The sequence below is a fragment of the Paramisgurnus dabryanus genome, chromosome 13 (assembly GCF_030506205.2).
Source record: "Paramisgurnus dabryanus chromosome 13, PD_genome_1.1, whole genome shotgun sequence".
In the NCBI taxonomy this organism is placed as follows: domain Eukaryota; kingdom Metazoa; phylum Chordata; class Actinopteri; order Cypriniformes; family Cobitidae; genus Paramisgurnus; species Paramisgurnus dabryanus.
In genome coordinates, this window is record NC_133349.1 from 26,155,205 (window position 1) to 26,299,383 (window position 144,179).

The window sequence follows — 144,179 nt, forward strand, 5'->3', positions numbered from 1 at the left end:
TTCAACACAAACTGGAGCCGCTGAGCGGCGCTAAGGCCCTGCAAGTCGGCCAAGTACTCTAATTGGGCCTTCCATTCGGTCAGTCGTACCTCCGACTCTGCTCCTCCATATTTCTGGATCCATGGGCTTCCCATGATAATAGATGTGGCACGGGGTGGGGCTGCAGGCCCCGCGTTGTCAGTCATTGGGTGACCTTGGTTACTCAACTCGAGGTGGGGCCCTGCCGACTACGCCAAAATCTGTCACCACCGGGGGCTGGCTGTTTAAGACTAAAGCCACGCCCCTTTGCAACTCCCACCTCGAGGAGGTCCCCAAAGCCAACCCAATGACCAGACAAACACGGGAACAGGTAAGTAAAATTTAAAACAAGCTTTATTTAGTTTAAATATTTAAAAGAACTGGGAATTTGGGGAAAGGGGAAATTAAAACTAATATGCCTCTTCTTCTCCCTCCAGGGAGACTGCAGCCACGGCAGACAGGCCCAGGGCAGCAAGGGTGCCAACCACCATAAGCTGGGGGAGAACGGGAAACGTCAGGCTCCAGCCTGGACCCTACTAACCGTGGCGCCCTCCTTCTTCCGTCCTGGAGGCAGAATAATTTTGGTGTGACTGGTAAGGAAGATCTCCACTGTCGGTGTACCTTTCCTCGGGCCGGCAGGGGGTCCTCGCCCCACGTGCCTTTACGTTCCCTGTCGTACGTCCGTCCACGTTCCCCTTATGCCCCACAGATAGTCACTGCTACACAAAAGCACTGTTAGCTTGCACTTGAGGTGTCTCTCACCGGCTCTGCTGCTTGCAGCTCTCTGGGTGGGTATCACGTTACACAGTCTGTTCTCCAATTATTTCTCCCTGCTCTCCACAGGCGGCCACTAGGACACAAATGACACTGTTACTTGGACTTCGGGTATTGCTCACCGGTTCTGCTGCTTACAGCTCTCTGGGTAAGTATCACGTTCACAGTCTGCTCTTCAGTGATTCACTCTCGTTTCTGCTCTCTCTCCACAGGTGGCCGCTAGAACACAAAGACACTGTTACTGGGACTTCGAGTAATTCTCACCGGCTCTGCTGTTTACAGCTTTCTGGGTAGGTATGGTTCTCAGTTTGCTCTTCAATGATTCACTCTCGTTCTGCTCTCTCTCCACAGGTGGCCGCTAGAACACAAAGACACTGTTGCTGAGACTTCGAGTAATTCTCACCGGCTCTGCTGTTTACAGCTTTCGGGGTAGGTATCACGTTCACAGTTTGCTCTTCAATGATTCACTCTCGTTCTGCTCTCTCTCCACAGGTGGCCGCTAGAACACAAAGACACTGTTGCTGAGACTTCGAGTAATTCTCACCGGCTCTGCTGTTTACAGCTTTCGGGGTAGGTATCACGTTCACAGTTTGCTCTTCAATGATTCACTCTCGTTCTGCTCTCTCTCCACAGGTGGCCGCTAGAACACAAAGACACTGTCACTGAGACTTCGAGTATTTCTCACCGGCTCTGCTGTTTACAGCTTTCTGGGTAGGTATCACGTTCACAGTTTGCTCTTCAATGATTCACTCTCGTTCTGCTCTCTCTCCACAGGCGGCCGCGGCTCTGCTGTTTACAGCTTTCTGGGTAGGTATGGTTCTCCTCCGTAGGTCAACAGAGGGGCGAAGGTCACACACCACCTCACCGGGTCGAGCGTTGCCCTATCTCCAATGCCCTTAGGCCGATCGATTCCTAGACGGGGGCGCCCTTTTCGTAGAGACCACGGGGCGGCGGACCCTTTCGCCTCTAACTCTGCGACGAAAACAGACACAGGTAAGTTCACACCACGAAATGTTTTCCAATGGTTTACTCACGGTCACGGACAGCTCTTAGTCTGCGTCCCTTCGCACTCCAACAGCACACTACTTATAGTAACAGTGATTTCTGTAGTCGTTGGCCTCTCCGTCCTCTGCCCAGTGGAAGAAAATGGATGATGCGGGGCTTCGTCTACAAGACACACAGCAACCCACAGCAATATACACAGCACCACTCCAAACGTGAAAAAGATTTAATACACAGTCTCACTCACCACACTATAAGTGCACCACAACAAGGGAAGCGCCCGGTGTCCTCCACTGCGCTTGGGCTACGATAAGGCGGTGGGAAATACGACCACAATAAGTCTCGTTGCGGTGGCTGTTTGAAGTTATACTTCTAACGGCTCGCCCACCACACTCTTATAGGGGTAGGGCCGCCCTCCTTCTCCTGGAGGTTTCCAATAGTTACACAAGTTAACTTTGGCCAGTTACTCCACACAAAAAGGGTATACTCACGGCGAATGGCCTTTGTTTACGTTGTACCAGAAGGTCAATTTTCTTCCTGCTTTACTCCTTCAATATTGGTTAGAACAAGTTCCTTGTTACCCATAGGATTTTCCTGTTTACTCCAGTAGATCCACAATCAAGACTGCAACGAGAGAGGGAGAGAACCACAGACAGCCACCACGTCCAACAATGAGCACAGCTCCGTTTCCCAGCACACACTAAGCACCTCTAACTGTGTTCTAACTGTGCTTTATATACTCCTCTCTGTACTGTAATCATCCAATTGCCAGGCGATCTCTTCAACTAGGCACAGCTGTGCCCAATCGGCTGATTACAGCCTCCGTGAATCTGCCGGATGTCCGGTGTTTCCGTTTTCCGGTCTGGACGGAAACATCCGGGCGGAACCAAAACTTCCTCAACTTTTGGTTCCGCCCTGAAAGATCGTCACCCCGTGACATAAGTTTCCTCATAAACACGACAATTTAGGTCTTAAGAGAATGTAAATGGCTAAAAGAGAAAACGCATGTGTTAACAGTATATTAGATCCGGACTTCGGTCTTAAAGGGGAAGTCACCTAATTTTGCTCCTGTCTGTCACTCGTGTTAATCAAACAGCATTGAGAGAAAATCTCTCACTGCTCTTAACTAAATCACTTTTCGACCTTTAATAAGATTGGTACGTCGAATTGTACACGAGTTTGATTCAAGTTGCTCGTTCAGGGTTCATATTTATACTGTATTAGAGCTATGACTGTGAACAGAACAAACCCTAAATTATTTGTTTATGTTTACTATTAAATAATAATAAAAATACAAATTATTTCTGTAACACTTTACAAAAAGGTTGTATTTGTTCACATTAGTAAATGCATTATGAACAAAAATGAACATTATATTGTATAAAAGCATTTATTAATTCTTGTTCATGTCATTACAGTAATTGATGTTAGTAATTGATGTTGCATTAACTCATGCTAACAGTTTAAAATGCTAAAATCAAATTAAAATGCTAAAATTAATAAGATTTACAATAAAAAAATTACAAATTATATATATATATATATATATATATATATATATATATATATATATATATATATATATTAACCCCGATAACAGCCGCAGAGGGTAATACCAGTCAGTTGCAGGGGGTGACAGGGAGACGTCCCTGCCACTGCTCCGCCACCAGGAGACGTTCCAGGATTATAGGGGCGAAACGTTGATGAGTGGTGGTTCCTGGCTGATGACCCTGCAGCTGACCCATGGGCACCGGAGGAGGTGCGACCGGCAGCAATGCCTAGCAGGTGTTCCATCTACCTGTACATTTCACTGAAGATCTGGTAACCCAGTGACTACTGTGAACAGGGCAGTTGGAGTCCAGGGAAGACTGGAGGACAGCCAGGAAAGACTGGATGACCGCAGGGAAAGACTGCACTGGAAGTGGGCGGCTAGTTACCCAACCCACTAGTACCTCTGAAGAGGCACACCCATAACTTTGACTACAGAGAACCCTAAGAAAAAACAACCCGCAGGCCCTCCGAGAGGCGGGATGAAAGATGGGCCTAACAGGACAGACTACACGGTAACGACAGCAACGGAAACAGACAACGAGATGAACATTGGAATTTCAGGAAATGGAAAGAATATCCTCCGGAAGTGTGGATGCAGATGGGAAAAGGTTACCACATTCCGTGGGTTACGAATCCATCAGGGGAAGCGAAAGTGTAAACAGAAGGGCCAACAGCAACCTTGCACTGCCCCAGCAGGTGAGACAAGAGGGACCAAAAGCCAGGTCGAAAACCACAGAGCTAATGGACTCAATGTTGCAGATGCCAGAAATGTCACCGAGGAAGAAGGCCCACTGGTGGAGGGAGAGCCCCCACGTGAGTACCAAGACCCAGTCGCCACCAACCCACTCGGGACTGAGCCAAAAGCAGAGACAAGGAAACCAACAAGAAGAGGCAAGCTCAAATGGCCAAAATCATGCGCGACAGAGGCGTGGCGAACACTGGACACTGACTTGGTCAAAATACTGGAAGGATCACTACGAGGGGGGTGGAATCCAAGCTCAACCAGATGGGGGATGTCCTATATCAGACCTGTAAGAACAGGTTTGGCGAAGTGACCTCCAACCAGAGCACCACCCAAAAAGAGAAGGGAAGGAGGGAAAAGAAGATTGACCTTTTAGTGCGAAGGAGCCGACAACTACGGAAGAACTGGAGGAAGGCAACGTTGGCAGAGAAAGAGGGACTAAAAGCCTTGTGGGAAGAGGTGAGGAAAAAACTGTCCAAGCTTCGCAGGGCTGAACGTATCCGCAAGCGTAGCAAACGGAAACAGAAAGAACTAGCCAACTTCTTCAAAGACCCCTACAAGCACGCCAGGCAATTGCTGGAGGAGAAGAAGAGTGGGAAACTCGAAATCACCAGTGAGAAATTGGAACAACATGTCCGAGAACAGTACAGCAACCCGATAAGGAACGTCCCATTAGGAACACCAGGATATATTCCTAAGCCTGTACCTCCGACTGCAGCATTTAACATCAAGCCCCTCAAGCTTAGCGAAGTCCGGCAAGTTGTGAAAAAGGCAAGGTCTGCATCAGCGCCAGGCCCCAATGGAATCCCCTACAAGTTCTATAAGAACTGCCCCAAGGTACTAGAGCTGCTATGGTGCCTCATGAGAACTGCCTGGAAAAAGCAACTTATTCCATCTGAGTGGCAAAGAGCTATAGCGGTCTTCATCCCTAAGGAAGCGAACTCCAGAGACATTAACCAGTTTAGAAACATCGCTCTGTTGAACGTTGAAGGGAAGATCTTCTTCTCAATTCTGGCCAGAAGGATGACCACCTACCTGCTCGAGATCGGCTACATTGATACCAACTGCCAGAAGGCGGGAGTCTCAGGCTTCCCAGGGTGTGTAGAGCATTCTACAATGATCTGGGACCAGATCCAGAGGGCCAAACGGGAGAAGGCCGACCTGCATGTCGTCTGGCTTGACCTTGCAAACGCGTATGGATCTGTCCCACACAATCTGTTGACCTACCCCATGGAGTTCTTCCATTTGCCCCCCTGCATAAAGAACATAGTTGCATCCTACTTCAACGACCTGCATATGTGCTTTGCCCTCCAAGACTTTACCACTGGGTGGCAACAGTTAGAAGTAGGAATTGCCATTGGTTGTGCATCTCGCCCATCTTGTTCGTGTCAGCCTTTGAAGTGATCCTTGTCGGAGCAAAACAAATGGTTGGGGGGATTAAACTACCATCTGGGCAGAGACTACCCCCACTGAGGGCATACATGGACGACGTCACCAGCCTCCTTCAGACAGCAGCATGCACAACAAGATTGCTGGAAAGGATGGATGAGTTGATGTCGTGGGCACGAATGAAGATCAAGCCATCAAAGTCACGGAGCCTGTCTCTCAGAAGAGGAGTCAGAAACGACAGCACCATTTTCGTCGTAGGGGGAGAGAAAATCCCACTCATCTCTGAGCAACCCATCAAAAGCCTGGAGAGGCAGTATACAGCAGAGCTTACTGACAAACAGATGGGAAAAACCGTGACCAAGCAGCTCTCAGAAGGACTGGAAAAAATCAACCAAAGCCAGCTACCGGGAAGGTACAAGGTCTGGTGCTACCAGCATACACTCTACAGGAGGGTGATGTGGCCACTAAAAATGAGTGAGATCCCCTCATCCACCATAAGCAAAATGGATTGAAAAGCCAACTTATTCATCCGAAAGTGGTTGGGGCTTCCACGGTGCCTCTCAGAAACAGGTCTCTTTGGAAGGAACATCCTGCAGCTGCCATTACAATCAATCCGTCTGGGCTACAAACAGGAGAAGACCAGGTTGGTTCTTGAATTGAGAGAGTCCACTGACCAGGCTGTAAGGAACGCAAATCCGAAGGTTCGGACAGGCCGAAAGTGGAACGCCCAATCTGAGGTTGACCAAGCTGTCAGTCGTCTACAACACCAAGAGATTGTTGGCAGAGTCCAGATGGGAAGAGCAGGGTTAGGGTGGGGAGAAGCGCCACGGTTCTGGTCCAAGGCCAACCGCAAAGAGAGGAAGGAGATGGTGGTGGCAGAGGTTACAAAAATGGAGAAGGAGCGCTACAAGATTAAGGCCGTGTCGCAGGGCCAACAGGGAAGGTGGACAACCTGGGAGGGAATTGTCAACCGAAACATCACCTGGGCAGACCTGTGGAAAATCCCACAGGCGAGGCTCAGTTTCCTCATCCGCGCAACCTACGACACCTTTCCCTGTCCTCGGAACCTCCACCAGTGGTTCAGGAGTGAGGAAGGCTGTACACTCTGCGATACCCCTAACGCAAGCCTCCAACACATCTTATCAGGCTGTAAGATTGCACTCTCCCAGGGACGCTACAGATGGCGCCACGACCAGGTCCTGAGAAAGCTAGCCGAGGTGATAGAGGGGCGGCGACAGGGCAGCAAAGGGGTACCACCAGCAGAGAACCACAACCACATCACTTTTGTCACGGAAGATGGGGGAAGAAGGAACCTTAGGCCAAAGGAAATAGTTAGGCCATTTTCCCATGACCAGGAGTGGTATATGAGAGTGGATCTCGACAGGCAGCTCCGTTTCCCGGTCGAGATTACTATTAAATCTCTCCGCCCAGACATAGTGGTGTGGTCTACCAAGGCAAAAGCCGTGCTCATCATTGAGCTCACAGTACCAGCAGAGGAGGGTATGGAGGCCGCCTATGAGCTTAAGAAAGCCAAGTACTCAGAGACTGCTGAGTGCCGGTAGGGTGGCTGGAAGACCTCCATCTATCCGGTGGAGGTTGGATGCCGAGGCAATGTGGGGCTGTCAACCACACGCCTTCTGAGGGACGTAGGAGTGACCGGAGGGAACCTAAAGAAGGCAATCAAACAACTAACCCCGATAACAGCAGCAGAGGGTAATACCAGTCAGTTGCAGGGGGTGACAGGGAGACGTCCCTGCCACTGCTCCGCCACCAGGAGTGTTCCAGGATTAAAGGGGCGAAACGTTGATGAGTGGTTGTTCCTGGCTGATGACCCTGCAGCTGACCCATGGGCACTGGAGGCGGTGCGGCCGGCAGCAATGCCTAGCAGGTGTTCCATCTACCTGTACATTTCACCAATATATATATATATATATATATATATATATATATATATATATATATATATATATATATATATATTAGGGATGTGACGAGATCTCGTGCGACGAGATCTCGCGAGATTAAATGTGTATCGCGAGATTAAGTGTGTCTCGCGAGATTTCTTGTGTAGGTGAAATTCTGGCCGTTTCTCAAAAAAAAAGGCTGCATCCTTCGGAGGTCGCATTTTTAAATGTCTTTTTAGAGACTAACAATTATAAAGTTTACTAATAATTTAGTTAATCGCAAATTGTTGTAATATCTTCACGACTTGCGAATGTAATGCTCAGTTAATGATCTGAAATAAACCTTAATGACGTATGCAGCCTGCATATGCGACCTCCGGAGGAGGCAGTTGCAGGCGCCTTTTTTAAATGATATTCTATGGGCATGGAGCGTTTGCGCGCTGTTTATGCGCGCTGAGCGCCTTGCGGTTTTTGCCGGCGGCCGCAGCACGCGCCTTTGAAGGAACGCTGAGAGCGGAGAAGCGCCCGACGTCATTCGCGTCTTTCCATTGTCCACTCGAATGAGTGGAGATGCGGGCCTTACGTTGTGGTGAGGGAAGTTTACAGTTGCTTTGAAGAACCGGACTCCACTCGCTCACTCTCTCCTGCGTGTTTGTGCACCTCTCACCCTCAAACAAGGTCAGATCAAGCATCCTCTTTTTAAAGTTTCTGCTAATATGACAGTCAACAGCAAAAGAGCGCACGCTTCAATATTTGATTGACAAGACAGCTGACTAGGTGGTTGCCTAGCAATATTAAAAGCCGCGTCGACACGCACTGCTCTTTTTTTTTTTTAAAGGCAGTGCGTCGCGCCTTGCGTTTCCAAGCGTTTAAAGCGTGGTTGGTATAATTAGCCTCTTACAGTGCATGCATTATATTCTGTCTTTTACTGCATTTGCTTTTTTGTTTGGGTTTCCAATAATGTTCGTTTGGGAGCTCGTATGAAGTCTGAGACGTGTTGTGTTTTTCTGTAGATCAGTGTCAGATGTGAAGTCTCAGCAGATTAAACCATCACAGAGTTTACATGATTTAATGTCTGCATGTTCATTTCTATTGTAAAGAAATGGACGTATATTAAATATTCAAATGGATTTAAACATTGTTTGGCTAAAAAATAAGCGTTTTTTTTTCCGTCTAAAGTGAAAGTGAAAGTGAAGATAGCATCCGAGACGAGTCTACTATCGCCCCCTGCAGGCATTTGTTATAATATATACTAGGGATGCACCGATAGGATTTTTTTGGGCCGATACCGATACCGATTTAAACAGACAACTTCTGGCCGATACCGATGCCGATACCGATATTAAACACTTGTATACAATACTATACAGTTGGTCTATTTGCTAGTTTATTTCTGCATCAAATTATTTTTACTGAACATGGATTTGATCTAATTAACATTCAACTGACCAACATAATAAGAGAGACACAAATTAAGCTAAAACAAATATAATAAGACAACATGACAACCTTCAAATGTGGTTTTTGCTATTCAGCATTTATTTTATTAACAACATTAACTCGTTTTTTTACATATAATGGATTTCTTTATGCAGTTAATTAATAGGCCGATACCGATTGTTTTTCTCGTGCTATTGCCGATATGCCGATGGTTTCAAATTCATCAAAAATCGGCCGATAAATATCGGCGGCCGATACATCGGTGCATCACTAATATATACATAATGCTATTTATTTATAGACCACAAATGTAATGTGTTTGTTAATGTAATGTTGTTTAATGTAACTTGGTTTTAATACTTTATTTGAACCAATTATTATTGCATCTTCGTTATTATGTAATTTTAAAGGCTACTGCTCACTTGGGTCTATTTTTATTACCCAAAAATAACAAATTACTTCATTATCAGTTAGTAAAATAATTGTTAGGGGCAGTCCTTGATTAGTTAAAACATTTAAAAATAACATGATTTCAGTTTCTTATTCATTTATTTTATCATCGAGGGTTTCTTAAAAAGTGTAAAAATATCGTCTTGTCTCGTTCTCGTGAACCCAATCTCGTGTCTCGTCTCGTGGATTAAGTGTCTCGTCACACCCCTAATATATATATATATATAAAATAACCTCAGTCGTGAGAGGTTTTAGATGATAAAATAGAACAGAGTTTTATATAATTTTTACTGTGTATATTGGATTAATCCTTATAAAAGTTACAAACGTTATTTAGTCAAGATAAGGAAATTATGATTTTCTTTGTCTGTTGTTTGATTAACATTAAAAACAGCATCAGGTTTCTACTTAAAATGGGTGTACTGTGTTGGATCAGGTCTCCACACCACAGACAAAATAAAAAACGATCCAGCCCCGGACACCAGATCATGTCAGAAAATATAAGTTTACTTTGTTAAAGCATCTGTCAGATACAAGGCTGATCAATCGTTGCTAGAGGAGAGCATAAACAGAGTCGTGAGACTGAGGTCTTAGATGATAAAATAGAACAGAGTTTTATTGATGGACAGTTAGTTTCAGTTGCATATGCCTTAATGTTCAAACCTCGTCTACCCACACAGGAATTCAGCATGCACTGTTATATCAAAATTGTTTAGCTGTAACATCCTTTAGACCTTGGGCTTCCATAAACATTCTCTTTATCTATCTTTGTTTACACACAGACAGAACAGCTCTATGAAACTCCACAAATGTGAGACTGAACCACCATGAAATAATTAATAAGAACATATGATTTACAAATACAATAAATGAATGAATGAATACTGTACATGAATTAATGAATAAATGAATGAATTAATACATGAATAAATGTAATAATAAAAATGATAATAATGAAATTGATAATGATGAAACAATATTAAGTAATCAAATACAATAATTATGATGATTATGTAAATAAATGATTAAAGATTAAAAAACACAATAATAAAAATATTCTGCACGTGAGGATCTAAGGTAGGATCCTTCAACTGTCACTTTAAATGCATGGATCCAATACATTATTACACACGCATTTTTTTGTCAACTGTTTGTATTTATTTAATGTGTAATAATTAATAATAATAATTCGTTACATTTATATAGCGCTTTTCCAGTGCTCAAAGCGCTTTACATATGAATGGGGGAATCTCCTCAACCACCACCAATGTGCAGCATCCACCTGGATGATGCGACGGCAGCCATATTGCGCCAGAACGCCCACCACACACCAGCTTATTAGTGGAGAGGAGACCGAGTGATATAGCCGATTAGTATGAGGGATGATTAGTAGGGCAATGGGCAAGTTTGGCCAGGATGCCGGGGCACACCCCTACTCTTTTTCGAAGGACATCCTGGGATTTTTAATGACCACAGAGAGTCAGGACCTCGGTTTAACGTCTCATCCGAAAGACGGTGCTTGTTGACAGTATAGTGTCCCCGTCACTATACTGGGATGTTAGAACCCACACAGACCACAGGGTGAGCACCCCCTGCTGGTCTCACTAACACCTCTACCAGCAGCAACCTGGTTTTCCCAGGTGGTCTCCCATCCAAGTACTGACCAGGCTCAGCCCTGCTTAGCTTCAGTGGGCAAGCTGTCTTGGGCTACAGGGTGATATGGCTGCTCAGTTAAAAAGTCTTTTACTACTATAATAACGGCATTTTGAGATTATTTAGTTTTAAAATGTCCGCTCAAGTGCAGGAAAAACAAACTCAGTTGGCATTTGAGCGCTGCCTGTCAGTTACTAGCAAGCTTGATGTGCGCGCAAACAAAACTTCAAACAACAGGTGAGTAAAGAGATCGCGTGAGATCTGTTTTGCGTCTTGTTGTGCTTAAATATTTAAATGGGCCAATCGGACCAGTGACTGTTGCACCTGCTAACACACATTAATGTTAACACGTTTGTAATAATTATCTTACCAATGATGCACGGAGCAATCCCTAAAAATCCAGCAGTTCGCAAAGGCGTCTTTTGCAGTGTCTGGTGCGCATTTTTTATTTTAATTGCGCATGCGCACTTGCGCACCAGATATGTGCACCCCTGGCTATGTGTTATGCTCTGCTATGCTATTTTTCTGAGTATTTCTCCGATTTCCAAAATCATAAGATTTTATATGCGTTTTTTTTTTTTGCATATATTTTTTGCTTTTTAGGCTTGGACTGCTTGTTAAATTTTTTGAATGTGTTAAAAAAATAAAATGTTGGAATATACAGTATGAAATCCCAGCTAGCAAAAATTGTGCGGGCCGAAAGCGGAACGATTAAGGCTGAAACAGTCGGCCGATCCTCAGCATGAATCTAGGTCCGATTGCTCTGCGAGCGCTCGGTTTTAACGCGGCCCGAACACACGGCCGAGCACTCGGTTTTAACGTGGCCAGAGCACTCGGTTATAACGTGGCCCGAACACACGTCTGAGCACTCGGTTATAACGCGTCCCGAGCACTCGGTTTTAACGCGGCCCGATTGCAGTACCCCGAGTGAGAGGACGTAAGCTCCCCTCCAATCACGTTCCTTATTTAGGCTTGTACTGTATAAACCTTATTGATTTTATTGTTTGGTTAATACTAAAATTGCTAAGCAACTGTAATGCAACATAAACTAAAATTAAAACAGCACAAGGAAGACGATTTTCATGTTTAATGCATTTTTTATTCACTTGAACACACATTCTGACACACACACACACACACACGTTTTGTGGGGACATTCCATAGACGTAATGCATTTTATACCGTACAAACTGTACATTCCCCTTCCACTAACCCAAACCCCAACCATCACAGAAAACTTTCTGCTACCTTAGATTTTCAAGAAACATCATTCTGTTTGAAACTCTCAGACCGTAAAAAAACATGCACAGACAAATCCAAATTAAACCCTGCTGCTCGTAACGACACATTGATGTCCTCCGAAATGAAACGATCGTTTTGAGCGAGAAACCGAACAGTATTTATATATTTTTTACCTCAAACACAGTATAGTATGCCTAGACAAATGAGCCCGTGCACAGCACCTTCTTATTTTGATTTTTTACCCCGAATACAACGCCTTCTTCTTCTTTTGAGTTTTAATGACGGGTTGCGAAGCAACTTCATAGTTGTATGCCGCCACCTAATGTTTCGGCGGCCCTGTATAGCCCTCAAGCCGTACACCCGATACAGTAGGTGGCAGTATGGAACTATGAACTTGCTTCGCAACCCGCCATTAAAACTCAAAAGAAGAAGGCGTTGTATTCGGGGTAAAAAATTATATAAATACACTTCGGTTTGGACTAAAACGGTTGGAGTTACAAATCCACATTTGTGTTGAAGAAAAAAGTCACCTACATCTTTGGCCTCCATTAAAACCATCCTTGATTTAACATAAGCTGAGTCATTTCCAGAAGTGGTCCAGATCATACAGCCAGAGCTGGGTTACTTACGGTGAACATGAATCGACCCAGAGCTTACAGCCTAACAAAAATGCATGTGCCACATCGAGCTGCGGGGCACAATTGGCCCGCTTAACACACGCCGATGCCGAGTCTGAGCCGCAGGTGCTGCAGGGCAGCCGAGCTCGGGCCGCTTATACATGCTAGCTGGGATGTAGTATTTCTGTAAGTATTAAAGAAAATATAATGTAGCAGACTGTTTCTAATGTATATGGCCTAATCATGTATGTATTTTGTGTGTGCGGAGACATTTGAAATGTATATATAACCCGCTTAGCTGCAGGCAAGTTCAAGGCTCTTGATGGATTAAAAAAATGTAAGTGTTATTTCAGTCAATGCTAATATGGACAAACTCATACCCATGTGTATATGTGTGTGTGTGTGTGTGGTGTGTGTGTGTGTGTGTGTGTGTGTGTGTGTGTGTGTGTGTGTGTGTGTGTGTGTGTGTGTGTGTGTGTGTGTGTGTTAAATGATTACATTTATGTCTCTCACGAGTGTAACACATAACAAATGAATACTTAATAAAATAACATGCATTTTGTAGAGGTGATTAAAGGGGTGATATGAATAAATAATAAGCAAGAGACTATCTCCGCTGTTGCAGCTGCCTTCTTGGTTTCCCTCTATGGAACAGATTTTCACAAGCGTCGTATGGATTAAAAACATTCTTGAAATTGTAATGGACATTTAGTTTAATTGCTAAACTACAAGTGAACGAAATTCCAATAAAATCACAATAAAACAAAGATAAATGAGAAATTAAAATGTGATTTTAATAAAAACAGTTTAAAATAGGTAAAAAAAAGAATATAACAGGAGTGAAATTGATTTAAATTTAAAGGGGACATATTATGAAAATCTGACTTTTTCCATGTTTAAGTGCTATAATTGTGTCCCCAGTGCTTCTATCAACCTAGAAAATATTAAAAAGATCAACCCAATAACTTAGTTTTGGTAAACCATTTTCTGCAAGCATGTGAAAAATAGGTCATTGTAATTTGGCCCTTATTGTGATGTCAGAATAAGGTAATACCGCCCCCTTTATCTGCACTATCCAACCACAGCACAACCATTTAGTATGGAGAGAAAGAGAGAGATAAAATATTTCACAGCACAATTGAGTTTCAATTGCAACAAACCACCATCATTGTGATCAGTGGTTGCACTTCATCCGCTCATTTGCATTTTAAATGACACACCCAAAACGGCACACTTTTGCTCAGACCTATTTTAGACTTAGTTTTCATCTTTAAAAAAATCTCATAATATGTCCCCTTTAAAAGTTCAGTCAGTGTGAAGCAGCACAGTGCTCATTCAGTAAATGCAGAGTTAAACAGATGTGTTTTTAATCAAAATTTAAAAATGTCTACTGTTGAAGCACATCTGATCTTTTTTGGAAGCTGATTCCAGCTAGAGGTGGCATAATAGATAAATGCTGAAGCACCTTATTTTAAATGAACCCTTGGTATTTCTAACTGACCTCATCCTAATGATCTGAGTAGTAGTAGTAGTAGTAAAATCTTTATTTGTCCCTTTACAGGGCAATTTATGCAGCAACAGACCTCACAAACATACAATTTATGAAAGGAAACAACACAATAACCAACCATAAAACAAACAATAAAACAATCCCAGAGCATTTACAGTACAATCCCTAATTTGTCTATGCTAATTTAAAACATCACGGCTTAACCTTTATGTTTCAAGTAAGTATTTAAACTCAAAACTGCATTTGAAACAAAAGACCTAGAGGATTTAACAGTCCTCCACTTGGGCACTCTATATCGCCTACCTGAAGGGAGCATTTCAAATTCTAAAAACAAAACATGGGATGAATCGCCCAAAATAGTCAAGGACTTCCTGAGAACATTTCTCTCACATAAAGTAGTCAAACCCAATTGTGTAGAGCCTGTAATCTTTGATCCTAGATTTACAATGCTCTGCAGCTTGGATCTACTTTTAAAATTTAATCCATAAAACCAACAAATCATACCAAAAGTTAAAACAGTTTCAATAAAAGATCTGTAAAACAAAGTCAATATAGATTTATCCACATCAAAGAACTTAAGCTTCCTCAATAAATATAACCGTTTTTGTGCTTTTGATACAACAAGATTTGTATTTTCCACCCAACTAAGCTTTTCATCAATTACTGTACCCAAATACTTGTATGAACTAACCTTCTCAACCTCTTTACCCGCAACCACTATTTTAGATGGAATTTCAACTGAAGTATTAAATTCTATCATCATATCTTTAGTTTTGGATACATTCATTTGTAGTTGTGAAGTCTCACACCATTCCAAGAAAGAATTCAAAATGGGCCCATGCTCTGTGTCACCCTGTTTTAGCAAACTTAGCACCACTGTATCGTCAGCATATTTGATAATATGTCTGTCTAAAAATTAACTTCTACACCTATCCGTATATAAAATAAATAATAAGAGTGAAAGAATACAGCCTTGAGGGCAGCCCACTGAGGAATAAAGTTCCTGGGAGTGTTCTCCATTTACCCGTACTATTTGAGGTCTTCTGGTCAGAAAATCTAAAATCCAAGCCACCAAACTCTTAGGAACATTGAATTTAGACAGCAAACGTTCAGCTAAAATAATTGGTTGAATAGTGTTGAACGCTGATGAGAAATCTACAAATAATAAACGAGCATGTCTCTTGCCGGTATCCACATGTTTATATATAAGATTTAAAAGTGTCAGAGTGGCATCCTCCACGCTTCTATTTCTCCTATACGCAAATTGTAACGGATCAATCAGCTGATTTGTGTACTCTACAATCCAAGTTTTGATAATTCTCTCAAAACACTTCATTAGTAGTGATGTTAAAGAAATTGGTCTGAAGACGTTCATTTGTCTGGCATTCGTCATTTTAGGAATGGGTACAATAATGGATTTTTTCCAAACTGAGGGTACTTTCTGTAATTTCAATGAGGACTGAAAAATAAAATGACTAATATCACATAACTGATACGCACAACTCCTCAGAACTCTCCCACTCACTTTATCAGGCCCAGGGCTTTTATTTTGTGGGGTGGTTTGCAAAACTCTATAAACAGAGGCCTTATCAATCTGCAAACATTCCTCTGTTTTCAAACTAGAATAAAAGTCCTTACAAAAATCATTAAATTCATTTGCTATCCCTCCCTTTTCTGTCAAAGATTCAATTCGAGTAATACCAACTGGTTCCTTGTTACTTGTACCAGCCATTGTCTTTATTCCTCTCCATGCTGACTGAATATTACCCTTAATAAACTTCTCCTCCACTGATGCCTTATATTTCCTTTTTGCCCTCCCAATTTCCCTTTTAACTTCCTTGTTAATCTGACACTTTTCCAAATCTGTACCTTGATAAAAAACCAGTTTCTTCTTATTTAAATCATGTTTCAATGATTTTGTCACCCATGGCTTATTATTTGAATACATTTTTACATTTTTCCTAGGTATCACAGACTCTTCACAAAAGTGAATGTATGAACTCACAACATCAGCTAACTCATCGTTATCTACACAAGAATTTTTAAAAATGTCCCATTCAGTGCAATCAAAGCAGTCTTGTAATTGTGAGATGTTATCATCAGTCCATCTTTGAAATGACCTGGTAACAGGTGTAACTCTCTGCAACACTGGTTTATAACATGGTTGCAGAAGGACTGCATTGTGATCTGCGCACCCAATTGGGGGTCTTGAAAAGGATCTGTATGCATCTGGTATTGAACCATAACATAAATCCAGTATTTTTTGATGGCGTGTAGGACAATCAATATATTGCTGAAAATTTAAAACCCCTTCCAGAGAACATTTGTTAAAATCACCCATAATAAAATGAGGAGCATCTGGTGAATGCAACTGATACCGATGTACTACCTGACTAATGATGTCCGTTGCCTTCTGAACATCAGACTTCGGGTGAATATATACCAATGAAATAAAAAGTTGCTGAAATTCTCTTGGCAAATAAAAAGGCCTAATAGACAGTAGTTCTATATCAGCGGTGCACATTTCCTCACGCACAATCACTGTTTTTGCCCAACGGTTGTTTACGTACAAACAGACACCTCCACCTTGAGACTTTCCTGTGATTGACAGGTCGTGGTCCAGCCGTAGAGGTGTACCAAACCTGTCCAGAAACAGTTCGGTATCACAATCCTTCTCGTTTAACCAGGTCTCCGTCAGTGCACTTAAACAAGCGTCTCTCTACTCCTGTTAACAGCGCACATTTGCTTGCAGCTCATTTATTTTCCTTCGTAAGGACTGCACATTTGCGAGAATTATAGTTGGCAATGGGATACGCTTGAACCCCAACTTTTTTAGCTTCAGTCGAATTCCACCGCGCTTCCCCCTCTTCCTCGCCTTTATATTAAAATCCAAATTTTCGTACCTTGTATATCCGGACAAGTCAGAGTTCGCCACAGTCCTTGGATAATTTCCACGCAATTGGAGCAACAGTTCCCGGCTATATTGTAGCGTTGGATAGCGTGGGAATTCCTGAACACTCCAAACAACCCAGAAAAATGTCCAGAACGTCAACACCCAAAACCAATCCATTCCGTCTAGTGAATACTAATTAAATAGTTAAAAGAAAAGCAATGCTCCGGGCAAAAAAGGACATAAGAAACAAAGATTTTCACACAACAAACACACGAGGCACAGTGCTACCGTTCGCTACAAGAGCAGAGCCCCCTTCCTTGTGTAATCTGTTAGGTTTATATTAAATTATCATATCTGTCATGTATTTTGGTCCTAGTGAAGTGAGGGAAGTGAAGTGATTATTTGCCAATGTGTGGTAACCCATACTTGGAATGTGACCTCTGCATTTAACCCATCCAGTGATGGATGAACACACAAACACCCGTTGCAGTGGGCAGCTATCCCTGCAGCTCCAGGGGAGCAATTAAGGTTAAGATGCCTTGCTCAAGGGCACCACAGTCACAACCCGCCAGTTGTGAGCATCGAACCGGCAACTATCGGCACTCTCTTATAAACCACTAGGCTACAACTGCCTCAAAGCTATGAACTGATTTATAAACGAGTAACAATACTTTACAATTTATTCTAAATGTACCAGGAAGTTAATGACCTGGGCACTTGAGTGATGTGCTCAGATTTTTTGGTTCTGGTCAGATTTCTGGCAGCAACGTTCTGTATGAGCTGAAGCTGTCTAATGGACTTTTTGGGGATCCCAGTAAGGAGTCCATTGCCCACCCTGCTGGTGATGAAAGGATAAACAAGTCCTGTCTTGAGACAAAACATCTAATTCTGGCTATATTTCTGAGATGATATTTGCTTATTGCTTTCACATGACTACTGAAATTAAGGTAGACCCCTAGAGTCAAGGTATGTGCTAACCTTGAGAGTTTCATCTTTTTTCCAAATACAATGACTTCAGTTTTGTTTTTGTTTAACTGGAGGAAGTTTTGACGCATCCAACTGTTAATTTCATCAATTCACTTACATAGAGAGTCAATGGGGTTGTTGTCATTGGGTGACAGGGTTAAGTATATCTGGGTGTCAGTTGGTTCTTCTTCATTATTTCACCAAGTGGAAGTGTAACCCGTGTCTCAGATTAGTGTAACTTATAACTAATTTAAGTAGTAGGATATGAAAGTATCAGAAGCTCTAGATACAATTATGGAGGCTGAAATAGTAAAATGTCAGCAGAGAACAGACAACACAAAACCGGTAAATTAAAAAAATGTATTATACAAATAAATGGCAGTTATTTACATTCCCTGCCTACCTAAGCCGGCTTCCTGAGCTCACAGCGCACAATAAACTCAAAATAAATAACTCAAATAAAGAAAGAGTCCACAACTGTTCCCACAAAGATAGGAATACCAGTGTTTTTGTGACCTTGTGGGGACATTTTGATGTCCCCATGAGGAAACAAGCTTATAAATCAAACAAAATGATGTTTCTTGAAAATGTGAAGTATCAGAAAGTTTTCTATGATGGTTGGGGTTAGGGAATGGGGTAGGTAAGGGGAATAGAATATACAGTTTGTATGGTATAAAATGCATTACGTCTATGGAATGTCCCCACAAAACATGGAAACCAGAGTGTGTGTGTGTGTGTGTGTGTGTGTGTGTTAGAGATGCGCGGTTGGCGGTTACAGCCGCGGACTCCGCGGATAAACCGCGGATCGGGCGGATGACGTGACGAAAAATTATATTTTAATTAGATTTGGGCGGGTGGCGGATCGACTGCTTGTTAGCTGTGTCCTTCTAAGCATGCAACCTTAAAAGGTGAGCACTCTGTCTTTCAGGGTGGCAGCCTCAGAAGTTCTCAAAGAAAACTGAAATGACACGGTCTAGCCTTCTGAGGACCCATAATTTGCGTCACCTGTTACACGCGCCCCCAGTAATCCCCACCGCGCCTATCAGCAGAAAACAGCGGAGACATTTCTGACTTATTAAAATAAATATGTAATCACAAATATTAATTTATTTTAGAAAATATGACACATTGATGTAGATTAAACTATTCAACAGTATATCAAATAATCAACCTTATGTTGCAAATATACGCAACATAAACAGAATAATATTAACACAAAACATAACTTATAATACTAAAACAGTGACAAGAAAAAGTTTTCTAATACACTTTTATTTAATAAAGGTTTTAATTGTTTGGGATAGCCTCGGCATGTTAAGAATCCATTCGTTCTATCATTAACAGCGCAGAGAAATGAGGACGCATTTTGACATAGCTCTTATCAACGCCTCAAAAAATGAGAATTAAAAACAAAGGAAATAGAAGGTCAGAAAAGGTTTGCCTGGAATAAGTTTTACAAAGTGGTAAATCAGGATGACACCAGTGCAGACTATGTAATTTGTGCGTTTAATTTAGGCATTACTTATTTATTTATTTATTTTTGTCCCGTGTGCGCCGATCGGAGACTGAGTTCACTGCTGATATTCTAGAGCTTTCTAGTCTCGCGGCTGTCATCAGCAGCGTCTTGCATCGCCCAGTCAGCGGATGGCGGGCGGGTGCGGTTTTGAAAACTGGTCAGAAACCTTGGTGCGGATGGATGGCGGACAGATAATGAGTTTTGTGATGCGGTTGCGGATGAAATAATAGCCCATCCGCGCATCTCTAGTGTGTGTGTGTGTGTGTCTTGAAGTATGTATATACTTATATATGTTCTTTTCACTACCCGGGTAGGTTTACATGTGTTCTTATCTGTGTTTCAAATGAAGGCACAGGATGATGATGGTTCCAAAGATGCCACGGCTGGCCACACCAAGCTCTTGGTCCGTTCACTTCTGCGATTGGCTCTCCACTGACCGCCAGGGTCAGATTCAGATGATCTATCCCTTTCTAAAAAAAAATCTATACATACAGTACAGAATGCATTAATTACAGCAAAAACTTTTATTACTGTAATATATTATATTTTGTAATGCGTTACTCCCAACACTGCTCATTTCTGTTAAAATCTAACTTTTCTCCATTCAAATGTCAAATCAAATATAACAAATTGTAAAGGATATATATATATATTTTCGGGCCAGGACCTCTTGGCAAAGGCAGGGCAGTTCAGGGGAGGTCCTGGGTCATGTGGCCAGGATGGTCCAGGGTCGTGGGGCAAGCATAGTCTTAGAACATGGTGCAGATGTGGGCCTGGGTCATGGGGCAGATGTGGGCCTGGGTCATGGGGCAGATGTGGGCCTGGGTCATGGGGCAGATGTGGACCTGGGTCATGGGGCAGATGTGGACCTGGGTCATGGGGCAGGCTTGGACCTGGGTCATGGGGCAGGCTTGGACCTGGGTCATGGGGCAGGCTTGGACCTGGGTCATGGAGCAGATGTGGACCTGGGTCATGGGGCAGGCTTGGACCTGGGTCATGGGGCAGGCTTGGACCTGGATCATGGGGCAGACATGGAGCAGGATCAAGGGGCAGACATGGAGCAGGATCAATGGGCAGACATGGAGCAGGATCAATGGGCAGACATGGAGCAGGATCAATGGGCAGACATGAAGCTTGGTCATGGGGCAGGAATAGACCTGGATCACAAGGAGAGTAAAGATCAGAGTACACCTCGGTCTCCACCTCGGTGTCCTCTGCCTCCTTCCTGTGTCCAGGTACTACCCCCCCAAAAAAAAAATTTGAGGAAAGCTTCCACAGACCAGGGTGGCGCTGGTCCTGATGGTGAACCAGATGACTCAGGTGAACCATATGAATCAGGTGACCCAGACGACTTAGGTGAATTAGGTGAATCAGGTGAACCAGACGAATCAGGTGAATCAGACGAATCAGATGAATCAGACGAGTCAGGTGAATCAGCCGAATCAGGTGAATCAGGTGAGTCAGACGTATCAGGCAAATCAGGCGAGTCAAGTGAATCAGACGAGACAGGTGAAAAACCTATCTCTTCCGCCATTACCTCACTTCCTAATATAGGACTCACAATCTTTCTCTATTTTTCCTTTCTCTTTTTATCTGTACATTTCTTTAAAAAAAAACTTACTAACCAACCCTTGGCTTACTGTGTTGGACTTGATTTCCAGTGCACTTATGCATTGCTGTGCTTGTGTTGCTACAATTGCTTCTATTGTTTACCTCATTTGGAAGTCGCTTTGGACAAAAGCGTCTGCTAAATGCAAATGTAAATGTCATATACATATGAAACATGTATATTGAAAGTTAAATGAATTAAATCACCTTTATTTTACTTATAAAACCCTAATCCCTCAATCAAATGACTTTTAAGTCAACAAAACAGTATGAAGGCACCTTTAACAGTGTAAACACTATCAAAAATCTGCTACAGTGGCGTCTATCTTAGCTGAGCTTGATGCTTTCTGTAGGCAGAGTGATTTCCCTAGGGCAGGGGTGTCCAAAGTCGGTCCTGGAGGGCCTGTGTCCTGCAGAGTTTAGCTAAAACTTCCCTCAACACACCTGCCTCAAAGTATCTAGTCTGCCTAGTAAGACCTTGATTAGCTGGATCAGGTGTGTTTGATTAGGGTTGGAATAAAACTCTGCAGAGACACCGGCCCTCCAGGAGCAGGAGTGGACACCCCTGCCCTAGGCTGTACACGCCACTCGCAGACGGGGAAGAGAATTGCACTCCAGTAACCTTGTGTGGGTAACACTCTTCCCTCCTAACTTATGCACGTCACTGTGCATAACAATGTTCATACAGTCGTTACCAGAGGGGACAGGACAGGAGGATGAGCTGACGCATCACTCTCACTTATGAGGTCAGGTCGTTCCACACAGTGGTCAACCCTTGAAAGAATGACTTCACCACTGTGACTAAGGAAGTTCCCAGTTCAGTGTAGTCCAGCCACCTAGGGGGCTGATGATTCCTCACAGACCTCCTGACTAGGTTATCAGTATCTGCTTGTTCCTCTGTCTCCTTAATCTCCTCTTCTCCAACATCAGGTAGGCTACTCTCATTAGTCGGAACATCATTAGTCACCTGGTTATGGTTTGTCATCAGATTCTCTTTAGAATGGCTTGGACCATGGTGTCTTGGAATATCTTGCGAGACAATATATCTGGTTACTTCTGGAACTAGTTCTTTTTGGGATCAGGTAACAGGAGTGATATCATCCTCATCTGAGGACTGATCAACTACTCTTGGGTCACTGCAAATGTTCTGGCGTGTCTTGCGGCGCTCACGTGGTTTGGGTTGTTCTTCTGGTGTTACATGGAGGAACCCACAAGGGAGCAAGATGTCTCAATGCAACATGCACCAGGGGCCTTCTCTGGTCTCTGGCTTTACTGTATAAATGGGGAGGTCTCTAGCTTTCCTTACTACGTTCCTGACAAGTACTCTTTCTCCATGTCCAGAGCAGAAGGAGTCACATGTTTGTTAAACCTTGTTTTGTTCTTTTCAGCTACCTTGGCAGCACTACTTGTAGCTATTTGGTAGCTCTTTCCGAGGCGGGATTTGAGGTGCTTTACATATTGGGAGTGTGACTTCTGTTGCTCTTCTTTGACAGGTAAGCTTAATGCAAGATCAACTGGCAGGCGTGGCTGGCATCCAAACATTAACTCGGGGTGTGAACCCAGTCGCTTCACTTTTGGTACAATTATACACATAGACCAAAGGCTTTATAAAGGCCTTCCAGTGTGACTTATCCTGCTTTTCCTGAGTGCCAAGCATGTCTAACAGAGTAAGGTTAAAACGTTCCACCGGGTTGCCCCTTGGGTGGTACGGAGTTGTTAGAATTTTCTGTATGCCTGCAACTTCACACAGTTGTTTGATTAACCGCGACTCAAAATCAGGACCTTGGTCGCTGTGCAGTTTCTCTGGAATGCCATAATGGATAATGAAATTGTCCCATAAGCACTTTGCAACCATTTGAGCCTTTGTTATGGTGTTGGGATAGCCATTGCGTATTTTGTAGTGATCTGTGACACAAGAATGTCCTTTGTGTTGCTTCTGTCTTGGTCTATAGACAAGAAGTCCATGCAGACCCATTCAAGCGGTTTTGATGTCATGTTGTTCACTAAAGGTTTTGCCCTCTCAGGTAAGGTCCTGAGCACACACCTGTTACACATCTTAACTTTCTTCTCTATGTCAGAGGCCATCCTCGGCCAGTAGAATCTGGCTCTGACCAAGTCCAGTGTGCTGCCTTATACCATATGAACCATGTTGTCATGCAGGCTCATTAAGACCATCTTCCGAAGTTCTTCAGGTAAGACTACCTGGTACTGTGTTTGGCCTTCTTCGTGGCGTGTTCTATAGAGGATGCCATTCCACAGTTCAAGCCTGGTCAACTCTCTTAACAAAAGGGGTAGGTCTGGAAGCAAAGCTCTCACAGCGGGCGGTGGCTTCTTGTCACACTCAATCTGGGAGATTACATGTTTAATGCACTGTAGGGGTGGCAGGGTTCATGAAAAAAATCTGAACCGTTTGGTTCGCTTGTCTCGGTTCGGAGCGTGTGTGCGTCGCCAGTAGCCTGCCCTGTATGTGGCCTCAGATAGCGTGTTTCCCTTTTGCGAATTGCGCGAAAGAAGAGGTGACTGGTGTGGAAAGTGAGTACTGCAGGCAGACATGGGGACTTGTGACTTGGTGACTTGAACTCGAGTCGACTTGAGTCGCTATTTTTGTGACTTGTAACTTGACTTGACAAAAAATTAAATACTTGAGACTTGACTCGGACTTGGAAGTTTAAGACTCGGGACTTGACTTGATTTGAGACATGATGACTTGAATGACTTGAGTGTTAATCACATCAGATTTTCAGTTTGAATATAAAATATATAAACTATTTTTAAAAATAAAGTTGACCCAGCTGGAGCGCAGGCTAAGAATGGCGTTGTCATGACCGAATCACGAAACTATCATCAGTCATGCCCTCTCGTACCTTACGCACACCACAGAACAGATATCAACATGTCAGCCAGAGGGGTAGCGAGGGTCATCGCTTTTGGCTTCAACAAGATGGCAAAAGACGAACAGTGGTTTGCAAGACAAGCAACATTAAAATCACGGGCAGCCAGACGACAACCTCCAATTTCTTCCGTCATCTGAAGAGTCATTCTGCCCAGTAAGTGCTTGTCAATTTGTTAATATCAGGTTAGTTGGTAGTTAGCTTATGTAATAATAGCTAAAGTAGCCATTAACCCTCATCATATCATTTTGGGGACAAATGTGGGCAAAATTATTTTGATTTATTTTTTTAAAATACTTCCCTTGAGTGGTACGAGACTTGGCTACTGTTTCTAAGTTTGCCACCTGAACACACACACACACACACACACACAGAGAAAATGACTGGATTCTACAATGTTAGGGCCGGTTCACATATCGCATCTTTTGCGCACTCAAGTTAGTTTTTTCCAAATGTAGGCACGCGAACGGAAGAGATTACAATTTTGTTTGATTCCATGATGTATGTTACTGAACATGAGTATTTCTTTATATTCTATTTATCTTTATTAAGATCAGATTCTGAAGGTAAAATTACAATAATAAGGTGACTTGACTTGGACTTGACCTACTACAGGATTTGACTTGCCTTGACTTGACATAGCCTGTGACTCGACTTGACTTGCCCAAGAAAAAAAATACTTGGGACTTACTTGAGACTTGAAGGTTCAGACTTGAGACTTACTTGAGACCTGCACATGTGTGACTTGGTCCCATCTCTGACTGCAGGTCATGTGACGTGTTAAAATGGCAAGTGGAAAGGAAGTCTGCCCAGAGTTGGAGGATGCGCCACCATCGTATAAGTTTGGTGTGTGAAATTTTTTTTTATTTCATGTTACCTATGATGACAGCGGAAATAAAACAATAGATAGAACTGCAGTAAAACGAAAATCACAAATTTGGAAAAAAAACTTTGTTTCTCATTTTCTCGAATCTTGTGATGCCCACTTGTGTCAATGATTTCCGTGAAGGGTCACATATATATATAATGTGTGTGTGTAAGTGTTGTTGTTTTTGTTTCTTTTGTGTTCGAACAGCCACAGGAGACAGCCTTCTCTCTGCCCATTTATCTAATCTGAGGTACTGAACACAATGTTTCACATCTTTTTTTGACTTTTGCTGCGAACACACGGTGAACAACGCTATTTTTAGCATTTCATTGATAAAACTAAAGCGTCTGATTTCCGTGTAGTTTCATTTTGCTATTGTGTGAAAGTTGTGCGATCTTATTTCATAAATTGCCCCTCAAAGTAATCAGGACAGAAGTGGTGAAAAGTGGACATAAGAGACGGATTTAAGTATTACAGGTGTAAACGTTATGTTTCTCTCTCATCTACATATACTCTGCAGTATTTAAACAGCCTCTCAGTGATAAATCTTAGAGCTACACTGAAGTTGGCAGTTTGATAAATGCAAGTTATCTTTGTGCGCTAAAAGGCACATAAGTTCATGTAGATGGCAATACACGTTCTCTTTTTTGCCAAATAAATGTAAAGCATGTTAAAATCAGCAATGTCTTCCCTCTTACTACTCAATTATAGTAACATGAGTGAATGTAATTTGTTACTTTCCACCTATGGATTCCTGTAGTCAATACAGATCTGTACCTGGCCATTCTTCTTCCTGACTACAACGATTGGAGAGGAGAATGGAGACTTAGCTGGGATAATTATAGTGTTCAGACTCATTTGAGACCACAACTGGTAGTTTGCCTGGTTGATCAATGACATATGGCTTTACTAGCAGCCCTGCAGGCAGAGAAGATGATGAAGGGAACTCCCTGATAGCAGACCTCTCACTATGAAACTCTCACACAGAAAATTTTCTGTCTCTGCCTTGCATCCTCACCAGCCCGATGTTACTGCCAAGACTCTGTTCTTTTCTCAGTTGAAGTATTTTCAGCACTGTTCTGTAGCCGTTTGGAACAGGGTGGTAGCTTGCTGAACTTTTCTCTCTGCACATACCATATACTACATCAAGTGTGTTTGTACCTGACATCAAGTACCTTGAAGTCCCACTGTCTGGAAAAACCAAGGCCAGTGGTAGGGTTTCATATTCAGCTCCAAGGAACTGTTTTGGGGAGGTGATTGTGACATATCCAAGATAGGGCACAGATTGACCATTGGTCCCTTCAACTTCCGTAAGGTTATAGAGTGGTTTGATCTGTTGCTCCTGTAGGTATTCGTCATAGAATGACTGTGACTGTGATTACTTGTGAACCTGTGTCAAGGAGTCAGGTGAAGTGTTTGCCTTGGATGGTAACTTGGCCTGTGCTTTGCGTGCCTATACGTTTTTTTTTTTGGAACTCTAAAGGTTTTTTTTCTAACATTAGATCAGGTTCAGGACAGCACTGCACTTGGATTTGGTATCACTTTTCCTTAGCAAGGCGTTGGTGAGCTGTTTCAGCCTCAGTTTGCCCTGCAACTGAGACTCCATCTAAAAATCCCTAGTGTCTGTTCTTTAGCCTCCCAGAGGCTATTTTATCATTGAGAAGAGTGGGGTTTGCATCGTTGCTGCAAGCTGAGGAAATGTGACCATCTTTGCCGCAACTGAAACAATACCAGGGCCTCGGCTGGGTGCTTGTCTTTGAACTGGTAGGTTTCCTGCGTAGTGCTCTAGGGTCAAGTTTAGATGCTGGCTCACCAGATTGATGCTCAGGGTTTCCCTTGTTCTTTGGGGTCTTCTTGGCTCTCTTAGACATCAGCATGGTATGTTGACAAGTTGTATACACAAGCACTCTGAGAACTTGCCATAGCCCGCTGCTGGTGTGTGTAAAGGTGCTTCTTAATACATGTAGCTTTAGCTGCCTGCTTAGCATCTTCAGTGAAGATTAATAACAGGATCTCTGAAAATGCTGTTGGCATATTTATTTTCTTCAAGGTTGAGATCAGAGGGCAAAGGGTTGTCCCAACACCCAAGACAAAACTGTTTAAGAATTTTTCTATCTGCTTCTCTGGAAAAGTGCCTGTGATAAGAGAGGTACTTATTATTTTTTTAAATATCAGTTTCTTGTGCCTGGTTTTACATTAAAAGCATGAAGACTTTCCTTACGGATGCTATAATGTACTTCAAGTTGTGTTTTCCGCCACATACATTCAGCTTTTCTGCATGTTCTTTTCATGCTCTGTACTGCTGTTGTGTTTCTTCAATGTGTTAACCAATAATGAATAGTTAACGAGGAGACAAGAGGGTAGTAACACAAATGAGACACAGCAGCACAAAGCCCAAACAAAGGCCATGTGCTGCCACACAAAACATGCCACATGACTATGAACAACTATTAATAACTATGACAAGACACCAGGATCATGACAATACCCCCCCCCCCCGCCACCTTAAAGAGACGGCCTAGGTCAGGGGTCTTCAACTACTCTTCTTCGGGGGCCAGATTTTAAAATTGTAAATATGACGCGGGCCAAACTTTTACCCCTATTTTTACTTTTTATATATTTTTTAATTTTACCATTAAAAAAATTAACACTTTCCCTTTTCCCTGGCTGGAGAGACAATAGGGCTTATTAACATCTCATTTAGCTAAGCCATATCCCCTGTAAAGCCGTTTTGAGATACAGATGTTCTAGCACCATATGTAGTATTTTATTACAGAAGTCCGAATGACAACATGCAAAAATAAACAGGACACTCCAGGAAACCAGTCTGTTTCAGATGTGTGAATCATCCAATGATTTTTGTCCACAAATAATCCGTGAAATATAGACATATAGTCTATTGTTTACATCAGATTTTGCATGAACTTCTGGTAATACAATATAATATACAATCTGAGGACTATTTACATGTTAACATGTAAGGGTATATCGGATTACACTCCGGTATTTACGTTCCGTTAAACACATGAACCCGCCTTCAAAGTTTGTATTTAAAATAGGGAGGTAGTATAATAGATAATCCAAACAGCGCCGTCGAGAACGTGACATCCTTTAGAGATGTTACCAATCGCTCGCTCGTTCCTCCATCAGCCAATGACTTCATGGAAAATATTGATAGACAAAACATGTAGCCAAATATATTAAGAATTCAACGATCTCTGTTTAACTTATATGAGTTTGACTTCATGCTGCGCTGCAAGACGTCAAAGTACCACAAGAGCGAGTTGAAATTAAACTACTCCGTAAGATTTCTTGAAAAGCTCTCGTGGTACTTTGACATCATCCGACTACGGCGCCCCATAAAGTCAGTGATGCGGCTGATGTACGATGCGGCTGACTGTTATTTGTTTCGCCCCAGCTTCTTTTAGTTTCTTTTGTTTTGTGCGCCCAAGCTTCGTTTACAGTCTGGGGAGACGCACGCTATAAGTTTGAAAAAAAAAACCCTAAGCAAACATGTCTGAGGAACAGGGCAGCCGCATCACTAAAGTCTTGTGACTTCACGCTCGAGCCGGAAGAGAAGACAATGCTGAATAAAGTCGTAATTCTTGTTATTTTTGGACCAAACTGTATTTTCAATGCTTTAACACATTCTTACTGACCCACTGATGTCACATGGACTACTTTGATGATGTTTTTATTACCTTTCTGGACATGGAAACCGTACATAGATTTTTAATGGAGGAGACTGAAAGCTCTCGGACTAAATCTAATGTTAAAACATCTTAAACTGTGTTCTGAAGATGAACGGAGGTCTTCCGAGTTTAGAACGACATAAGGGTGAGTCATTAATTTCATTATTTTGAGTTTTGGGCGAACTATCCTAATTCAGTAGTCACGCTGTTCCCTTTAGGGGCGCAGGCGAAAACACAAGCTTATCCAGTATGTAACACACAGACAATGACGCCCCCCGCTGCATGCTAGAATCTCCAGAAAAACAAGCCGATTTTAACCACAAAATGTACGCTTTTAAACATACATAAACTGCTATCTCAAACATGGAGAGGCTTCTACGTGATCTCAACTAACAGATTCTGCAATAAAACGAAAATCACAAATTTGGAAAAAAAACTTTGTTTCTCATTTTCTCGAATCTTGTGATGCCCACTTGTGTCACTGATTTCCGTAAAGGGTCACATATATATATAATGTGTGTGTGTGTAAGTGTTGTTGTTTTTGTTTCTTTTGTTTAAGTATATAAAAAAACATATTAAAAAACATGCATTTAAAAAAAGCACACTTCTTGTATCTCTGCCCTTGCCAAAATGTGACCAGTCAAGGAAAGTAGGGACACAAGTCGGATCTGGGCATTTTGAGTTATTAACAGATTCTGAAAGTGCCGTTTCTAAGCTTTCCAACGATGTGTAACACATGGAAATCTGTTAAGATTTGGAGAAGTTGTGGCCATTTGAATATAGTAACTCAGAAATACTCAAACCGAGAAAATCGAGACGAAAGGGACTCTTCTTTCCAGCTGGGGGAGACAATAGGGCTCATTTACATCTCATTTAGCTAAGCCATACCCCCTGTAAAGCCGTTTTGAGATGTTCTAGCATCATATGTAGTATTTTATGACCAAATGACAACATGCAAAAATAAACATGACTCTTTTTACCTTTGTGGGGATCACAAGTCGAATCTAGTCTGTTTTAGATTATCCAATGACCATTTTTCTCCACAAATGCGTATAATCCGTGAAATATAGATTGTTTACATCAGATTTCGCATGAATGTCTGGTAATACAATATAATATACAATCTGAAGACTATTTAAATCGTAACATGTAAGGGTATATGAGCTTACACTCCGTTATGCACATGAACCCGCCTTCAAAGTTTGTATTCAAAATAGGGAAGTAGTATAATAGATCATCCAAACAGCGCCTTCGAAAACGTGACATCCTTTAGAGATGTTACCAATGGCTCGCTCGTTCCTCCATCAGCCAATGACTTCATGGAAAATATTGATAGACAAAACATGTAGCCAATTATATGAAGAGTAGAACGATATCTGTGTAACTTCTGTGTGTTTGGACTCATGCTGCGCTGCAAGAACTGATATACAGATGACGTCAAAGTACCGCGAGAGCGAGTCGAAATTAAACTACTCCGTAAGATTTCTTGAAGAGCTCTCGCGGTACTTTGACGTCATCCGACTGCGGCGCCGCATAAAGTCAGTGACGCGGCTGACGTACGATGCGGCTGACTGTTATTTGTTCCGCCCCAGCTTCTTTTATTTTTCTTTTGTTTTGTGCGCCCGAGCTTTACAGTCTGGGGAGACGCAGGCTATAAGTTTGAAAAAAAAAAACTTAGCAAACATGTCTGAGGAACAGGGCAGCGCGTCACTACAGTCACTTGACTTCACGCTCGAGCCGGAAGAGAAGACAATGCTGAATAAAGTCGTAATTCTGCTATTTTTGGACCAAACTGTATTTTCGATGCATCAACACAATCTTACTGACCCACTGATGTCACATGGGCTACTTTGATGATGTTTTTATTAACTTTCTGGACATGGGAACCATACATAGATTTTCAATGAAGGGGAAAGCTCTCGGACTAAATCTAACGATAAAACATCTTAAACTGTGTTCCGAAGATGAACGGAGGTCTTCCGAGTTTAGAACGACATAAGGGTGAGTCATTAATTACATTATTTTCATTTTTGGGCGAACTATCCTTATTTAGTAGTCACGCTGTTCCCTTTGGGGGCGGAGGCGAAAACAAAAGCTTATACAGTATGTAAATATACACACAGACAATGACGCCCCCCGCTGCACGCTAGAATCTCCGGAAAAACAAGCCTATTTCAAACGCAAAATGTACGCTTTTAAAAACTGCTATCTCAAACATGGAGAGGCTTCTTCGTGATCTCAACTAACAGATTCTGCAATAAAACGAAAATCACAAATTTTGAAAAAAAAACTTTGTTTCTCATTTTCTCGAAACTTGTGCTGCCGACTTGAGTCCCTGGTTTCCGTGACGGGTCCCAAATAGCCGTTCCTGAGCAATTTCAGGAAACTTAGGCTCAGCCAACTTGGTCGAGACAGGAAGCTCAGGGGTCTCAAATTCAGACCTTTCAGCCAAAACAAGAAGTGCAGGAGACTCAGGTTCATAGACTTGAGAGACCTTTTGTGGAACCAAGAAGCAACAGGCAGACAACACACACCACAAAGCCATGGCAAATACAGGAAACAGAGAAGTCAATGGACATACCTCAAGCATCATCTATTCCATGGAACTGGAAACCATAGGAGTAGGAAGACCAGCCTTCCGTACAGACACTAATGGAGCATCTGCCTAACTAGACATCAATTGCTGGGTCCTTGCAGAAGAGAACAGAAGAGTCTGGTGAGACAGCCCTCTTGTAAGGTGGCTCTGGTGTGGCAGCAGCCATCTTAAAGGGGGGGTTTAATGGTATTTCAAGCATTCTGACTTATTAACACAGTTATAGAGTTGTTTCCTCATGCTAAATGTAGGCAAAGTGTCAAAAATGCAGTTGGGCGTGTTTCAGAGTATTTCTGTGCCGAATGCACTTCGCCAGGGTTCGTACAAGTTTCGGCTAATTTTTTTCGATTACGGTTCTAACTGACGTTTCAGGGGTTTTCGATACGTATCACTTCTTTATATGGGCTTCCGCCGGAAAACTTCCCCTGGAAAACCCCGCCCAGCCGTCAGTCAGCGGGAGACGCTAGAGCTTGCTAACAGCTTATCACGCCACTCAGCTTTGTTTAATTTCAAAAGTCAACAATGGCACAACAAGAAGTGTGTTTTTGGATGTAAGGAGAAGACATCCAGCCTTATGGAAACAATGGATATAGTTTATTATCCGGATTAGCAGCGGAGTTTTGCGTGTGTGTGTTTGATGCGGTGGATTTTCATGACGAGTTACACGCGGTAAGTAAGACTTCTGTATTATGTTGGAAATAGGCGCGTGTATATTATATAAATGACACGAACATGTAGTGAATCATAAGTTAAAACAGTGTTGTATAGTGTTGCATGACTCGTACTCGCTCCTCCCGTGTTATAACTCCTCCTTCTTCATTTTTTCGTACGTTATCGGAAAGATTCGGTAAAGCTAATCTTTCTTTTATAAATCTGATTAAACTAAAGACTCTTCAGAGATATAAAGGATGTCATACTACTCCATAGGTACTCCAGATTAATATCAGAAATGCAGAAACAGCGTGTGTTACGTGAGCTTTAAGAACAGGTAAAGGCATGACAACGGCCCTCTTGAGAACAGGAATCTGTATGGCAGTGGCCATCTTGAAAACAGGGAGAGGTATGACAATGGCACTCTCAAAAACTGGTGCAGACATGGAGACAGCCACCTTGGGAACAGATGCGGCTTGGTGGTGACCATATTGAGAACGGGTGCAAGCATGAAAACGACCCTCTTAAGAACAGGTCCCTCTATGGCAGTGGCCATCCTGAAAACAGGGACATGTATGACAGCGGCAGTCTCAAAAACTGGTGTAGACATGGAGACTGCCATCTTGGGAACAGATGCAGGCTTGGCAACGGCCATCTTGAGAACAGGAGTAGACATGACTGGCTTCGTAGAGAAGGGAGTTCATTCTGCTGAATTCCTGTTCCAATTTGTCCTTGTAAGCAAGTTTTGCCTTTTTGATTTCATTTTTTACAGAGCGATTAATGTCTCTCAATGATAACCAGTCTTTGTGCTTAAATGCTCGTTGTTTTCTCCTTAAGTTCGAGTTGTATCTGGTTGGCCATCCATGGTCTACAGTTGGGATATTTTTTACAGTTTTCATTGGAATGGTGGTTGTCACACAAAACTTTTTTTTTTTTTTTTTTTTTTTTTTTTTTCTGACAGTGTATTAAAAGCATATTGGGAAAAATGTGCACATGTTTCAGTGCAGAAACACTAGACAAATTCTGACACCTTCTTGACTCAATAATAACTGTTTTAGAAAAAAGTCCTGGACACTAAAGAGGATCTGTGAAAACTATTATCTGTAAACTTGACAACAAACTTACCAAAAACCTCAAAACTGCTACCTCAAAATAACTTCAAAGTAATAGTTTAGCTAAAAACAGCAATGACTGTACAACAATTTATGTGTGCTAATATCTAATCACAAGTTCTTTTTTTTTTTTTTTTCTTTTTTTTTTTTTCTTTCTTTTTATTGAGCGAACAGAAAGGGAAAAAGTAAACAACATCTCCATTCACAAATACAATGTATCCCTTTACCACTCCCCTCCTCTTATTTTTAACTTTTAAACATATATGCATATGTACATGGACACATATACATAGAAAAAAAAAAAACACTGATAAGAAAGTCGGCAAAAATATTTGAATATAAACAAAGTATCGTGTATTAAACAAAGAACAACCCCCCACCCAATCCCTGGCTCAGCTCACCTCGACCAACACACATATTACTGGTTATTAATGCAATACAAACAGTAAAAGAATAACAGGCACACATTTAATTGGGTAGTGACACTAAATTAGTGAAATAGGAAATAAAAGATTGCCATTTATGGAAAAATTTGACTGTACATCCTCTCATCGTGTATTTAATTTTCTCAAGTTTTAAAAAATACATGACGTCTCTGAGCCAACGGGAGATAGAAGGATATTTAACAGATTTCCAATGTAATAATAATAAGCGTCTTGCTAGTAAGGATGTGAAAGCTATGATGTCCTTTTGTTTAGGATTAAGTACAAGTGAGGGGTCAGGAATCCCAAATATAGCAATCAGAGGGCAAGGCTGAAGATTTACCCCAAGAACAGAGGACATAATATTAAAATAACCCACCCAGAAATCCTTCAAGTCAGGACAAAAAAAAAACATGTGGCTAAGATGACAAGGAGAACCATGACATTTATCACATTTATCTTCCACTTCCGGATATATTTCAGACAGTCTAAGCTTAGAAAAATGTACCCTATGTAAGACCTTAAATTGAATAAGTCCAAGACGAGCACAAGAGGTGGTAGAATGTATCCTTTCTATGGCCTGCTCCCAGGACTCATCATATATTTGTATTCCCAATTCCCTTTCCCAAGTACACTTAAGTTTGTCATTTGAGTAATCGCTAAGAGCTAAGATAATGTCATACAACTTTGAAATGATTCCTCTGTGATGAGGGACAAATGAAAGCATGGCTTCCCACTGATGTTTTAGAGGCAAAGAGGGGAAATTAGGGAAACACTTAGCCACAAAGCTACGAGTTTGGAAGTAGCGGAACATATGAGTAATAGGGAGTTCGTAGCGAGATGACAAATTGGTAAAACTATCAAATACACCATCTACATATAAATCTCTAAATTGTGTAATACCCTTGTCATACCACTGTGAAAAAGTTGAGTCCAAAAGTGAAGGAGGAAATAAATGGTTCTTATACACAGGGCCCAATGAAGATGCATTTACAAATTTAAAGTGTCGTCTAAATTGATACCAGATTTTGATTGTGTTAAGAACTACTTGATTATCAGTATATAGAGAAGGTTTTATAGGTAAAGAGGAATAGAGTAGAGCAGGTATAGAAGATCCCCTACAAGATGAAATTTCTAATTTACACCAAGAGGATCCAGGGGATTTTAACCAGTAGCAAAGTTTGTGGATGTGAGCCGCCCAATAGTAGGTTAAAAAATTAGGTAATGCAAGTCCTCCACTAAATCTGCATCTCTGCAGTAGAGTTTTACGAACTCTAGGTGTTTTCCCACCCCAAATAAAAGAACAAATTATCTTATCAAGCGAGTCGAAAAAACTTTTTGGTAGAAATAGAGGAATTGACTGAAATAAAAAAAGAAATTTTGGTAAAATATTCATTTTAACAACATTGATCTTCCCAATTAATGAAAGAGGGAGGTTACCCCACCTTTGAATATCGGATGTAATCTTTGAGATAAGGGGAGTAAAATTTGCAGATGCAAGACTGGATAAAGAACGAGTCACGTTAACACCTAGGTATGTGAACCCTGATGGACTCAAACGAAATGGGAAATCTGATTGTTGCATAAGACATGCTGCAGTATTAATGGGAAAACACTCACTTTTCCCCAAATTTAATTTATAACCTGAAAAAGAACTGAAGTTCTCCAGAATACTTAAAACAGCAGGGATAGAAATTATAGGATCAGTTACATACAATAACAAATCATCGGCGTACAAAGATAATTTATATTCAGTTCCATTACGGGTGATTCCTTTGAAAAAAGGGGAAGATCTTAAAGTAATAGACAGAGGCTCAATAGCAATAGCAAAGAGCAAAGGTGATAAAGGGCAACCTTGGCGAGTTCCCCGTCCAAGGGCAAAATAATCAGAATAAACATCATTCGTATGAACACTGGCCTTAGGGGAAGAATAAAGGAGGCGAATCCAAGAAATAAATTTTTCACCAAATCCAAATTTTTTTAAAACTGCAAATAAGTACTCCCACTCTACCCTATCAAACGCCTTTTCTGCATCTAAAGAGATCACAAGCTCGGGAAGTTTAGCTGAGTGTTTTGAGTAAATTATATTTAGAAGTGTACGGGTATTAAAAAACAATTGACGTCCCTTTATAAAACCATTTTGCTCTTCAGATATAATATGAGGAAGCACATTCTCTAAACGGGACGCAATTACTTTAGCCAATACCTTAACGTCGACATTAAGCAAAGACAATGGTCTGTAAGACCCACAGGAGGTCGAATCTTTGTCCTTTTTAAGAAGGAGAGCGATAGTGGCTTGTGTCAAGGTTGGTGGTAATGCACCACTTTCCAGGGATTCATTGAAGACAGATAAAAGTAACGGTGCCAGTTTGGCAATAAATTTTTAAAAAAATTCTATCGGAAACCCATCGGGACCTGGGGCTTTTTTAGATTGCATAGCATTAATTGCATTTAATATTTCTTCAAGAGAGAGTGGAGAGTCCATTTGCGTGGCAGTATTAGTATCAATGACAGGATTCGAAAGATTCTGAAGAAATGTATTCATTTTAGTATTATCTGTAGGAAATTCAGATTTATATAATAAAGAGTAAAATGATTTAAAAGTAGCATTAATTTCCAAGGGATCTGTAGTAATAGTATCATTAGTGTTTTTAATAGCAGGTATCAGACGGGAAGTAGCCTGTCGACGTAACTGATGTGCCAGTAAACGACTAGCCTTGTCGCCATGTTCGTAGTATGAGCCACGGCTACATAGTAGCAAGCGCTCTGCCTCTTTAGTTGAAATGAGATCGAATTCTGCTTGCAAATCAAGGCGCTGCTTAAGTAGTTCCGGAGAAGGGTTCAGTGCATATCTTTGATCAAGGTTACTAATTAAAGATGTAAGTGCATTAAGCCTGGCATTAATCTTTTTATTGGTAAGAGCAGAGTAAGAAATAATTTGACCTCTCAGGTAACATTTAAGTGTCTCCCATAACAATGAATATGAAGAAGAGTCATTGTGATTGAAAAATAAGAACTCCTCAATAGAATTTGAAATGAATTCACAGAATTCATTGTCTGCCAGAAGGAGAGAGTTAAATCTCCAAAGGGGTGGGCTACGCTTATAGGTAGAAAGTTGAATATCTAATAATAAAGGTGAATGGACGTGAGTTTGGAAGCTCTTGCCGATTTCGGTTAATATCGTAATTATTTGCGCTTTTGCGACATATTTTGTATAATCTTACTCCGCAGTATATTTTTTTTCTTTGCTTAGAAGTCTAACTCCAACTGCGTAAGATGGCTGGAAAGAACTCTAAAACTCGTAAAACTATTCAGACACAACTGCGGCCCAGTACTCAAATTGCGACCACACCCTCAAGTGGGTCATCTGTTGCCTCTGAGGTCGAGGCCGCCCCGACGCACGCTAACCTGGATATCGCTGCACTCAAGCTTGAGTTGTTGGCCTCGGTGAGGAAAGATATTGCCGATATTTTTAAAAAGGAGCTTAAGGATACACTCGGCGATGTTTTGCCTACTATTAAGCACGACCTGCAAGCGGTGAAATCTCAGCTGGCGAATGATAAAGCAGCTACCGATGCTACCATGTCCAAGCTAAAAGGTACGGTCGGTGAGATGGAGCACGCACTCACCGAATGCTCCGATGACATCGCCGGGATGAAAACTACTATCGAGCGCCTCACAGCTAACGTAGCCAGGTTGGAAAATAAATGTGAAGACTTGGAGTCCAGATCACGGCGTAATAACATTAGGATAGTGGGAGTACCCGAGGGTCCTGACACCTGTACTACTGCTGCTGTAGCCGCCTTACTGAAGGAAGCGTTCACTCTGGAAAAGGAGCCGCTTTTGGACCGGTCCCACCGGACCCTCCAACCCAAACCCAAGCCCGGTGATCGTCCACGAGTCATTGTGTGCAGATTTCATTATCACAGTGACTGTGTTGACATTTTGCGCCGCGCTAGAGAGCTCCGACAGATTAAAGTCAGAGGTATGAACATCTCACTGTTCCCTGACCTCACTGCCAAGATAGCTCGGGCTCGGGCTGCGTTTAACGAGGTCAGACGCCAACTCCGGAGCATTGACGGTGTTCGATACGGTCTGTTTTATCCAGCGCGACTTCGCATCACTTACAACGGGGTTGAGAAGGACTTCGTTTCTGCGGAGGAAGCCAGTGATTTTGTTAAAACTTTGGTTCCTGGTTGAGCCTCGATAGCTTTTCGGATCTGTCTTTTATTATAGAGGTTGTAAATTCACTTAGTTCTTTATTTGTTCAGTATTAAGCGGTTTTCTGGCCTGCTGCACTTTTTTTTCCTTTTGCTTCAGGCTTAATAGGTTTCACCATTGCTTGGTTATAGCAGGTCTAATCCGGACTACCTCATTTTATGTTTTCTGCATCTATTTGCACAGGTCTGAGTGCCTATTGTTAATTGTTACATCTTTATTTTCATGTGTTTTATTGTATTCACGCGCATATGCTTAGTGTCCAGATCGGCAAGAGTTTTTTTTTCCTTTCTCTTTTTCCTTCTTGTGTTTGTTCTGCATGGTCTCCGGGTTGTTCAAAGCTATTTTGAACAACTTTTTGTTTATGTGGGAAACACTGCTGTCTCCTTTGTTCTTTGGTTATATGGGGACTTTGGGTGTATTTATGTTAAGGGGTTTGTTGGGAGGGGAGGGTGTCCCACCTCGGCTCTATTTGACCATTTTCAAAAAAAAAAAAGTGTTTTATTCAAATGGTTAATGGCAATATAGATCCCAGCATTGCTGGGTCAGGCACACCACTCAGATTCATCAGTTGGAATATCAGAGGTATGGGTAATCCTGTTAAGAGATCTAAGGTTTTTACTCACTTGAAACGTTTAAACTCTGATTTAGTATTTTTGCAGGAGACTCACCTCCGTGTCAAAGATCATTGTAGGTTACATTGCCTTTGGGTTGGTCAAATATTCCATTCAAACTTTAATTCTAAAGCTAGGGGAGTCGCCATTTTAATAAACAAAAGAGTTCAGTTTTCATCTACCGATGTTATTGCTGATAGGAATGGCAGATATCTCATGGTTGCTGGTACCCTGATGCAAAAAAAGGTTCTGTTGGTAAATGTATATGCCCCAAACTTCGATGATGTTGAATTCGCTAATAGATTGCTGAGTAACATCCCCTTCTTGAATACACATCTGCTGATCCTCGGTGGGGATCTAAATTGTGTTCTTGACCCAATCTTAGACCGGTCTAATCCTCGAAATCTGACTCAATCTGCTATGTCTAAAATATTCTTGGATTTTATGAAACAGAATGGTCTTATTGATCCATGGAGATCTCGTAACCCCTCTGTTAAAAAATTTTCTTTCTTTTCCCAGGTACACCATTCATATTCTAGGATTGATTACTTTTTTATTGACAGTACACTTAATCCATGCGTTAATTTTTCAGACTATTTAGGTATTGTTATATCCGACACAAAACTTTATATAATCAGTTATATATCTCAGTTTTAATATCCAGGTCGCCATCAAAAATGCTCCAGTCTGTGCATGCAAACGACCCCTGGAGTTGCACAATTGTGTCCTCTGACCACTGTGTGATGCTGTATTGGGCTGGTTTTTCCCTCTTCAGCAGTTGTCTATATTGTGGAAGCAAGAAGACAACGTTGTGGTCCGTGGAGCCTAATGGAGGCTGCACACGAGCAGTATACGCATTGTTTATGTTCCCATAACACAAATCCAACACCCTATGTTTCCTTGTATAAGAAATTCACATACTGTTTAAAGGATGGGAGAACGCCATCCAGCCTGCCTTTCAATGCATTTTGAGTTGAAAAGGATAAATTCTGCTTGTGAAAACAATTAATGCAGTGTATTTTTTTTCACATTTCGCACCCATGCAGTGCATGTTCAGAAGTTAAAATAAACATTGCCTTGATGTAGGCTACACACAGCACTGTTTATTTTATTTACTTATTTATTTATTTTTTACCAAATTTCAAAGCCTCACCCACCCGCCTTCCGCTGATTGAAGATGCTCTGCTGATGCGAGCCGTGAGAAAGCCCTTGTCCATTGTAGAAAGGATACTGATCCATCCAATGCAACAAATATATTTAATGGCTAATGTATATACGGCATACGCTGAGTTTCATTCTTTTATGATTAGATGCACCCTAGTTCACGGGGAATGCAATTGGACGTGACGCGCCATTACCTCCGTGTCACAGTCATAATATTGTCTACTACATTTGCTTTTTATTTATTAAATACATGCAATTAGTTGATGCAATGTTTACTAAAATTAAGATACAATGTATACAAAAAAATTCATTTTAACCCCTTTGGGGTCTAAGGGGTTTTTAGGGCCCAGGGGACGTTTTGACAAGCACTGACATTTGTGCTTTTTCAGTTGCTTAAAAACATATTAATGGTAAAAGTCTCATAACACTGTGTTCAGCACAAACTGGGCTACAATATTATATGATAAACATGTATGTACATGTTTGTATTTTTGAGAGAAAAATGTTTATGTGTGGTTTTTGAAAAAGCTACATTTTTAAGTCACCGATATAAGTCCACAAACTAATTCTAAACATGTTTTCCCAAGACTTTTGAATCATTCGGCCTGCACACACACACACACACACACACACACACACACACACATACACACACACACACACACACACACACACACACACACACACACACACATATATACACACATATATACACACACACACACACTTATATTATATTCAAATATTTTCTATTAATTTCACAAATATACCTTTAAAAACAATAGTAATCATGGTAAAGGTACTGTTTGGCCATCGTAAAAATTAACAAGGGGTTGGTGTTTGGTTGGCCAGCGAGAGTTTTACTTTTGTGCAGTAAAAAGCTCAGAAAAAGAAATGCCTATCGTTGTCTGGACTCTTATTTTTGTGTTTTTGTAATCATTATAGTAAAAACACAACAAGGGACAAGCGAGATCAACTTATCAATGTTTGTTTACAGCCGCCGCCATTGCTCCCACATGTGTTGATCATGAATGCAGTACAAAGGAATGTGTGCATATGCGAGTGATCCTGTATTTAATAAACTTGCTGTGCAGAGATATACGCTTTGCAAGTAAAGATGTACTGTTTGCAATCTCTTATTTTATAGGAATACCAAAAAGCATGTCAAATTTCCTGAATCGTGTGTTTGTGTATGTGCGTGCCCGTCGTGTGTACTGTTTGACGAAAGGACAAAGAAAAGACTTGCGTCTGGAGATACTGACACTGTCATGTTTGGTGTACTCAGATAAAACAACACAGCATAACAAGGAATGGAGAGACTACATCGTAGATTATTTATCCATTGATTGCGGGAGGCACAAGTTATTCATATGGATGTCTGCTCGTTCACTTCATTGGCGATCTCATCTCATTACAGATAAACAAGTAACAGGAGAAAGACAGTACCTCTCCTAATTCTCATACAGTTTACACCGAATGACAATATATGTTTTCGATTTCACTTACATAAATTAAAAGCAGACATTCCAAGCATTATGTAGACATTTATCTTTAGTTTCTATGACAAATATACGTTAAGTTATAATTTTTCTGACGCGTCTCTGAAAGGACTTCACTGAGGGAGAGAGAACAAAACACGCATCATGTTTATTTTCTTAATTTTGTGAAAAGCACAACATTCTGATTTTATTGGGAATAGACAGAAAAAAACTAGATACTTTAATGTTTTAAAGGATGTATAAATGTCCAAAATCCAAAATCAGCAGAGTGATCTAAGTCTCTTTACGGAGTGATTGAAAAATAAAGAGTTAAAGAAAGGCTTTGTACAAAGCAAAACTCTATCTTTTGAAAAAAAAAATCATGTATCTCGAATATATTGCCCATCTTATGATCCTATCTTTTATCTTTAATTGTTTTTTAGTAAAAATGTTATACACATATACCAGTGGACAGTCCTCTGGATAAATTCGCCACTTTTGTGGATTGGGTGCTGGCATCCTGCTTCCCGCCAATCATCATGGAGGACGTTGCCAGTCCTACTCCCAAGCCAGAGACTGGCCTGCCACCACCCTGCATTGTGGAGCTAAGTTCCACTGCAGGCAGAGAGCTCGGAGCACCAGCAAACTGCAAGCCAGAGCAACCCCCGGAGCCCAGCCAAGTAGTCATGGGAGTACTGGTGGAGTTTGAGGGCTAAGAAGAGAGATCCCTGCCCACACTTCCACCCCTGAGGGTAAGCCATCACCGGTTCCTGGACATTTGTTAGACTGTGCTGATGAATTTCATTGTTCCCAGTCCCCGCTTGTACCGTCCAGCTCACCATCATCCCCATTGGTCCCATCCAGCTCTTCATTGTTGCCGCTGGTTCTGCCCAGCCGCCTTGTCTCCTCACTGGTCCCACCCAGCCTCCCTCTACCACCTCTACTGATGCTATCAGCCAGTCGGACAGCATTGGCTTCGCTGGGTCTGTTGAACCGAGGTATAACCATCTGCCAGCCATCTCAGGGGAGTTCCCCTGTCAAGATGCCTTGGTCCTCTGACCCAGTTGCATCGCCTCGGGTCATCACTTTCTTGTCCTTAATGGGTCCTGTCCCTCCACCAGCTCCGACAGGCTCCCTCATCCCTCCAGCTCCGCCCTGGTCCTTCATCGTCCCACTCTCCCCTCTGGACTCCAATCATCCAGTCCCACGTACTCTCTCTGTCCCCCCGGCTTGCTTAGGCTCTTCACGCCTCCGGATGTGGCCTGTGGGTTCAGTTGCTCTGGCTCCTCCGCAGATTTCCAAATCCCCTCTTCCATCTTGGTCGCCAGACCCATCGGCTTCACCCCGGCCCTACGGATCCTAGGCTCCCCCGGGCTCTCTGGCTGCTTGGCTCTGACCACCGTCGTCTGTCATTTGCTTCCCTTTGGCTGGTCTCTGGTGCACCACCAGGCACCTCCTGCTCCAGGCTCCTACCTGGTTCCTCCCATCCTCTGACTTTTTTGTTGTTCTTCGTCTCCCTCCATGTACTATAGAAACCATAACAGCAAGTCATGATTAAGAACATTTTGCATAATCTACACATTAGGTAAATAGTGTCTACTAACATATTTTACGGTCTGTATTGATTGTAGAATTTAAAAAAAGTATCATATGTGTGGCACAGGGGTGGGTGCAACCCACTCCACCAAAGCCATTAGGGAAAGTATTGACAGTCCTACTGTGACTGTGCTTATGTAACACTGGAGCAATTTGTTTCTGTTACCTGCAATATTGTACACTCTACAAACGAACAGTGGTTAATAGCACTAAAAGTGGTTCACTGGCTCTGTAACATAGGGGAACTATTTTAAGTGCTAAACAGCGCCTATGTAGAACCATATTGTGTTACATAGCCCCACAGCATGATGAACCTCGACCAAATTTTACAGTTTTTCTTGGAATGCTGTGTTCTTTTGCTGCCATGCATAATGTCTGTTGTTATGACCAAATAACTCAATCTTTGTTTTATCAGTCCACAGCACCTTATTCCAAAATGAAGAGGGCTTGTCCAAATATGTGTTTGCATACCTCAAGCAACTCCGTTTGTGGCGTGTGTGCAAAAAAGGCTTTTTTCGCATCACTCTACCAAACAGCTTCTCCTTGTGCAAAGTGTGCTGAATTGTTGAACGATGCGCAGTGACGCCATCTGCAGCAGGTTGATTTTGTAGGTCTTTGTAGGTGGTCTGTGGGCTGTTTTTGACTGTCCTCACCATCCTTCACCTTTGCCTCTCAATTATTTTACGTGGTCTGCCACTTCTGGCCTTAACAAGAATTGTGCCTGTGGTGTTTTATATCCTCACTCTGTTTCTCACAGTGGACACTGTCAGCTTATATCTCTGCAATAACTTTTTGTAGCCTTCCCATAAACCATAATGTTGAACAATCTTTGTTTTCAGGTCATTTGAAAGTTGTTTTGAGGCCTCCATGATTCCACTCTTCAGAGGAGAGTCAAAGAGAATAACAACTTGCAATTGGCCACCTTAAATACTAGAATGAAAATTCTTTGCCGAAACCGAAAAAAAAGGAAACCATGGCCGAAAACCGGAACAAATTATTATACCAATTATTAGTACAATTGCCTTTTATGGCTATCACTTTGTACTAACTTTACTAGGGGTGTGTGACGGATCACAAATCTCACAGTTCGGGTCACATTACAGTTTTTGAGGCACAGATCAGATTATTTTTTGGATCAGCAAAAAGCGGGTGCAAAAAAACTAATAACAAATAAAGAAATTGCAAACATTTATAAAAAAGAACAAAGTTGTACATTAATAAGGTCTGAAATTAGCATTAGGTACAGAAATCAAATTAAATGAATCATAACACTGTCTTTATTGTATAAATTAATATATTATTATTTTTAGAGCTATTTGTCTCTTTGTCAAGTAGGTTAATCTTTAAAGAGTAACTAAACCCCTGGTCAGAGCCTGACTCCACCCACTGGCAATATTTGAAAAATGCAAGAAAAGTGGGCAGATCCCAACGGAGATAGAGGGGACGAACTAAGCTCGTACCAAGTGTGTGGTGAGATCGTAACAAGGGCGTGGTGAGCTTGAAACTGCTAACGTCACGAGTGATTTTTTGGACCCAACATCCAATAGGAAAATTCAACTGCAATAGCCACCGTTCAACCTGAAGAGGGCAGCACTCAGACGTTTTTACACCATATATAGTAGTATTGAAACACTTTATATCTAAATGTCAAAAAACTTACTAAAATCAATGAACAGCACTAATAAAGCATCATTCTTACAGATCATTAACTAAAAAAAGTTGGTTAAGGGTTTAGTTACTCTTTAAGCACAGACTGGTTTCTGACTGTAATCTATACATACACTTAAGACATAAACAAATGTTTTTATTAGAAAAAGAATACTGTGAGATCATTTTGTTTATATGTGCTCTGTCAATAACAGAGAGATTTTATGTTCGCTTGTTTGTTTTTTTAAAAAGCGCCTCTCCCGTATGTGCACTATTGAGGGCACTTAAACGCGCGCGCACACAGAGACCGAGGGTGAATCCCAAACAGCGCAACATTCGCTCCACATAAAAACGTTACGTTTTTTTTTTCATTGCTTTATTCGCCAAATGTATGTTAATGGATTACAGTATGAGACACATTAGCACGACTCTCTCTAAAGTTTACACATCAAGAGTTCTGATCTTTGAAGGGCATACTGTGATGATCACATCTGATCACGTCAGAGAGCATGTGCCTCTGTGCGTAAAGAAAGCTGCTCATTTTAGCGCCTTTTTGCGGTTAAATACATCCACACCGCAGACATGTTGCTGCAGACGTGTGCAAACAGCTCGACCGTGAGTGAAACCTGCTTGGGCGGGAGGGGTGTGTCACGACTGATAACAGCTTGACCGTGAGTGAAACCCCAGCGCTAGCGCACGGACGGGAGGGGCAAGATTGACATTCATTTTGATTCACATTTTCGGCTGGATTTTTTATTTCAGCCCGAAACCGATAATGCCATTTTCGGCCAAAATTTCCGGCAACCGAAATTTCGGTGCACCCCTATTAAATACCTTCTTTCATGTTTGGATGCACCTGTCTATGACGTTCAAGGCTTAATGAGCTTACCAAACCAATTGTGTGTTCAAGTTAATCAGGACTAAGTAGTTACAGGTATTCAAATCAACAAAATTATAAGGGTGCCCAAATTTATGCACCTCTCTAATTTCGTTTTGATGCATATTGCACATTTTCTGTTAATCCAATAAACCTCATTTCACTACTGAAATATTACTGTTTCCTTAAGTTATTTGATAGATCAAAATGAAACTGCTAATCCAAACACCCAAAATAATTATAAATGAAAACCATGGAAATTGTCAGGGATGCCCAAACTTTGGCATATGACTGTAGGTGCTAGTACTAAAAATGGTTCCCCTATATGAGCTATTTAGCACTCTTTTTTTTTTGATGTTGATGAATCTTCTGTGGCCAGTGAAGGTGATAAATATGTGAGCAAGTGATTTCAGTGCTAGACTGACACATTTTTACATCCCGTGAGAATTGGTACCTCTCAGTCAAACATTATGCATGCATGAATGCTCAATTTGTACTTAATTGAAACTGTGTTTTAACTTTATCAGCCATTTCTTATAATCTCAACAACTGCACCCCTGAGAGCAAAATTAACAGCAGTCTTCTTAATAACACTAAAATAACAATTGCCTACTTAGATGAATGATCAAGTATTTTAATGCAGGATAATTAAAATACATTAATATCTAGTAGGATTGAATGTGGAACTAGCAGCTAAATTACTAAAATTAATCGGATTAATCTTAGCCTGGACATCTGGAGTGGGCTAGTTACAAAGAATAAATCTCCATAGTAACTTAATTTATCCTGCCTTCATGCAACTGATTCAGGGCTAAATTCAGCCAGGATAACTGTAAAATACCAGCTAAATCCCTTATCTTGCTTCTGATGCTTTCTAATGAGGTGCATTTTAAATAGGTCTGGAATCAAAACCACAAACTTAACTTAGCATTCTTCTTGTGTGCAGGTAATCATTATTACATTTCTTTATTCAGGTATGTTTTCTTTGTGTTGTTAACCAAATGTTTGATGCTTTTTAAAGGGTACTGTCCCAGTGGCTGCTAAAACATATTACATTTTGTTTACTTATGAAGTATTAATAGCAGTTCATTATGTTTTTGAATATGATAAAGTACCGCCTCTGTGAGGTACAGGAAATAACACCTCCTGTGTTCTGCAAATCCTTTGACATCAAGACTCAAAAAATTTCACAGATTCAACTCTCATAAGCAGGAGACATGACAGAGGAGCAACTGCAACCCGGTAAGTGACAAATCTGTAGTTTATGATACTTAAAAAATTATTTTTATTTCATAACACTAATATTTTAAAATGGGCACAACATGTAACATTTATAACATTTCAAATCATTAAATGTTAAAACTAAAACTCATCTGTTAGGTTTGTCCATATTTGACCTAACCATAGGATAGAAACAACTTTTTTAAGTTTAGATTTAAATAACCACAAATTTAACCAATGAGCACAAACACACGAGTTTCTAACACACATATGATGTCGAAGAGGGTTTGTGCCTACTGTAACCACTAGATGTCATTAAAACCTTTTGAATCAGCTGCATGTTCCTCTTTGTGGTGTGACTTCTTTTTGGCTACTTTTGAAACGGAAGAGCAATTGAGAATGAATGCATAACAAACAGTTGTACAAATCTAACAGTGTAATTTTTATGTTTTTTCCATCTTTCCCATTATTCAGACTATGGTGATTACTATGAAAATGACAAAAATGATAATTTTGAACAGCCATGCAACAACGGCAACACAGAGGCCTTCAGTGAAGTTTTTCTTCCCACCCTGTACAGCATAGTCTTCATCATTGGCTTCATCGGGAACAGTCTGGTAGTGTGGGTCCTCATCAGATACCGTCGCAAATCCAACATGACAGACGTGTGCCTCTTAAACCTCGCCATCGCTGACCTGCTCTTTCTTCTGTCACTTCCCTTCTGGGCTCATTCGGCCATGGCTGACTGGATCTTTGGTAAATTCATGTGTCATACCGTAACGGGCCTTTACACGCTGGGTCTCCACGGCAGCATCTTCTTCATGGTGCTTATGACACTGGATCGCTATTTCATCATCGTCCATCCCCACAGTATCTTTTCCAAGAACCGCTCTGCCAAAATGGGTTTGGTTCTGTCTTTGATCGTGTGGATCCTCAGCCTGTTTGCATCTCTCCCAGATATTTTAATTGCCCATGAATCCAAAGAGATGAATAATTCAACATATTGCAGATCACACTATTCAAGTGATGCCATAAAGACTTTTATTTACTTTAAGATAAACGTCTTGAGCCTGTTTCTCCCTCTGATTATAATGGTTTATTGTTACGCACGGATCATCCCAACTCTGATAAACCTCAAATCACAGAAACGACACAAAATCATCAGACTCATTCTGGTTGTGGTGGCTGTTTATTTCCTCTTTTGGACACCATACAACATTACCCTATTACTTATCTTCATGCAGACCAAAGGTTACCTGGAGTCTTGTGAGTGGGATAACAGTTTGAGTCTGACCATGCAATGGGTGGAGACTATCGCCTACAGTCACTGTTGCCTCAATCCCATCATTTACGGCTTTGTTGGAGAGAAGTTCAGGAGAGAAGTCATAAAGGTGGTAAAGGAGCAGTTTCCCATGTGCTTCAGACAATGCTCATCTTTCTCACAACAGTTATCCGAACGCAGAGTCTCGACCTTCTCAAGATCAACTGAATATTCAAGTACACATATGTAGTGCACTGCTGACTCAGTTTAAAATGATAGCATTTATTTTCCTTTGTTCCTGAAGTTTCTTTTTTTTTACCTGAATGTATTTTAGTTTTGAAGTTTTCAAAAAAAAAAAATTCTTTGATATGTTTCTAAGTGTTTTGTCAGCATTATGAATGTAAAAGCTACAGCATGTATGGCTGTAAGGATATAAAGCAGGATTTGACCTGTCACTATGTGCAAAACTGTTATGCTGTTATCCATGAATCATGCATTTATCATCTATATTTTGTCATTTGATTGACTGCATCCTCAGTTTACGAGAGTGAGGTGCATCAGTAAGTCTACATCTTTAGTCCACTTTTTAGTTCATCCAGCAAATGAAATTATATGTCTAAAAACCCAAAACTTCAATCAGTTATAAATGTACTGTCCTCTGAAAATAACTTACAGCCATTATTGGTGCTTGGAGCACAGTTCTCTCATACTGATCACTGGATGTTAAACATGCACCTCATGGCAAACAACTCTGAGGATTTCAGAATTACAATTGTTGCTCTCCACAAAGATGGCCCTATAGGCTTTAAGAAGATTTTTAAACTGAGTTACAGTGGCCAGGGCCTTACAGAGGTTTTTCAAGACTGTTTCCTCTCAGAACAGGATACACAAAGGGTTGATCAAAGAAGTTAAGTCCTCATGCTGTGCGTCAGGTGCAGAAAGTTGCTTCAAAAAGAGATGCATGAGTGCAGCCAACATTGCTTTACGGGTTGTAGAAGCGGAAGGTCAGATTGTCAGACTGCAACAATGTAAGAAGATTAAAATGGTTGCTGAAACATGACGGTTGTACTGACTTTTGTGATATACTGTATGTGTCTGTATTTCGACTTATGTCTGTAAAAGTTGACTTCTTTAATAAAATTGCATTTTGATCAAACTTTGCCTAACCTGTCATTACAGAATACTTCAGCATACACTGATCGGTCGAATGAACTGTCTGACCCAGTCACCTTTCCAGTAGTATGTTTCCTTCGTTTTCAACAAGTGAATTGATCACTCGAGGACTACGCATTTTCCAATGTCAAGCAAAAACTTCCCTTTTTAGCCAGATTCTTGTGCACTATTATGAAACTCAAGAGGGTGTTATAACATTTACTGACAGATTTTGGCGAGTCATGTCGAGAGAAAGACATTCAAAATGAGAGAAGTTTGTAAATATGAAACAAAATTTACATGCAATTGTTCAACAAATTAATCAGTTCACACAGAGGCCATTGTCTTTTTAGCATTAACTTGCAAAATGATGAAGTTATTTAAATAGTGCGTTCACACTAGATGCGGAGAAAGCAGAACACAGTTTCATGCAGTGTTCGGTTTTAAGATATTGGTATATTTAGTTTTTTTGTCTTTTTTTACTCTCATAAAAAGAAAACCTCCAAAATACATCCTTATATGGTGTTTGTTTTAAGCCCACTACCTTCCGTATGCTTGCATCTGCAGATTTGTTCTAAAGTAACCAAAACTTGCTAATTTGCATAATTAAACACTTCAGGGTAAAGACTCTTGATGCAAGTCATTAACTGGGGAAGTTCAGTGGTTATATGCTTTAGTTATTTTGATAATCCTATTTATATGCAATATATTTATTTTACAGGGAAGCTTTGCGCATACAGGAATATATATTTTAATTTATTGAAAAAATACCCCCCTTTCTCTCAAGGAAGAAAAGGCAGGTGCTCGAGCCCAGTTCTGGCTAGAAGGTATACAGCCACTGCCAAGTCTGCTAGGATTAGGTTTGGGTAGGATGAAAAATAGCAGTTCTGACTAGATAGGATACAGCTACGGCCTAAATCAGCAAAATGTTGGGTTTAGGGTTGGGTTTGGAGATAGGATTAAAATAGAAACAGCGCCCATATAGGCGAGATTTAATGAAATGTAATTCTCACAATGACCTACATTGCCTGTTAAGATTTGTTTTAAATATACTACGATTTTGTTTCTCTTTTTCTTTTCCAGAGAACTATGGGTGAAAATATACTCTTGCATAATCAGTCAACGCAAAAACATTGTTTATTACTCACACAGAACATTTATAAAGTATTACTAGCAATTTATTATGTTTTCAGTACGATGAAGTCCCGCCTCTCAGGAAATAACACCCCTTGTGTTCTGCATAGCTTTTAACAGTAAAACTATCAGATATTTCACAGATTAAACTTTCATAACCAAGAGACATGACAGAGAACTTAACAGCACCCGGTAAGTAACAAATGCATCCTCTGTATTTAGACACTTAAAAGTCTTTCTTATTTATTTCATAATATTAATATTTTAAAGTGAGCACAACAGGAATATTTTTGTCATAACATTCATAATAATTCAAGTTATTAATTGTTCAAAGGTAAATAATATAAAAAGAAAAAGTAAAAATTGTAATGTAAAAATGTAATATGGACAAACCCAGCGGTTGGGTTTAAATGAACCTAGAAAATATCCATATATTGTATGTGACCCTGCCTGTAAAAACTCAGCTAAAGGTTTTTTTGTGATATACATGTACTGTTTTAAAATCATCCTACATAAAGAAAAGATAATTCTGTAAAAAAATACCTTGATATCTTTAATCAAACTGTGATTCTCAAAATATCAGCGTTAGATTATGAAACTTTAACCTGGATTTTACAGACAAGGACATCTGAAATGAGCATACCTTAGTTAAAATTCAACTGTTAGTTCTAACTTTGGGTAGAAACAAGCCAGCTTTAACCACAAATATAACCAATGAGCAAAAACATTTAAACTATACATTTTAAACATATATATGACGGTGAAGAGCATTTGTGCCTCCTTTGACCACTAGATGTCATTAAAACATCTTCAGTCCGCTGCATGTTCCTCTTTGTGACATGACTTCTTTTTCGCTACTTTTTAAATGGAAGAGCAATGAGATTGAATGCATAACAAACAGCTGTACAATGATCTAACATTGTCATTTTTAAACTTTCCCATTATTCAGACTATGGTGATTACTATGAACAAGCAGATAATAATGTTGCACAGCCATGCAAGAACAGCAACACAAAGGCCTTCAGTGAAGTTTTTCTTCCGACTTTCTACAGCATAGTCTTCATCATTGGCTTCATCGGGAACGGCCTGGTAGTGTGGGTCCTCATCAGATACCGTCGCAAATCCAATATGACAGACGTGTGCCTCTTAAACCTCGCCATCGCTGACCTGCTCTTTCTTCTGTCACTTCCCTTCTGGGCTCATTCGGCCATGGCTGACTGGATCTTTGGTAAATTCATGTGTCATACTGTAACGGGCCTTTACACGCTGGGTCTCTACGGCAGTATCTTCTTCATGGTGCTTATGACAGTGGATCGCTACGTCATCATCGTCCATCCCCACAGTATCTTTTCCAAGAACCGCTCTGCCAAAATGGGTTTGGTTCTGGCTTCGATCGTGTGGATCCTCAGCCTGTTTGCATCTCTCCCAAACATTATAATTGCCCATGAGTCCAAAGAGATGAAAAATTCAACATACTGCTATTCAAACTATTCAAGTGATGCCATGAAGTCTTTTATTTACTTTAAGGTAAACGTCTTGAGCCTGTTTCTCCCTCTGATTATAATGGGGTATTGTTATGCACGGATCATTCCAACTCTGATAAGCATAAAATCACAAAAACGACACAAAATCATCAGACTCATTCTGGCTGTGGTAGCTGTTTATTTCCTCTTTTGGACACCATACAACATTACCATATTCCTTTTCTTCATGCAGACACAAGGCTACATGCAGTCACACGAGTGGCATAATAGTTTGAGTCTGACCATGCAATGGGTGGAGACTATCGCCTTCAGTCACTGTTGCCTCAATCCCATCATCTACGGCTTTGTTGGAGAGAAGTTCAGAAGAGAAGTCCTAAAGGTGGTAAAGGAGCAGTTTCCCATGTGCTTCAGACAATGCTCATCTTTCTCACAACAGTTATCTGAACGCAGAGCCTCGACTTTCTCAAGATCAACTGAATATTCTAGTACACACATGTAGTGCACTACTGATTCAGTATGAAATGATAGTGTTTATTCTTCCTGTGTAAATACAAAGACTATCATTTTGAGCAACTCTTGTTTCTTCAAACTCAAGTTCCTCTTTTTAACTGAATGTATTAAACTGTAAGTTTATCTACAAAATCTTCATGTTTCCGTTTTCAAATCATCAAAAATGTGCTCTTTGAGTGTTTTGTCAGCATTATAAATGTAAAGGCTACGGTATGAATGGCATTTCATATATCATTTTTCTCTTTTGTGTATTTGTATATTTTTGGCTTGTAGCAGTTTAGCTTGTTTGGTTGGATTGCTTATTAATATTAAATGAAACCAAAAGGCTTAGTTACAGTACATTTTACCAGTTTACTATTGTTATGCTCAGTGGCACAGCAACGATTAAGATAACAACCATTTTTTGAGAAAGTGAAATGATAAATGAAACATTTCTAATGGGAGATCTTTTTTGTTCTTGTGTGTGTGACAATGTACAGTAAATATGCCAGCTGATATTGAGCGGTGCAAACCCTTCTTCCATCACATGATTTAGTGCTCTTGTAACACCTAGTGCTCTTGCTATACCACCTGAAACACCTCTCTTAACATTGTGGTTAAGTGATGCCCTTGTTTTCAAAACAGCTTTAAAGCATTTCTCCGTGAAAGTGACGTGACTGTCAAGTATGGTAAGCCATACTCGAAATGTGACCTCTGCTGTCATGATCCTGTCTCCTTGTCACAGCTTTTTGTCTCTTTGAACCCATTCACACAACACTTTGGTCTCAGAAAATTTCTCTAAAATTGGCAGAGAGGCTTCTGTGTAAACGCAAAAATTGGCAGTGTGAATGATCACGGACAAATCCTGTAAGCATTTTATGTGTATTTTCCATAATCTCTGTGTGAAAAGCGCTTTTGGGACAGTATCATGGCAGGCCCACATATTTTGTGTAGAAGCATGTTTGTATTCAAACAATCCCTATTTTATGCCCTTCTGTTTGCTATCCTGTGCCGATTTGTCTTTTTGAAAGTCATTCTGCGTCTTGTTGAGTTGTTCCAAGCTAAGTTATACCATTGTTTAGTCTTGGTTATATTTACGGTTTGTTTTAGATCAGGTCTGTTCAGTGTTGAGTTTATTCTCTTCATTCATTTTTTGTCCCTTTTATGTTTTTTTTTTTTGTTTTTTTGCTAATAAAGCCTGTTTAGTAACATGCATCTGGGTTCTGTCTCTCTCTCATCTGCATTTAACCATCCTAGGGAGTAGTGCTTTGCTCAAGGGCACCATACTGTAGTTGTTTCCTGCCAGCCGTGAGAATCAAACCGGAAACCCTTAGATTAGAAACCTGGCTCTCTATCCTCCCACTGAATTCTGCTGGGTTATTTTTAACCCGATGCTGGGTAAATATTGGACATAACACATGTTGGGTTAACAAAAAAAACCTAGGCCATGAATGCCCCATCCATTTAACATCTTTAAAGCATCATAAATTTACTTAAGAAGATAATGTGACTTTAATAAGTGCATGTATTAATTAAGTTATGTTCTTACCCTGCTGACTAATGCAAACTGTGCAAATTTTAAAAACTAATTTAAAGATCGTCTAAAAGAGGCAGTTGGGTCAAAAAGGGACAAACCCAGCTGTTGTGCTAAATTAAACCAGAAAATGGGTCGAAACAATCTGGCATAGGTCAAATTACAGTACAACCCAATGGGTGGGGCTAGTCACTTTTTTTAGACCATATTTGAAAATGTATATGGAACAGTGGCATACTGACATCTTTTTCGAGGGCATAGGATGCAAAGCACATCACAACATGTACTTAGCCCGTCAAGTATGTGGCTCATCAGCTCAAAATATGTGTGATGTCAAAATAAGAGCCTGCTGCAGACACTTCTAAGGGGTTTATTATAAAAGAGACCCTCAATACTCTCTTAATCTCATGTGTAATCAGAGTTTCGTGTTAAGTTAGTGTCTTACAAGTATTTTGTCAACACCAGCGTCTCTTTTATAATAAACCCTTTCGACGCATGTGCAGCAGGCTCGTATTTTGACAAGAGGCATGATGCACATAGGTTTACATGATGCAACAAACACACATTTTAAAATGACGAGCAACACATGACACATATTTGGAATTCACACCCCTCGAAAGAGAGTTACCGGCCGCCACTGTTATGGAATAAATGAAAGACACAGATTTAACCCTTTAAACAAGAAAACTATTAGCCAAACGGGTGAGTAAGTTGTTTTTCCTCTGAGTAATTTTTCTCAAAGCTGGTTCATCAGTTGTGCATTTAAAACATTTTTATTTAAACCTCGTGGTTGAGTCAAATATGAACAAACCCATCCATTGTGTTAAATTAGACTTGGTTCTACAGGGGTAATTTTAATGCTATGATATTTACCAATGCAAATGCACCCACATATAAAATAATTAATAGCATGCAAATTGGATTATGACAGCTGAATATCAGTGAATACACATAAAGAGATGCACACAAATTCATGAATCATGCATTTATCACCCATCTTTTGTCATTTGAATGATTGCGTCCTCAGTGTACGAGCGTGATGCGCATCAGTGAGTCTACGTCTTTCGTCCACTGGTCAGTGCATCCCGCTGAGAAAATTCTTTGTGAGAGCTGATCCTTATGGACATATTTAATTAGCAAAATAAAGGAATTAGCCTGGACTACCACACTGATTTTATGTGTCATTGATCCAGTAGTACGTTTCTTTCGTTTGCAACACGGTCACTTGAGGATCACACCCAAGATTTCCTAGATCTAGCATATCTAAGAGACTGTATAGTTGTGAAAGGCAAAAAAAAATCTGTGTGGTAAAGTCACTTGACAGAAGAGGATCTGCAATGGGAACAAATCTCCATATTGCAGAAGTTTAAGGCAGCCACATACACCCAAGCAGTACGAATACGTCTGAAATTTGGTGGTGTATGCAGCAGTTTATTTTAATGCAGTATACAGTACAGAAACTGTTGTATTTACAGTTCACTTAATAGACAGCATTATAGCTTTGTCTGCTGTACTGATTGACTGAACAAACTGGTACATAATAACTATCAATATTTTCCATTGTCAAGCAAAAACTTTGCCGCTTCCTTTTTTCAGCCACAAGTAACTTGCTGTATATTTATAGAAAGATTCTGATGAACTATTACGAAACTTAAGAGGGTGGTATAACATTACTGACATTACCGGCACTAGTGCTCCTACTTAGAGAGAGTCATGCTAAAACAAAGACATTCAAAATGAGAGTAAATATGAAACAAAATGTACAGAACAGACTTACATGCCTCTTTATGTGTATTAGTAAATTCATATATTGCCGTTGTATTACCACTGTGTTTTTCTTTAATGGTGGAAATTTTGTCAGAAAACTATGGCTGTTTGGAGTAGAACGGAAGGTAAAAAATATACTCTGGCATTCTCAGTCAATGCAAAACCATTGCTTATTACATGTGCAAATACATTCAGAACATTTTTTAAGTATTAATAGTTGTTTAAACAGAGTCCCGCCTATCAGGAAATAACACCCCTTGGGTTCTGCATAGTCTTTAACAGTCACAAATTTCTCTGACAAATTTCACAGATTCAGCTGTTATAACCAAGAGACATGACTGGGAACTCAACCGCACCCGGTAAGTGACAAGCGCATCCTCTGTAGTTTATTGTAGTTACACACTTGATAAAGTCTTTATAACTAATTTCATAAAATTTATAATTTAAAATGAGCACAATAGGTATATTTTGTCACAACATTTATAATGTTTCAAATCATTAATTGTTCAAAGTTAAAAAATAAAAACAAAAAGTAAAAAATGTAATGTAAGGAAATGTACTGTAATATGGACCTTAATTAAAACTCAACAGGTCGGGTTTGACCCTTTTTGATCCAACATTGGGTTGAAAATAACCCAGCAGTTTTTAGATGTCTATTTTTGACCTAACCGTAGGTAAAAACAAGCCAGCTTTTTTAAAGTGTAGCACAAATTTAACAAATGAACACAAACATTTAAACTATACATTTCAAAGTTGCTGAAGAGCATTTGTGCCTACCGTGACCACTAGATGTCATTAAAACATCTTGAGTCAGCTGCATGTTCCTCTTTTTGATGTGACTTCTTTTTGAATCTCTTTAAATGGAAGAAGAGCAATGAGATTGAATGCATAAAAACAGCTGCACAATATTCTAACATTGTAATTTTTTTTTCAGTCAGCTATGATGATTACGATAATAATGCAGACAGCAATAATTTTGCTCCAATCAACAACGGCAACACGAAGGTCTTCAGTGAAGTTTTTCTTCCGACTTTGTACAGCATAGTCTTCATTATTGGCTTCATCGGGAACAGTCTGGTAGTGTGGGTCCTCATCAGATACCGTCACAAATCCAACATGACAGACGTGTGCCTCTTAAATCTCGCCATCGCTGACTTGCTCTTTCTAGCGTCACTTCCCTTCTGGGCTCATTCGGCCAGGGCTGACTGGATCTTTGGTAAATTCATGTGTCATACCGTAACGGGCCTTTACACGCTGGGTCTCTACAGCAGTATCTTCTTCATGGTGCTTATGACAGTGGATCGCTATGTCATCATCGTCCATCCCCACAGTATCTTTTCCAAGAACCGCTCTGCCAATATGGGTTTGGTTTTGGCTTTGTGCATGTGGATCCTCAGCCTGTTTGCATCTCTCCCAAATATTATAATTGTCCATGAGTCCAAAGAGATGAATAATTCAACATATTGTAGATCAAACTCTTCAAGTGATGCCATGAAGTCTTTCATTTACTTTGAGGTAAACGTCTTGAGTCTGATTCTCCCTCTGATTATAATGGGGTATTGTTACGCACGGATCATCCCAACTCTGATAAGCATCAAATCCCAAAAACGACACAAAATCATCAGACTCATTCTGGCTGTGGTAGCTGTTTATTTCCTCTTTTGGACACCATACAACATTACCATATTCCTTTTCTTCATGCAGACACAAGGCTACATGCAGTCACACGAGTGGCATAACAGTTTGAGTCTGACTATGCAATGGGTGGAGACTATCGCTTACAGTCACTGTTGCCTCAATCCCATCATCTACGGCTTTGTTGGAGAGAAGTTCAGAAGAGAAGTCATAAAGGTGGTAAAGGAGCAGTTTCCCATGTGCTTCAGACAATTCTCATCTTTCTCACAACAGTTATCTGAACGCAAAGCCTCGACCTTCTCAAAATCAACGGAATTTTCCAGCACACATTTGTGAACCTGGACCACAAAACCTTAAGGGTCAATTGTTTGAAACTGAGATTTATACATCACATGAATGCTAAATAAATAAGCTTTCCACTGATGTATTGTTTGTTAGAATATGATAAAAAAATCTAAATATAGAGATATCTTCATGGATCATGATCTTGACATAATATCAATGATTTTTGTCATAAAAGAAAAATCAATAACATTGACCCATGTAATGTATTTTACTACAGAAATACCTGGTATGACTGGTTTTGTGGTCTAGGGTCACATATTATATAGTGCACCTCTTATTAGAGCCCGAGCACCAAGGAGCAGGCCAGAATGGCATGCACCGTGGGAGCAACACCCTATTGTTTTTCCTCAGTTTAGTATTTTTCTCCAAAATGAATCACATTTTTGAAGGTCTAAACTTCCTCGAAAACTCATGAAAATGTGCACACGCTGGCGAAAATGTACATGTAGTATAGGCGTCAGAAGTGGGCGTGTAGAAATGGCTCAATAGCGCAACCTGCAAAATTTTAAGAGAACAGCCCCCTCGCTATGAAAAACGTACAGATACGAAATGTGGTAGGATAATGTAGCACCCCAAGACCTACATAAAAGTCTCTTGGAGCCAAGCTCTAAAGACCACAGGAAGTCAGCCATTTTGAATTTTCAATGTAATTTGAGTGCAAATGTTGCCATTTCTGGGCTTCGTACTTTGACAAACTCCTCCTAGAAATTTAATCAGATCATCATCATATTTGGTCTGTGTCATCTAAAGGCGGAGATCTTGACATTTTTTGATATAGGGTGTGTCTGTGGCGGCCTGCAAGATTTCTGTTTTGCTATAAAAAAGGAGGTTGTTCTAACTAAGGCTTAAAATGTCCAATCTGACCCACGCTTCACATGTTTGATAAGTGTCCTGGCCTGAACACAGCAACATGGCAATATTCAATAAAAGTTATAGCGCCACCTGCTGGCAGCAGAAAATGTCATGTTCTACACTGTGATTTACTGCTCATAGAAATTTATTCAGATTATCATCATATTTGGTTGGTCTGAACTTAAGGACTTCACAATGATAAATTGTGAAGATCTTAAATTTTCGTTAAAGGGTGTGTCTGTGGCTGCCTGGCAAAATGTAATGTTTCACCATGAGAAAACTGTTGTAAATCAGGCATACAATGTCCAACCTGTCACAAACTTAAAGGGGGGTTTAATGGTATTTCAAGCATTCTGACTTATTAACACAGTTATAGAGTTGTTTCCTCATGCTAAACGTAGGCAAAGTGTCAAAAATGCAGTTGGGCGTGTTTCAGAGTATTTCTGTGCCGAATGCACTTCGCCAGGGTTCGTACAAGTTTCGGCTATTTTTTTTCGATTACGGTTCTAACTGACGTTTCAGGGGTTTTCGATACGTATCACTTCTTTATATGGGCTTCCGCCGGAAAACTTCCCCCGGAAAACCCCGCCCAGCCGTCAGTCAGCGGGAGACGCTAGAGCTTGCTAACAGCTTATCACGCCACTCAGCTTTGTTTTATTTCAAAAGTCAACAATGGCACAACAAGAAGTGTGTTTTTGGATGTAAGGAGAAGACATCCAGCCTCATGGAAACAATGGATATAGTTTATTATCCGGATTAGCAGCGGAGTTTTGCGTGTGTGTTTGATGCGGTGGATTTTCATGACGAGTTACACGTGGTAAGTAAGACTTCTGTCTTATGTTGGAAATAGGCGCGTGTATATTATATAAATGACACGAACATGTAGTGAATCATAAGTTAAAACAGTGTTGTATAGTGTTGCATGACTCGTACTCGCTCCTCCCGTGTTATAACTCCTCCTTCTTCATTTTTTCGTACGTTATCGGAAAGATTCGGTAAAGCTAATCTTTCTTTTATAAATCTGATTAAACTAAAGACTCTTCAGAGATATAAAGGATGTCATACTACTCCATAGGTACTCCAGATTAATATCAGAAATGCAGAAACAGCGTGGGTTACGTGAGCTTTAATATGTTTATCAAGGGTCCTGGCCTGAAGACGTCAATCTAACAACAATCAGTTACAGTCAAAGCGCCACCTACTGCACCCAGGAGGATATTGCACATCAAAGTTCCTTTAATTTCCACCTATATTTACCCACTTATATTCAAATCCCCCTGGTTCACTGCTTTACTAATGCCATAGGGAGCTTTAATTCAGTTTGAAATGATAGCATTGATTCTTCCTGTGTGACTACAAATTATTTTCATTTTGAGCAACTCTTGTTTCTTGAAACTCAAGTTCCTGTTTTTTTTCTAAATGTATTAAACTAAGTTTATTTACAAAATGTACATAATGATTTTAATGTGTGTTTTGTCAGCATTATAAATGAAAAGGCTACAGTATGTATGGCTGTCAGGATTTGACCTAGTGCTGGCGCTATGTGCAAAACTGTAATGCTTTTTTCTGAGTATTTCTCAGATTTCCAAAAGCATTAAAGATTTTTTTGAGATTTATATTTTTTATATTTGGTGTATACATTTTTTGCATGTAGCAGTTTTGTAGCTTTTTATGATTGGATTGCTTGTTAATAGAAACTATGTATAATTCACTAAATGTGTTCGAAAATACAAAATGTTGGAATATGTGCAATGCGTTATTCCTGGAAGTATTAAAGGAAATGTGATGTAGCTGACTGTGTCTACATGGCCTTATCATGTGGTTGGTGTGTGTGTGTGTGTGTGTGTGTGTGTGTGTGTGTGTGTGTGTGTGTGTGTGTGTGTGTGTGTGTGTGTGTGTGTGTGTGTGTGTGTGTGTGTGTGTATTTGGGGGCTGTCTGTACCTTACAGAGAGGAAATAGTCTGAAGCGTAGTGTTAAACCACATTAGCGACAGTCATCTATAAGTCTTTGTATCTACTGTATATTTTTCACATATGAAAGCGTAGGCTCAGGAATGTTACAGTACATTTCTGCTAGTTTTGTATTGTTGTAATAATGAGAGTAGGCGGGATCCAAACGCAATTCCTTTATTACATTTACACACGATAATCCACAGCAGAAATATGTAACTGAAAAACTTCGAACAGGGAGAAGAATAAATCCACACACAGTTACTGACAAAAGACAACTGAAACTCTAGGGCAATATATACACGTGGGCTAACAAGGTAACAATACACACCTGGAGAGATTAACCAATCAACAAAAGAACTACAGACATGAGACTGAAATAGGAACTCAAGATACAAACTGTACATATATCATGCATTTATCATTGTTATTTTGTCATGTGTCTGACTGCTGCAAAAATGCCTGTTCTGGTGGTCCCAAGTCTAGTAGACCCAAGTCAGGCGGTCTCAAATCCATCAGAGGTCTGTTCCCTGTCTAGAGTGTTTCCTGTTTTACAGTTCCCCAGCCAAGATGGCCGTTCTCAAGTTCCCTGTGCTCCTAGACTCTAAGCTGGCCACACCTATACGTCCTGGACTCCTTGCCCTGGCCTAGATGGCTTTTGCTTAGTTACCTGTGTTCCCTGTCCACGCCAAGATGGCTGATCCCGAACTCCCTGTATCCCATGTCCCAGCAAAGATGGCCCTCTCATTGTCCCTGCCCCCTCCCTGGTTTCCGTTGCCACCAGCAGCACCCTGGTCTCCCTTGACTGGTTCTCGTCGTATTTTCTGCCTCCTCCAAGGTCCCGGCCTCCATCAGCTTCACCATGGTCCCAGCCTCAGCCAGCTCCTCCTTGGTTCCTGCATGGCTTCCTGCCCTGGCATTCTGCTTCGCCTTGGACACCTGACTATCCTCCTCCTGGTTACTGTTCCTATCCAGTTAGGAGGGTCTGAGGGGGGGGGGGGGGGGTTCTGTCTTAATCTCCACCATGGCCCTTTATGTTGGTTACTACTGAGATTGTTCCACCGAACCTCAAGACTCCCTTTTCAATCAAACCTTTCACTGGACTGATAACTGCTGAATCATTACCTCACATATTTTATTGTTTGTCTCTTTGCATTATCAACTGTTTTCCTGTTTCATTGTTTCCTGTTGTGGTGCCTGTGTTTTGACTTTAGCCTGGATATTGTATTCTGATTGTTTGCTGCCTCCACTGATTTTAGCCTGGACTATGACTCTGATTTTAGATTACATCTGATGTTATGTATGCCTGGATTTCGACCTGTGCATGTTAATGTTAAGTGCTGTAATAAAAACGCATTTGGATTAAACATTGCCTAACCTGTTATTACACCAGGTGGCTATTCATATAAATTTGTTAACCAAAGTTGTAAGTTTTTTGTACAATTTGCTTTCACCCTTGTGATGTTGAGTTGAGGTCAGGGATGGGTGGGGTATCATTGTTTTTCCACAAATAATCATACGCTTTTGTACAATTCACTTCAGTAAACTTTACTCTCGTTTTACTGACACCCATGAAAAATTGCTGCCTATAAACAGCCATATTTTTGCATCCTTCTTAAATGTATGGAAAATACCATGTCTGGTTTGGTTTACATACAGTATTAGTGAGCACCATCACTAAAGGTAAAATAAAAGTGTTCATATACCAGGGTTTCCCACAGCACATTTCAGTTCAGGCGGCCCACCTAAGCTTGGAAACCCTACCCACCTTAACTAGGTCGTCCAAAAAAAAAAAAAGTTGCTGCACAAAAGGCCGTCAAGTGTATCCACACTGCCGAAATGAGAAAGACGTGGTCCGGACCGTCACTGTCTGGAGGATAACTAGCTAGCTATTTTACATAGAGTAGAAAGATTAATGCATGTAATGCTTTCTTCGACGAAGAAAGCAGAGGAGGGGTCGGAAAAGAAAGACAAAGAGACTTTGTCGTATATATATATATATATATATATATACGATGTTAGGGGCATTCCCCAGAAAATGTAAGATCAAAGAATTAGGGGCGTGCCGTGAGGCTCTGAACTTGAGGTTGGAATTTGGCCTTGAGACTTTGTCTATAAATTGATGCTGCCTGCAGAACTTATTTAGATCTTTATAATTCGGCAAAACTTGTAATCGCATACAACTAAAGTGTATTAATACATTTTATAAAAGACAAGAAGAAGTCTGCTTTCGTGAACTTAGCTCAAATAATCAACCACGGGGAAGTCTTCTGACAATTATATGTGAGTATGATCTAATCTTAGATTATTACTTAAGGTAATGTGATTAGTATACTTAGGGAAATAATTTCAGATTCGACTATCCTTGCCTAACCCTGAATAGAAAAAATAGGCAAAAGGTACAAACTTTCGTACCATAAAAACACCATAAAAGCCTTTATTTTGCTCAATTGATGTTATTTGCAATGTGGGTTTGATTCCCAAAGAACATACTACATACAGAAATAATGAATGGGGAGAGTGGGGCACAACCTAATGCAGTTTGGTTTAGCCTCAATCATTCAAAAAATTTTCATATTTTTACACAAGCAACGTATACAATTGAACAAGCCACATTAACACGACAACGATGTAGTAACGGAAATGTATTTTTTTTTAAACGTTTCACATGGCAATGTTGTCAACACAAGTGGCATTCACACAAATTGACAAATAAATTGAGTGTATTATGCATGCCAGGCCAGTATTTGGTGATGTCACTTTGAATGTGATTAGTAAATAATGTAACTGTGGCTATGTTTATATGCACAACATTTTTTTCAATCTGCCTGAATTTAATCAGATTGAAGATTACAACAATACAGTTTACATGCACCTTAAACATTGCAATCTGATTAAATGTTTGTTTACATGTACATACAAACTAAACGTCTGTGCAAGTTCACAGCCAGGGTCGCCAGATTTACATATCAAAACCAGTCCAATGGACATTCAAAACTTTCTCAAAGGCATCCCAATGACTATTCACAGCCCAAATACCAAACACTAATGAACAAAATCCTTAACCCGCAGAAAAAACAACAACCGGAGACGGTTTAAACAGTAGCCCAAATCTGAACTGGAAAAAATCAGAGGACTTGGCAACACTACCCAGCGCACAGCATCTCTCACTGAGTTCACGCTTTATCTCTGGATAAAAGTCAAGTTGAGTTAGAGTAAGTTTTTCTTAAGAAGTTTTCAGCAATAGGCAAGGAAAACATAATTTTCAAAAGGCACAATTATTGTTTAATGTAGCCTAATGTTATGAAAGTACACATGAACGCTGCTGAATGTACAACGCGTGACCCTATTACTATAATAATGCGTGTTACTATTGCATGTTTCTGTGACGAGAACCATGTGATACATAAATAAGAGGTAAATATAAGTCGTAAACTTAGGCAAAATTATTCTGTGCATGTGCACAAGGTATTTTTGCATCCGATTGAGAAAATACTGCGATTCATGCTTTACACGCATACTTTTTCCCTAATGATCAGATCACAGATTGGACTACACCACCTCTTTCAATATTTAAGAAATTTGCATCCAATCGACCTCAATCGTATTGATTATGGTGTTGACAATAAGGCGTCAACAGGTTCCCCTCAGTGGGATAAGTTTTACACTCTTAAAACAATGGTCAAAAATGGTCCCTGCATGTCACTGGGAGGGTACCCATTCAAAAAGTACGTTTTGCACCTTAAGAGGTCATATTAGTACCTCGGAATTGCTTGTTAGTACCAAACGTATACATATCTGTACCTAAGTGATACATATTGGGACCTTTTAAAGGGACTGCCCCAGTGACAGCTTGGGACCCTTTTTGACCAATTTATGTGACAGTGTGTTTGTAACACTTACTAGAAAAGTATATATAAACACTAACAATTTACTACTTTATATTTAATAAATAAGCATCTACACATCCATCCATTCACCTAGACCAGGGGTAGGCAATGTCGGTCCTGGAGTGCCGATGTTCTGTAGTCTTCAGGTGACTCTTTAGACCTCGATAAGTTGTTCCGGTGTGCTTGATTAGAACTGGAGCTAAACTCTACAGGACTTCGGCACTCCAGGACCGACGTTGCCTATCCCTGGTCTAGGTGAATAGATGGATGTGTAGATGCTTATTTATTAAAGTAGTAAATTGTTAGTGTTTATATATAATTTTCTAGAAGTTGCCTACCCCTTACCTAGACTGTCTGTAATTAAGGTACAAAACCTTTTAAAAAGGTCCAAATATAGAGGTACTGAGGTATCAATATGTACCTTTGATTAACAATCTCTTTAGGTACTTCTTGAAAGGGTAGTTTCTTGTATCACCTCCCACCTCTATATTGGCTTTAGGTGCACAGAAACAATCCTTCCTAAAATGCATTAAACTTTCATTTACAAAGACGAGAAAACTCACCGAGTGGTCAGGGGTGTTTACTGATATGCTCACACAAAAATCGCTGCAAAAGTCGCTTTCCAACGGGTTTTATCGTAGTTTTGTCCAACTCCATTGACTTGTATTAGATGTGCTGTTAGGTACGGTATTACTCCGCGCCGGGAACTTTGTTTCTATTCTTGCAATTGGCAAAGGCAGATTATCACCACCAACTGAGTGGGAGTATTTACTGTTCAAGCTCTAAGTGGAAGAATATACGGGTGTGAGGCGTTTGGAAAAATAGGTCCACAAGTTTACAACGAATGCTGAAACAGCTGTTGGAAAGCATCTTTTGCAGCGATTTTTGTGTGAGCATACCAGTGAACACCCCTGACCACTCAGTGAGTTTCACGTCTTTGTAAATGAAAGTTTAATGCATTTTAGGAAGGATTGTTCCAGTGCACCATTAAACCCATTGTAGAGGTGTGAGATGAAACACAAACACCCGAAAATTCTCGGGGCAGCCGCATATGTCGAAATTTCAGTCAAAACCAAAATCATAAACAATCTGAAAACAGGGCTTTAAGTGTCAAAATAACTTGTCCTTTAAAGTAAAACAGAAAAGGAACAAGAAGAATGTGACCTCACTTCTTTTGGTGTTCACAATATAGTGGACTAGAGGAGGACACATTTCTTTTTATCATAACTTATAGATTAAAGGTGCTCTAAGCGAATTGACGCATTTTAGACCATAATTTTTTTTTGTTACATACAGCAAACATCTCCTCACTATCTGCTTGCTGCCTGTCCGCTGATCAAACTGTAAAAAAACGCGATCTCTGTAGACAGCCCAGGCTTCGCAAACGGCAATAACAACATAGTGGCCAAACCTACAAACAGAAACCATAACAAAGTGTTTCAACCAATAAACGACAAGAAGGATTTGGGGGTAGGGGTTTGGTGCTTTCATGAAAGCACGGAAGGGAGGGGGAGGAGTTAGCTATGCTCCGTTTGTTTGAAAACAATTCAAACGTCAACAAAAACTAACGTCTCGCAGATTGGCTTAGAACGCCTTTAAAAGCTATCTATTAAGTTTTTTGTCAAGAACTTAGACCACAGCTTTCTGTGCAGCAGTTGATTTTGATACATGTCAAAATGACAAGCGAAGCGGACTGGGACCTCATTGCTTTCACATGTCAAAAAGAAATCAAACCACAAAAGAACCCATAAGCGAACGATACTCAGACCACGTCCGGTTTGCTTTTGGGTCCTTTTAAGTGGGTCTGAGATCACTCGGTTTGTTCACATATACACACACTGAACTGCTCCGAGAGCATTTGGAGGGCTCAAACGAACTAGGTGTGAAAACAAGTCAGACATCAAAGAAAAGATATTATGAAGAAATGTACTTTCATGCCTTCAAAACACACCTCATATCATATCATAACGAAAACACATTTACTTTTCAACCTTGTGTAACTATGAAAAAGGTCTACATTTGTGTAACTATGCAAAAGGTACAGTACAGTTTGAATGCATTGTGCTTTGCATGAAAGCCAAATGCAAAGCTTTTATCTAGACTTGATTCCTCCATTAAACAATTTCCCTAGAAAGTTTGTAACATGAAAATAAAAGATCTGCAATCACATATTCCACTTTTCTGAGAATCGTTGGACAATCTTCTTAACTTAAAATGGGGGTTAGTTGGGCTGATTGTAGCATATTGGCTTATTTCATAAATTTAATGTGACCTATATTGTTCTGAATAATACATTACGGGCCTTCACGATAAAAGTATGACCATTCAAATCCCAGCACTTTTCTTCCAACCACACATAAAGAACTTTTAAAGTAGTCCTACATTTTTTGCTTTAAAAACTACAAAAATCAGCTTGTACAGTATAAGAAAAACAAACAACAAGCTTAATTCTTGTAACAAAACCAAAATTATTGGAAGAAGAATTGAGTAATTTTACACTTTCTAATTGCTATTCCAGAAAACTGACTCACTGTTGACGGTGGAAAGAACAGAGATACACTTATATTGTTCTCATACCATGACAGACATACTGAACAGTGGAGTTTATTGGTGTGGGTTGGCTTTGCTTGCTGACAATATTAAATACACTACACTAGCTGTGGGTGGGGGGAGATATTAGCATTCATTCAGTAGCCGATTCAGCGTCAGATGACTCAGAGTTATTGTTTTATCTCGTCCTAGGGAAATTCTTCGATGCATCCAGACCTTATAACCTCAGTTAGTGACAGGAAACGTGTTCACACCTCACCTTCCCCTTGCAAATACAATTGCGCACAAAAGCACACACATGCACATGCAGATGCTTCATTTTACAGGAAATTTGCTGAAGACAAATGTACAGAAACGAGGTGAAATGTGCTAGGCTCTCTTTTATGACCATATGAACCAGATAAGAGTCACTCTTAACATCTCACAGCAGTTATTCATTATGGGTGAAGCGCACACAGAAAGGTAAACTGAATTTTACTATTATTTGACAGGTAAAGGCCTTAAACCTTAAAATGTCCTGAATCAGCCTTATACGTTGCATTTAATTCGATAGTGTGTAAATGCATAAAGTACCCCTAATATCTTCTAGGACTAGTTAAACATAGATGACAGAGACTGATGTATGTTGATAGCAGTGGGATTGTGGTGGGATGTTTCAGAGGCCTGTGGTTATTCAGCATTTGTCGACCTCCTTCTGTTTATACGTGCAGATATATGAAAACACTGCGGTTTGCATGTGACGGATACAAGGTTTAGCTGGCGTCACAATAAAACAACATTCACAAATAAATGTAATATTTTAAATATATTAGAAGCTTTAGTTAAATGCAGTGCCTGTACTTTTTTATGAAATACTGTTGATGGGATTGTTTATTTTTACTGCCTTTTTAGCGATACTACATCTTAATGAGAATTCATCTGTTGTGCACTGATCATACGGCAAATATATTTATGAAACACATTAAAAAACAGCGAAACATTTACTTTTTAATATAGTTACCTTACTATGGTTTGTGTTTGCTTTTTATTGTGTAATAGATATTACAGAAATATTTTAGTTTTTTTTATTAAGAGTAAAGAACCTGTTTGAGAGAAATTACCCTAATTTTTAAGATGGTTTTAAAGGAGGTGTTTAATGTACTACAAACAATACACAACGACTACTATAGAGAATGTGGGTAATTGTGTAACAGTTCATTTGACAAAATACAGCATAACATCCCTACACTTTTAGAAATATGTACAAAAGCCGTCAATGGGACGGTACCATTTAGGTACAGATATGTACCTTTTAGGTACCAATATGTATGTTTCAGTACCAGTATATACCCTTTGGGTTCTAATATGCACCCTTAAGATTTTTTTTAGGGTACCGCCCCAGTGATCGCTTTTGTACCTTTATCTCTAAATGTATGCATGATCAATGTAAGTAGTACACATCTGGGTGGCTCTCCCTTTAAAAAAAATGTTTTATCCAGTGTGCGCATCATAACCCCCTATTTAAACTCCCCCCGATTTCACCCTTTTGTCATTTCCTTTGGTGGTGTCAAAAAAATCACAGCATGATACAATCAAACACATTCTCTTTCTTTTGTTACTTACTCGTGACTGTTAGTTTTCATTTCTCAAAATTACATTACCTTTATATTGCAGAATGGAAGCAACAACAGTAAGCTATTACTACCAACCTGAAGACCACATGTGCGATACTGAACATTCAAACTTGAATTCGGATTTCAAGGCTGCCGCCTTCTACATGGTCTTTGTGCTTGGCCTTGTTGGGAACATCACCATCTTATGGGTTCTCCTGAAAGTCATGCATCTGAAAACTTTGACAAATGTCTGCCTGCTGAATCTGGCTCTGTCTGATCTGCTAATGGTCCTTTCGCTGCCCATCTGGGCTTTGTACACTCAAGGTCATTACCTCACAGGCAATGCCATGTGTAAGGTTATAGCAGGTGTATATCAGGTGGGGCTTTATAGCGGTATCCTGTTTGTTACCCTGATGAGCGTGGATCGCTATCTGGTTATCGTACACGCCGTGGCAGTGCTTGGTGCAAAGATGCTGCGTTACGGAGTTGTGGTTAGTCTCATCATATGGGTGGTTTCAATCGCGGCTGCTCTGCCTGAGGTCATCTATGCAGCGATGGTGATGGAGGAAAACACCACCAGCTGCCAGAGACTCTATCCACAAGAATCAGCACAGAAGTGGAAGCTTTTCCGCAACTTTAGCGAAAATGCAGTAGTGCTTTTCATCTCCTTGCCGATTATAATCTACTGCTACATTCGGGTCCTAAGGGTGGTGCAAAGGACAAAAAACAAAAAAAGGGATCGAGCAATAAAGCTTATTTTAGCTATCGTTGCAGTGTTCATGGTCTTCTGGGTGCCCTACAATGTGGTTGTGTTCTTGAAGACCTTGCAAGAGTTTGGCATATTGAATAGCTGTACGCCATTTTATCATATCAACATGGCCATGGATCTGACAGAGATGATCGCGCTGACGCACTGCTGCATAAATCCAGTGATTTATGCATTTGTCGGAGAAAAGTTTCGAAAATGCCTCGCAAGTGTGTTTACAAAATGCCTCCGATGTGCAAAGATCTACCAGTTCGACTCGCTTAAAACCCAATCAAATCATTCAAAGGTTTCAGAAAATGACACATCCAATACGGGTTTTTAAAGAACTGATATTTTTCTTCTCTTTTTTACACCACACACCAAACAATATACAGTTACATGGTACAACAATACAGAGTTTAAAAATATACAAAAATAATGTTAATATTTTCTAAATGTGACATTGTCTATGAAAACCCAGCTAAAGTTTGTGTTTTACTGTTTTCTACATAAATTCATCCTACATAATGTAAAGAATATTGTGTGAAAATATAACCTTGATATTTTAAATATTGAGTAAGATCATGACAAAGATTGAAATCAATTTGAAATCACAGACAGGGTCACACATACACTGTATGTAAATTATGTTTAAAATTAATTTTAAGTGAAATTTTAAGTAAAAAACTAAATTTTTTAAGTGTTACCAATTAAAGTAATTAAGTTGATCCAACTTTTCTCTTTTTACAATGTAACAATGTTTTTTTCGAAACTGCACTATAAAAAAATGCAGCATGAAGTAAAAAAAAATGGTTACCTATTTTAGGTTTTGACATAAAAAAGTTGACATAAAAAATTAACTTAAAAACTATTTTAACTTGTTTTTATAAGTTAAGTTAAAGTTACATAAAAATATATGTTGATTTGACAAAAATGTTGCATTTTTACAGTGTGTTATTTTTAAAGCTTATTGTGTAGTTTTTGTAAGCTTTGTTTTTGTAAATATTTTGTCCTAAGTTTTATCATAATGTTTTATCCTAAGAAATGTTTTTGTTGTTTTAGGCAATATTATATCAGTGTTACTACCTCAATAAAATCAAGAAAATAGCTATTACTGTTAAAAACAAATTGTAAAAATTCCCAGTTGTCTCAGGTTGGTGTTACAGGAGATTCTTGTATTTGTGATCAATTTCGTGTCTATAGAATAATTCACAATGGCTGTGAAATGAACTAATGCATTAATGTGATACGTCTACCTTTTAAAATCATTACCACATTTGCTCTCACCACATACCGTGCCAAAGCATTTAGCACAGCTCTGTACTGCACAGTGAATAACCACAAAAGTTTGAAAGAAAGACCTCCTTTACCACATATATCAAAGGCAAAACTGAACAAAATTCATGTTTAAATGTATAAAGATGTGTAAGAGGAGTGTGAATATGAACCTAGGTAAAGAACTCAATTTGAATCCAGCTTTTCTTTCTTTCTTTATTATTTTCTGCATCGTATTTAATCCATAAGTTACTCATTCATGTTAATTTTGTATATTCACCATATTCATCAGTGTATTAATAAACAAGTAAATCAAAATTCAGTTTCAAATCTATGTTGTAATGCTACAATTTACCACAAGAGCTCTCTATAACACATGGGGCTTATTATTGAAGTTATACGCAACCTTGCATACAACGGAGGACACAAGTGATGTCAACATCAACACTAATTGCCTTATGTAATGATCACATGAGCTCTGGGATGCGACTCGCTTATCGGTTTAAACAACCATGTTGCATTTTCAAATGGTGATGTTGTGTTTAACTTATATGTGGATATTATCAAAAATATCAACAGTGTGATGTCTATATGTGAAAAGGGATTGCTGTCATATTTGAAAATTTAAAGCATGCATTCTAACTAAAAATGGATGAAAATATACGTATTTTAGATTAAATTGAATAGCCGGTATGTATTTGGGGTGTCTTGCCTTCTGTCATATTATTTTGTAGGGGTTATCAAAGTCAGACAGCCAGCCTCCCTTTTTTGCACTTACATTTTTAGGTATAATCAACTTGTATTTAGTAGTGATTAGTTGCTGTAACTTATAAAATAAAGTTGAAATAAGTTAAGCTAATTCCACTTTATTTTATAAGTTGCAGCAACTCATCCCTAGTCATTTTTTTGTGTGATTTTCACAAAGGTTTTACAAAATAACTTCCAGGAATTTTTTTTTCTAAAAATATATAAACATACAAATATATCAAAAGAAAGAACATACGATCTGCTTTCAAACAAACAATAAACAAACAAACAAAACGGAAAAAAAGTTTCATCCTATCTTAATTTTTTTTCTCCATTTATAAACTCTTAAATATGGGACTTTTTCTTCAAAAATACAAATTTTTGAGCAAAAAGCTAAAAGCAGTGGCAGTTCATTCGTCACTCAAGTGGCCACGCCCTTAATTATGCAGAACTTTAAGGCTTAAAGGGACAGTAAGTAGGGTTTTAAGTGTTTTATTAATGAAAATCAAAGTCTTTATTCATAAATAAGTCCTCGTTGGTGTCAAACGACCTCTTCAAGTGAAGCTTAGAATTTTTTCTTTTTACTTACAATGAACAAGTAAGTCCATGTCATTTTGCCATATTGATAAACTATAATAGGATAGAGGGACAAAAATCACTAGCCTACCAACGCGTTTTCATTCAGAACACGTGAACAAGCTGAAACAGACGAGGAGATCAGTGATTACATAACGGCTACCGTAGTTGCAACACGCATTTGGAAAAGCAAGGCGCTAGAGAGCAATATTAGTTTGAATGCAAAATACAATTTCACCACTACATGGGGGTAAATCCTACTTATTGCCCCTTTAATATAATTTAAACAGGTGAGTTACAAAAAATTCACCCCCTCACAGTTGTCATGAAGGGCAAAATTAGCTATACAGACCAAAAACAGTTTTTGTACCAGGCTGTAAACATATTATTTTCTGCTGTGAAGTTGGCTATTTTAACATGGGGGTCTATGGGAATTGACTCCCTTTTGGAGCCAACCTCTAGTGGCCAGTAGATGAACTGCAGTTAAAGTCACTTCACTATGTTTGCAATATTTTTCCTGTGAAATTAACAAAATAGCAGCATCACTCATTTTTTTTTAGTTTAGTGTAATTTTATACAGATGAATCCTTTTAGATGTATTATTTGACACCAAAAGAATTAAAAAGATTTACTAACAAACAACTTCTTACTGAAACTGTCCACCCTCTCCTTGGTGCAGTCGTTTATCCTAAATATACTTGAAACTAGTAGGACAGAGAACATGCACATTGTTGGCAGTTTGCTTTTCTGTCATCTGTTCTTGTGTGAACTGATAATTTTGTACACTGTAAAAAAATTCCGTAGAAATTTCAATGTAATTGCAGCTGGGTTGCCGGTAATTTACCGTAGATTTACATTTATGTTATTTACTGGCAAGAGTTTGTTCAAAGTTAAATAAATTTCAAATATTAACAAGTCTTTATCTTTACAGAATAAAACTATACAATAACAGCCTCATGCAAAGCATTCTGGGAACCAGAAATCATAATCAACCTTTTTCTGTTTTTTGGTCCAGATTTTGTTTCCCAGAATGTTTTGCTTGATGCTGTTTTTTAGATTTACTCTGTAAAGATAAAGACTTGTAAATGTTTAATTTTCATTTAACTTTGAACAAAATGTTGCCAGTAAAAAACATAAATGTAAATCTACGGTAAATTACCGGCAACCCAGCTGCAATTTCTACGGAATTTTTTTACAGTGTATTTTGTAGAAATTTGTTTAGTATGAAAGTGTTGCGTGTGTAAGGGAATTAAATAAACTGGTGAGGAAGTTGTACCAATATATTTAACCTTTTGTTAAACAAAAATAGTTAGGCCTAAGAGAAGTGCCCTTTTTTACTTGAGCCTCTTCCCCTCTGTGCAGGCCAAGAAAAATATCTACATGCATTGATATTCTCGTCAGAGCCAATCCTAGACTTCTGGGGTCCCTAACTTTGTGAGGGGGCTCTGTCCACGTGTTGATGAAACCCCATTTATTGTCTCTGCTTAAATCTAGCTAAAATGTTAACTAAAACATGTTGTATTATCTTAAAGCTGTTTATTTTTGACATATGGACATTACTTTAAAACTCATCAGAATAATTAATAACATTGAAACATGTTTTCTGAAAAGCCCTTAATCTGTTATGTTTACTGACAAAATATATTATAAGAGATGTAAAACACAGAGGAAGCAAATTGAAAATTATAAAGAAAATGAAACCAAAATAGCTGTCAGAAAACGTAAACAACTACACAGATTTTCCCATTTGCTAAAAACTAAGGCATAATTAAGTTTACTTATTCAAAAAAACTCATGGGCGCTTTTGATTATTGATGCAGAAAAAACACACTGGGCTAATATTAAATCTGAAGATTTGGACTGTGTAATAAATCCATGGCATGGTTAGTTAAGACTAAATAGTAAATCACGAAAAAATCTATGTGTTCTTAATGTTTTTACTCTACCTTTTGCTTTGTTAGAAAACCATATCTATTTATCAAGTGGCATGTAGGACTGACAGACTGACTGACTGACAAATGAAATTAAAATATTGTGAGATCGAACCGCTTGTTATGCTTTCGAAGGGCTCTCGTGGCAAAGTGATGTCACGCGGCAATTGTGCAGCAGCGGATAAAATTAAGAGCAAGGGGGCCCCCGTGTTTCGGGGCCCTACGCAGCTTGCGTACCCTGTGTATAGGGAGAATCGGCTCTGATTGTCCTACAGGTTGTGATAATAGGATGTATTGTGTCCGTGTAAATCCTGTAACAGTGTTTCTAACAAAAATAATCATATAATATATTATGTGCATGGTGGGCCTACAAGACAATTGTGTCCAGGGGCATTCGAATTTGAAGTCCGAGCCTGCTCACATATAATAGTTGTAATGAGTAGTCCAAGAAAGCAGCATGAGAAGGATCTAAATGCAGATAACTAAAAAAACTAAACAGATAAGAACATAACTACTGTACACTTGGGTTCTGTAAACTTGCCTCTCAGTGGAGTTTTATGACAGAAAGCTTGATCAGCAGGAACTCTTCTACGGCTACGTATGCCAAGGCAACTGCCCTATTGAGAACTAGGTGGATGAATTTGTGGATTTATGCTATCAGGCAGAATTTATTGATGTAGTTCCTATGGACATTTTTTCGTTTCGTACTTGATGAGAAATTAGTTATTTGATGCCTAGAAGTCGGGATGTAAGAATTTTAATGGAATATATTGACCATGCCTTCTTGTTGTGTGGCTCATCTTTCACTGTGGGAACTGTGGATAAGGGAACAAATACTGCCACAGTGTTTGCCACACCAGAGCCCAATCACGTCAGACCTGCTACACCACAGCCTGCTGACGTCAGGCCTGCCATACCACAGTTTCCTTGAATTTAGCAACATTACATATGGTTGCCAACTATATTAATATGGATCAATATATTTGGCAATATAGGGGTGGTTTCCCAGACAGGGCTTAAACCTAGTCCCAGACTAACTTAAATGTTAGTGTTGTCTTGATTAAAAACATCAATAAATCAAAATATATCAATGCGAGTGTTGTGTCTCAAGATGCACACCAGTAATTTTCTTTATAAATTATGCTTTTAAAAATGACCTAAATATCCCAATTTAACTAAGGCCGAGTCCTGGCTATGGGGCGGTTTCCCAGACAGGGATTAGATTAGTCCTAGACTAAAATAAACTTAAGAGTTCTCCAAACTGAAAACAACTTGCACTGACATATCTTAAAATACATCAGTGCCCTTTGTTTTCCCTCAAAATGCACACAAGTAATGTTTTTAGTAAGGCATATTTGTTCAAACTAGTTATATTTCCTAATTAAACTGAGGCCTGGTCCTGGTTTAGGATAATCTATGTCTGGGAAACCACTCCATGGTGTTTTAATGAAAGAATCTTTAAAAATCACACAGCATATTTGAGTAATTTTCAAAGTGTGTTAAATGTGTATCCCAATGATGGTGTGATAAATAAATTGTAGACACCACAAGTCTATATTTGCAGCATAGGGTTTCAATTCCCATTGTAACCGCTTCAGTTGTTCATTTTTTTCTTACACTGCTTTGTTTCCATTATATTAAAGGCCATATTATTACACTCTTAGAAAGGATTTACATATCTTTGTGCGTTAAGCTTTTAACACATTATGTGTAAATTTAACACATTATGTGTCATTTTGTGTCGATTTGAAGTTGTGTTAAAAGTAACACAAAATGTGTTGTTTCAATAATAACACAGAGATGGGTGGATTCTGGGACAACGCATTTAGTGGTTTTCCCAGAATCAACATTAATGTGTTGTTTTTAACACATTCGTTCTAAGAGTGTATGCCCATTTTTACAAAATGTAAAATAAGTCTCAGGTGTGTCTAGAATGTGTCTGTAAAGTTTCAGCTCAAAATATCATGTCCAAAATAGCACTATTTGGTTGTACGTTTGTGTACCTTTAAATGCAAATGAGCTGCTGATATCTGGGTAATAATCTTAACGGATCCTGCAGTGTATCCCAGGCTTAAGACATTATTATCTTTAGCAGCATAAGAGTTACAACAAACAGACTTAAAAAAGCTTGTTGGGTAAAACTGACCAGTCAATCAGTGGCTGTGGGCAGGACTTTGTTTTTGTGATGTCACATTAACAAGGGGATCAAAACAGCATGTTTAATGAGACTGCTTTGGTTTATTGGGGATTAAAACTGAAGAACAGGGTGTATTTTTTCATTGTAGGGTTGTGGTGTTCACACACTCCAACGCAAATTTATGTCTAAACATAACGGCAGTATATGTGCCCTTCAATATCAGTTGTTTAAGCACCTTAACCTTTACATCTAAAGATATTTAAAAAGCTTAGCAAAAGCTAGTGTACAGTAAAAATGTGTTTGAGGCGCATACAGTAGCTTTGCAAACTCAATCAGAAAAGTAACTTCTCCTTTACCTTTAAATTTCTCTTCAAAGATACCAAAGAAAGCCACAGGTTTCTGAAGTGACATGTTCTGCAGAAAGAGAGAGGGTGAGATTTCCTGTGTGCTTATGCTCTGACGTTAACACAGTACATTGCTGACAAGGCTATGTATGTTTAAGGAAGTTGCACCAAAAGTTGCTTCGTCCAAAAAATAACTTACCAAAACCTTTTAACTGTAAACCTACAACTTGATACTTGACATTCTTTATGTTGTCATTATAAAGCATCTTAAACAATGTTTCATATGTCTGAAAAAGCTTTAGTTATTAGTTCATTCAAATCTATCATGCATATATCATCTCCAGTATCTGCAGAATATGACCTGCATTAGCTCATTGATTGATTTTTTTGTGATTACGCACAAACAGAACCACTTCCTCATTGTGAAGTATTTGTGATTGTATCTGCAAGTAAATGTCACAGTTAGGACCGCATGTTGTGAGGATCAACATTAATCAACACAAAATCAAAACGTTAACAGTACAGCACCCTAAACGGATCAAATCAAAATCTGTGTATTGCTGATACAGTGAAACAAATCGTTTCAGGTGTATGAAAACTCATCAAGCAACAGTTAGTCACTAAAATAATGAGATTACTAAAATAAGTGAAAAACAGAAATCAGGATCACAACTGTAATAAAAATGTATGTTTGCATGTTTTTTGGAACAACTAGTTTACTAAATACTGAGTTTTTATCCCTATGGATAAAAGTTATGTGTAAGGGTTTGTGTGCATAATGATGAACACAAGATGATGAGTAAGAGAACAAAGTATATTAAATGGTAAAACACAAGAAACACACTGCCAAATATAACATACACACATTATGTTACACCAAACGTAAAACCAACAGAGATTGGAAGATGAACCGAAGTGATGGGTCAGGGTGGGGATGACAGAGGGAGAAGCCAAGGCGGGACACAGGGGGAACTATAGGGAGGAACCTGGGAGCTGAGTGGCAGCGGAGCACATGAAGATGGAGACGAGTAGATGACGAACCAGGAGGACAGTGAAGGACAGGAAGACCAATGTGACTCCAATGGCTCAGGTGACTTAGGAAGAAACAAGGTATGGACTGACCAGGGCGACAGCAGAGGGAGTGAGGAACAAGGAGGAGCTGGAGGGGTGTAGGGCGGTGATGGCGCAGTGGATAAGACACACGTCTTTGGTGTGAGAGACCCGGGTTCGAATCCATTGTGACACAGCATTGCGTCCCTGAGCAAGACACTTAACACCTAGTTGCTCCAGAGGCTTGCAACCTTTGACATATATTGCAAGTCGCTTTGGATAAAAGCATAAGCTAAATGATTAAGTAAGTAAGTGTCAAAGTAAGGGAGCCTGGTGGCGTCTCTGGGATGGCGGATCCAGTGGAGCTGAAGGAGCACAGAACCAAGGTGGAATGAATGAATGAGATGGAGTCATGGGCAAAGAGGAGCAAGGTGTAAGAAAGGGATCTGAGCTGGTGTTGCAGGCAACTAAACAAACGACGAACAGGTGAGAATGATGAAACCTTAAGAATTAATTAATTGTAACATGAGGAGAAAACTAACACACAGGGTCAAGACTATGACAATATGATTCTACAGTTACTTTATAAGCTTTTTATAAGCTTATGTTGAGAAAATGGCTCTTATCAGGAGACCAAAATACTACTGTGGTTGATTATTTTTACTTGGGCCAGAAACCACCTCACAACTGCAATGCCTGTGTTATCTTCAACAGCTACCTGACACTGAAGTGGTGACACTGGTCCAATTTGGCATTACGTTTTTGGCATGCAAAAATGTAGCATTTACATTTTACACTTACATTTGACCTATGTGACCTACAGTGCTCTGTATTCCCTGGGACTTGAACCCATGATTCTTTGCACTGCTAATGCAATTACCATAATAACTGCAGATGGCAGGTAAACATGAACCCACACAAGAGCAATTGTAAATCATCACCTTTATCTGTTTCATACTTAAAGCACAACTAATTTAAATAGTGTACTGAAAATGTACGACATGATGAACAATACAAATACTGAAAAGATCTGTAGCGTATGTCCGTCTCTTTGTAAAGTCACTTGATCATCTTAGTGGTTTGGTGTGCAGAGTTGTAAACCACAACTTAACACTATTGCACTATTAACACAACTTAAAAATGCTTTTTCACTTTTAGTTTTTTACTTGAAGTGGGAAAATTGAAGTTTATAAAGCTTAATTTTTTAGGTGTTACCAATTTAAGTAATTTTTTAAGTTAAACTTTTACTTTCTACAGTGTATTGAGTTTATGCAGTAGTTATGAAACTAGTCTTGCACTTTGCGAAGCCCCTACCCTAATATAACCAAAGGAAGTGCCATAAACCAATGCCTTTACATAGGAAATAAACTATATTAGATCTCATTTACCTCGTCTGATCTCATATCATCTGATTTCAACTCATCTTTCCATCTCGAAGGTCACAGGGTAATTTTATTCACCCAGTTAGTGTGAGTATTCTGCACTTGTATTAATAATTGATTTCAATGCTGACTTTGATTAATAGGCACAGGCTTTCACTGTTTTTTATTTATTGTAATAAATGTGACAAGTTCAGGAAATGCAGTAAGTCAGAGTCCTAACCTGCATCTTTATAGCAAATACCTGAGATCTCTTTCTGAAAGGATGTTTTCGCACTTTTGAACATTTTCTGTTAGAAGATTGCAAAACATCTGTAGGAAACTCTCACCAAATATACTTGAACGTCACCGGTGGTTTATTACACTGGAACATATTTGTAGTTACCATTGGTGTTTGAGACCTTCTGTGTTACAGTCATCAATATTATTTGGGGATTCATAGATGTTGAGACAACTTTTTCCAGGCAAGCAGTTAACGTTTTATTATAAATGTTTGTTTGATTTAAAAGTGCACTCTTTTGTGTTGGGTTAAAAGATTAACAGATGAGACACTAGCTGTTGTTACAATTAAAACCAATTAGCATTTTATTATTTAACTTGTAAGCAAAAATTGTATAATATTACTGTTTCCTGTACTAATTGCATTTATGTAAGGCATCACTATTGTTATTTTGAAACTTATTATTGTGCTTCTTTTAATTCTGAGCAAATCGGTGTGTAACTTATCCCATGCAGTGTGTCATAGACCCATGAATGAGGGCTCAAATCGACCAGTTTATTGAGGAATAGTGTGCTATGACTTGTATAAGTGAATGGGTGCTAATATTTGCAAAAATCCTTTAGACTTAACATTGCAAAAAAACTTTAACAGATCATACTCCGAGCAAGGATTTCACATCCGATCCCATAGACTGTCATAAAAGGCCAAGATGGATATCTTTGCAGCACAGTGTCCTAGAGACATGCGAGTGGGCTCATTTTACTCAGGCATTCAATCAGTCTGTCAGTATCCTCACAGGGCTATTAAGCCCTACCCTAGCAACCACTGTTAAGCCCTCTAGCAACCAAAACTGTTAGATTTTAAATCTGATTGTCGTAAAGACATGGGGATTGGTTTATTTTATTCATACTGGCAAGCAGCCTATGGATTATCATTATTGGCCTCTGCCAGGCCACTTCCTAGCAACCAAAGACAGTACAACCGACTAACAAAGCCTATATCTCTGCATCAGAACATCACAGACCATTCGTCATCCAAAGCGCTTTACATATTGCCTCACATTCACCCATTTACTCACTCATTCATACACCGACGGCGTCATGCAAGGCGCCATCCAGCTCGTCTGGAGCAGCTGGAGTTAGGTGTCTTGCTCAAGGACACCTCAACACTTGGTCAGGTGGAGCTGGGGATTGAACCATCAACCTTCCGATTTGTAGACAAGACTCAGACACTGAACCACTGCTGCCCATTATTGGCAGCTACCAAGCCACTCCCTAGCAACTGTTAAGCAAGACCTTTATCTCTGCATCAGAAAATTAAACAGTCACGGGTTGGAGTATAATCACTGGTGGGTGCCAATTCACTCCTTAGAAACAACACAGAGGTACCCTAGCAACAAGCTAACAAACCTGTATCTCTGCATCAGATTATCGGAGAGTCACAGGGGTTGGCTTGTTTTACTTGAAACTAAACTTGGGCGGGGACTAATTTGCATATTCATAGGCCCATGAATACTATATGGGTGTAGTAGAATTACATTTAAGATGGTTTAAGCATGCATAAATTACTATCACAGTTTAAACTTTTATGTATGATATTATGATGCTTAAAGATGAGTTTTAACCAATATATATGTATTGGCCACAATGAGACTTTCATAGTAAACTAACTTAGCTTGCTGTCTTCGAAGGGGGCTGGAACCTGAGGTCCAAGCTCAACCAGTGTTCAAATTATGTAAAAGATTATGGGGTTCTCCTAGCTTAACCACCCACCCGCCCCGGCCAAACCCCCCGGCATTTAAAGTTCACTGTGATTTCACAAACTAAGATCTAATCCTAGATCAACATTGATGTTAGTCCTGGATAAATGTTTTAATCAAAGAAACCCAAAATTACCCTTAACTTGAACCCTTACCATTTTTACCCTTGAAATGATTGTGAAATAATAGTTTGAGAAGAATTTTTTAAAGCCCCTTACCCTAAAGATTACTAAAGATAATAACTAAAGATACTACCATAAATGAGATGAAAATAATCCACACACACATAGACATTGACTCATCTGTCAATTCCTCTAGAAAACAGTGTGAGGCGCACTTGAGAGTTTACATTTATTGACAGGTTCCTCAATGTTTATAGGAGGTTCGTGACCACACCAGCCCAATCTCAATTTGAACACTGAGCTCAACCACCTCATAATGGAATTGCACAGAAGAAGAAAAGAGCATAAGAGGAAAATGGGAAAAATTGTCTACTGCTTGTTTATAAATCACAGAATAATCTAGGAACTTTGTATTTAACAAACTAACTTCATCATTATATTCCTGCTACCTGTAGATGTCTACGTTCTGAGGACATATTACTTCTTCAAGTCCCATGTACTCGATTAAAGTCTAGGGGATTTCACAGAATTCGCTTTTTCAATGTCGGGACCACAGATGTCTTTTCCATGTCACTCCCACGGATTTCGCGTGTCATTTTATGTATTGTTTTCTCATTATTTTTTTCCTATTTTCAAATCATTGTCGCTTGGGGTTAGGGTTAGATTTAGGGTTTGGGTTAGGATGTACTTTTATGTATTGGTTTCTACATGTCTTTCTTCTGCTTTTAAGACAATTCTCGGCTGGTGTTGGGGTTAGTGTTTGGGTTAGGATGTCTAAAAATGTAACAAAAAAAGTTATTCTAACCCTAACCCCAAGCGACAATGGTAAGAAAATAGGAAAAAAACAATGAGAAAACAATACATAAAATGACACGAGAAATCCGTGGGAGTGATCACATTTTCCGTGACTATAACACGGATTTTCGTGGCTTTTTCTTTTTTCTTGGCTTTTAGTTAATAGTATTTAATGGTTGTTATTTTAATTATACTGTTTTATTTTGTAGTACTAAAGTATTATTTTTACTACTCTGATTTATTGTGTACCAAATGTCCTTTTTAATTTTGTTGCTTATTTATTGGGTACTATTTTTGTCTTTGTACAGAACTCCGGCTAGTTTCTACCATTTTTAAATGTGCTATAGAAATTAAATGCACGTGCACACATACCCCAACTAACATCCGCCTGTCAGATACTATTATTCACATTGACTTCGATCATACTTAATACATAAATGCATGCTATGGTATGCACATTTTCAATATTTCTTGACTTCAGTATATTGTGCTGCCCTAATGCTCACAATGATGATTGACACAGGACTGAATGTTTAGGGTCCTACCAAACCTACGTTTAAAATGTTATCTAATGCATTGTTTTAAACCATTTCTCTGTTTGTCTAACAGGCAGAAGACATCTGATTCAACTATCAGAGAATGAATTCTACTGCTTTACAGCTGAGGTAAGACAGCAAGGGTTTTTCAACCAAGGATTGTACAGTAAACATGGGCAAACCTGTTGGGTTAAAACTAACTATAGTGTCTCATTTGAAAATTTGGGTAAATCCAGCAAACAACGAGTTTATTTTAGCGAATCTGCCGTCACTCCGCTTTAGATCTCCCGTTACGGAAACTGAAGAGCAGCCTTAAGTCAAACGCAGAAGTTATAGAGTCCATTTAACAAATAAAGGACTAGATTGACTTACATAAATGTAAAAATTATGATTCTCACGACCTGAACAAAACAAATGTTTTCAGCATTTATCTCCCTACAGACTCCGTATCCCATGATCCACCACGCACACCTGTGTCTTAAATTTCGAACAAAGCTGTGTGTAAAGAAGAAATGTTACTTTATGCACATGTAGATGTGCAAATTAAAATGGGTATATAGAGATAGATATGTACAGACAGTATAAATGGATAAACAAATAATGGTTTATTTTAAGAGATAACTTTTATACTCAACTTTACTATTAACTATGTGTATTAAAGACCAATAATAACATCCTTCCTTGCCTCTTTCGTAATTAAAAGCACCACTGCACGGTCTCCATGGACAAGTATGGTAACCAACAGTACCTCATACCTGGATACTTTTAAATCTACCAGGTGAGGTCATATTTCAGTAATGTTCCTATAATGCAATGATCAGCTGTATAAAATTTGCTTAGATTATATTTTTCCCCTTCTACTTAAGTTTGAATGGAGCAAATAATGATGAGCCAAAAACCTCTCCCTTATACAGCTATGAGGACTATGGAAATCTTGATCCATCTGTGTTATCCTGTGATTATGGAGGTCATGCATCCAGCATCCTACCTGTGTTATACTCTCTGTTCTTCGTGATGGGTCTGCTGGGTAACCTGCTGGTGTTATGGGTCATGTTGATGGGTGTAAAGCTGAAAATCATGACTGACATCTGTCTCCTGAACCTGGCTTTAGCTGATCTGCTGCTGGTCTCCTCTCTCCCATTCCTGGCTCACTATGCCAGAGATCAGTGGGTCTTTGGACGCCCCATGTGCACCATGGTTTTAGGCGTCTATCACATTGGATTCTACAGTGGGATTTTCTTCATTGTACTGATGAGTGTTGACAGATATTTAGCTGTGGTTCATGCTGTGTTTGCTTTGAGAGTCAGAACAAAGACATATGGGATCTTAGCCAGTGTGATCATCTGGATCATTGCTGTTGCAGCATCGTTTCCTGAGCTTATTTACCTTGAAATCAGTAAACACAATAATAAAACATACTGTCAGTCTTATCCAACAGATGATCACAACTCTCACCATTATGCAAACACTGTTGGTATCATTAAGATGAATGTTTTAGGATTAATTATTCCACTGTGTGTAATTGGATTTTTTTACTCAATGATTCTCCGCAAACTCTTAACAGTTCGCTCTTCCAGGAAACAGGCCATGAGACTTGTCGTTGTAGTGATGGTTGTCTTCTTCTGCTGTTGGGCTCCATATAATATTGCAGCTTTTGTGAAAGCATTGGAGCTAAATAAACTCATAGAGCCATCCTGTGAAAAAAGCAAAGCAATCACTCTTAGTCTTCAGATCACAGAAGCTCTGGCTTACTCACACAGCTGCTTGAATCCCATTCTCTATGTGTTTGTTGGAGAGAAATTTAGGAGGCACCTTTTTAGACTCCTGAACAAAACACCCATCAGCAGATTACAGTTCATGAAGAGATACCTTACACAGGCTACAGGATCTGTTTATTCACAGACAACCAGTGTTGATGAGAGACATACTACAGCAGTGTAAAAGAAGATATTGGGCCAGATTTACTAACAGCTTGCACCAGCGCAAACCATCATTTTGGCATTAAATAACGACTGTCGGGATTTACTAAAGACACGCAGTGGGTTAGAGCTGAAAAGGTGTGGTCTAGATATTTTTGTGAATGATCTTATTGTTTATGTATTTCTAGGAGTTTCCCTTTCAAACGCAAAATTTACTGGAGGAGAGTATTTAAATGATTCACGCCACGCGACTAGACAACTAGTACTAGTAACTCAGAAAAAAGCAGGTCTTGAATTACTTTGTGCTTGAAATGGCTGCAATTGTTGCTAAAAGGAGAGGCATCACAGAGCGTGTGGTACATTGATTTTTTTAACATGTAGCCGTTTATTTGTAATACCAGAGGAACATATTAATCAAAAATATTGTTTGCCAAGCCATGTTATTTTTTGTTTGCTGTAGGAAATAAAAGAGGAGTCACTAGGAGAAGTCACACAATACCAGGTTTAAAACTTCTTGTAAGCCTTAATTTTTTGTCCTCAGGTTCTTTTCAGTGAACTATGGCTTCGTTAGCAGGGATTTCACACCATGCATTTTCAGCTAAGATATCTGTGGTGCTGAACTCAAGCACATCAGGTGTCAGTAGATCACCCGCACCTGCAGGATAATAAGCTCTGCTAATTTGTGACCCTGAACTAATGCTGCGTTCCAGGCAGGTTTTTGAGCCCGTGAATTACGCCTTCAAAACCACAACTCATGACTCTGAACTGGGAGTATGAGTTCCAGGCAGCCTGTAACCCGTGTTTTTACAACCTTCTACCTGTGAAAGTGCACTGGAATGGCACTCAAACCCTTGACTTCCCACCCGTGAACTCGTACTAGATCGATGTACTCCCAGTTCAGAGTCGTGAGTCGTGGTTTTGAAGTCGTGATTTACGGGTTACAGGTTGCCTGGAACGCAGCATAATTTGCGCTGCTCTTAGTAGATTGCATTGATCATTATCAGGTGTTGTGCCTGTGTTATGTAATTTCCACTTGTTTAGTAAATACCCGCATATATTACAACTCCCATTTGCGCTTTTTTTGGAGTTGCCCTTTCATTGGTTGGACATTAAATAGAGGAAACCAAACAAGATAACGAGCGGGAACAGGTGATGGGAGAAAACCAATGATTACTACTAAGCAGGAGAACGAGGGGGCGGGGTCACAAGACAAGACACCGGAGGCACATGCCACACAAAAACAAGGCATGAACCTCCACATAAGGCCTGGGACTGCCAGAACTCTGCCACCATGACAATACAAATATAACATAAGACTTCAAGGCAGAGTCCTGACAGTTCCATTTGAATGATATGAAGCATCTCATTTAACCATCTCTGAAAACAAGGAGCTTGTGAGGTTTTCCAATTGAGGAGTATGATCTTTTTGGCTGCGATTAAGCCTACCATTAGCGCGTGCTGATGAGTACGAGGGATAGTATCCATAACATCAGAATAGCCAAAAATGGCCAGATTGTGGTCGGGCTGAATGTTAACTCCATATGCGCTTGAAACACTTCAAAAATGTTAGACCAAAAATCATAAAGAATAGGGCAAAACCAAAATAAATGTGCCAATGTCCCTTCTGCCATCTTGCACCTATCACATTGAGAAGAAATTGAGGGAAATATTTTGTTCAATCTTCAATAGTTTTGGAGTAATTGATACGATGCATAACTTTGAACTGGATTAGTTTATATCTTGAATTTTCAGAACAACTCTTTATTCTCGACAGACCTTCTACCCTAGATCTTATCAGACACATAGTTGCTTGATTCAGTAGACCAGGCTATTTTAAAGTGCTTGGTGCTTATAGGTGTTGTAAAAGCATGAACAAAACGAGATACCAAATGTCTAGTTTCAGGATAAGAGGAGAAAAGTGCGTGAATAACATTGCTTTCAGGTTTATTTATAAATTGTGGAATATTTTTCTTTACATCATTTCTAATTTGCAGATAACGGAAGAAGTGAGACTGTGGGAGTACCAATGTATTTTTAAGCTGCAAAAAGGATGCAAATTGATCTTCTATATAAAGATCTCCTATACAGCATAAACCTTTTTTCTCCATCCTGAAAAAGTTCCATCAATCCGAGAAGGCTCAAACAAAGGATTGCATGATATTGGTGTATTGAGACTTTTGGTAGTTTATAGATTTTTTTGATCTGATTCAAAATCTTGAGGGAACTTCTTAATACAAAATTATTGCTAGCTAACTTATGTATAGATTTACACTCTGTAAAAAGTAAAGCTGGGAGAGAAGACTCTGGCACTGACATCGCCTCTGCACGTACCCATAAAGGAGAAGTCTCAGGTAGCATATCATCCAGAATACCCCTTTGCCAGAAAGTGAGAGCCCTGGCATTTGCTGCCCAATAATAATGCTTAAGGTTGGGAAGGCCAAGGCCTCCACAATCAGGTTTTTGCAAGTGCTATGCGAGGTGTTTTACCATTCCATACAAATGAAAGAATTATTGAATCAAGTTGCTAAAAAAAAGCCGGCAAAAAAATTGGGAGATTTTGAAAAAGATATAGAAACTTAGGAAGAGTAATCATCTTTATCACATATTCACACGGCCAATTAGCGATAAAGGGCAAATACGTCTCTTTTAATTTCATATCATTTTAGTGATAGGCTGGCTTTTTTTCTTGTACAATACATACAAAATAAATACTAAACTTTTTTTGTCACATTACTGACAGAATATTTGTTTGTCTAACTATAGCTAAATAAACCACTTTTTTGTCAATAAACAAATATCTTCAGTAAACATACACAAGTATGTGACATAAACTGTTGAGTGAAAATTTTTTATAAAAAACAGCAATAACCAAAAATTTTGCATCTTCGTGAAGTAGGTTTCCTGTTTTTGCTCTTACTATTGGCGAATAGAGAGTATGTGGCGCACGTGCACCCATGATCTGTGTGGCACACATCCGTCCAGTAAAACCTTTCCCCCCAACTGCCAGTAAACAACAAATACAATAATAAAAAAAAAAACTGATAAAAATATACTGATTTAGCTGGTTTATTTATTACGCTACTATATATTATTACAAAAATACGATTACTGTACAATATATATGGCATAATCAGCTTATTAATACATGTTTTTAACAGTTCTTAATGTGTTTATGCGTACATTTGCTATGTTTTAAATGAAAAAGCAAAGTCTTTTTAAAATAAGCAAATCATTTTATAAGCTTATATCTCCATCTTGCGTAAGAAGCGATATAATTATATCTATATAAAATGAAAACAATACTGAATACATGTAATAGTTTATTATGTTTTTTATGGTTTGTTCAAATAACTTACAATGTGTTAAATGAGAAAGATGCTGCTGACTGTCGGATGGCGTGAAGCATGATGTGTCCCAATAAAACTTGACTGACTTTCCCATTGTAAAGATAATGGTATGCCTCTGTGCTTTTTGCCTATTGAAGACCTGTCACCCCCGAGCAATAACATGAAATGATTGAATATATCCTCATATGATCTATCAGGCCTCACAATGGATTACATGGCAGGTGTAGTAAATCTTGTTTTATGTTTGCTCCCACGACACTGTTTTCTACGGGCAGGCTATTAAAATGGACGTCACGCTCCAAAAAGGGAAATATGTAAAATCACTTACTTTCAAAAATAAGGTACATACTGTAGAGTGGCCATATTTACTATCCTTACATGAGTGCTTAAGTCACATTTAAGGAGGAAAGACTAAAAAGAACTTGATATCAGTTGGTTAATTCCAAAGTTAATTTACAGTAAGTACAGTACATGCTGTGTATGAATTAATGAATAATAACACTGTAACAGTGACACCATAAAATAAAGTGTAACCTAAAGGTAATTTGTTGGGGTATGACAATTTGTCTTTTAAACTTTGTTACAATTATAGGGGTGGAATTTGAACTCATATCCCTTCAGATACCACTTACTACAGGTGAATGTTTTCTTATTTTAACACTACTCACACAAACAAAAGCCCTCTACTCATGCAGCATTAAAAACTGGGTCACAAGCTTAACCACAGTTCCCAGCCATTACCGCTAAGTGATTCAGCTATGTTTTTCCCACAGTAAACAGTCAAATCCAAACTACAGTCATAGCACAACCCTTTAGTATAATATCTCTAGTGTGTCCACCATATAATGGAATCAAATGTGTTTCATTTTTGACAAATTAGTTTGGTCATCACCAGCCAGTCAAGATGATAAGATTAAATATCAAACTGTCCCCACTACTGACATCAAATTGCTTACCATGTGTTACCTTTCTGCAAATTTGGTCACAGTACAGAGGGCAAGAGAGCAAAGCCTTCGAAAAAAAGATTAAAAACCACAAAGCTAAAGAGAAAAACAAGTATACACTGGTTAATAGCAGTACACCCATAGGTGTCATTTACACTGGGGACGCTGGGGACATGTCCCCACCACTTTTTGAAATGGCTGATTTTGTCCCCACCACTTTTTTAAAGCATTTGGTTAAAATGTTCTGAAAAATCAAGCAATACCTGTGCGACATACACTGCAAAAATGACTTTCCTACTTTTTCTACTTTTGTCTTGTTTTCAGTAGAAATATCTAAAAATTCTTAAATTAAGATGCTTTCTCTTGATGTGCAAAATGACCTAAGAAATAAGTCTAGTTTTTAGACCAAACATACAATTTAAGTGAATTTGTGATTAAAACAAGCAAAAATGTCTGCCAATGGGGTGAGAAAAAAATCTTAAAATAAGATTAGTTTTTTCTTAAAAACTTAATTTAAGCAAAATTTTCTCACCCCATTGGCAGATAATTTGGCTTGTTTTACACTTCAAAAAAAGGATTTTTAAGCAAAAAATTCTTAGTATTCTTAGTATCTTAAATTAAGATGCTTTTTCTTGATGAGCAAAATGACCCAAGAAAATAAGTCTAGTTTTAGACCAAAAATATGAAATTTAAGTGATTTTGTGCATAAAACAAGCCAAGAAAAAATCTACCAATGGGTTAAGCAAAAAATCTTGAACCTTTTTCTAAAAAAACACTAAATTCAAGAAAAATTCAAACCCATTGGCAGATTTTATTTTGGCTTGTTTTATGCACAAAATCACTTAAATTTCAAATTCACTTAAATTGTATGTTTGGTCTAAAAACTAGACTTATTTTCTTAGGTCATTTTGCACATCAAGAGAAAGCATCTTAATTTAAGAATTTTTAGATATTTCTACTGAAAAAGTAGGAAAGTCATTTTTGCAGTGCACACTGCAAAAAATGATTTTCAAGAAAAAAAAAATCTTAGTATTTTTGTCTTGCTTTCAGTAAAAATATCTAAAAAATTATTAAATTAAGATAAATTAAGTCTAGTTTTTAGACCAAAAATATCAAATTTAAGTGATTTTGAGCATAAAACAAGCAAAAAAATCTGCCAATGGGGTAAGCAAATTTTTCCTGAATTTAGTGTTTAATAAAAATTTCAAGATTATTTTGCTTACTCCATTGGCAGATTTTTTTGCTTGTTTAATGCACAAAATCACTTAAATTTGATATTTTTGGTCTAAAAACTAGACTTATTTTCTTGGGTCGTTTTGCTCATTAAAAAACTACATCTTGATTTAATTTTTTTTAGATATTTTTACTAAAAAACAAGACAAAAATACTAATTTTCTGCAGTGTATGTCTGGTTTTGTGGTCCATGGTCACATAAGTTGCGTTGTGTGCTTATGGTGTGTTTTTGCCCATTTTTATGCGTCATTATTCAATATTTTTCCCGTCCTGCTGTAATGTTTTTTCATCTGATCTTTTGTCCCCACCACTTTTCAACACAAACTGACGCCCCTGAGTACACCTCACAAAACTCCTGACTGTCAGGGTTGTGGTGTATGTGTGGAGACAGGCAACGTATGACAAATATAAAAACATAAATCACTTTTACTAAAAACTCAAACATTGGTACATAAACAGGAGTATAACTTACCATCACAACACAAAACTTAAATGCAACGATGACTAACCAGGAACAGAACAAAGGCAGGGGTATATATATATATATATATATATATATATATATATATATATATATATATTGTCACGGGGTGAAGAATCACTCGACAAGTAAATTCTGTGAACACAAAGCCCCGGAGGGTGGATTTATTTACATAAAGTGCTAACAGAAAAGTGAGACGATCCGGTGAGTGCAGGCTGGTGCTCAAAGTGTCCTTCAATGCTGAATTCCAGTGAAAGTGGGTGTCCAAACGTGCTTCCAAACCGTGAGGCTGTCGGTCACTCGCTGCTTTCTGGGGGAATAAAGAGAACACAGTTAGTCCAGTATTTGTGTATGGCTCAAGACCAGAGTCTCCCTGTCTGCTCAGCTCATGCGGCTTAAATGCACCGTGGATGATTACAAGCAGCTGTGACCGATCAGCCGGTGATGAGGATCTGCAGGTGTTTTGCATTTGTTACCAGGGCGACGCTGATTCCTCCAAGGAAGCTCGTCACATTCCCCCCCCCTAAGCGTCGTTCTGGTCCTGTGCAGAAATGGAGAGTTTAGGGATGAAATCCGGGGAGGGTGGGGAATGACCCCTGACAAACCTGCAAAAGCCGACCAGATCCGTGAGAGGCCGTCAGCGTTCGCATTGGCGGCCCCGGCCCGATGGCGCACCTCGAAGTGGAAGTCCTGGAGTGCTAGGAACCAGCGAGTCACCCTGGCGTTGGTGTCCTTGGCGCGAGCCATCCACTGTAGGGGTGCGTGGTCGGTGACCAGGGTGAACTTGCGGCCTAGGAGGTAGTACCGGAGCTCCAGGACTGCCCACTTGATGGCCAGGGCCTCCTTCTCCACGGCGACGTACTTCCTCTCGGCCGGGGACAGTTTCCTGCTGATATAAATGACCGGATGCTCCTCACCTTCCTGAATTTGGGAGAGCACGGCTCCCAAACCTGTGTCGGAGGCATCCGTCTGCAGCAGGAAGGGGCAGCTAAAGTCCGGGGCGCGCAGCACAGGCGAGGAGGTGAGGGCTGCTTTGACCTGGGCGAAAGCCTCCTCTGTCGATCGGGTCCAGCATACTTTCTCCGGCTGCCCCTTCCTGGTCAGGTCTGTCAGGGGGGTGGCTAAAGAGGAGAAGTTGGGGATAAAACATCGATAATAACCCGCCAACCCCAAAAAGGCTCGTACCTGGGTCTTCGTCCGGGGTCTCGGGGCAGAGAGGATGGCCTCCACCTTCTTCTCTTGTGGCCGAATGAGGCCTCGGCCGACTTGGTAACCCAGGTACTTGGCCTCGGAGAGAGCTAGGTGGCATTTGCGGGGGTTGGCGGTGAGTCCAGCCCGCCGGAGCTCCGAGAGCACCCTCCGCAGACGGTCCAGATGTTCTTCCCATGCCTCCGAATGGATTACGACGTCGTCCAGGTAGGCGGCTGCATACGCCTGGTGGGGTCGCAGGATGATGTCCATCATCCGCTGGAACGTCGCTGGGGCCCCATGCAGGCTGAAGGGAAGGGTCCGGTACTGCCAGTGGCCACTAGGGGTCGAGAAGGCAGTCTTCGGCTTAGCCGCATCCGAGAGTGGTACCTGCCAATACCCCTTTGTGAGGTCTAGGGTGCTGATGTACCGGGCCCTCCCAAGGCGATCCAGCAGCTCGTCGACGCGGGGCATGGGATAGCTGTCAAACTCGGAGACTTCGTTCAGGCGGCGGAAGTCATTACAGAAGCGGAGGGTGCCATCCGGCTTCCGGACCATCACAATCGGGCTGGACCAGGGACTCCGAGATGGTTCGATTACCCCCAAGTCAAGCATCTGTTTGATTTCCTCCTCTATAGCCTGCCGACGAGCTTCCGGGACACGGTAGGGCCGTTGCCTGACGATGACTCCTGGGGGCGTCCTGACGTCGTGCTGGAGTACGTTGGTCTGCCCGGGCTGGGAAGAGAACACATCCTGGAACTGACTGACCAGGTGCTGCAGCTCGGTCTTTTGGGCGGCTGAGAGTTCGGAGTTGATGTCGACGATGACGGGGTCGGTGAGACTCAGGGCTGCCACTTGGTCCCGGGTCCCCACCCACTTCTTCAGGAGGTTGATGTGATACAGTTGCTCCTTCCGTCTCCGTTCTGGCTGCCTCAGCCGGTATGTGACTGGTCCGACTTTCTCCACCACTGAATATGGCCCTTGCCAGGTAGCCAGGAACTTACAGGCAGAGTTGGGGACCAGGACCATGACGCGGTCTCCCGGCTGGAACTCCCGTGGCTGGGCCGCCCGGTTGTAGTGGCGTTGCTGCGATTTCTGGGCCTTGCTGAGATGTTCCCGGACTAACGGCATCACCCGATCGATCCGTTCCCTCATCTGGCGGACGTGCTCGATGACAGTACAATGAGGGGCAGGCTGTTGCTCCCAAGCTTCTTTGGCGATTTCCAGGAGCCCCCGTGGTTGACGACCAAACAGGAGCTCAAAGGGGGTAAAGCCAGTTAAGGCCTGGGGAACTTCACGGACCCCAAAAAGCACGTAGGGGATCATGAGGTCCCAATCCCGCTTATCCTCCGCCGCCACGCGTTTTAGCATTTGCTTGAGGGTCTGGTTAAATCTCTCGACGAGTCCATCCGTCTGGGGATGATAAACCGTGGTCCTCAACTGCTTTACCCGCAACAGCCTGCAGAGGTCCGCCATCAGCCGGGACATGAAAGGGGTTCCCTGGTCAGTCAGGATCTCCGAGGGGAGGCCAACTCGGCTGGACAGCAGAAACAGCTCCTGGGCGATGGACTTCGCGGTGGCCTTACGCAGGGGGACTGCCTCCGGGTACCGGGTGGCATAGTCGACGATTACCAGGATGTGCTCGTGTCCGCGGGCAGACTTTGGCAACGGGCCTACTATGTCCATTTCAATCCGCTCGAAGGGCAACTTGATGATAGGTAGCGGGATGAGCAGGCTGGGGGGAGGGGTTCTGGGTGATGTAGCCTGGCAGGTCGGGCAGGCTTGGCAGAACCGCTTCACTTCGGCCTCCAGGCCCAACCAGTGGAAGCGGTCACGGATGCGTTGGGTGGTGTTGGCTGCCCCGAGGTGACCTGCCATGGGATGGGAATGCGCCAGCTCTAGGACAGTTTCAGTCTTGGTACGGGGTAACACCAGTAACCTCTTCTCCTCCCCCCTCCGCTGGGCAACACAGTACAGCAGGCCACTCTCAACGACAAAGTGTGGGAGAGGGTGAGGCCGCGGGAGGACGTCCTTTCCCTCGACGACTCGCACTTGACCCCAACAGTGTTTGAGCCGATCGTCCTCCCGCTGTTCTTGGGCGAAAGAGCCCCCTCCAGCAGCCTGTTGGAAAACATCATAAAACAGATTAGCGTTTTGGGAGGGGGACTCACCTTCTCTCCCACTGTCGGAGGCGAGTAGAGCCGGTCGGCGGCGTGGTCCACGAGGGCGTCGGCGTCTTCGACGGTTCCCCTCCGGGCTGGCGGGCTGAGTAGCAGCGGTGAGTAGTTGGTCAAAACCGGGCCAATCTCTCCCAAGCAGTACGGCCACCGGCAGGTCCTTCACCAGGCTAGCCTCCACCGGCCAGGTGCCTTGGGGTGATGAGATGGTGACTCTACGGGCTGGTACTTGGCGAGTGTCTCCGTGCACACAGGTAACGGGTAAGAAATTTTTCGGGCTGCTTCGGGAAGCGCACAGCCGCGCCTGGATGAGGGTGACCGCACTGCCTGAGTCCAGTAGGGCCCGGAAGCGTCTTCCTTCCACCGTCACGTCTGCTTCAGGGGCTCCCGATGGTATGTGCGGGTGGATGATGCAACCCGCCAGCCACGTTCGCGGGGAGGGTGGTGGTTCAGCGCTGGGCATGGGCTCATCTCGCGGCGGGGGAACCGTCGGCCTGCTGAGTGGTCGCGGGGTGCCTTCGAGCGGGCGTCGCTCCTGAACCACCCTCCGGGGAAACGGCGGCCGGTCCCCGGCCTCGCGGTGATGGACGGCATCCGCCAGCTCGGTCGCCTCCACGAGTTCCAGGGTGTTCAGAGGGTTCCTCATCCCAACCTCTTCCTCCGTCCTGCCCTGGCGAGTGGCGAGATGTTCCATTATTTGCTGCTGGCGGATGCTGGCGGATGCTGACTTCCGCGAGGCGCTGTATCACTTCTTCCATCGCTGGGGGACAGGCGCGCCAACCTTTTTCCCTTTCCGGAACACTGTGGTACATAAACAAGAGCGAAAAAATTAGTGTTGGGGCGGTGAACTAGCCGGTGATTCTTCACAGAATGCCCGCATTCTCCACCAAATGTCACGGGGTGAAGAATCACTCGACAAGTAAATGCTGTGAACACAAAGCCCCGGAGGGTGGATTTATTTACATAAAGTGATAACAGAAAAGTGAGACGATCCGGTGAGTGTAGGCTGGTGCTCAAAGTGTCCTTCAATGCTGAATTCCAGTGAAAGTGGGTGTCCAAACGTGCTTCCAAACCGTGAGGCTGTCGGTCACTCGCTGCTTTCTGGGGGAATAAAGAGAACACAGTTAGTCCAGTATTTGTGTATGGCTCAAGACCAGAGTCTCCCTGTCTGCTCAGCTCATGCGGCTTAAATGCACCGTGGATGATTACAAGCAGCTGTGACCGATCAGCCGGTGATGAGGATCTGCAGGTGTTTTGCATTTGTTACCAGGGCGACGCTGATTCCTCCAAGGACGCTCGTCACATTATATATATATATATATATATATATATATATATATATATATATAAATATATATATACCAGTGTTGTAGTCGAGTAACCAACGGTAGAGTCCGAGTCGAGTCTCGAGTCCCAGTGTTCGAGTCCAAGTCTGAGTCACCAAAGAAAAGTCTGAGTCGAGTCCAAGTCGAGTCACCATTACCAGAGTTCTAGTCCGAGTCGAGTCTCAAGTCCCCAGTGTTCGAGTCTGAGTCGAGTCTCGAGTCACGTATTCGAGTCTGAGAGTGCCTACATGTCTCCACTCTGGGACCTACAAAAAACTGATAAAATGTATTAGAGGTTTCTACATTAAACAAAAATGACACCACTGTCACGATTGCAAAGGGAGTTTATTTACTGATTTGACATATACACTTTGCAACACACTTTGCAACTTTATGATGCCAACGTCAAAATTGCATCATCTGACACAGTGACCATAGTAAGAGACAAAAAATTTTTTTCATCTGACACAGTGACTATCGCAACAAACAAATAACGCAAAAATCTGATCTGGCACAGTGTGACTAGTAACGTTGTTATCAACAGACAAAAAAAATGCTGTAATCTGAACCAGACATACATTAATCCTAGCTTCTTCTGTTTGTTAAATATGCATTAGTCAATAATTATTTTTTTTTTAAAGCTAACGTTAGGCAATGGAAAGCATTTAACTTACTTTTCTGGGTGCATCCGTGACAGATGTCTGTTAAAGTTTGAGGTTGTCCCAGTCTTTTCATCAATTGTGCGATTAGACATACAACATTTTGCGCTGCTCTTTCCAGCATTAGAAGCAAAATTCGCGTAGGCGAACTTCACGATCCGGGGCACGTCTTTCTGCATTTTACAAATTTGAACATTTAGCCCGCAAATCATGCATCATGCATTGCACGAGCGTAAAAGTGAGTGACGTCAGTGAGTGTGAAGGGAGATCACAACTGGTCTTGGGCTCGAAACAGGAAAAGTGTAACACCTTATATAATTTTTTATAACACATTTAGTCAAAAACAAAGTGATGAATGCTCAAGTCCGATTGTATATATCCTCGAGTAAGAGTCCAAGTACGAGTCATCAATCCGCGAGTCCAAGTCAAGTCACAAGTCCAGAGAATGGATTCTCGAGTCGGACTCGAGTCCAAAGAATAGTGACTCGAGTCGGACTCGAGTCCGAGTCTCTAAATATACACACAGGACTGATGAGTAACTAAACAAGACACGGGTGTGAACAATGGAAACAGAAGAGGGGATAATAAACAAGACAAATAACTAATATACTTGACCTAATATGACCTCTGTGTTCTCTAATATACAAGGGACTGAACTATGATATTACTTCCTCATAGGCGCAACTCATGCCGTTTCAAAAACTACACTGAAGTGCTGGAAGGGGGGCCAAAACAGAAAATAAATGTATTTGAAACACAAGGGTGGAGACGACGGAGGGAGTTGCAAAGGCATTTTTTCCATTTCTTAGAGAACTAGTTACCATGTGTTCCCTTTTTTGGGAACTTAACACTGTGTACTCCAATCTAAATATTTAAGCTCAGAAAGCCCCATCTTAATGCTTCAGACAGCGAGCAAATACTCGCAAACTGTAAAGACAGCGTGCAAATGCAACCTGAGTTCATGTTTTATGAGCTCGAATGGACAGAGTAACACAGAATTGTCTTAAAATAACGTGATTATTCTCATAAACACACACTATCAAAAGTGAATGTGGATCGTAAGCAGTGGAGAAATAAAACACGAAAATCTAATGCTGACTGTTTCTAATATTAATCAAACAACGGACAAAAAAATAATTCACTTGCCTTTTTCTTGAAATAGTTGTAGCTTTAATTAATATTTTATTTTTACAGTACAGCCTACTACACTTAATTACTTAAGTTTGCCCCCTAAACTAATATCTGGTTGGGCCACCCTTAGCAGCAACAACTGCAACCAAGTGTTTGCAATAACTTGCAATGAGTCTGTTACAGCGCTGTGGAGGAATTTTGGCCCACTCATCTTTGCAGAATTGTTGTAATTCAGCCACACTGGAGGGTTTTCAAGCATGAACCTGTTTAAGGTCATGCAACAGCATCTCAATAGTCTTCATTTGTTTTTCTTCAGCCATTCAGAGGTGGACTTGCTGGTGTGTTTTGGATGATTTTCCTTCTGCAGAACCCAAGTTTGCTTTAGCTTGAGGTCAAGAACAGATGGCTGTACATTGTCCATGATTTTTTGGTAGACAGCAGAATTCATGGTTCCATTTATCACAGCAAGTCTTCCAGGTCCTAAAGCAGCAAAACATCCCCAGACCATCACACTACCACCACTATATTGTACTGTTGGTATGAAGTCCTTTTCTGAAATGCTATGTTATGCTTTTTGCCAGACGTAATGGGACACACACCTTCTAAAAAGTTCAACTTTTGTCTCGTCAGTCCACAAAGTATTTTCATCAAGATGTTTTCTGGCAAAACTGAGATGAGCCTTTACGTTCTTTTTTGCTATGCAGCCGTTTTTGTCTTGGATTTCTGCTATGCAGGCCATTTTTGCCCAGTCTCTTTCTTATGGTGGAGTCATGAACACTGACCTTAATTCTTTTCCCATCCAACATTTAAAAAAGTGTCCAGTCACCGGCAGCATTTTTTATGATTTTCATAAACGTTTAATACCTTCTAGAAAATGTACTTCTTTAAATATATAAACAAACAATCAAATTAAAGAACAGACCCCCTGCTTTCAAACATACAAACAAAAAAACTTTTTACAAAATTTTGAACAAAAAGCTGAGATAATTGCATTTTTGTGAAGGACTTTTGATAGAGATCAGATTAAGAGCGATGATCAAACATACACGCAGTTTGAACTGTTTGCCCTAAGACAGTGCCTCCCAACTAGTGGGTCAAGTGGGATTTTACCATACAATAAATGAATAAAAAACATGAACGGTAAACATTTCCTTTGTAATCGCTTTTATTTCAAATAAAAAAAAACTATAATTTATTAGTTTTTGATAGAAACGAAAAAGAAGACAGCTCGAAGCCTTAGTGCGTGTTGTGCAGTGAAGTTCTAGCAAACAGATGTCTGAAGGCGTCTTATCTCCATCGTCACCTGCACATGAAACATGGCAAGTTAAGTCAAAAGCCCCTTACATTTTTTAAAGCAAAGTTGGACGAGTTGCAGGAAAAAAATGCAGTTTCATTCATGCATTAGGTCTACAAAAGACGAATTACAGGCTTCATATCTGCTCAGTTACAGAATAGGGAGAAAGGGGCTGCCGCACACAATTGCCAAAGACGTGTGTTTGCCAGCGGCCAAAGAGATGGTGGAGTGTATGATTGGAGAGAAAGAGGCAAAAAAGTTGGACATGATTTCCTTGTCCAATAACACTGTCTCGCGCCACATTGATGCCATGTCTGAAGAGATCCTGGATACACTAGTCAGCCGTGTGAAGAAAAGTGAGTTTTACTCTCTGCAAGTAGACAAGTCTACAGATGATGCAAATTTGGCCAATCTTCTGTATGTTTGTTACCTTTTTGAAGGAACAGTACAGGAATATTTTTTGTTCTGTCGGCCCTTGCTACCCGAACAACAGGACAGGAAATCTTCAATTTAAATGACGTTTTTATGAGGACCAATGGGATCGACTGGGAGCGCTGTGTGGGAATTTGCACAGATGGGGCAAAATCAATTACAGGGAAACATACGAGGCTTATAGCTCATATTAGAAGAGTCTGCCCATCCTTTTAGCTGGTTACACTGCAGTATTCACAGAGAGTCCCTCCCAGCCAAAAACATGCCAGCTGATCTACTTGCAGTGCTGAACGACGCAGTCAAACTGGTGAACTTCATTAAAACTCGTCCGCTAAATTCACGAATATTCACAGTGTTATGTAATGAGATGGGCAGCGAACACAAATCACTGCTGCTGCACACAGAGGTGCATTGGCTGTCCCGCAGCAAAGTACTGACAAGGCTTTTTGAACTCTGGCACGAATTGCAGCAGTTTTTTAGGAGAATCCATTTCATTTGGCCTCCAGTATGCATGACAAAGATGTTCTGAAAAGGCTTGCCTATCTAGCGGACATCTTCTCAGCTCTGAATGAACTCCATCTGAGTCTGCAGGAAGTCAGTGTAACTGTATTCAACACACAAGACAGGATTGAGGATTGTGAGTGGGAACACATACCTGTTAAGCTCCTAACACATCCTCCTTCCCGTCTCCCACCCCTCCCTCTCTCTTTCTCTCTCTCTCTCTCTCGTTGCAGGCTGAGCGACTTTTGTGCTGAACTTGAAAAGTTCCAGATGGATCCTCTTTTAATTTATTTTATGTTTGAGCCTATATGCTCTTTGTTACTTAATTATGTTGTGGATCGTATGTACTGTAGGCTAATTTTATTGTAGCACTTTTTCAGATTGATCCTCGTTTTTATTTATCTATTTGTTTTTTTTATCTATTTTTTATTTATTTTGTAACTTCATTGCAATTTAAGTCGTTCTAATTTCCATAACTGTTGTGTTATGATGATGCTAGCTCCATGGTCATTTAATAGGCCTGCTGCAGTGTTTCTTTTACGCTGCTGAAAATAACCGTGCTTTGTTACTGAGCTTGTGTCTTGTCACTCGTCCTCTTAAATTGTTGCATTAAATTGAAACTTTGTTGATGTTGTAATTGTCATGCATGTTCTGGTTATTTGCACATGATTAAACATGAGTCTTTATGGCGATAAAACAAAGCTTTGTTGCTTATTTATTTATTTTTTTAAGGGAGGATTGGGGGTGCGCCAACCATAGACTTTAAAAAAAGATGTGACCCATTGGTTTCTGAAGATCGTTTTTGAAGCTTAAAGTTGGCGTTGCTTGCCGTCGGCATCTTGGCCGCGCGTCATCGCGCATCACTCGCGGATATCCGAAAATGGGTAAAGAGATCTGAAGGTTGCCCCTCTGTGCCAACCTGGTTGGGACATAGAAGGGGGTGCGCATAAAAACTTTGGGAACCGCTGATTTAGGTGATTAGAAAATCAGTATGAGCCTGTTTACCAGTATTCTGAAAGCTATGTTTTTCGCTCAGTTAGACACAGCTTTGGAAATCCAGGAGCAAAGGGGCAGGTGCTCAAGCACTCTCACCCCCCCACCCCCACTTTCTGCACTGCGTTAAAGCTATTTATTTGGTCAGTCTGTGTATTCCCTGGGAATTGAACACATGAACCTTTGCACTGCTAACACAATCACCAGTTGAGCTGCATAATACTTGCTGATGGCAGGCAAACATGAACCCACACAATTGTAAATCATCACCTTGAACCTCTGTTTCAAACTTAAAAAGCATAACTAATTCTGATAGTGTAATGTAAATGTACAACATGATGAACAGTAAGAATACTGAAAAGAAAGTGTTGTGTATGTCTGTCTCTTTATAAAGTTACTTGAGCATTTGAGTAGTTTGATGTGCAGAGTTGTGATTTAACACTATTGCTCAGCTTTTCTGACAAAGCCGGGAGTGTTTCTCCATAGTTTACTTATATTTATTAGTATATATTAATATAATATAAAGTCATATTAATACTTGTTTGCTTTATAAAATCATTAAAGAAATTGTCACGAGTGACAAAACGGGCGGAACTAAAAAAAAACAGCGGGGGAAGGTTCCGCCCGGTCCGACTTCCGCAAACACCCGCACTTCCGGGTAACCCCGGGCAACGCAAATCAGGGCAAATACACACCAGGTGTGCGCTATAATGTTGTTCAGGAACGAAACCTTCTAGTGTGGTCAAGGAAACCGACTAAAGAGTATTACTTACCCAGAACGTCTGAGAGTCCAAAGTAACACGCCCAGCCTGAGGGTTATACCTACCTAAACCGCCTGAGAGTCCAAAGTAACACGCCCAGCCTAAGAGTTATACTTACCCAAACCGCCTGAAAGTCCAAAGTAACACGCTTAACCTAAGAGATATACTTACCCAAAGCACCTGAGAGTCCAAAGTAACACGCCCAGCGACCCCAAAGCCTTGCAGATCCAACCTATAAGTGATACTTACCTAAACCGCTGAGAGTCCGAAGTAACACGCCAGCCTAGGAGCGGTGTCTACCCAAACCGCCTGAGAGGCCAAAGCAACACGCCCAGCCCAGGAGTTGTACTTACCCAAACCGCCTGAAAGTCCAAAGTAACACACTTAACCTAAGAGATATACTTACCCAACGCACCTGAGAGTCCGAAGTAACACGCCCAACGACCACAAAGTCTTTCAGATCTAACTTAGAAGTTATACTTTCCCAAAACGCCTGAGAGTCCAAAGTAAACCATCCAGCGAAATCAAGAGTCAACTGATTTGTGTATTCTGTGCAGGGCCGAAGCCGCACCCCGGGATCGGGACCTCTGTCCGAGCGGTGTTGAGTGTCCTTTCCTTCCAGCGGGGCCTCGCAACGACTGGGCACGCCCAGAACGAGAATAAGAGCCGGTTAATTATCTGACTTTGTGATTATAAAGCCACTGGAAAGTAAGACCTCAGGAGCACGGGTAAGGGCCTACCTCCATCGGCGATCCTACGGGGACACTTACCTGATCCGCCACGCGGTCGGCACGGGATCTAGAGGGAGGAGAAGTACTCGACCATTGGAAGTCGCTAAGGCGAGGCCAGGGTGCCTCACACAGAACCAGAGTTACAGGTAGCTGTTGGATATCCAGTTATTCATTGTGTGTTTCTTGTTTGCCTCCAGGATCCGAGGAGGGCGCCATGTGTTCACTGAAATAAAAACAGAAAGCCAAGATTAGGACCAGTAGAAGAGGAGATACTCACCTGAAGACGAAGGAGCTCCATCCTCTTCCCTTGGCCCCCTCTCTCCCTGCAAAGAAGAACACACCGGTCATTACTTTTAAAGTCCCCTTTCCCCCCTCCCAACTTGATTTTAATTAATTTAAATAAAGTTTGTTTTAAATTTCACTTATTTGGTTTCGTTGCTTGGTCATTGGGGTGCTTTTGGGGACCTCCTCGAGGTGGAACGTCCGGAGGGGCATTAGTGGCCTGCTCCGGCTGGTAACAAAATATAAACTTCATATTGCAGTGCATAAGTGTTTGTCTTTCTCAAATATAAAGGCTGAGAATTAGAAGGTGCTTCACTTTACCCCAAACATGGTGGGAACCAATCATGTCATTGCTACTGAGATTATAGGTTTGAAACTAGTCATGCAATTTACGAGGCCCCTACCCTAATATAACCACAGGAAGTGTCAAAAACCAATGCATTGACATAGAAAATAAACTATTTCTATTAGATCTCATTTACCTCGTCTGATCTCATATCATCTCATCTTTCCTTCTCGGAGGTCACAGGGTAATTTCATTCACCCAGCTAGTGTGAGTATTCTGCACTTGTATTTAGTTATTTACTTTAATGCTGTCTTTGAATAATAGGCACAGAAATGCACTACGGTTATTTATTGTAATAAATGTGAGAAGTATTAAAAGTGCAATACTTCAGGAAAGCAGTTACAGTTTTACTATGTTTGTTTGATGTAAGGGGTGAGTTTTCTGTGATGAGTTAAAAATGTAAAAAAATGCATAGATGAGACTTACATGTTCTTACAATTTGAATCTATTAGCATTTTATTATTTAATTTGTAAGCAAAATGTATATCATACACTGTAAAAAAAATTCGTAGAAATTGCAGCTGGGTTGCCGGTAATTTACCGTAGATTTAAATTTATGTTATTTACTGGCAACATTTTGTTCAAAGTTAAATGAACATTTAACATTTACAAGTCTTTGTCTTTACAGAGTAAAACTAAAAAACAGCATCAAGCAAAACATTCTGGGAAACAAAATCTGAAGCCAAAAACAGAAAAAGGTTGATGATGATTTCTGGTTCCCAGAATTCTTTGCACGAGGCTATAATTTTATAGTTTTATTCTGTAAAGATAAAGACTTGTTAATATTTAAAATTTATTTAACTTTGAACAAACTCTTGCCAGTAAATAACATAAATTTAAATCTACGGTAAATTACCGGCAACCCAGCTGCAATTACATTGTAATTTCTACTGATTTTTTTTACAGTGTATTACTGTTTTCTGTACTAGTAATTAGTGGTGTTTGCATTTATGTAAGGCATCACTATGGTTATCTTGCAATTGTATTATTGTGCTGCTGCTGTTTCTTGTTATTTGTGTCTTCAACTTTATCAGAGTTTAAAAGTTATCTTAAAATTTTTAATTTAATGTCATCTAACTATTATAAGTCTACTGTGTTATTTTGTGTACTAAAGTATTAGATTTTAAATTTTTTACTGCTCTTATTTATTGTGTATTAAATGTCCCGTTTTTATTTTTGTTGCTTATTTATTGTGTAATTTTGTCTTTGTACAGCACTTTGGTCGGTCTCTACTATTTTTAAATGCATGTGCTAAAATGAACTTGAACAGCATGCTAAATAATCCCATATTCGATATGCCGTACAGTATTTCTTTTTCTAAAATTAGTTTAAATTGTGTATATATTTTAGTTTTAAGTGTTTCCCAACCTTTTTTCTACCACGGCACAGTTTTGATAAGTTAAAAAATCATATTGCACACCACTTTCACAATAAGCATTACCAGATATGCACAAACCTGTATTGCAATGCTTAAATGACTTGTTAAACTGGAATATTACACGGTTTTAAACATAGCATTCACATTTAACGTGAAACCTAATTTTGTTTTGATGAACACAAATGATATCCTGGCTGAAATTTATGACAATGACACATGTGGCTGTGGCAGTGTTATTTTTCCACTGGACACCAAACAAATGGTCACGGCACACTAGTGTGCCACGGCACAGTGGTTGGGAAAATTTAACTAACATGAGTTTCATATTTCTGGGAAAAGCAAGCATCACAGCTACTTCTGAAAGTCAACAGCCACTGTAAAAGAAACAAAAATAAATCAAATAAAGATCACTGCGAAGTTGCAGATGCAACCAACATCTGTGTGTCAGATATTATTAACTGCGACTTTGATCATACTTTTTAGGCAATTAAAATTAAATCGCTCAGTGATTGCAAACCATTGCGATGTGCATACTGTGGTCAAGGCTAATTTAGGGGCTCCATAGTGCATGAAACAAAACAATATATAACCATGTATAAAAAAGCATGAGTTAATCTTACAATCGCTGATTATGCCTACCTCATAATACCCCACATTAGATAAATAATCCTAACTGCATGGATTATTAGTAGGGCTGCATAAAACAGCCTACCTGTTTTGTAATTTAACTTTTGACAAGATAATCACACTGATTTAATTAATTTTATGAAATGTATACTTGTCAAAAAAATATTTTTTTTTGATTTTTAGTTTGATGAACACCTAAATATGATCTTAAATATAACAGGCAGAGCACCGGTTTAATTAGATCAGAATTTACCATTAAAATAAATAAAAACAAAAACATCAGAATAAGTAAGGTGCAGAACATGTGTTCCCCTGCACAGAGGAATAAAACACAAGCCAAAAATAGTTAAATAGTTCAGATAACCTTGAGTGATCTATAAATTAAATAAAAGCAAGAGATTTTAATAAAATAACAAAAGTATAGCCAGAATTGCCAACTTTGTCTTTTTAACTGCAGAAACAAAGAGACAACTGCTTTGCAATGGTTTATTAACCTTGAAGTTTATGAATTTATCATTTACATAACTGCAGTAAAGTTTGTAAAAGGAAATAAGGAAAAAGGAAAAAAGGGAATCTAAAAAAGAAACAACTGCTTTGCAATGGTTTAGTAACCTTAAAGTTTATGCATTTACATTTACCATTTACATAACTGCAGTAACTTTTGTAAAAGGAAATAAGGAAAAAGGAAAAAAGGAAATCTGAACTCCACACTCTAAAAAACAAACGGTGCTATATAGCACCAAAACAGTTGCTTTGGATCGTAACGATAGAAGAACCATTTTTAGTGCCATATAGCACCGGTGAAGCACCAGTGAAGCACCAGTGAAGCACCTGTGTAGAACCATATAGTGCTATGTAGAACCTTATGTGGTGCTATATGGCCCCTATATGGTTCTACACTGGTGCTTCACTGGTGCTTCACTGGTTCTTCACCGGTGCTATATGGCACTAAAATGGTTCTTCTATCGTTACGATCCAAAGCAATTGTTTTGGTGCTATATAGCACCGTTTGTTTTTTTAGAGTGCATGATAAACCTTAAACTTACTAATAATAGAGTTCAACACAAAAGATTTTCTGGGTAAATATAGATTCTTTTTTTTTTACAAAGTTACAGAAGTTACTTAGTCAGGAGTAGTGATTTTCTTTTCTATACTTATTTGACTTCAACAGGTTAGGCTTATTATAATACCAATTGGAATTCGGAATTTTTATTCTTTTAAGACATACAGTAACCAATTTTTAGCTATGATCCTCACTAAGACAGCTATTTTGACAAATGAGCATTTGTTCGTTTAAGCCAAAAAGATGCAAACATGAGCTTGTTTAAGCTCTGCTGTGCATGTGTGCTATCACTGTCGCATTTTCAAGTTCAATGCGGCAGTCCAGTCCATCTAATAACCATACAGAAGCCTATAAAGATCAATTCAAGAATAAAAACACGGTTGGGTTTTGATGTAAAAACTGTGCAAACAGAAAAAGAAATGCCAATCTTAGACTTTATTTAGTCCACAGAAAGACAATGTAGTATCCACATTCGCAATATTTGTTTGCTTCGTATATTGCACTTCCCTAATGCTTACAATGATGCCCTACAAACCTACATTTAAAACATTAGCTAATACATTGTTTGAAACACTTTCTATGTTTGTCTTACAGACAGAAGTCATTGGATTCAACCATTAGAGAATGAATTCACATCTGAGGTAAAACCAAAACAAATGATGTTTTTTTTTATGACAGCATATCTGTGCCTAAAAGGACCAAGCGCATCACTGATACACGCATACGCACAAAATTGTTAGTGTGAGAGTTTAACAGATCTGCACTCGAGGAAAGCAGAGTTGTATAGTAATTAAGTATTTGTACTTTCTGCATAAAAGTAAATTTTCATTTAATTGTATTTTATTAGTGTTTTTCTTTGGAAAACATACATTCCAAAACACATGATCATAATTTTTACTCCACTACATTTCATAATTTCAAGTTTTTGGTTTATATTTAATATTTAAGTACATTAAACATCTAGTACTTTTTTTTTGTACTTTTACTTAAGTAAAAAAAAATTTCGTACTTTTACTCAAGAAAGTAAAAGTACACAATTTTTATGTAATTAGGCATTAAATCAATTTTAATATGCAATATATAATGAATACACAGTATGATTCTATGCTTTAGAATGTTGTGAAAATTTTTTAGTAAAGAAAAGTAAAAAAAATTTCCCAAGACAAACACTCTGATAAAGCAGAGATTCTTGGAAAATGTAACTAAAATACTTAAGTATTATACACCTCTGGAGGAAAGGAAAGATTGCGAGCTCCTTTTAAACCCTCGCACGCACATGCCATCTCAAATGCTCGCAATTCAAGCCGCTCACACGCAGAGAAGTGTCACAGCACGCCCAAAATCATTCCCTAACACTCACGATGCATTTTCTCTTACCTACTACTTTTGTTTGCGCCAAGACATTTCTTTTTGGCAGTCGTGGCGCAGGACTTTTTGTTTTACTTGGAATCTCAAATCTCATTGGTTACTACAAAATAGAGGGTATGCACGTGACGTCACCTTCGGTAAAAGTGACTGCGGTTACGCCTACTGAATGGCAAAAGACAGAGCGGCAGAATTTGTGTGCAGTGTGAAATCAGCAAACACACGGGGGAAACGCGTCTAAATGGGAAAAAGTCGTTGTGCGATAGACTGTACTAACAGATTAACCGGAATTCAGAGCTATCGTTTTACTGGCAAAAAACACAGAAAGGAGAAGTAAATGAATCGTCCATGCCAATGTCCACCAACCACAGGTGAGTTGACAAGTTGCTAGGGTCACCATTAAGTCCAACTAAATTTAATTTTCGCTGATAATTGTCAGTTATACTGACATTTTTGCAGTCATCGCTAGAACAGCCAGGCCTTTTGTTAAATGCTGTTTCGCTACTCAACAGGACGAGCTCAGGCATTGGTCACATGGAAAAGTAATGTCAAAGCAAACCCTCTATAGCAGTGTTCTTCACTCCCAATCCTGGAGAGCCGGTGCCCTGCAGAGTTTAGCTCCAACCTTAATCAAACACACCTACCTGTGATTTTCTAGTGATCATGAAGACATTGATTAGCTTGCAGGTGTGTTTGATTAAGGTTGGAGCTAAACTCTGGGCACCGGCTCTCTCCAAGGTTGGGAGTGAAGAACACTGCCCTATAGGGTCGCTGTGATTTCACAAAGATGTGATCCTGGATCAGCAATTGTCTGATCCTGGTTTTAATCAAAGAAACCCCAAATTACTCTTTACTCAGACCCTAACCATTTTTACCCCTCAAATTAGTGTGAAACAGTGGCGAGGCCAGAAATTTTAAACTGAGTGGACTTATGGGTGGACCTCAGTGCCTTCTCTCAAATTACATAATTTTACAATATAGTAGTGGTAAAACTGATTACATGCACAGTTTTCAAATGCAGCGCTTTAATTCTGTTTACAAACTTAAAGACATAAAATATATTTTTTTGCTTATTTTGTTCAAAAGCATGATCAACGTAAGTCTACATATTATAATAACAAGGAACTATGCTTCTAACGACAGGTGAAGAGCTGTCGTTCCAATGACACAACTTGGGATGCAGTTTGCGAATGTCCGCTGGAATGAAACAGCCGCATCTGTGAACTATGCTGAAACGATGGAACTTGCGACCGTAGTTGACTAACGATGCTTCGGGAAACAGCCCATTCTCACCAAAATGCGTACAAATAACATGCAGTGTGATTCCAGTTTACTTATACGGTGACATATCTTTTCATGTCGTTTTATTTATTGGTTTTTCATTTGTTTTAGTTTTTTTACCATTGTCAATTGGGTTTTGGGTTAGAGCAACTTTTTGTAACATAAAATGACATCCTAACCCCAACTCCAAGCGACCATGATTTAAAAATAAACAAAACATGGAGAACCATATACATATATGACATCCTTAAGCAAAACCCAAATCGAACCCTAAACCCAAGCGAAAATGGCTTCAAAAAAACACAAAATAAATCAGAAACCAATAAATAAAATGACATGAAAAGATGTGCCATATAAGTTAATTGGAAGGACTGGCATATCATACAGGCAAAATTGGAATTTGGCGTATCTATTGCACGATAATCAAACTGCGTGTTATTTGTACGCATTTGGTGAGAATGGGTTGGTTTTTATGAGAATATGTGCAAAGACAGAGGTATTTGTATTGCATGCTTTTTGAAAGCCGTGTCTTAACTTGCGCTCAAATTGTTTAAAAATCACTTGCATTTTAACTTTTGCAAAGTTTAGAAACACATGCAAATGATAAACTTTCTAGAAATAGTTATTTATTTCTGAATTATGCGTATTTGAGCGATTAGTATTAAAGGCTTTATTATAAATTATGCGTGATTTCTTTTGTTTCCCAATAAAATAATTTGTGTCTCTGTCGAATGATCAGACCAACAAAACTTAGCAAACATTGTTCTTGCTCCGGCTTTAACTTCTGTATATTCGGCAGTTTTGCAACAACAGACCGAATATCTTTTCTCACGTCTTTCTCTGAACTACATTACTGAACTACAACTCAAACTGACGCACAACCTTAACGTCATCGTTCTCAGCCACCCCTCTCTGTTCGCTGATTTAACCTGCAGATTTTTGCAGGAGAAAACGAAACTCTACACAGCAGTCCCAGACGTAGTTCTGAAGCGAAATGAAAATTAAGCGGAAGCACGTAGGAGGGTGAAGCCAGGCTAGGATAGACCAGCTGTCAATCTGGGTGGGTAGCCTCACCACTCTTATAAAATAATATTTTGAGAATATTTTTTTTAAAGCCCCCAACCCTAAAGATTACAAAAAGATTCTTACCGTAAACGAGGTAAAAATAATCCACATGCAGATACATTGACTCATGTGTCAATTCCTCCAGAAAACAGCATGAGGCGCACTTGAAAGTTACATTCATGTCAGACGGTCATGTTTTACAAGGAACAAACACAGATGCAGACGTAGAGGAACAAAACAGGTTTATTAAGCTTTAACTGGAACACAAAACAAAAGACCCACAAAACAAGACAATAATAATAATGATATGACTACACTAGGACAGGACAGGACTAAACTTCACACAAAACACATTGACTGAGACTTTACAATAATAACAAAAGACTTACTAAACTAGCCTTGACAAGGAAAAGCATCAAAATAAACCAGCACAGGACAGCAAACACAAGGGCATTAAATAAGGGAAAAAATCAAGAGGGAAACAGGTGATGATGAAACAATAATGAGGTGATTACTGAGGTAACAAGGGGGCGGGGTCAGGAGATGAGACAAGGAAACACACACAGCACAAAAAGCCATGTGCTACCAACACAAAACATGTGGGACTGTCCTGATCCTGACTCAAGACTAAAAAGTATGAACAAGAACATACTCAAGTACACAATTTTAATGTAATTAGGTATTAAATACATTTTAATATGCAATATTAAAGAATACACAGTATGATTCTATGCTTAGAATGTAGTGAAGTTTTTCCCAATACAAACAACCTAATAAAGCACAGATGCTTGGAAAATGTAAGTAATGTAACTAAGTATTGTCCATCTCTGCTATTCAATTTAAGCTGATAATAGTCAGTTTTCCATTTTGTTGTACGTTTGCCACTCAGCAGGGCCTGCTCCGGTGTAGTCACATGGAAAAGTATCATCAATGCATAACTAATATTAAATTAATGTGGACTAACCCAGGTGGGGCCATAGTGGAACTCGTGGACAAACCCACATAGGGCCACATAAAAAGCCAATATTGAACCAACATGCCCTGCGTTCCAGTTCGTTTTTTTACGAACTTCCCTCGCTAACTTCCCTCAGTCTCGTTCACTCGGATGTACGTCATTACTTACGTTGTACGAGTGCCCACTACTGCTAGAACACTTGAAGTGGGTTCAAATGGATCGCCCTAAGCCCTTGATCACATGGAAAGTGAAGAACGCCCCCTCCATGTGCAAAGCGCGAGTTGCTGAAGTGACGTCACAATCGTGTTGCATTGTGGGATATGATGCTGCATGAAGTGTACATATGAAGTAGACTCGCTCCCTCGGTCAAAATCGAGGGAGCGAGGGTCTGTCCATACAAACTTCCCTCGTCCACTTGACGAAGTGGAACGCACTTCAAAATGGCGACAGGGATTCCCCCGAGGGGAAGTGCTTAGGGAAGTTCGCGAGTGTGTGTTTAAAACTGGAGTGGAACGCACCCATGGGCCCCACCTTGCGACGTTGGCTGGGTAATGACATTACAAGAATGTTCTAAAAATGTTGTTCTAAGAACTTTTTCTCTCGTCATTATGAGAACATTTATCAAGTATGAAAAAAAGTTATAGGGCTTGAATTGTGAGCATATGAGATGGCATGTGCAAGGGTTTAAAAGGAGCTCGCAATTTTTTTTGCTTGCGTGCATATCAGTGATGTGCTCAGTTCTTTTTGACACAGATATGCCGTCAAAACTTTTTAACATATGATTGTAAATACAGTATGGACAAACCCAACTGAATTAACCCAACAATTAAATATAGTTAATAGGTACATTTAACCCAATGATTTTTGACTCAACCATAAGCTAAAACAAACACATATTTGTTGTTGTTGTTAAGTTTATCGTCTACCTTTTGCAATGTGGTACAGGAGAGTATTAAAGCCACAACTGAGAAACAGCATTAAGGAAATCAGATAAAAAAACTTACAGCAGCGCTAAAAAAAAATAAGCTGTGTCTAAATCCACTCCCTAGGTTGGGAAGTATATCGTAAATGCAGGTTCAGGCACTGGTAAGGATTCTAGCTCATGTTAGATGAAAATGGGGGTATAGAAGATACTGTACAGACAGTATAAATGGATGAACAAATAATGGTTTATGGTGTATTTGCAATGATGTATTTACAATGATGATTTTTATATTCAACTTTTTAACCCTGGAGAACCCAGGAAAATCCAAAAACACATTTAAACTATTGAACAAATTTGACCCCGTGGGTTCTCCAGGGTTAAATATGTTTATTAAAGACACATATGCATAGAATAACACATTTTCTTGCCTCTTTGTCATTAAAGGCTGTGTTGCAGGGTTAATTTTTCAACTAATTTGTGCCATGTGCTTTTTGGTAATAAACATTTAAACTGTTATCCATTGTATTTTATGTTGTTGGGTATCACAAAACGGAATATAATACGAAAAAAGTAGGTACTATCTTACAGCGACTTGCAACGATTCTCCTTTCCCCCACAATGCATTGCATTACATTAGTAAGTGGCCCCTCCACAAATGGCATAGCCTGACGGCCTTTGATGCAAAAAGCCGCCGAACACCTGTTTATTGCAGTATTTACGTATATAATGATTGTGTGATTGACACTTTCTGCGGAAAAGCAGAAAACAATATAACAAAGCATCCATTTTTCACAAAACAATATATTTTAGATATTATTTGATAGACTAGTAAGTGTGGATTAAGGATGTTTAAAAATCTCTAGCCTGATGGTCAGGACATGAATGGATCAAACCAGCAGATTTGCAAAGGTTTATTTATCTCCACATATATCATAAATAAAAAAGGTCTTTAAGACCATTTTTGAGACATTAAAAAAATTATATATCTTGAGTGATTTATGTACCCATTTAATTGACAGTGGTCGTTAACCTGCAACATAGGCTTTAAAAGCACCAGTGCACAGTCTTCGTAGACAAGTATGGAAACCGACAGTACCTCATACCTGGATACTTTTACATCTTCCAGGTGAGGTCATATTACAGCACATGTTCCTATAATGCAATGATCAGTTTAGATGAAGATGTTTTAGTCACTACTGACAGTGGAGTTGTGCTCTATAAACTTTGCTTAAATTATATTTTCCCTTTCTGCTTAAGTTTGAATGGACCAGAAAATGATGAGCCAACCACCACTCCCTTATATGACTATGATGAGTACTACAGTAAAGATCTTGATCCATCTGCAATTGCCTGTGATTATGGAGTTAATGCATCCAGCATCCTACCTGTGTTATACTCTCTGTTCTTCGTGTTGGGCCTGCTGGGTAACCTGCTGGTGTTATGGGTGATGTTGATGGGTGTAAAGCTGAGAAGCATGACTGACATCTGTCTCCTGAACCTGGCTTTAGCTGATCTCCTGCTGGTCTTCTCTCTCCCATTCCTGGCTCACTATGCCAGAGATCAGTGGGTCTTTGGAGGCCCCATGTGCACCATGGTTTTAGGCGTCTATCACATTGGATTCTACAGTGGGATTTTCTTCATTGTACTGATGAGTGTTGACAGATATTTAGCTGTGGTTCATTCTGTGTTTGCTTTGGAAGACAGTAAAAAGACTTATGGGATCTTAACCAGTGTGGTCATCTGGATCATTGCTGTTGCAGCATCGTTTCCTGGGCTTATGTCTCTGAAAACCATTGATCACAATAATAAAACATACTGTCATTCTTATCCAACAGGTGATCAGAAATCTCACCATTATGCAAGGAATGTTGGTATTTTTAGAATGAATGTTTTAGGATTAATCTTTCTACTTTGTGTAATTGTATTTTGTTTTGCAATGATTCTTCATAGACTCCCAACAGTTCATCCTTCCAGGAAACAGACCATGAGACTTGTCATTGTAGTGATGGTTGTCTTCCTCTGCTGTTGGGCTCCATATAATATTGCAGCTTTTGTGAAAGCATTGGAGATAAATGAATTCATAATGACATCCTGTGAAAAAAGCAAAGCAATCACTCTTAGTCTTCAGATCACAGAAGCTCTGGCTTACTCACACAGCTGCTTGAATCCCATTCTCTATGTGTTTGTAGAAGAGAAAATTAGGGGGCACCTTTTCAGACTCCTGAAAAAACCATCAACATATTACAATTCATGAAGAGATACCTTACACAGGCTACAGGATCTACAGTGGTGTGAAAGGAGAAATAAGGCCAGATTTACTAAATGGGGCAAATTAGCATGAGAGCACAATTCCCTCCCCCAAAAAAGCATCAACGGGAGAGGTAATATCTGCGGGTAATTTACTTAAAAGCTCAAATTATATAACACAGATGCAACCGCTCATTTCCATAATTACCCAAGCAATGAATTAAGAGCTTTGCAAATGAACAAATAAGCAGACACTTTTATTTTTTCCAGACATTCCAGGCGATTCGGCAATATTATATATTATATGCTTCTGCACAATTTTATCAGTGACTTCAGTACTAGAGGTCGACCGATATGTTTTTATCTCTGCTTTTTGCTCAAAATGTGGTGTTTTTGCAGAAACCTACCCATATTCAAAAGCTGATTACAAAAGAACCACTGAAGGTAGGATGGAACGTTTTTTTTTTGTTTGAAAGCAGAGGGTCTGTTCTTTCATTTGGTATATTGTATGTTTATATATTTAAAGAAGAACATTTTCTAGAAGGCATTAAACTTTGGTGAAAATCATGAAAAACGCTGCCGCTGGCTGGCAACTTTTTTTCAAAACGCTGGCGGTGAAAGAGTTAATCGGCCTAATTTTGCAGCAAAATAGACCAAAGACGATTTTTTAAATAAATAAACCTCTATTCAGTACCAAAGACAACGTATGTGAAAATACAGACTGTGAAATCCCAGCTAACGATGCCAGAGTATGGCTTCGCAACGATATTTTTGGATAATGTGTTTTTCTAGCATTCCAAACTAATTGATACGTGTTGAAAAAAATCAACTCCTTTAACCATGTACTCTCTAGACTCTGCAATACCTCCTCCTACCAGCAACAATTGCTACAATTTTAAGCGCAAATGGCGTTTAATACTGACGCAAATACAAGTAAATTACACAGGCGCAAACCTTACTAAATTTATTTAAATACTTTCAAACCATATATATTGCATCCGAAAAGGAATCTCCTACAAATGCATATGTCAGTCATAAAAATAACTAGGGATGTAAACCTTTACATCGCTAATCATCCACACTGCACATTTTTAGTAAATCCTGACACTCGTTATTTAATGCCAAAATGTTAGTAAATGTTAGTAAATCTGGCCCATAAAGGCTTGCTTACTCTAGACTTTGAGCATGCAAATATTTGTCAGACATTATTGTGAATATGGGCGGGGAGCGATTCGTCAATATAACTTCTTTGGCTTTGTCTATTTGTGCTATTCGGTAGAAAGAAAGGTCACACCAAGATATTCCGGTTCTCTACTGGTCACATAGATTGTTGGGTGTAACTAGTTACTAAGTAATTAGTTACTGTAATTTAATTACAAGTAAAGTAAAGGATTAGTCAATAATAACGATTAGTCAATAATTGATTAGTTTGATCAATTATATATAATACAGTTGTGATTAACACAAAAATCATAATCAATAAAAAAGTCTAACGTTAAAATTGATTTTTTTATCCTTCTCACTTTAAATACTATAATGAGTTAATAGGAATAGTGTTAACACACTAGTGTAGTTTCCAATTTTCACTATTAACTGGTTGGTTATTAGCATTTATATTACTGAGATATTACCTGTGTATTAGTTCTTAAAAAGCACATATTAATGCCTGATTCCACATCCTTAATCCTAATTCCTACTAAGTCTTAATAACTACTTTACTAAGTATTAATAAGCAGTAATTAGGAGTATATTGAGGCAAAAATATTTAATAGTAGTTATAGTTAGTTAATAGTGAGATTTAGACCTTAAAAAGTGTGACCAGAATAATTTATGTACTTTTATATGATTTATTCGAGTTGTTTCAAGCCTCTGTATCATTTTAAGTAATTCGTAATAACTAATGAAATACTTTAAGGAGAAATACATTTGTACAGTGTTCCAATAACATGATTGACGATATAATTAGTAACTAGTAATTAATTACTTTTTTGAGTAACTTACCCAACACTAGTCACATATCCAAGCGTTACGAATTTGCAAGTCAGAGTTCACCAGACTTGAACTTTGGTATGCAATGAACAGCGAAATATCATAGAACAAGCTTGTGTTTTCCGGCTCATCCCTTTATCGGGTAGGGAATACAGACAAAGATAGTATAGTATTTTTAATATAGTAAAATATAGTTTAATAGCAGAATGCAGAGATCATTATGGCTTTTACAATTGCTTGATATGTTTAGAAATCTTAAAAACAGGTAGGTTTTGAGTATTTGTCATATTGTAAGCTGTTACAGTATGTCAAATTTGATGTATGACCCAAGGAATAAAGTGAACCATTCTAGTCAACCACGGCAAATTAAAATTACTTTAAGTGATATGAGTGCACAAGGTTTGCAGAAGAAAAAAGACAAAGAGGACAAGAAAGAAGATAAATGGAAATGTAAAAGGAAGACAAACTCAGGGCTGCGTTCAGCCCCGACAAAACATTTCACAACATTTATTAAACAGAAATAGTCATGCATTGAACACCCTGTTGTGATGACGCTAGAGTTGCAACTATGGTAGCTGAAAAGGCCATGCTTTGTGTTCTTCTTTAAATGTTTCTGGAGCCTGATGAAATCGTTATAAATACGTGTTTAATACTGTACAATACGCTCAATGTTACAGTCACTGCCCCTGCCGTCCAGAATGAAATGTAAACATTCCAACTTAAACCCATTGTGAGAGATGTCTCTTTAGTACCACATGGTTTATTTACATGTTGCTGCTGATTGGACTGCAGTTCTGACACACCCACCAAACAAGAAAAAAACATATCTCAAACCCCATTGCACACCGTTTCCAGGAAACATGCCGTTCAACCCGGAAACCGTAGCAAAACGTTGCACACCGTTTTGACCTTGAACATTCCCCAGCTCAATAGAGAAGACATCATCAATAACACCAGCCAGATGATTAGGTTAAATAGGCAACAGGAACAAATTATTACAACTTTAATGAGGCTGATAAAAGTAATGACAACGACAATAACACATTTTTGTTGGTATACAAAAGTTCCATTTGTAAAAGATGAGGTTAGAGCATTAGCGGCACCAGCGCAAACCATCATTTTGGCATTAAATAACGACTACTGGGATAAACTAAAGATGCGCAGTGGATCATTAGCGCTGAAAAGGTGTGTTCTAGTTATTTTTGCGACTGACCTCGTTGCATATACATTTCTAGAAGTTCCCCTTTCAGATGCAAATTTTTGGGGATGAGATTATTTAAATGATTAACGCAATGCGATTTACTAATGTGTGCGCATTTGTTATGACTGGTAATTGCTGTTGTGTGCCTGTGTTATTTAATTTTCGCCTTTTTGGTAAAAAACTTGCAGATGTTACCACTCCAATCAGCGCTTTTTTGGAATTGTGCTCGCCAATTTGCCCAGTTTAGTAACTTTGGCCCTAAATCTCCAGTGTTGTACATCATGTGACCTTAAAGTAACCGATGCTTAAGCCCCTTGTTAAAAGAGTAATCGGTGAAATCACAAACATAGTGATACTGTACATGGGATACATTGTTGAATGGAAAATTACAGAGTTTTGCAGAGTCGAGGGGAAAACCGACTCCTATATATCATTTAAGTTTATTGGTTTATGTATTTTTTGTGATTTGTTTTGTTTCCTTTATATGATATATGTATGTAGACCTGATATGTAGTAACAAAATGGGAGGTGATGATGTTTTTATATACTCAAGAAGAGGTGGATTTATGTCCAGGATGTGTCTTGAATGTTTCTTTGTATAACCAAGTGAACCAAAGCCAAACCTTGTGGTGAAGAATACTCACTGTTAATGACTTTTTTTACTTTGTTTATTAAACCAAAACCATTTGTATATGGTGATTTGTAAACTTCTTTTAAACAAGTCTCAGAGTGAATTTATTTAACTATAGACTATTATGTTGAAAAATACATAGCTTCTGGCCTCAGAGCTTGAACCCAGCTGAGTCTGGCAAGGGCACCGCCCAAGGTTACCAGATACCTGACAACACACTCAAATGAATGGTAAGATCAAATCATTTACTTTGCAATGTGGTATAAGGAATCACAGGTATGGACGAAGAACAAAACTGCAAGCGTTCCTGGGTTTCGGCAACAAAACTGTAGGAGTGGATTCATTACAGTGGTTCAAGCTGTATTAATGCCGAAATGACTAAAGAAACATTAAAGGAACAGTATGTAGGATTGTGGCTAAAACTGGTACTGCAATCACACAACTGGTGGCCAATACACACCATGACAACATAAACATCAGTTGAGGGCTGCAACTCCACTTTTTAAATGACAATATCCTGGCCAGACCACTGTTGTGAGTGATATAAGTATTTGAAATGAAAATTATTTCTTAATGTCTAGTGACATATCAGGGCCATTTTATGATTCATTTATGTACATTTCTTACATACTGTTCCTTTAACAGCAAGATGGTATTATACTGTGTATTTCTTGACAATAATGCATGAGACGAATGCATGAGACTTGAGAGCCCTTCTAATATATGTATAAACTCCAATGTATGAGACATATTACCTGATAGTATAGAGAACAGAGAAAGAAAGAAAGAAAGAAAGAAAGAAAGAAAGAAAGAAAGAAAGAAAGAGAGAAGCACCATTAAGAATTGGCATCTTGGCCTAATGGCCTGCACCCCAGAGTTCAGGTAAAGAAAAAAGCCAAGAGAATGAACAGAATCCAAGAACAGAGCTCATGGAGACCAGCACAAAAGAGGATCAGGGAAATAATAAGAAGAGGCAGAGCCTCTCTAAAAATGTTCTTTAATCCCTTCCTTGACCATGTGACCAAACCCAACATGATACATTTATTAAACAATCAGATGATCACCTTTAACCCCCACTGTCCTGGATAAGCAACTTAATAGTCTTTGATCACTATCAGTGACCACAAGAATGCAGATGGTACAGGATGGAAATGGGTGTTGCTCATAATAAATGAGAACATTTTCAGTATTAACTGAATTATTAGTTAGACTTGACATGAAAAAAACAAAAGCATGGCATGGCATAAACTCACCAAACAGAAAGACTTACAGTTGAACAAAGCTCAACAAAGGACAATGGAAAGATGAGGGCAACAAATACAGAAGGAACCAATCAGAACCCCCCTGTTAGGAACTACACAACACGGGAATCCCAGAGCAGAGGGTTTTTAATCAGTTATGTATAGGAGATAAACACTCAATGTCTTCAGATGATATGTGAAATGTATACGAGAAAAACACTCAATGACTTCAGATGAAATGCAAAATGTATAAGAGAAAAACACTCTGTGTCCATGTGAAAAGGTGTGGGGAACTGGAAACACTGGAGAGGTGAAACACAGCGATATCCTCTCGTCGGGCTCAGATGTGGGAAACTCAGCCGGACTGTAAGACATCCACAATAGTCCGTCAACACAGACGAGTTCCTGGCGGGGCACAGAGAGAGAGAGAGAAGCGGTCAGAGTCTTCAGCAGCACGCGCGCTGGACAGCGGACTGCGGCAGTCAGGGTGTAGAGCAGAATTACGCGCTAGAGCGCACTGCGGCTGTCAGCGTCTTCAGCAGAATTACGCGCTCATGAGCGCACTGCGGCTGGACAGCGTAAGGTGTAGAATATCGCTAGGAGGTTCCTCTGACTGAGAGTATCCGAAGACTTGACAGATGCCACACCAATCGGGAGAGACTGACAGCAGGGCGGGGAATCTAACAGGGCAAAGGCAGCAGAGAGCACGGTGAAAATATACTAAGAATAAACTTAGACACGACAAGAACTAGACACGACAAGAACTAGACAGAGCTAGCGGGCAGGAACACACAAAGACGAACTTGCAAAGAACAAAGGAAACGAGGGGAATTTAAATCAAACTGGATTGGACAATAATAAGAATCAGGTGCGGGACGCCGGTGAGAGAAGTCAGAGGTAATGAGATCACCAGGTGGAGGACGCGCACGTGTGGAGCTGTCAAAACAAAAACACAGCACATAGTGAAACAAAGACAAAGCAGCCAATAAGACCGAAATCATGACAGGACTCCCCCCCACGACCGCCACCGGGCGGTCCATGAGGAGGCTCACCCCGTCGCCGGCGGAGATCCTCTATCACCCCAGGGTCCAGAATGTCCCGGGCCGGTACCCAGCACCTCTCCTCCGGACCATATCCTTCCCAGTCTACGAGATATTGAAATCCCCTACCCCGGCGACGCACATCCAGTAACGACTTAACTGAATACACAGGGGCACCATCTATAAGCTGAGGGGTGGGGGGGGCAGAGGGAACAGGATTAAGGTGGGAAAAATACACAGGCTTCAGTTTAGACACATGAAAAACTGGATGAACCCGACCGAGTGCTGGGGGCAATCTGAGCCTGACCGTCACGGGATTGATAACCTTAACAATGCTGTATGGCCCGAGGAATCGTGGAGCCAGCTTGCGAGAAGGCTCACGGAGAGGTAAATCCTTGGACGAAAGCCATACTTTCTGCCCACAGATAAAACAAGGCGCGGTTCTACGGTGACGGTCGGCCGCGGCTTTGGTTCGTCTGGAAACCTGGCGTAACGTAAATCTAGCCTTCCTCCAGGTGCGTTTGCAACGACGGACAAAAGCTAGCGCAGACGGAACCACCGCATCAGGTTCCTGTGACGGGAATAAAGGGGGCTGAAACCCCATGGACGCCTCAAAAGGGGACATGTTGAGAGAAGAAACAGGGAGAGGATTATGGGCGTATTCAACCCAGGGTAACTGTTGGCACCAGGAACTCGGATATTGCGATGTCAGACAGCGGAGAGCTCTACCTAAATCTTGGTTAGCCCGTTCACATTGCCCGTTGGTCTGAGGATGATATCCCGAAGACAAGCTAGCTGTGGAGCCTATTTGTCTACAAAATTCCTGCCAGAAACTAGAAATAAACTGGGGACCCCTATCTGAAACAACGTCTGTGGGCAGACCATGTAAGCGAAAGACGTGTTCGATCATAACCTGGGCAGTTTCCTTGGCAGTGGGTAATTTGGGCAAAGGGACAAAGTGAGCCGCCTTGGAGAAGCGGTCGACAATGGTCAAAACTACAGTGTTTCCCTTAGAACTAGGCAAATTGGTTACAAAATCGATTGCGATATGTGACCAAGGACGAGAGGGAATGGGTAATGGTTTAAGCAGACCAATAGGGGCTTGATGAGAGGCTTTATTACGGGCACAAACCTGACAGGCTAACACAAACTGTCTGACATCGGGACCCATAGAGGGCCACCAAAAACGCTGACGTACGGTAGCCAACATTCTCCGAACCCCCGGATGGCAAACAAACTTGGACTCGTGACCCCACCGGATGACCTCGGAGCGAAGCGCATTCGGAACCCACAATCGACCCGCTGGGCACCCTTCTGGCACTTCCCCCTCCCGGCCGGCCCGTCTCACCCGTTGTTCTATTCCCCAGCGCAGGGCACCCACCACCCGCCCCTCCGGGAGGATGGTTTCGTCCCCAGCAGAACCGGGGCTTTCGAACAAACGAGAGAGAGCATCGGGCTTTGTATTCTTGGAACCGGGCCGGTACGAGAGGGTGAAGTTAAATCTGTCAAAGAAGAGCGCCCAACGAGCCTGACGAGAAGATAACCTCCTGGCTGAACGGATGTATTCGAGATTCTTATGATCCGTCCAGACCAGGAAGGGCTCCGAGGTCCCCTCTAACCAGTGACGCCACTCACCCAAAGCCAGTCTGACCGCCAGCAGCTCCCGATTACCTATGTCATAATTTCGCTTAACCGGGTTTAACCAATGGGAGAAAAAGGCGCAGGGATGCACCTTGCCATCCTTAGCAGACCGCTGAGACAAAACGGCGCCTACCCCGACATCCGAAGCATCCACCTCTACGATAAATTGAGCAGCTGGATCTGGAATAGAGAGAACAGGAGCAGAGATAAACCGGGACTTTAAATTATCAAAGGCCTCCTGAGCACGAGAATTCCAGACAAACCTCTCCTTAGTGGAAGTGAGAGCAGTAAGAGGTTGAGCAACCTGACCATAATTTCTGATAAATCGCCGGTAAAAATTGTCGAAACCCAGAAATCTCAATAAATCCTTACGGGAGTCGGGGACTGGCCATTCGGCCACCGCTTTGATCTTGGCTGGGTCGGGACGGATCTCACCGGGGGCAACAACAAAACCCAGGAACGAAACTGACTGACGATGGAATTCGCACTTCTCCGCCTTGACATACAGCTTATTCTCTAATAACCGGCGTAAGACTCGGCGGACATGCTGAGTGTGTTCCTGCATAGAGGGGGAAAAGATGAGAATATCATCTATGTACACAAAGACAAACTTGTTAATCATGTCCCTCAGCACATCATTGACCAGAGTTTGGAAGACAGAGGGGGCGTTACAAAGCCCGAAAGGCAAAACACAGTACTCAAAGTGTCCAGTAGGGGTATTAAATGCTGTCTTCCACTCATCTCCCTCTCTTATACGCACAAGGTGATAGGCATTGCGTAAATCTAGCTTAGTAAAGACCTGCGCTCCCTGCAAGAGCTCAAACGCAGTAGACATTAAAGGAAGGGGGTACCTATTCTTAACAGTAATGTCATTCAAACCCCTATAATCAATACAAGGACGCAGGGAGCCGTCTTTCTTGCCAACAAAGAAAAAACCCGCCCCTGCGGGCGAGGTGGAGGGATGGATGAGACCAGCACGCAGGGCATCATTAATATATTGGTCCATAGCCTCTCTCTCAGGACCCGATAAAGAATAAAGTCTACCCTTAGGCGGAGAAGTGCCGGGGAGGAGATCAATAGCGCAATCATATGGCCGGTGAGGAGGAAGGGAGGTGGCCCGGGCTTTACTGAACACCTGAGCGATATCCGCATACTCCGCCGGGACCCCGGTCAGATCGACCGCCGGAACCTGAGGAAGAGAAAGAACAGAACCAGAAACAGCAGAACCAAGACATGACACATGACAAGACTGGGACCAAGACAAGATAATACTATGCTGCCAATCAACGTGAGGATTGTGTTGCGCTAACCATCCATGCCCTAAAATAATAGGAGATAGAGAAGCTTGAAGGATATGCAACACAATCTCCTCACGATGGTTACCAGACACAGAGAGACTCACAGGAGAAGTGCAATGTGTAATCCGCGCCATCTGCTGCCCCTTGAGGGACCAGACATCCAAAGGGGATTGGAGAGGGACAACCGGGACACCCCAGGCGTGAACCAGAGCTTCATCAATGAAGTTGCCCTCCGCACCAGAGTCGAGAAGGGCGGTGGACGGATGATCACGCCCAGCGAAGGACAACATGACGGGGAGTTGGGTACTGGAAACAGGGGAGAGTTTAGAGGAAGTGGCGCCCACCAGGACTCCCGTACTCTCAGATGGGCAGCGGCCTTTTAAGGCAGGTCTTAGCAAAATGTCCAGATCTCCCGCAATATAAACACAGAGCCTTCTGCAAGCGTCTCTCTCTCTCTGTGACAGGCGCATGCGCCCCAGCTGCATGGGCTCAGGCACGGCAGAAGGTAAAGATGATGAAGAGGGGGAAGTGGTGGTCTCGACCGAAAAAGCTCGCTGGCGAATGGAGCGTCGCTGATCGCGAAGCAATCTCCGGGCTTCGATCCGGAGAGCGAGGTCAATGATGGCATCCAGTGAGGGAGGAAGATCATGGACAGCGATCTCGTCCTGGAGATCATCAGACAACCCCTCAACAAACTGCGCTCGGAGAGCCGCTTCATTCCAGTGGCAGGCAGCTGCGAGGGTTTTAAACTCAATGGCGTACTCGGTGACTGTGTGTCTTCCCTGAACCAGATGTGCCAACCGAGCCGCAGCGGCATCCCCGCGCACCGAACGGTCGAAGAGCCTCTCCATCTCCTCGCGAAACTCATGAAACGACCGACAGCAAGGATCGCGGGCATCCCACACGGCCGTAGCCCACTCGCGCGCCTTGCCAATCAGAAGGGTGATCACAAACGCAACCCGGGTGATCTCTAAGAAATAGCGGCGGGGCTGGAGGGCAAAAACCAAAGAGCATTGAGAAAGAAAAGCCCGACAGGAGGCAGGATTACCATCGTATGGAGGTGGGGCTGTAACATGAGGCTCCGTCTGCGATGGCAGGCTGAGTTGGGTGGCATCGGCACTGAGCTGGTCCAAACGTGAGGAAAGGTCCGACATACGGGCAGATAAGTCCTCAACCTCCGCGGGATCCATCTTGGCAAGTTCGTCCTGTTAGGAACTACACAACACGGGAATCCCAGAGCAGAGGGTTTTTAATCAGTTATGTATAGGAGATAAACACTCAATGTCTTCAGATGATATGTGAAATGTATACGAGAAAAACACTCAATGAGTTCAGATAAAATGCAACATGTATAAGAGAAAAACACTCTGTGTCCATGTGAAAAGGTGCGGGGAACTGGAAACACTGGAGAGGTGAAACACAGCGATATCCTCTCGTCGGGCTCAGATGTGGGAAACTCAGCCGGACTGTAAGACATCCACAATAGTCCGTCAACACAGACGAGTTCCTGGCGGGGCACAGAGAGAGAGAGAGAGAAGCGGTCAGAGTCTTCAGCAGCACGCGCGCTGGACAGCGCACTGCGGCAGTCAGGGTGTAGAGCAGAATTACGCGCTAGAGCGCACTGCGGCTGTCAGCGTCTTCAGCAGAATTACGCGCTCATGAGCGCACTGCGGCTGGACAGCGTAAGGTGTAGAATATCGCTAGGAGGTTCCTCTGACCGAGAGTATCCGAAGACTTGACAGATGCCACACCAATCGGGAGAGACTGACAGCAGGGCAGGGAATCTAACAGGGCAAAGGCAGCAGAGAGCACGGTGAAAATATACTAAGAATAAACTTAGACACGACAAGAACTAGACACGACAAGAACTAGACAGAGCTAGCGGGCAGGAACACACAAAGACGAACTTGCAAAGAACAAAGGAAACGAGGGGAATTTAAATCAAACCGGATTGGACAATAATAAGAATCAGGTGCGGGACGCCGGTGAGAGAAGTCAGAGGTAATGAGATCACCAGGTGGAGGATGCGCACGTGTGGAGCTGTCAAAACAAAAACACAGCACATAGTGAAACAAAGACAAAGCAGCCAATAAGACCGAAATCATGACACCCCCTCTTATAGGCGACTCCAGACACCTATTAAACAATAGTCCAAAACATAAACACAAGGTCCTGTCCAAGGTCCAGTGTCTAGTATTGCGTGGCATTAAATGAGCTACAGAATGACTCAATCCCAAAACGAAAAATGCCATGACAGCAATATCATTAAACATTGATTATTTTTATACATTGATTATACATTGATTATACATTGTTGTTGTGGAACTCTCTATGTGAGAAAAATGCCAACATTATATATTTTTAGGGCGACATTTTGCAAATATTACAGGTAGGACTAATACATTAATAAAAGATCTCTGTCTTCCTTAACTTATTTTACTGGGTGTTTAGGTAATATTTGCTTTTTTCACATGCTACAAGAGATGTGGAAATATGCTGTATACCTGCATATACCCTGGACCACAGCACTGGACAAGGGTTTAAATACACATACTAACTGACAACAGGTGAAACAAGACAAGCAATCAATGAGTAAATGTCCAGGTGATGGGAATTGGAACAGACACAAAACATGACACGCATTTAACCATGACAGCAACATCTAACTGCAAGCCCCATGCTGTCTCACTGCAGACCTATAAAATATACAGAACAGCTAGTCAAAGCAGAGTAAGCACAAGCAGGACATTTTGTTAAATTTGTATTCCAATGATGGTGCGATAAATACATTGTAGACATCTCACACGTCATTTTTCTAGGACAGGTTTCACTTCCACATTCGTGAAAAAAAAATTCTTCAGTGGCACTATTTATTTATTTGTTAAAGGTTAACACCTTAACCTTCAAATCTAAAAATATAAAATGTAAATATGCTCTACGGCAAAATGTGGAGGAGGTGCATAGCTTTGCAAACTGCGTCAGAGAAGTAACAAGTTCTGCACAGAGAGAGAGGGGAGAGAGAGAGAGAGAGAGAGAGAGAGAGAGAGAGAGAGAGAGAGAGAGAGAGAGAGAGAGAGAGAGAGAAAGAAAGAAAGAGAGAGTGACATTAACTGTGTGCATATTTTTTGACACTAACATATTGCTCACATGATTATGTATGTTAAAGAGAAGTTTTACCAAAGTTCCTCTGTCAAAATAAATTTACCAAAACCTTCTAAAATGTAAAATACAACTTGACACTTCTGACCAATATTTATATTTTATATCTTATATATAAATGTTATATTGCTACTCAGTCTCACAAAGTTTTGTGATATAGTCACGTATTTTTTTTATTCTTTTTTCGTGCTATTATCACGAAATTTCGTAATTTCGTGTTTTTTCGTGATCGTATAACGAATTCCTGTTTTCGTGTGATTATCACGTATTGGTTACTCAACTGTTTTTTCCTATTTTTAAACCATTGTCGCTTCGGTTTAGGGTTATATTTGGTGCTTGCATTAGAATGTCACTTTATATATTGGTTTATACTATTTTTTCTGATTTACTTTTTTATATGTCGCCTGGCGTTGGGGTTAGAGTTGGGTTTGGTTAGGGATGTCATTTTATGTAAATCTAACCCTAAACCGAAGCGACAATGGTAAGAAAATAGGACAAAACAGTTGAGTAACTAATACGTGATAATCACACGGAAACAGGAATTCGTTATACGATCACGAAAAAACACGAAATTTCGTGATAATAGCACGAAAAAAGAATCAAAAAAATACGTGACTATATAACGAAATTTCGTGAGACTGGGCTGTATATTTATATTAGGGCGGGGACTTTAACGCTTTAATTAAGATTAATTAATTACACAAAAAATAACGCGTTAAACATTTTTAACGCATTTTAATTTTATTTTTGCACGGCGGAACATTTCTCACTGGATGAGTTTCGGCGGACCGATTATACTGGAGCACCAACTAGCGTTCATGACTTCAGACAACAACAAACCACAGTGAACATGAACGAAGAAGCTGATGAGATCGCTTTGGTTGGCCCCGTGGATGGGAAATTCTTTTATAAAAAACGAATGGATGGAAGCGTCGATAAGAGCATGGTTGTGTGTAAGCTATGCAACAAGGAATTCACATATCACCCGCAGCACATCGAGCCTCAAGTATCATCTCAATGCAAAACATATAGCAGCTACCGTGGACATTAGCCCGACTCCGAGTACAACGACTTGGTTGAACAAAAATAAACAATATTTTGTTTGCTTAAGCTTATGTATTCAGTAATTATTCATGGTATACTAAAAATCCATGTGAAAAAATAACTTCTCAATGTTCTCAGGTCAAATATTTATATGTGATTAAAATGTGATTTATTTTGATTAATTAATTACAAAGCCTCTAATTAATTAGATATTTTTTTTTAATCGAGTCCCAGCCCTAATTTATATATAATATATCTTATATATAGATGTTATATTTATATAACATCTTAAACAAAGGTTCATATGTCTGATTTTTTTTGTGATTTTTTCCTTCAAATCTATGATGCGTAATTTCAGGTGACCATAACTGGAACAAAAGGGTATAATTTCACAGGAATTACAGAGAGAAGTTGCTTTTTTTCATTTTACTTGCCTTAAAACACGAATAACCAAATTAAATTAGCTGCACTATTTAAGAATATCAGTTACATATACAAGATGTATATACTGAAATTAAAGTGATGTGTTGTATAATGTTATTTTATTTGCTGATGTGGCTCATAGACAATAACTGTATATAATGCACTTTCAGAAGGGAAAGTGGCAAATATGAAAAATCCTGTCCAAAATCTTTGTCCAATTTAATCCTGTCAAACTTTGGGTTAAATAAATTGGACATACCTCTACAAAAAAATAGTTAATAAAAAAATTGCCAGTAGCAGCTACCGTACAACCATGTCATCATCGGAGACAACTTAGCTTCCGTAGAAACCCTCGTGTATGTAGATAAAAACGTCTCATTCTAAGGTAATAAGCACATAACAGTTCATTATGAAAGGTCTTAATACACCCCTGATAATATAGTTTTGTATATTATTTTGTATTTCTGTCAAGAGATCCTTCTAAAAATTACACACTGCACCCTTAAGTTAATTTTGTTTTACCTTTTCTTACCTGGCTAATATAAGGCTTGATCTCTTTCAGGCCTTGCAGGTGTTTTTTTTTCATTCAGAAATTGCATATTTCCATCACAAAAATATCAAGCTCTGCCCTCCCAATGGCGGAAACCAATCAGCATGGCGAAGGATTCTCACTCCTTCGGCCTTTTCCGGCACTCACTGATGATGTTTTAACGTTATGTAATTTAAGTAGTTTTATCTGACTCCAAAAGATTCACAATCTAATTTAAATATGAAGCATAAATAAATTAACAGTTGTAATCAAACGAAAACTTTGCACACCTGGCAAAAGAACGATAACGGTGTAGGAGATCTGGCTACAGATTCCTCAAAGTAAAATAAAATGTCTCATTTCTAGAAAATCCCACCTGAAACCTTTACAAACTTTCTTTAAATATCCAGAGAGAACAAAGCATTGTAGTAATAATGATAGAAATTTGGTAGTGATTAGATCTTGTGGACCAGTGGGCAGCACATTGTGAGTGATTGGTTTACAGGTCTAAGGTGGGAGGTGTCTCTCAACATTGAGTGAAGTTTGCTTAATGTATTGTTACAGTTTAACATTGAATTCTGTCGTCATATGAATGAGACTATTGCACTTGCACTGAGACATTTTTAATGATATCAAACAAGACCAGATTCAGATTCTTTGTGAATGTAGAAAGTAGCATTTCATATACAGTTTATAATTGAGATTTTTTTTAATAAAATTCATTAAACTGAAAAGTAACACAAAAACTTTTTTTTAAAAGAACTAAAATATTTGAATGTGTACATTTATAAAGTAATGCGTTACTCTAATCGTTACTTCAGAAAAGTAATATTATTACGTAATGCACGTTTCTTGTATTGCGTTACCCCCAACACTGGCGTTAAGGCTATGTATTTGCTCATTCTGTGTATTCCCTGAGAACTGAACCTATGATCGTTTGCACTGTTAATGCAATCACCAGTTGAGCTAAACCCACACAAGAGCAATTGTAAATCATCACCTTTATCGGTTTCATACTTAAGATCTGTCGATGTTATTGTTTTATACAGTTGTCTGATGTCTACTTATGATGTTTGCATGGTTTTTACACTGAAAAACATCAAAAGCAATAAGTAATAGGCTATTTTGTAACATGATTCTGATGCTGTCTGGAGAAAAGCTTTGTTTGAAGGGACAGGCCACATTGAAGACCTGGACGTAAATGCCAACTGCTATCATAGCTTCCCCTATCATTTCATCATTACATGTGGGGAAATGTTATAAAAACATTAATTTGTAAAAATAGCAGACAAACACAAATATGTTTATGCAAAAGTGCTAAAGATGATACACATATATGACAATACGTATAGTAAAGTAGAAACAAAACTTTGAAACTTGACGTGACTAACAACACATTATGCGCGCATCAGAATCTAAATTGCGCCTGGTAAGTCCTTCCTTATCACTAACTTTGTATATTTTTATCGTTACATTACAGTTGTATTGTTAAGCGTTGCACCTTTATTAATCGTTTAATGTTTTTAGTAAATAAAATTAAACGTGCTTAGACACGGATGTTAAAACAGGACATATAAAGCGATCTCTTCTAACACAGCAATAGTGAAACGCAGTAACATAAATAAAGTAAAATGTTTTACTCACTGTGTATACTGCTGTGTCATTTTGTCAGATGCAATATTAGTGGTGCTTTTAATCACAGTCTCTCTGCAAATCCAGCATCGACTTCTTTACAAATGAATCCACGGTACACAATGTAAACAAACACTCCCCACGCGAGCTGGAACTTCTTCAAAAACAAACTTTAAAGGCACACAAGGCAAGTCTGAGTATTATTTCTCTACTAGCTCCCCCTAGTGTCTGGGAGTAAATGCATTCTATATCTAAGACTATACGAGACTGAAGGACACCGGGTCGGATACAGCGAACTTGCAAGTGGGGTATTCTTCCTACAGACGGTAGGGGCGGGCGAGAGAGTCTTCATTCGTCATGTAATGAGTCATTTAACCATATACCGACTTACGAAGATGATTTATTAACATAAAAATGCTGCCTTGTGTCCCTTCAACCATGCATTCCTAATGTTATGTTTCGAGCCTCCGAGTTAAGGTTATCCAGCGTCTGCGTTCTTCCCAGACGGTTCTTTCACAACCGAACACTCTGTTTCCATGGTTACTCATAACAGATCACCGGGTCAAAATAAAAGTCTCTCAGGAAAAATTTATTTAAAAGTCATTTTGGTTACATTTGGCAATCTTTAAAGAGATGTTTACTGATTGTTGAGACAGTGCAGGGTTTGCTTTGCCCCTGGCCTACACGTGTGTCACGCGAATCTGTGGGCTGGGCTACAAAAGTGGTTGTTGTATTTGGGTTTGGGGAGGTTTTTCAATTCTACTCTGACGTCATATTTTGGCACATTTCTGAATCGACCATTTTCCTGGCTTAGTGCCAAAAACTGTTATATTTCAGTAGCATGGACGTTTTCAGTTTTAAAACTTGCAAGATGTTCATTTAAGTATGATGACCATTTATATAACAAATTATCAAGTTAAAATTGATTGTTTGATTCACCACCCAGCTAGCAAAAAGTCGTCTATTGGACGTTGATTAGACGTAAACCTTCAACGTCTAATTACGGTCCACTGAAGGTTGAAAATGAAAATTGAAAAGACGTCAAATTTGTCCAACTTTTCAACCTTGAAAACAGGTCGATCTTCAACGTCTAATTACGGTCCAGTGAAGGTTAAAAATGAAAATTGAGAAGACGTCAAACTTGTCCAACTTTTCAACGTTGAAAACAGGACCACATTAACATACCAAATAACATTTTATAAAATGAAACAAAGCTTTAAAGGGTTATAATAACTTTAATAAAACAGCACATTTTAAATAGTGCAAACAGTCAAGTAACCAACAGATTTCACAGTCTGCAATAAACAGGTTGGTCCAGTAACCAACACAGAGTGCAATAAACATACCAACACAGATTTCAGAGTGCAGTAAACATAGGTTAGTCCTATGAGCCAGGGGTTTTCAAAGCTGTCCTGGAGGACCACTAGTACTGCACAATAATTTATTTGCATGTCTCCCTCATTAGACAAACCTGGTTTAAATTTTCAGCTCATTAGTAGAGACTGCAAGACTTGAACTGGGTGTGTAAGGTAACTGAATGAGGTGTATCACAAAAGGGAAACATGCAAAATGTGCAGTACTAGTGGTCCTCCAGGACAGCTTTGAAAATCCCTGCTATGAGCAGTCCAGAGCTTTCTGTAATCTGGCGGTTGGTTGGGCTTCTCTCTGTGATGATGGGTGGAAGATTCGTGCCACATTCACACCATAGACAGTAAAAGAAATGGACACAGCGACCCTGTTGGATTCAACGGAGACAAGTGAAGCCAATTAGAAGCTCACACTTCCGGGGGGTCGAGCGTACTGCGCAGACTCAAACTGAGCTTGGTGACGTGAGCAACCTGTCTGACAATTGTAAGTCTTCTAATAGCTGTGCCAAGAGAAATCGGAATCACCCACCGAATCTTGCAGAAACGGCGAGCGTGAACAGGAGTACATTTTGTATTAAGTATATTTAGTATTCTGATTAATTACTTTGTCATTTTGCATAGTATTTATTTATTTTAAAGTTTAACGCCAGTACGCCATATTCTACATGCGCTTCTTCTCCTGTCCATACGGTAATTTCTCTACTGTTCGACAGAGAGTCGCGTGGTTATGACGCAATCGTTAGCATAGTTTTACTAAAACTGCTTCTACTGGGCCATAACGTAAGATACAAGGTAATGGAGCCTTTTTTTACATTTTCGTGTTTCTTTAGAAATAATTGATGCACAAATTGAGTCTTTAAACGCCTCAGATGTAAAGTTATTCACTGTCAAAGTGACGCCAAAATGAATGGGAGTCAATGGAATGCTAAGAGCAGGTGGGGGTCCGCTAGCTAATGGCGGTGCCCAGGGCTGCTTCAATAAAATATGAAACCCTGCCCCCCTGATTCACACGCCTCTTCGCTTCTTCTTCTTTCAGTTTTATGGCGGTTGGCAACTACCTTTAATGGCGCATTACCGCCACCTGGTGGGGTGGGGTAATCATAGCATGAATCCTCATTGCACCTCAATCGCAGTTTCATATTTTTTATGACTTTGACGTAATATGGAAAACTCTTTTCATTTACTTAAGATAATTGTAGAAATGAGTGAAGAGTCCATGATCAATCCAAACCCGCCGTATTTATTACATAAACATATGTAGTGTATATTCAATTTACAGCTTACACAGCCACAGGCAACAAACCAAAACTAAACACTTCAACCCGGCAGGGGAATATAAAACAGCGCCAACAGGACTCATGCGCATTCGCACTTCCACTAGTACGGTCCCAGTAAACAATTACGGTCTTTCAACATTGAAATATGGTTGAGAATATGTCGGTCCGCCTTGGACTGGTTTTTGACGTGATTTCAACTAAGTAGTTTTGGCTGGACTGTTTGACTACATGTTTTCAACTGACCATGTTTTCAACTCATAATCTACCCAGTAAACAATTACGGTCTTTCAATGTTGAAATACGGTTGAAAAGAAGTCAGTCCGCCTTGGACTGGTTTACGACGTGATTTCAACTAAGTAGTTTTGGCTGGATTTATAGATTATGAGTTGAAAACACGTAGTCAAACAGTCCAGCCAAAACTACTTAGTTGAAATCACGTCGTAAACCAGTCCAAGGCGGACCGACTTATTTTAAACCATATTTCAACGTTGAAAGACTGTAATTGTTTACTGGGCAGTCCTTTAAAAAGGATAACTAATTCAGAAAGTGTAAATGTACGACATGATGAACAATACAAAAACTTAAAAGAACTGTTGTGTATGTCCGTCTCTTTATAAAGTCACTTGCAGTTGCAAGTTGTAAACCACAACTTAACACCTTTGCTTAGCTGTTCTGACAAACCTGGGAGTGTTTCTCCATAGTTTACTCATATTTACTAATACATATAAATATAATATAAAGTAATATTAATACTTGTTTGCTTCATAAAAGTCATTAAAGAAATATAAAGTTCATATTGCATTGTAAGGTGATTCACTTTACCCCAGACATGGCGGAAACCAATCATGTCATTGCTATTGAGTTTATAGTTTTGAAACTACTCCTACAATTTGCGACGCCCCTACTCTAATATAACCACAGGAAGTGTCAAAAAACCAATGCTTTGACATATAGGAAATAACTATTTATATTAGATCTCATTTACCTCCTCTGATCTCATATCATCTCATCTCATCTTTCCTTCTCGAAGGTGACAGGGTAATTACATTTACCAAGATAGTGTGAGTATTCTGCACTTGTATTTAGTTATTGATTTTAAACCTGAATAATAGGCACAGATATGCACTATTGTTAAGTGCAGTATTGTTAAGTGCTAACCTGCATCTTTATAGGAGATACCTGAGATCTCCTTCTGAAATGATGGTTTTACACTTTTGTTGAAAACATCTTATGGTGACATTTTCTGTTCAAAGCTGGCAAAACATCTCTAGGAAACTGTCACCAAATATACCTGAATGTCACAGGTGGTTTATACCACTAGTGCATATTTGTAGTCCTCATTGGTGTTAGAGATCGTCTGTGTTACAGTCATCAATATTATTTGCACATTCGTAGATGTTCAGATGATTTTCTTCCAGGCAAACAGGTACCGTTTTACTATATATGTTTGTTTGATGTAAAGAGGTTTCGTTTTCTGTGTTATGCACAGATGAGACACCAGCTATTAAAAATAAATAAACAATTAAAATAAATTAGCATTTTATTATTTCATTTGTAAGCAAATAAAGGTTATAATATTACTGTTTTCTGTACTAATAGTTAGTGGTGCTTGCATTTATGTAATTCCTCACTATTGTTATCTTGCAAACGTATTATTGTGCTGCTGCTTCTTTTTATTCTAGACAAAACTTCGGTGTGTAACCCATCCTGTGCGGTTTGTCTTAGACTGATAAACGAGGGCTCAAATCGACCGGTTTATTAAGGACTTCTATAAGCAAATTGGTACATGATGTTCGCATAGGGGTGGAAAAAAATAAATTTAATAGAAACAAGGGTTACGTTGGTGTCCAAATACCCACACTTGTGGTCTTTGCACTTGACCACTTGGCCCAAGTGTTCTAGTGGGTGTGAAGATACCAAGTGTGCGTGTAGAATTATTCACCCGATGGGACACACTTAGCAAATGTAAAAATGTCATTCCAGGTAATAACACCATTTTGCCTCAAAATGTATTTGTTTTTTATTTACGATACTTTTTTTTTGTTTATTCAGTAGTCCCCAAATAAATTACAAAATTAATATTTCTAATTATGTGAAAAAGCAGTTGCAGATGTTTTACAAAATACATAACAATGTTTGCACCAATGAAATGTGCAACACTTTCCAAAATATGTAATATTCATTTATTAACTTACAATTACAAGTTTACGCGATATCTCGCGAGGTTTGGGCTAAAGTCTCACCAGTTACATCCAGAAAAAGATATTAAGGGCCCTGCACTTTGCCAGTTTTAAGAAACTTTCGTGCATTTACTTTCTGTTGCGTACACGCACTCTCGAGTGTGCAAAACCACAAGTGTGGGTATTTGGATGCAGCCTATATTTGATGATGTTAGTTCCTGTTGTTAGTTCCCCACCACTGCCTGTTGTAGGCTCTGTAACAACAGGCAGTGGTGTAAAAAAGTGTTGCCCCCCTTCCTGATCTTTTATGTTTTGGCATGTTTGTAATGTTTGTCATACAAATTAAATTAAGGTTTTTATTATGAAGTTAATTGAGCTAAATTTAATACTACATGGCCCTGTGTGAAAAAGTGTTTGCCCCTCCTGTTAAATCATAACTTAACTGTGGTTTATCACACCTGAGTTCAGTTTCTCTAGCCACACCCAGGCCTGATTAATGCCTCACGTGTTTGCAATCAAGAAATCACTTAAATAGGACCTGCCTAACAATGTGAAGTAGACCAAAAGGTCCTCAAAAACTACACATCATGTTAAGATCCAAAGAAATTCAGGAACAAATAAGAAAAAACGTAATTAAGATCTATGAGTCTGGAAAAGGTTATAAAGCCATTTTCGAAAGCAATGGTGAAAACATGGAACAGTGGTAAACCTTCCCAGGAGTGCCAGGTCGACCAAAATTATCCCAAGAGCGCAGCAATGACTCATCCAAGAGGTCACAAAAGACCCCACAACAACATCCAAAGAACGCTTAGGTTACTCACGTAACCCCGGTTCCCTGAAATAACGGGAACGAAGCATTGCGTCAGTTAGCTGACGCTATGGGGGAAACTCCTGTTTACTCCGTGACTGAAGCCTATTGGTTAACGTCTGTACAAAGTACAGACCAATGACGTTTGAACCCGCGCGCGGGAGGAACTTGTCCTTATATAAGCGCGGTTCAATCGTCAGGAGCTCATTATATTCGACTGAAGCGCGCAGCCGAATAACACTCGCTGCGTAGACGTTTGTAGCACGGCAAGAGACGCAATGCTTCGTTCCCGTTATTTCAGGGAACCGGGGTTACGTGAGTAACCTAAGCGTTCCCTTTCAATACGGTTCACTTCGCATTGCGTCAGTTAGCTGACGCTATGGGGGAACGTAATCCCATCACGCCGTGCATACACAACGTACTGAAGTGCCTTACCGGAGAGACACTGCGTGTGGCCCTATACCCGGCATATTCACAGCTTAAAAAGCAAATGTGTAAGCACCATATAAATTGTTGACGCGCACACGGTGGGGTTTTAAACGCACCGGGGGCACATAACATAGCACAAGACGGCGAGGTACCGAGCGCGCCGCGGCTGTGCGAGATAAGTAAATTCAGAGTCACGTTGGTGAGCTCGCTGAGCGCACCGTGGTGTACACATAAAACGCATGAGCGTGCATGATTGAGCCGAGAGAACCTGCGCTCGTAGGGCAGGGACGTCTAAGCTGTACAATCTGACAACGTAGACGGCGAAGACCAGCCGGCCGCGTAGCAGATATCAAATATAGATATAGATACCCCTGTAGACCAAGTTCATGAAGAAGCCAAACTCGCAGAGAGTGGGCTCTATATAGGACATAGCTCATAGAGGGGCGGGAGCCAGTGCGATGGTTTCAACGATCCATCTAAATAACCACTGTTAGCAACACAGACATACGTAGTGAGTGATCTGCGAAGCTCACGAACGGCCGATCTGACTATAATATGCGGCAGAACGGTTCGTAGCGTGGGATTATACAGATACCACAATAGTGTGAACCCAGGTGCACCCTCGAGCGCATCGGGATGCATATAGGAAGTATTATAGTGCACAGATCGGTGAGCTTTCCAAGCGCGCCGTAAATGTGTATTGACTATAAATTGCACGGGCACAGGTGAACACTTGAATACATCGTGAATGCACATAGATGAATCAGAGTGTTATAATGCACAGGCCGGCAAGATTCTCGAGCGCGCCGTCATGTGTTCTGATAATAAATTGTGCGCACACGGGTGAACTCTTCAGTGCACCGTGAATGCGTATAGATAAATCAGTGCACAGAACGCGCCGTGAATGTGTACAAATATGATTGATGAACGTAACAGTGGGCACCCAACGCACCGTGAACGTACACAGATGAACAACAATGTACGTGTCACAAATCATAACACAGCTGTGTATACAGGTGAGCTTTCCCAAGCGCATCTTATTGTATACCAAAATGTTATAGCGTGTACATGTGAGCTTCTCTAAGCGCACGGTGGACGCATATAATTAAAAACCATATCGTGCATACAGGTGAGCTAATGGGCGCACCTTTAATGCAACAAACCTCAGTAGTGCGAAGCAGGGATGTCGAAGCTGTAAACTGACAACGTGGACGGCGGGGACCAGCCGGCCGTGTCACAATTGTCAAATGAGAAACCTCTAAGACCATGCCCATGCTCTTAGACAAGTGAGCATAATTGTCACGGGAGGTGATAACGTCAACGATCCATAAATAGCCTGTATTGACAGGTGCTCTAGTGAGTGATCTGTGACGCAGATGAACAGCTGATCGTCTGATGTACGTCAGACGTATGTGTCATCCAGGACCTTGGACAGTTCCAGAGCGCTGTGCCTCGGGCACCGTCCGCATCTGAGAAATGACAGGCTTATGAATAAAGTGAATGGCCAGCCGTAAAAGCATGGTTCGCTGTTACCGCCGCCGTCCGCATCTGAGAGATGACAGGCTTGTGAATTAAATGAATGGTCGGTCGTAAAAGCGTGGTTCGCTGTTATCACGGCCACATAGATATAGGTAGGGGAGAGAGCCGCCGTGCCTCTGTAGTGAGGAGAAAAGTGTTCCACCCACGATTCGCGGGGGGTATTGACTTTCAAATGTCACTAGACAGAATGGATCAGACTTTGCATAAGGACGCCTCGTGAAAGGGGTCCTAGCAGCTTGTGTCAATGTGTCATAAGGCACGTAATGTAGGTCGTGTCCCACGGATGCCATCTCCGCACGCCCATCGTAATGGGTTAATATTGGTAGTTTAAGCATGAGATGCGTATCACTCTGATTGAACATAGCTTATAAAGCGATGCAATGAGTTTATAAAGGAGATGACTCGTCAGCTTGTTCAGGGGGCGAGATCTCAGTCTGGTTCGGTAAATAATGAAACCACCGTAGATTGCCCGACCGCATTATCACAATAACACGGTCGAGAGTGCTGCAGTGCTAAATCATCCTCTTAATGTACCGTATTCACAGTACAAGGTGATTTATATGAGACAAACGGCGTTCCACGCGCCGAAGGCTGATTGCCGTCGTAAAGCGTGTTCAACCCACAGCAAATGCTGGGCTAGCTCGTAATGACAGCACTTCATGCAGCAGTGTGTAACTTAAGCAAGCTTCCCGGCCGTCAGCTCGGGGCGGGACCTTTGCTTAGTCAAACTGAAGTGGACTTATGAACAATGCCACGATATTCAGCTTTCTGAGGCTCGTTAGAGGGGTACGTGCGCCCGTCTTAAACGAGATGCCGCGCGCGTCTGACTGTGCGCGCGCTTTAAGCTTTGAAACTTATTGTGGCGGGTAGCAAGCTCACTTGAGGTTGATATTACCCTTAATATCTCCGAGTATTGGAGCGGAGGTGTGAGCGTCTTCGGATCCGCTAATATAAATCAGCTATATGGCCGAAAAACGTCGTAAACCGCTTGGCTGTAAGCCTTTGAGTGGCCGTCCGGAGAGGGCGCGATTCAAACGCTTGGAGCCATGCAAAAGTCTGAGGCTGTCCTTCCTCTAGGAAGAGAGAATAACAGCCGTAAGACCGTGCTCGTTTGCGCCATCAGCATCGTAGCGGAGAAACTGAGGTGGGCTGCGAGCGAATTTGGCAGAAAGGTGTTGGAGACACCGTACAGTCCTGGGGTGTCAATACACAGTATATGGCCAAACCGGGGTTTTTTCGGCTAGCGTCGATAGAATTATGGACAGCGGGCCGTGTGTGCGTATTACTGATTGCTCGTCAGTAAGGCGATAAAGTGTTTAGAGACACCGTACAACCGTGGGTGTCAATACACAGTATAGTAAGCACGGAAATTACTCTTTTTAGAGGAATTAAATACCGTTCGCCACTATAGTGAGGTCGCATAGCCGACAGTATTACACAGTATGTTTGGATAAACAGCACACAGAAAACATTTCAGGGCAGTCCAGCCGAGGCGCGACATAACCCCTTTTTTCCCAGACAGTTTCGTTCTCTGTTGATGCAGCTATGCTGCGGAGACCAGAGCTCAGCCGTTCAGGTGCACAAGCCTCAGTAGTGACGGTGACCGAACGGCTCACGGAGCAGGGTAGTATGTCTAGGTAGTTTAATGTCAGACTGAACCCATCGCAGAGAGGAAGTCTGCCGCGAGGCCCGCGGTTTTGCCGTTTATTAAAAGGGCAGAAAAACCGGGTATATATATATAAGAATGTACCAATATTCAGCGTACTGATATAGGACGGGACTGAATAAAGGGAGGTATTCGGGCCTCAGTATATTATAAACAAATTCGTTCTGCCTCTGATTCCGTCTAAACCAGAGAGAAATTACCAGGCAGACGAAAAATGAGCTATCTGAAGTGAGATCGGCTCAGGCCAGTAAAGCTCTATAATAAGTGTTTTAGCGCTCCAATAGAGGCGTGTCCGCCTTATCGAGCAGACGAATGAGATCGTGCCGCTCCAGGAGGGGAGGGGCATGAAGCTCTCTTATAATGAGTGTTCTTGGTGCTCCAATAGCGGCGAATCGGCCCTATCGAGCAGACGAATGAGATCGCGCCGCTCCAGGAGGGGAGGGGCATGAAGCTCTGTAATCGTTGAACACTGGACAGCTGCATTTAGAGGCAGCGAGCCGTAATACCGCGTGCTAGCTAAGCCGTTAAGAGACCTCACCACTGTGGGGAAAGGAGCGAGGGACTCCGCGAGCGTGGAGCACGAGTGGCTGTGCTATGATAGAGACAGGGGCAGACCGCCCGTGTTTGCTTGTCGTATGCATCTATCCAGGTCTACGGTTCCCCGCTTGTTCATCTCAACAAGAGAGGAACGGCAGAGGGGAGCAGCAACACAGACAGAACAGCCATGCGTCGTGACGGTATCACCCGATGCACTCGGGGGATTAATATATGTGCCAGAGATCTCGCCACTGAATGTGAGAGGAGCGAAGGGACTCTGTAAGCAGCATGAACGGTTGCGGTGTGACAGAACACAGGGGGGGTTAGTCCGTGTGTGCTTGTCTATGCATCCATCTAGTCTCATGGCTCGCCGTGTGTTCATCCCGGCGAGAGAGGAACAGCAGGGGGAGTACGAAACATGGATAAGACAACCAAAGCATAAGCGCGGTCCCGGCGTGGGAGGTGCCAGACCGGTAACGCGCTCTGAGGAAATTCATAGCAGAGAGGCTCACCGAGCCGCTGTGCTGGACGCTATTACAACAGCGCCTGCTCTTTTAGCTTATAGCTTTATATTAAATATATCGATCTTACCGGGCGGCCGCAGGGGAGACCTCGTCAGGCGTGTGTCCGCTGCACAGGGCTCGAACCACGGCAAGCGAAGGCTATCTTCGGTTCTCGGCCGGAAAGCGGCAGGGGAAGACGCTAGACCTGGACTCTGCTATCTTCGGTTCTCAGCCGGAAAACGGCAGGGGAAGACGCTAGGCCTGGACTCCGCTGCAGGGCTTTTGTCAACGGCGAGGTAAGGCTTCTTCTTTTTCTTCGGAGCAGCGAGAGGTTCGCGCTGAAGGAGAAAATAATGAGCTCCTGACGATTGAACCGCGCTTATATAAGGACAAGTTCCTCCCGCGCGCGGGTTCAAACGTCATTGGTCTGTACTTTGTACAGACGTTAACCAATAGGCTTCAGTCACGGAGTAAACAGGAGTTTCCCCCATAGCGTCAGCTAACTGACGCAATGCGAAGTGAACCGTATTGAAAGGGAACTGCAGGCCTCACTTGCCTCAGTTACATTCAGTGTTCATGACTCCACCATAAGAAAGAGACTGGGAAAAAATTACCTGTGTAGCAGCCATACCCTGTGAGACTGGTTGAATGGTGAGTGCTTTAAAGGGGCTCTAAGCAAATTCACGCGTTTTAGACCATAAAAAATTTTTTGTTACATACAGCAAACATCTCCTCACTATCTGCTTGCTGCCTGACCGCAAGCAGATCATTTCTTTCTTTATTTTCTTTGATTATTTGATTTAATATTGGTTTGTGACGATTCAGTGTGTTTATTGGGTTGCTATTTTGTGGAGCTGTGGTACTTCATTTAACTGTTAGATCGGTCAAGGAGGAGTGTTGACCTCCCCAAATACTTTTTTTGTATTTGTTCACTGAGTCGTTTCCCATACGGAAATGTAATATATGTCAATATATGAAATATCCCTATATGAAATATATGGTAATATAAAGTAGAAACATATATGTGCATATATGTACAACTATATATGACACCTATTCGAAAATGGAACAATTTCATATATTGACATATATGTCTATCCCATACAAATGTATGTCTATGTGTGCAAAAAACATACATAGACATATATGTCATCTTTATAATTATTTATATATGTGACATACATGACTTCACATATATGTGTAATATATGTTGCATACATATACTTATCATATATCATAAAATAATTAAATTTGAACCGTAGTTTTTATCTACTTTTTGCATGTTTCACACCACAAGTAGGACATACAACCCATTCACACAATTAACACACAAACACAACTTATTATTTGTAATGTACCTGATGAGTCCAGTCGGGCCTCGAACCCGGGTCCTCTCGTTGAAAGTCGCCTGCGCTATCCACTGATCCACCCAGCAGTTGGATAGGCGGGGCTAACAACTTAAGCTATTTGTGTGTTACTGAAGTAGGCGCTGTTTAGCTTGTATTTACAGTGTTTGATTTATCATTCCTCCTGTTTCATTTTATGCAGGGGTACACAGTGTAAATTTAACCCTTGTGCATTGTTCAAATTTAATACATCCACTAAATTAAACATCTGTAATCTGAAAATTTATCAGATTATTATTTTTTTCACTTTATTTGCATAAATCTGTTAATCACAGTCAGTACTGATCAAAACTACCAAATCTTTAAAAAAATTCCATTATTTTAACTCTTTAATTGCCAAGTTAATAAGTGGATTTGGGGAAAAAACTAAATGACAAATTTTCAATATTAAAAGTGATTGTGGACTGGATTTTTTTACCTTTTTCGCTGTCTTGGGCATGTCAAAGATAAAGTAAAAACATTGGCTTTTGATTATTGTTTTCTCCCTCATTTATTGTTAGCGGCTGTTTTTGCCCCTTGACTTCCATTATAACAACATTTTTTGATTGCAGAGCAATGACACCTTGTTATCATGCATTTTTGAATGTTGGTGGTTTTTCCTTTTGCAAAGAGGTCAAATTTGTCATTTTTACTGTTGATCACCATGTGGCACCATTAACCCTTTAGTAGACCTGTGCAGAGCTTAATTTCTAGCTTGTACATTGAGTAATATGGAGTATAACTATGAAGTATATTGTGTGTGTATGTGTGCGCATGGCTCTCCTGATTTTGCCAAGTGGTTGATGTTTTCCCGGGAACATGTTGACCCTGGGACAACATTTCAATCAACCAATCAGATTTCAGAAATAAGTTTACAGTTTGTTTTAAGTTTAAGCTTACAATCAGGATTAGCTGTTTCTAGACCATTGTTTTTCAGTTATCATGTCTCTCTGATTTTAGGGTTTGGTTATGGTTAGGGTTGGGGTTTGGGCTGGGTTTAGGTTTTATTTATTAACAATATGTTGCCCTGAGGACATCAACCAGTTGGCAAAATCAGTTCGAGCGTGTGCGCATACGTGCGTGCAAGTGTGTTTTAAAATAATCCTGATCCATTAATAGGCTATTTTATGACTTTATGATCTGGTAAATTGACACGATCACATGAATTTTTGCAATGTTTATCGCATATTGAGACAGAAAAGAGACTGCTTTCATCCCTAATGAATATAACCATAGTAATAATAAATTTTTTTCTAAATATTAAAACTAAAACTATAGTGCACAATAGTAGGCCAATGTAGTATAGTCTGGTTAAAAATAATTTTGAAAAGTGTAGCATACTATAGTACATACATAGCCTATAGTGGGGATTGTCAGTGGAATGTACACACTCAGAAAAAAAAGTACAAATGCTGCCACCGAGGTGGTTTTTAAAAAAGTAAGTTACACCCTATTTGTGCGTGGTATTAGTATAATTAAATGTACATATTACCACAGAGGTACATGTTCCAAAATGTATTCATATCTGTACCTAGTGACAGCTTTTCTTCTGAGACTGCAGTTTACTAAAATAACTAGTATTTTTTCACATGGTTTATTATATTATGATTATAGTGAGACAATTATACATTTGTGGTTAATATGGTTTAACTAAAAAACCATATTAATTTTTATGAAAGCTAGATAATGTTGGTGAGGTTATTTAAGCTTGCATTAGAAAAATGAATGACACAGAAGAGCTTTTCACTCTGGAAATAGTTAACGCTGTGTTATTCTAAACACCGGGTTAACGGATTCCTGGGTTATCTTCACTTCACACTATTAATACTTAGCCAGGGGTTAAGAGATAACCCTGGGTATTCATAATCTGACATTTCAAACGATGCATTCCTAAACCCTACCCTTACGATCACTAACCACAGTTAAAACCAAAAACCATGGTTCCTGTAGTAAAACCATGGTTCTCTCTAAACCCCACTTTTAACTCTAGGTTAAGGAGCATTTCACACTTGTAATTTAGAAGCAGGGTTATCCCTGAAATTAACACAGGGTTATGAAACACTGCTCGGAAGCACGGTTAGCCCTGTTTTTGTGGGATTAACCCCACATTGCGGTGCCAAATGCATGCAGTGTGAAACTAGGCAGGGTTATAATGTTATGACCCTAATAATGGTTAACAATATATTTACAGACCTATAGGCTATGTTATTTTAGACATCTAGACATAAAACATATTGATATCATATGGTTGGAGCATACAGTACCATGTAAAAATCCATTTTATATGGTTGTAAAATACAAACCCATATAAGAATTCATACATATACATATTTTAAATATATGCATTTAAATACATTTTAATATGAGTATTCCATATAGGTTTAAAACATATATCTTCATATATCAAGAGTATCTATATTTGTGATATTCATATATGTATTTATATACATTTTAATATGAGTATTTCATATAGGTTTAAAACATATATCTCATATATCAAGAGTATATATATATGTGACATTCATATATGTATTTATATACATTTTAATATGAGTATTTCATATAGGTTTAAAACATATATATTCATATATCAAGAGTATCTATATATGTGATATTAATATATGTATTTATATACATTTTAATATGAGTATTTCATATATGTTTTAAACCTATATATTCATATATCCAGATGATCTATATATGTGATATTAATATATTGAATATATATGTAGCATATATGCCAAGATCGGTTTTGATATAGGGACATATATGTCATATATTACATTTCCGTATGGGTTGATGTGTAATCTTTTGTTACCTGGAACACGTGTGGTGAAGTGAGCCCAAAAAGTGTATATTTGAAGCGTGTGTAGTAAAGTGGATCTTGGGGGGGGGGGGTTCTATTTCTCTCTGCCATCTGATATGTACCTCTAATGTTTGGTGCCCATTACAGCTCGTTTTAATATGAAGCTAGCTTCATTAGTCTTATGCTGAATTATAATACATGGAACTGTGTTTTCATTCTCTTTATAAATAAAGTATTGTTATTTCTTCTGGATCTTTGTGGGAACGAACCTGTGTGCCCTTATCAATACTTATTTCCCTGAGTAAAATTCCCAGGGTGGGATAGTCGGTGTTACAAAGAGTCAAGTGTTTAGTAATCTTTAAGAGGTCCTGACCATAACTTTTGTAAATGCAATTGCAAATGCAAAACATTTTGGAAGGTGTGTGTACCATTACGTCTGGCGTAAAAGTAACACAGCATTTCGGAAAAGGACATCATACCAACAGTACAATATAGTGGTGGTAGTGTGATGATCTCGGCCTGTTCTGCTGCTTCAGGACCTGGAAGACTTGCTGTGATAAATGGGACCACAAATTCTGCTGTTTACCAAAAAATCCTAAAGGGGACAATGTCTGGCCATCTGTTCGTGAACTTACGCTGAAGCAAACTTGGGTTCTGCAGCCGGACAATGATCCAAAACACACCAACAAGTGCACCTCTGAATGGCTGAAGAAAACCAAAATGAAGACCTAGTCAAAGTCCTAACCTTAATCCTGTGACATGACCTTAAAAAGGCGGTTCATGCTCTCAAACCCTCCAATGTTGCTGAATTAAAACAATTCTGCAAAGTTGAGTGGGCCAAAATTCCTCCACAGCGCTGTAACAGACTCATTGCAAGTTATCGCAAACGCTTTATTGCAGTTGTTGCTGGTAAGGGTGGCCCAACCAGTTATTAGGTTTAGGGGGCAGGCACTTTTTTTTACACAGGGCCATGTTGTTTTTATGTAAATTTAGTTTTTCCTTAATAATAAAAACCTTCATTTAAAAACTGCATGTGTTTAATTTCCATAAAGTTTTTCGGAAACATTAAAGTGTGACAAACATATACAAAATTTAAGAAGGGGCCAACACTTTTTCAAACCACTGTAACTCACAATGTTGTCTAAGTTGTACCCCTGGGGTGTAAGAGGTGCATGTCATAGAGACATGGGGATTGGTTTATATCATTCATACTGATAAGCAGCCTATGGAGTACGGTTACTGGCAGCTGCTAACCCACTTCCAAACAGGGAGTTTTTTATTTTTTTACTGCTCTTATTTATTGTGTACTAAATGTCAGTTTTAATTTTGGTTCTAAATTAGGGTGACCATACGTGCCATTCTTCCTGGACGCGTCCTGGCCAGGATTTCGGTGCGTCTTCCAGAAGTCGTATTTGTTGACCGCATACGCCATTCAGTTAAAAACATAAGACATGCAATCGTAGTTTCATTCTTATCTTAAAATGTATCTGTTGCTTTTCTGTAATAATAATAATAATCCTCTATGACGTATGCGTGGCCAGGACGCGTTTGGGAAGAATTGCACCTATATGGTCACCCTATCTAAATGCATGTGCTAAAATTAACTTGAACAACATGCTAAATAATCCGATATT

At 40.2% G+C, this 144,179-nt stretch overlaps 6 protein-coding genes and 1 pseudogene across 9 annotated transcripts in view; all 7 read left to right on the top strand.

Moving 5' to 3' along the window:
* Positions 1–46,232: 46,232 nt before the first annotated feature.
* Positions 46,233–48,725, top strand: LOC135728310 (C-C chemokine receptor type 5-like). Its single transcript, XM_065246490.2, has 2 exons — positions 46,233–46,340; positions 46,794–48,725. The coding sequence occupies exons 1-2, from the start codon at positions 46,316–46,318 to the stop codon at positions 47,828–47,830; spliced, it is 1,062 nt and encodes a 353-aa protein (XP_065102562.2). The 5' UTR covers positions 46,233–46,315; the 3' UTR covers positions 47,831–48,725.
* A 1,260-nt stretch (positions 48,726–49,985) lies between these two features.
* On the top strand, positions 49,986–53,052 carry LOC135728286 (C-C chemokine receptor type 5-like). The gene is made up of 2 exons (XM_073811725.1): positions 49,986–50,058; positions 50,816–53,052. Exons 1-2 carry the CDS (start codon positions 50,034–50,036, stop codon positions 51,847–51,849), a joined length of 1,059 nt encoding a protein of 352 aa, XP_073667826.1. The 5' UTR covers positions 49,986–50,033; the 3' UTR covers positions 51,850–53,052.
* A 914-nt stretch (positions 53,053–53,966) lies between these two features.
* LOC135728131 (C-C chemokine receptor type 5-like) lies at positions 53,967–60,137 on the top strand. Its single transcript, XM_073811671.1, has 3 exons — positions 53,967–54,075; positions 55,451–55,499; positions 56,075–60,137. Exons 2-3 carry the CDS (start codon positions 55,475–55,477, stop codon positions 57,109–57,111), a joined length of 1,062 nt encoding a protein of 353 aa, XP_073667772.1. The 5' UTR covers positions 53,967–54,075; positions 55,451–55,474; the 3' UTR covers positions 57,112–60,137.
* Positions 60,138–66,619: 6,482 nt separating this feature from the next.
* On the top strand, positions 66,620–70,276 carry LOC141280029 (C-C chemokine receptor type 8). Its single transcript, XM_073811726.1, has 2 exons — positions 66,620–66,824; positions 68,016–70,276. The coding sequence occupies exons 1-2, from the start codon at positions 66,754–66,756 to the stop codon at positions 69,040–69,042; spliced, it is 1,098 nt and encodes a 365-aa protein (XP_073667827.1). The 5' UTR covers positions 66,620–66,753; the 3' UTR covers positions 69,043–70,276.
* Positions 70,277–78,119: 7,843 nt separating this feature from the next.
* Positions 78,120–85,321, top strand: LOC135728132 (C-C chemokine receptor type 5-like). Of its 3 annotated transcripts, none has more exons than XM_065246244.2 (4): positions 78,120–78,205; positions 81,644–81,699; positions 82,274–82,348; positions 82,437–85,321. In XM_065246244.2, the coding sequence occupies exons 2-4, from the start codon at positions 81,674–81,676 to the stop codon at positions 83,509–83,511; spliced, it is 1,176 nt and encodes a 391-aa protein (XP_065102316.2). In that variant the 5' UTR covers positions 78,120–78,205; positions 81,644–81,673; the 3' UTR covers positions 83,512–85,321. The 3 variants fall into 3 exon arrangements, with proteins under 3 accessions (XP_065102316.2, XP_065102315.2, XP_065102317.2); XM_065246243.2 differs by having other exon boundaries at positions 78,131–78,228; XM_065246245.2 differs by having other exon boundaries at positions 78,131–78,228; positions 82,485–85,321.
* A 25,731-nt stretch (positions 85,322–111,052) lies between these two features.
* Positions 111,053–112,268, top strand: LOC135728287 (C-C chemokine receptor type 5-like; annotated as a pseudogene).
* A 19,352-nt stretch (positions 112,269–131,620) lies between these two features.
* Positions 131,621–144,179, top strand: part of LOC135728135 (C-C chemokine receptor type 5-like) — an 18,254-nt gene continuing 5,695 nt past the window's right edge. The window contains exon 1 of one of the 2 annotated variants that reach the window (XM_065246246.2): positions 131,621–131,753. The gene's annotated coding sequence lies outside the window, so the exon portion shown is untranslated. Of the gene's footprint in view, positions 131,754–131,839; positions 132,119–144,179 lie in introns of those variants that run through there. The other variant, XM_065246247.2, reaches the window with a different exon arrangement.

Bases quoted from the DNA above. Each gene is read 5' to 3' on its own strand.
- LOC135728310 (XM_065246490.2), top strand. From the start codon at position 46,316: ATGACAGAGGAGCAACTGCAACCCG. The intron at 46,341-46,793 runs GTAAGTGACAAA...CCCATTATTCAG, and splicing joins AGAGGAGCAACTGCAACCCG to ACTATGGTGATTACTATGAA.
- LOC135728131 (XM_073811671.1), top strand. From the start codon at position 55,475: ATGACTGGGAACTCAACCGCACCCG. The intron at 55,500-56,074 runs GTAAGTGACAAG...TTTTTTTTTCAG, and splicing joins TGGGAACTCAACCGCACCCG to TCAGCTATGATGATTACGAT.
- LOC135728286 (XM_073811725.1), top strand. From the start codon at position 50,034: ATGACAGAGAACTTAACAGCACCCG. The intron at 50,059-50,815 runs GTAAGTAACAAA...CCCATTATTCAG, and splicing joins AGAGAACTTAACAGCACCCG to ACTATGGTGATTACTATGAA.
- LOC141280029 (XM_073811726.1), top strand. From the start codon at position 66,754: ATGAACCAGATAAGAGTCACTCTTAACATCTCACAGCAGTTATTCATT. The intron at 66,825-68,015 runs GTAAACTGAATT...TTTATATTGCAG, and splicing joins GGTGAAGCGCACACAGAAAG to AATGGAAGCAACAACAGTAA.
- LOC135728132 (XM_065246244.2), top strand. From the start codon at position 81,674: ATGAATTCTACTGCTTTACAGCTGAG. The intron at 81,700-82,273 runs GTAAGACAGCAA...CGTAATTAAAAG, and splicing joins TCTACTGCTTTACAGCTGAG to CACCACTGCACGGTCTCCAT. The intron at 82,349-82,436 runs GTGAGGTCATAT...CTTCTACTTAAG, and splicing joins GATACTTTTAAATCTACCAG to TTTGAATGGAGCAAATAATG.